General features: G+C 46.0%; 2 protein-coding genes across 4 annotated transcripts; one reads left to right on the forward strand and one right to left on the reverse strand.

Moving 5' to 3' along the window:
- Positions 1-5,016: 5,016 nt before the first annotated feature.
- On the reverse strand, positions 5,017-6,337 carry Pnma2 (PNMA family member 2). Its single transcript, XM_051195469.1, has one exon. It carries the CDS (start codon positions 6,229-6,231, stop codon positions 5,137-5,139), a length of 1,095 nt encoding a protein of 364 aa, XP_051051426.1. The 5' UTR covers positions 6,232-6,337; the 3' UTR covers positions 5,017-5,136.
- Positions 6,338-11,186: 4,849 nt separating this feature from the next.
- Dpysl2 (dihydropyrimidinase like 2) lies at positions 11,187-109,750 on the forward strand. 3 transcript variants are annotated; one of them, XM_051195471.1, is made up of 14 exons: positions 11,187-11,721; positions 50,953-51,041; positions 53,419-53,603; positions 80,507-80,671; positions 84,132-84,193; positions 84,692-84,772; positions 85,454-85,522; positions 90,078-90,198; positions 97,082-97,238; positions 97,577-97,718; positions 99,174-99,344; positions 104,354-104,533; positions 105,356-105,521; positions 107,261-109,750. In XM_051195471.1, exons 1-14 carry the CDS (start codon positions 11,380-11,382, stop codon positions 107,350-107,352), a joined length of 2,022 nt encoding a protein of 673 aa, XP_051051428.1. In that variant the 5' UTR covers positions 11,187-11,379; the 3' UTR covers positions 107,353-109,750. The 3 variants fall into 3 exon arrangements, with proteins under 3 accessions (XP_051051428.1, XP_051051430.1, XP_051051429.1); XM_051195473.1 differs by lacking the exon at positions 11,187-11,721 and adding an exon at positions 47,429-47,778; XM_051195472.1 differs by lacking the exon at positions 11,187-11,721 and adding an exon at positions 48,074-48,157.
- The last annotated feature ends 34,429 nt before the right edge of the window (positions 109,751-144,179 follow it).

The raw sequence follows: 144,179 nt of genomic DNA on the forward strand, positions 1-144,179 counted from the left end.
TTGACAATACTTATTCATTGGATCCCCTTTCTTCACTCTGTTTCAGGCTCTGTCCCTTCTCTGCAGTAATTTCTGACCCCCTGCCTTGCCCAGGCTCACATGACTGTCTTGGACACAGACTACAGTCATTATTCTTTTCTTTTTGTTATTTTTTTCTGCTTTGAACAACACCCATAGAGAATAGGGCTAACTGGACAGTGGGTGGTGGGGCTGAGGGATGATCACACACTAGCAAGAAATGAATGTCTTCTTGAATGTTGCCTAGGTGATGCAGAGCCTGCAGGAATGCCACTGCCACCTCCCAGTCTTTCTTGAGGGTGAAGGGGACACCGAAGCTTTTTACTGAGGGATTGCAAGGGCTGCAGAACCCTGGGAACAAGACTAGGGTTCAGTTAAGGATAAGGCGTTCGATCAAGACTGGAACTGGATTTTTTTAGGGTGCTAAAAACAAACAAACAAACCGGAAACATGGAGACTCATTTATTAAGTATGAAAGCTCAGCCTATAGATTAGGCTTGTCCCACTAGCTCTTACAGCTTCAATTAACCCATTTATATTAATCTCCATGTTTTGCCTCCTGGCTTTTTACCTTTCCTCCATCTTGCATCTCCCATTTCTTCTTCTCAGAGCTCTTTCTGTCCAGAGGTTTTGCCTATACCTCCTGCCTAGCTCTTGGCTGTTTAGCTTTTTATTAAACCATTCGGTGACACATCTTCACAATGTGTAAAGGAAATTTATTGAACAACACAAGAGTCTGCTGGCCTTGATCATTTGTCTAGCAAACCACAAGATGTCCAGAAGATCTGCTGAACATCACAAATATTTGATAAAATCGATGACAACTTTGCATTTAGTCTGGGAAGCAGAAGCCCGCAGGATGGTACAAGCCTGAGTGGCTGATGTAGTTGCGGACATCAGTGACATCCATGTCCTGAAACATGCAGGAAGCTGATGGTCTGGCCTGCAGTTTGCACCAGAAGAACCTACTAAAAAGGAAAATGATCTTCAGCCATGGTTCAGGAATCTTTGATTTTTTTCCCCATAATTAAGGGTTGGGAGTGGAGATAGGACACGAGGCAAGAGCCCTTCCTGGGAGGATTTTGCTCACATAACGGGGATGTGGAGCAGGGCATCCCTCAGGCACTCATACCTAGTAGACTGGTCACAGTGTTCCTAGCACAATATGGAATGCTCTCCCAGTGCACTCCAGAGAGGTGAAGTAAGTTCAAGGCCTCCAAAGGCAAGAGTCAATTCCTCGGTCTAGATGTACACAGGAGAGCTGACTTTTCAACCCTAAAAGCAGAGTCCACCTCTTCTAGGTCCTCTCACCCTTGGCACAACACAGGCTGGAGAACCCATCTGGCTTTTACTTTCCTGAGCAAGTGAGTTTGTGATCTGCATCTGGTCCTGTGCATTTAATAGGGAAACCAATGATGGGTGGGCCAAGCACTGTCTTATCCTTAGAGACTCCACCCAAGTAGTTACTCTAGTCCTCTGCTTGAAGGTTTTCTTGCCTAGTAAAGTTCAAGGCCTTTTGCTCTACTTTGACTTTCTGTTGTTTAAGTACTTATAGTTTTACTACTTTTATGTGTGTATGAATACTATGTGTGGGTTGCTACCCTCAGAGGCCAGAAGAGGATGTTAGATCTCCTGGTGCTGGAGTTACAGGTACCTATGAGCCACCAGATGTGGGTACTGGAAGCTGAACTCAGGTCATCTGGAAGATCAGCAAGGGCTCTTAACCACTGAGTCATCTCTCCAGTACCTTTCATTTGATTTTGTTTTGTTTTTAGCAATGAAGCTCCAAACCATCACTCAGACATATAGGAAGCAGACATATAGGAAGCAGACATATAGGAAGCAGAAAATAACTCATGACTTCACTGAGATTTATTTTGTAACTTCACAGTGGTAACATTTAAATTTGCAGTCGGTTGATAAGTGACAATGGTGAGGCTGTTCCTAGGAACACAAAGCCACGTGAAGCCAGGATATAATGGTCAACAATGACAATCACAAAACTGTGGTTGGATGGTGTTGAGAACTGTATTTCAGAAAGATAAATCATCACAGATGATGACTCTTAAAAATACTTCTCTTACAATTCTTATTCTTCAGTTAAACTAAGCACAACCCAGAAGAGCAGGTTATCATTTGAAAATCAAGTCAACTAACAGTCACCAGCCACTTCTGGAATACTTGTTACAGATGTGGAAGACAACCAATGCAAAAGAGCTAAAATGCTTCCCAATGGTGAGAGCATTGTGCCTGGAAGTCTATTACACACAACTACAACAATCAGGAGAACATGCATTGAGCTGACAACAACTGTCTCAAAAAACAAACAACCCCTCCCCAAGATTCTTGGTGTATCGAGGGGTTTCTAAGTTCCACTTCAAGTGCTTAAATGGCATTGTGTCACATGACCCTGGTGGCAGCCCATTTTTAGATAAGGAAACTGATGTTGAGAAAAACTAAACAACTTGCTTATAACACACGTGAACTGTGCCTGGGCTTGGCCTAGCATGAAACTAAGTGGTGTTTGTTTATGATGTCCCAGTGCACTCTACCTGGCAGATGCACAAGACACTACAACTTTCAAGTCTATGTACAATTACAGAGAGCTTGAAATATGTACACCAATGCCAGCAGGGAGCTTTGTTTTGTCACAAATGGGTAAGCCTGGAAACAAAAACAAACTTGGAGAACACTGATATGCTGAGCCTTGGGCATCAGCACACTTGAAACTACCTGCTGTGTGTTTGAGATTTAAGGAGTTTAAAACACATCTGCTTAAAACCAACCCTCTACAGAACTAAGAAGACACATTTGACTGACACATAGCTAGTGGAGGGGGGGTCCCAAAGTCCATTCTGGGCTTCAGTCCAGGTGTCACTTCTGAGCATTTTGGTGTTGAGACCATTTAACTCATTTGAGCTTCACTTCTTTCTCTTTATAAAGGGTAACACACACCACCATCCTCACCTCACAAATGCATGTATGAACACACGTGCATACATGCACCACCCTGTAAAGAGTAGATTGCTGAACACATGAAGTGTGATTGATATGAAACACATTGCACGCTGCAGCCCTCAGTAGGTTGTGAGGTCCTTCTCTCTGCTCTGTCCACTGCTGCCAGTTAAAGTCTTCACAGTTAAACAGACCGCAGTGGTAGCCACACCCACTCTGTGCACATCTTTGAACGCCCATCTCTTTCTCAAAGACATCTTTCTATAGCTGTGTACCTCTTGGTAACAGACTCTGTGAAATACCTGTGGGTCTGGAACTATCTACATGAAGTAGAAGAAAGGTGTGTGTGTGTGTATATGTGTGTGTGTAGGAGGAGGACACTCTGCAGATGACATTAGAAACCTAAAGGCATGGTGGTCTAATTCATCCGGTGGGGGAAGGGCCTGCCTCCCATCTCCCCAGATCCTACTGCAAGGCCTGTGGCTGCTCAGCTATAGATGACAGCTGGAGGGAGGTTCCAGAGTCTGACATGATTTGCTGATTTGAGACAGGAAATGTCCCGACAAGCCATTCTGCCTCATCTTCCAAGCTTATTACAAAAGCTGTTTTGTTTTTGTTTTTTTAAATATGGTCAATTCTTTCTTTTATGGTATGAGTCAGCATTAATCTACTTGGTGTGGCTTAGAATGTGTGTGTGTGTGTGTGTGTGATGACAGCTTGTAGGAGTTGGTTCTCTCCTTCCACCATGAGGGTTCTGGGGAATCAAACCTTCCTGAAGAGGGACATGGAGGAGAAGAAGAGTCATGTCCCCCCACTTCCTTTGAGTTAGGTAGAGGTTTAGCAAACATCCATATAGAAAGAGCAGAAAAAGCCCAAAGTACTAGGAAAAGCTTACTTAGGCTTGAGCCCCAGGCAAAAGAAAAGAAAACTGAAAATTCTATTTTGTGGTGGCTCTGTAGTGACTATACTGATATCAGGGATTCTGGAAAGGAAAAGTACATGATCTCATTAAGGGAATAATTATTCCTCCCATCTCTTTAGCATAGAGTTAAATGAATCTGCCTTCCTGATAGGCAGTCCTTTAGCCAGGTGGTGGACCGGCCCAATTGGATTAACTCTTACGTTTTGGTTAATTTGGAACATTAGGGTTCCACCTAAGCAAGAGGTAGATTCCAATGATTTTTTTTCTTAATGAGACTCAGAAAAGCCCCGATCAAGGCCACTATAAAATTTCCTCCTCTGAAGAGGTAACCCTAAAATCCTATAGGAGATGGGCTAAAGTTGGGAACAGATATAAGCCATTTTCATCATGAAAATCTAGAGATCTGCTTCTAAAAAGCTATTTACAAAGGGATTAGTGAGGCTGAGTGAGGTCCCAGTCCCACCCTCAAGTGTGACTCCATGAAGGTGGCAGTGAGAACTGAGAGCTCCTTTGTGACATTTATGGGACAGAGGACCAGGGACACTCTTGAACGCCCCAAACTGCCTCACCAGTTCCTTTTCTTTCCTTCTAAAGATTTGTACACATGTGTACCACATGTGTGCAGTGCCCAAAGAGACCAGAAGCTGTTGGATCCCCTGGAACTGGAGTTATGGATGACCGTGGACCACCATGTAGGTGCTGGGTTCTAAATTCCTCTGTAAGAATAGCATTTAACCACTGGGCCATCTCTCCAGATCCTGCCTGGCCAATTTCTATTTCCTATTCACATTATTACCTCCTCTGAAGAGGCTGGCAAGCAACCTTACCAACTGAGCTGTTTGGCTGACCCTGGTGTGCTTAAAGGAAACTAAAGTAGAGGAGTTTAGGAACTTAGTCTTGTATTTTACTAACACTCTACTTAAGAGTCCACCAAACCAATCTACTCAGAGCCCAGGCATTTTCTTCTCAGAAAGAAAAATTGAGATGGGACGCTAGAGGTGGTACACTCCTCTAATCCCAGAACTCAACTTGGGAGGCCTGAGGCAGGGAGAATGCAAGCTCAAGGCCAGCCTGGGCCATACGTTTAGACCCTGTTAAGACAAAAGAAAAAAGAAAACGTTTGGTTCTAATGCTTGACTTCAATCTTGTATATTAGAAAAAAAAAATTCACTGTAATAGGACTAGCCTCATCAAGCACTGTCCCTATGCTCACAAGGGGGTGACAGGAGTGTGGGTGTCTCTCAGTTGTTCCTCGAATTGTCCCAGCGACCATAGCCCTCTCGTTCCCCTGGCTCCTCCCTGCTCTCATGTTCAAAGTAGGCCTCTTCTTCTTCTTCCTCCCGTATCACCTTCATCAGCTCCAAAAAGGTGGGTAGTGGACCCTGATCCTTCAGCTCCCGTAGCCGGCACCATAGAACATTGCTAAGGTTGGCCCCGGCCATGACCTGCTCCAGGCGCACCTGGTCAGCAATGTTCCGGGGAATAGCCCGTTTTTCCACAGCTCTTCGGAGCAGAGTTTCCAGCCGGAGCACGTAGGCTGAGATTTTCTCCCCTTCTTGCTGATAGGTCTTTAGGTATCTTACCTGTGAGCTCCTACGGCTCTCCAGGCTCCCAAACACCTGCTTAAAGGCTTCCAGACACTCTTCCACGCTGATGGATGGGTTGTCTGCCTGTACGATGTGCATGAGGTCCAGGGCGGGGCCGCGGAGGCTCTCCGTCATCCACTTTTTCTTTTCTGCCTCAGGGATGGGCCACTCTTTGGCTATCTCAGTGGCCTGTTCCAACCAGATCTCAAAGGATTCCTCCTCTGGGACAGGCACTGTGCTCCCAGAGAACACTCGCAACTTACAATACCTCACAGGCAGCAGAGGCTTTGGGGCATGAATCATTGCCTGCCCCACCAAGTGGGCCAGTAACTCGGGGGATGTGCAGGTTGTGGTACCTGGAGATACTCCCTCCTGCTTCAGGGCTCGGAACATCCCTGCAACCGTCTGCCCTTCTTTTTCTAGAAAGAGGTTCAGTCTCTGAAGAAATTCAGTGTCTTGGTTAGGGGTCTTAAAGATCACTTTCCAGACACCCCCTTTTCCCTGCACTTCACTGGGGACCACAGACATATCTGTGTCCTCCATGAGTTCTAGTAAGACAGCATTCGTGTTGTCTTGCTTCTGGAATATCTTGCCTAGCAGGCGGTAGTTGCCCACACACTTCAGCGCCTCCTGAAGGACCGCCTGGATCTCAGGCTCACCACAGTCCGCTGGTATGCCAGTCACCATCAACGACTTCTGGTCATTCACACTCATGATCTTGCACCACTCCTCCAAAAGTGCCACTGCCATCGTCCCAGGATATGCTTTGCACGTAGTCCCTACGTGGCTCACTCCCCAAGTAGCTCAGAGCCTTGTGGACCAACGCTTTGTCCTTTTACTCAGTATCAAGAACCGGGCACTTGCCACGTGTCTTCAGACCCACAGCAAGGTTGATGGGCCGATGGGGTGGGCTGCAGTTACCAGCCCTGTGGCTCTGCAGTGGGTTCGCTGCTGTTTCTGAGAGCCGTGGGCAGCTGTGTGGGTGCTGACTCTTGTCACTGTAAGGCACCTGGAATGACTGCTCTTCCCAGCATCTCCTGGTTTCTGTCACTTTGCCTCTCTCTAGTCAGTGGGGAGGTGGCTTCCACTCTCACACCCAAAACTCTGGGGAGTCACACAGCAAGATGGTGAGGACTTCTAGGGAAACAGAGGTTCATTTTTTACTACACAGACCTCTACTTCCCAGGACACACCCAACACCATGGTTTGGAATGGAACTAGGGGTGGATCAAGGGCTATGACTCCCACTGCACCTTTGTACAGTCCATTCTGTTGGACCTCCTTCTTTGCTTACTGTACTCAGGGTTGGGGGACCAGCTTAAACCCCTTCTCTCCATGGTGATGCCCCATCAGTGGGCGGGATTCAAGACCTTCACCATTCGAAAGATGAGATTAGGAGACATAGTTAAATACCTGTTTATGTGTTCCAGAATGTTCCCCAAGAATCAAGGAGCGTGTATTCAGCTTCCAGCTCTGGAAGATGTCCCTCACCTCTATACAATAGTGTGGATGTGTCTTAACTTCATCCAACTCAAGCTGTCCTGTTACACACAAACATCAATAATGAGTTTTTAGGCCTAAAATCTAGTAATAAAGATTAATGCACTTATTAAAAATATAATGGTTCAGTAAAGGATGAAAAAAGTGACAGACCTGCACAATTTAGTGGAATGTCATAAACAAGATAGTTGCTGCACTTTGCGGAAAACCCCCACTTAGTTCTGGGTGTCCTCAGTCTGCAGAGCACTTGCCTAGCATACATGAACTAAGCCTAGAGTTCAATTTCCAGCACCATATAAACTGGACAGGGTGGTACATGCCTGTAATCCCAGTGCTTGAGAGGTGGAGGCAGGAGGATCAGGAACTTAAGATCATTCTTTACCACATAGGGAGTTTGAGGCCAGCCTGGGCTACATGAAAACCGTCTTCAAAAACGAATACAACTGCACTGTGTGTGGTAGCACTCCCAGCTTTTGTGAAGATGAGGCAGGAGGATTGCAAGTCTGAAGTCAATCTGGGATACAAAGAGAAATCTTGTCTCAAAAGAAGAAGGCATAAATAAAACTAAGCAGGGTCATTCAAACCTTTGAAAATAAGTTTTAATGGGGATAATGAAGAAAATTCAGAGAAACAAGCACACTTTGGAATCAGCCTTCCTTTGTTGTGTCTAGGAAGGCTTTTCAAGTGTTACACTGCTGAGTTATCAACCCATCACTTCCTGTGGTGCTTTCAGTGAGAACGGGCCCTGCAACTCACATATCAAATACTTGGTCCTTAGGTGTGAGAAGGATTTTGGAGGTGTGTCGCTGGGGGTGGGCTTTGACATCTGAAAAGTCCACCCCATTCCCACTGTCAATCTCTGTGCCTTGTGTTTGTAGACCAGATGTGAGCTCTTACCTACTGCTCCAGCACCATGCCTGCTACCTACTGCCATGCTCTGGGTCACAATGGTCATGAACCAACCCTCTGAAGCTGTAAGCTCCCATTAAATGCTTTCTTCTATAAGTTACCTTGGTCATGACACTTTGTCACAGAGGTAGAAAAGTAACTAAGACACTTCCTGTCATTTGAATTTGACTGGGCCATTGAGAAAAATGCAAAAGGCAGAAAACAAACCCACTACAGAGTTGAAGTGTCCCTATGACAGCCCGGTCACTTAGCCATGGGGATGCCTTCAGAGAAGCACCTTAGGCAGCTTCATAATTGACTGAACATCACAGAGTGCACTTATGTAAATTTAGTTATCTGCAACATCACTAGACCATGCATTCTTATGGAGTCTCTTTGGAATGCCAACTGAAATGGTGGATTTGGTACTTGATTGTGCCTCTCAGAGACCTTTGTAGAATGTATGTTAGGATGCTACAACATTTCTCCCCTTAGCCTAAACATTTCCCACCAGTCTGAGGGAGGCCACATGCTACAGATGCTGACCATAACTATGGCAGCAGCTGCCTCAGGAGCAGCTTCAGTCTTCTTGGGAGGTTCTAGAACCAGGAGGGCAAGATGCTGCCTCACCCTGTGCCTGGGAGCGTGGGGACCTGGAACTTCAGACCAATCAGGCCTGAGATGTCCTTGTAAAATATGGGAGTGAATTTTGTTCTCATGTAAGTTTAGAAGAATCAGAAATCTAAAGGCACTGGAGAGGCTAAGAATGTCACTCAAGTTGGTAGAGTGCTGTCACCACGCATGCAGAACAGCACATGCCCATACCCCAACACTTAAGAAGAGAAGACAGGAGGATCAGAAGCTCAAGAGCATCCTTGGCTACATAGGGAGTTTGCGGTCAACTTGGGGTTACATACAGGACCTTGTCTCAAAAATATCAAAACCAAACAAACAAAAGGCACTGAATGCCCTGGCCCAGGTCCACAGAAAGAGTGTTGTGCTAAAATTGGCTAGCTTTTGAGGCTTTTCACCTGTATGTGGATCCTACCTATAAGGGATGGCCTTAAAACAAAACAAAACAAACAAGCCAACAAACAAACAAACAAACAAAAAAAAAAAACCAAGTGTCTGGAAAGATTGCTCAATGGTTAAAAGCACAGGTTTAGTTTCTAGCACCCATATTGTGGCTCACCACCATCTGTAACTTTAGTTCCAGGGGATCTGACACTTTCCTCTGGCCTACAACCCCCCCCCCCCAACCAGGCATGCACTAATACATGTACATACACACACACACACACACAAAATGAAAATTACCCCCCCCCCAATTTTAAGATTCCAAGTGAAACAAGTGATGTACTACAGGGCCATGAAGGAAATGTTTGGGTGTGGGAGAACACAGGGGTTTTCTATTTTTCTCACATAAAGGGAGCCCACAGGATAACCTGTTAAAAGAACCATCCTTTGAGATAAAATACCCCACTTGAATTACCGACCCTCTTAAACCGAAGTCCTAACTTGAGAGGGGAGAACAATGAAAGCCCCCATCTCACAGGGCTTTGGTGAAGCATTGGCAATTACAGTCAGAGCTTTTGTTTAAATGCCAAGCATATCTGGTGCCGATGTCCAAAGGCCCTACTCACATGTGTGGTCCTCTCAGCTTCTACATTAAGTTCAGGATGGAGTGTGTGTGTGTGTGTGTGTGTGTGTGTGTGTGTGTGTGTGAACTGTGACTCCATCCATCAAGCTATCTTGGGCAACTAGGGACGTTGGTATCGGCATACAGTACTTCCCTAAGCAAAGGCTGACAATGGAACTGATTTCTTGGTCACACCGCCCTGTGAGAACACGCTGCAGTAAACTGTCATAGACCAAACCCATTTTCCTTGGTGAGCATGCTCAGATCATCCTCCAGGGCCCCTGAAGGATGGGCAACACTTCTGCAGGTTCCAGCTACTCTGGAAAACAGGAGGAGTTTAAATCTACCAGAATCAGGACCAAGGGGGGTGGGAATAAGCAAGGAAGGGCCCAAGATTAGAGTGCGGGCTGGAAAAGCCTTGAACCTAGCGGCCGCGAGCACAAACACACACCCTCAAATCCCACACACTTTAGCTGCTTATAATTCACAGCATGTAATCCTTCCCAAAGCCGCAATCCACCTCTAACCTTTACGCAAAGCGCTGCCCTAGAGAAGAGGCATCTGGCAACCGCCAGGCACTGGCGCTGAATGCATCAGGGGCGGGGATGGGGGTGGAGCTAGGCGGGGCGCCTTGAAAACAAGATGTATATGGAGTGGGCTTCAGTCTGCTTAGTCCCCAACCATTTTGGGTAGGGGCAGTGGTGACCAGGTGTGTGTGTGTGTGTGTGTGTGTGTGGTGGTGGTGGTGGTGGTGGTGGTGGTGGTGGTGGTGGTGATGGGAGACACCAAATCTCACTGTGCCTTTCCTAGGTTGGTAGCCTACCTGCTGGGTATGGGACTTTCAGGTAACATTGAGAGTCTTCACTCTCTAAGCTGAAGCGCAGTGCTGCGATTCGCAGCCTGCATTCTTCTCTATGCCCATTCACCAGAGGCTTGCATCTGGTCATTCCTCCCTTTCGCTACGCCCCTCGGCTCTTTTCGTCCCCGCCATATTGTGAGCCCCACCTCCCAACCACAGCAGCTGCAAGCAAAGAGAATATTTTCCTTTTTCTTGCTCCTTGAAGTCCTCCTACGACCACCCCCACGCCGCCAAGGTGGTGGGTAAACTGAAGCGTTGGTGTCGGGTTCTTGGGTGTCTGAGACCAGCCCTTGCTGTTTCCAGGATCACCCCTCCCCAACGTCATAGCATCCCAGAGCCTGCAGGCTTGACCCTTGGCTCCCCCAATCCTCAGCCCTCACTCGGGAACAGAGGAGCTCCAGAGCCACCTTAACAATGAAGCGAGGCAGGTGGAGAAGAGAAACTCAGGGTCAGGATCTGCACCCCCCGGTCCTCGCCCAGCTGTAGCTGTCTGACACTCACCCTGGCGCCGAGAGTGGTCTGCTGGGCGGCCGCTGTGCATCCATTAACCGGTGGAGTGGCCGCTTCACTTCCGGAGCGCGAGCTCCGGGTGCCCCCCACCCCCTTGTACCCTCCCTTCTCGGTCCCCTCCCTCTGTGTCCCCTCCCTCCATCTCTCCTCCCTTCTGATCGCGCGTTCAGCCCGCCCCGCCCCGCCCCGCGCTGCCGGGAACTGGCATCCTCTGCGGCAGGGACCGCCTGCCCAGATCCAACTTTGCCGCTCGCTCGGAGGTGGCGCGGCGGCGCCAGGGGGCGTGGGCAGGGAGGGAGAAAGCAGGGTCAGGAGGAGGGACCGCGAGGGGTGGGTCGCCGGCTCGCCAGCCCTCCATCCTTTCTGTGCACCTTGCGGTAGGCAGGGAGCAGCAGCCGCGGCGGCAGCGAGGGGCTAGTGCACACCCAGCTAGGGAGACTTAGGGAACCACGGACGGACGGACGGACGGACGGAGAGGACCCTCCCCAGCGCCCCCCGAGCCATGACCGAGAGAAAGCAATCTGGGAAGGCGGCAGAGGATGAAGAGGTCCCTGCCTTTTTTAAAAACCTGGGCTCGGGTAGTCCCAAGCCCCGGCAGAAATTCTGCGGCATGTTCTGCCCGGTGGAAGGGTCCTCGGAGAACAAGACCATCGATTTCGATTCGCTTTCTGTGGGCCGGGGCTCGGGGCAGGTGGTGGCTCAGCAGCGGGATGTCGCCCACTTGGGCCCGGACCCGCACCGGCAGAGCCGGCGTGGCAGCGGGGAGCCATCTGTTGAATCGGGCCGGAAGGTGGAGATCCGGCGGGCCTCGGGCAAGGAAGCCCTGCAGAACATCTACGATCAGGTTGGTATGGGGGGGGGGGTAGAAAGCCGGGCTGAACCCTGGCATCTCGCGGAGGACCAAGCATCTCCGCGTGGCGGCGGGCACGCGGCGCTTGGAGCTTTTCCTCCCGCATCTGCACGCGCACCGCGCCCTGCCCGCCCCTTCACCGCGCAGGGTGCGGTGAGGCAAGGGTTCGACGGTGGGCGTCTCAGCCCCCACAAAGGCTGCCCTCGCCTCCCTGTGCCTGGGAGGTGGGGAACCCGCGTCAGGGACCAGCTGATCCCTGGGCTAGAGGCGACGAGGGGCGATTGGGGTGGACCACTGTGCTGTTCTTAAATCCTCCCGGGTAGCATCCGATTGCAGCTGTGGCTCAGTGCCCCACCCTTTTTTGATGCAGCTCAAAGAGCGCAGTGGAGGGCTGCAGTGAAGGCCAGAAGACTTCCCTGGGGTCGAGCGGGGGAAGGGGCTCACATGGGTCTTCCTAGTGGTTAGGTCTCCTCCTTGGGAGCGCTCTGCACAAGGATCCTGAGCTCTGAGGTCAGGACCACGGCCAGCGCCCTGAGCCTGTTATGGGCGCCTGAACACGGTTCACAGCCAGTGAAGAGTTGGGGAGGCCGTGATGTCACCGAGAAAAGCTAGACAGCCCATGTGGAGAACAAAGTTCTGCTAAGTGTCCTGGGCAAGGGCTTCCCAGAGAGCTTCCCCGGCGCTGTTTGGGAGGCACTTTGGGAATGGGGAGAGACTCCGTGGATTATATTCAAACAGCCAAAAGGGAAAGAGGAAAAAAAGAGGGTGGGAGGGAAAGGCTTGCATTTGAAGACAAGAATCCCTGATTATGTTAATGTGGAGACAAAGAAGTCTAGCTTTGTTATCCGTGGTCATAGAAAATGTTTGACATGGTCCAGTAAATCCCAGCAGTGTACATTTCAAGTCCAGTGGTCTTTTCACACACATTTTCCTCCGTTTCAGGGTGACATTTATGCTCATGTATTTTTTTCACAGATTTAATGTCTCAACAGTGCCTTAATGCTTGATTGCTGCTTCTCTCCCATGCCAATGGTGAAGACAAGGCACCTATCTATGAATGACTGTATTGAATCCCCATGTGCCTTCCCTTCTAGGGCAGGAGGAAGGTTAATCCTAAAGGTGCTTCCTTCCAGACAGCCACTGGAGAAGTTGGGGGCAGTTTGCACATGCTCTCTGTGGGGCTTGCCCAGCATTCAGGTTGTTTGCTACCCAGAAAGCCTTGGAGAGCAACACTGGGGCAATGATTGGGGTACCACTCTCCTGTTTCCTGACACAGCAGAGCGTTCTGGCTTTTGACTTTCCTAGGACCACGTCTAGCAAAAAAAAAAAAAAAAAAAAAAAAAAAAAAGCCACTTAATTTACATACATACATCCCTCCTCTGACTTTTAAATTTATATTTCACTAAGAGGCAACCAAAATCTAAATTCAAAAAGCTTGTTTAATTCCAAGTAAAAAAAAAGTTTCTTCTTTATTTCTTTCCTTTTCCTTTCTTCCTTCTCTCTTTCTTTTTCTTTTTCTTTTTTTTTTTTTTTTTTTTTTTGAGAAATAATTTCACTCCGTAGTTGAGAATGGACCTGAAATCATGACAATCCCAATGCCTCTTGGGTGCTGGGATTAGAGATGTGAGTCACCATGACCGTCAGCTCCATCTATCTACCTGTCTGTCTGTCTATGTACCTATTGTCTATGTATTTATCTTATCTTTTCTTTTATTTTGTGTGCCGGGGCCTGAACCCAGGGACTAGTATGTGCTAAACAAGTGTCCTATCACTGAGCTACATTCCTAACCTGAATGTTTCAGTATTGTACTTTGTACTGAAGATGGGGTAAGTATAAAATGTGGGAATAGTTGGCGAAAGTCAAGACTACATAGCATGAAGGTTGAGTGAGCACTCTTAAGTCAGACATGGTGTATGGGTCATTCCAACAGATTAAAGGGAACAGATCCATGCCTGGAGAATCCACAAGAGAACACATAGAAATAACAGATGGAGTGACCTGCATAACAGCGGCAGCATATTAACACTGGAGTCTGAAAGGCAGGATGATCAGGAGTGATTTGTTGGAACACACCCTAAATTTAACAGAAACTATAAATTGCAAGTCTAGGGAACATAGAGGGGACAATTTGAAGACAAAAGCACCAGGCTAAATCTTTAGTTCTAGCTCCTACAAAGCCATCCCTGCCTTAGCTTCCTGCTCATTAGTTCTAGAAGTTGGTTCTGGCTAGGCCTTTATCACAAAAGGGGCATTCCTGTGGGATCTTATCATTTATAACTAGGAACATACCCAGCTTGGTGCTTGTGATATATGAATTTTTCATGTTTCATGAGAGTGTGCATGTGTGTGTGTGTAATGGTGGTGGTTTCAGAAAGCACAATTGACGATTTTTTTTTGACAGAATCAGTGGTCATTACTTAGATTTAGCTCATGAGAAGGGTGTCTTCAGGCTTTCAAGGAATTCTTCTAGAAGCTCTGGCACAGAGTGGGTCATGCTCCTTTCTCCTCCTTTGAATCTGTGTTTGCAAGAGGTTTTAAGAATGGTCAGACTTGCTAGGCATGATGGCACATACCTTTAATCCGGCACTGTTGAAGCAGAGGTAGGTGGACCTCGGTGAGTTCAAGGGCAGCCTGGGCTACACAATGAGTTCTAGGCTAGCCAGGGCTGCTTGGCAAGATGCTGTCAGAAAAAAGAAAAAAATGAAAAGAAAAGAAAGTATTTTGCTCACCTACCACATTAAGAATCCTTCTGGTCTAGAAAGGCCAGACAGAGCAGGCTCCTTAGCCATGTAGCTCATGGGAGATGAGAGGGTCTAGTGGACACATTCCCAGGGACTAGTGAAGCATGAATCACAGAATGAGCAAGTCATAACCAGAAAGCACTTACTGGTAGAGGCTTGCCCCAGGCTTCCAGGCTCGAGTGAAGGGAAAAAGCCAGTCGAAGGGTTGGGAATGAGGAGAGCTTTAATCTTGTCGCTCCTCTTTTCCATGTGTTCTGGCCAGAAGCCAGTTTGGACTGCAATGAAATCAGCATTGATTTCTGAGCCTCTTGAGCTAAAGAACAGAAGGATATTTGTCTTGGTCTATCTGTCAGCCTCACATCACTATAACAAAAAAACCCAGGGTGGAATACTTGTGAAATAAAGATAGATTTGTTTGAACTCATGGTTCTGCAAGTTCAGGTCCAAGATCAGGTTGCCTTATGGGTTTGGCAATGGGGGCATAACACAGAGTGGGGTAAGGAGGGGAGGGATGAAGAGAGAGGGAGAGATAAAATAACCTCCTTTGAGGGCACACCCACAATGGCATTGGGAGTTCCTATCAAACCATATATCTTAAAGGTCTATAACACTTCCCTGTGGATCCAGACTCCACATACGAACCTTTGGAAGACACTCAGTGCTTAACCATGGCAGTTGCCCTGCTTGCCAGTGAACATGGGTCTTTGAGCCCCACCCTTTCTCCTGGGATCCTTCTCTTCCATTGGAGATATGATTAGGTCAGAAACATCCTCTCATCTTGGCGTACTGGATGTTGAGCCCCTTTCAAAGAACTTCCAGGCACATTTTATTATGAACAACCTGGTATGCAGACTACAGAACTGGGGAGTGACTGTCCTCTGGTGCAGGGCAAATGCCAGTGAGTGGGCTCTATAGAACTCTGCTGAGCTTGGCATCATTAAGCTGTGGCTCAAACATATACCCGTAGGTATTTGCTGGAAACTCAATTCCCAGTGTAGCACCATGATGGGAAGCATGGCCAGTGGGAGAACTCTACCCTTCTTCTGTCAACACCGATGATACAAGGGCCTGAGAATTTTGAATTGCGTAGCTTTTCCTCTTTTGCCAATGCGATGATTTCTACCATGTCACATGGCGATGATGAAGACCCATGGTAACCTCAGCCTTAGACTTCTCAGCCTCTAGATTCAAGCACCAAATGTAATTCTTGTCTAGGATTGGGAAGACGGCCCAGTCAGTCCCAAATTGATCACCAGGGTCAACGTAAAACGATACAAAACAAACAAAACTGGGTGTGGGCTGGGCATGGTGGCACACACCTTTAGTCATAGCACTTGGTGGCAGAAGTAGGCAAACCTTGAGTTCAATGCCAGCCTGTTCTATGTAACACACTCCAGATCAGCCTTGGCTACACAGTGAGATGCTGTCTCCAAACAAAGCAGTGGGTTGCGGTGGTGTGTGTTTGTAATCTCAGAGCTGGGGAGACATAGCTAGGAAGATCCTTGTGGCTCACAGCCAGCCACCCTATTCAACGCAGCAAGCCCTAGGGCTCAGTAAGAGACTTTGTCTAAAAAACCAAGATGGATGCCTCCTGGAAGGATACCTGAGGTCAGCCTCTGGCTTCCACACACACGTACATATATGCACAGTCAGAATATATGGGCATGCATCCATATCTGCACATACACATCTAAATAAATACAAAATAGAATAAAATAAAGGACAAGGAAAATGTCTTTGTTATAAGTTACCCAACCTAGGTATTCTGTTACAGTAGCACATAAAATGGATTGAGACAGTCACCACACCCATACAATACTTTCTAATATTCCTTTCCATTCTGGATCCATATCTCCTCTCCCCAAACTGACTATTCCCCAGCTCTGGGTCCCCAGTGTTCCACAACACTATCCCTATACCATCCTCACAGGGTTCTCCTTCTTCCTCCAAAGGGCACCATGTTCTCATGTCCCTCTCATCCCCCCTTGTTCTCCCCTCTTCCAGCCAACATTCCCAAATCCTGATGGTTAAATTTTCAGCACCTGTGTAAATGGCTAATAACCAAGCTGTCCCTTAAGGTTATTGTGTGATGACACGTGTAGTGGAGGTTTGGCTGGGAGCCGAGAACCAGGCCAATAACTTGATGCTCTTAGTGGCCCTCCTGCCTCAGACTTCCCAGTGCTGGGATTACAAGTATATCTCTACTTCAGCTTTTCCTGGAGTTCTGTGGGTCAAATGCAAAGCAAGCATTTAAGCAGCTGAGCCATCTCCTCAGCCTCCTTCTTTCTCTTCTGATGGTTTTGTAATTCTTTAAATTACAACAAATCATCAATAACTTATAAATTCTTGTTCACTTAGCAGATATACAATTAACTAATTAATTGTAGGGGGAAGAAGTGAAAAGTTGAGCTCAGAGGAGGCAAGACTCCCCAGCCTTTTGCCAAAGGCCTAAGTTGAGTGGAAGCCTGATGACTAAACAGCTGTAGCTCAAGAGGAAGGTAATTGCCATTGCTCTACCACCAGCAACTCCCCTCCCCCACCGGTCTCAACCATTTGGAAGTTGAAGCGCACAGAGTCCATGCTGTACAAATTACCGAATCAACTATTTTATTATTTGACCGTTACCTGTGTTGTGTCTATGCTTTGCATGTTGGAGCTCAAATGAGACTTAGTCATTCGACCAGTGAAGGAAGGACAACATCCCTGGCCCTCAGGTAGCAGTCCTGTGACTAGAGTGGAGGCCCCTTCTCTTGGTTTCACCCTAACCTTGTTACTATTTAGATATGGTGGCACACATCTGCAATCCCAGTGCTTGGGGAGTGGAGGCAGGGGAATGAGGAGTTGACAGTCAACCTTTGGCCATGTAGTACTTATGGGTCTAACCTGGAATTATGAAACCCTGTTTCAAACCAGTGCGATGTCTCAGTTGATAAAAACACTTGCTGAGTTTAATTCCTAGAACCCATGTGGTGGAAAGAGAGAACCAACTCCTGCAAGTTGTCCTCTGACCTCCATGTTTACTATGGTTTACACACCCGTTCATACGTACAGTAAATAAATGTAATTTAAAATGAGACTTTATCAATATGATTCATGACATTACTGTTTCAAAACTAGAAATAGAGAAATGCATAAATTCTTAAATAAAAACAAACCAACCCAAATAGAACAAACAAACAAAAACCAAAAAAACAAAAACAAAAACAAAAACAACCAAACCCATTACTAACAATGACATCCTGACTCTTACCAGTGACTTTCCACAGTAGAGTCTCCATTGCATCCACATCCTTGGAAACCTTCCCTTTGATAGATAGAACCAGGGGAGGGGAGATCCATTGCTACTTACTGACCTGCTTGCAGAGGCTTTGTTAACCTGGGAAGTGCATGCATAGGGCTTAGAATGGAGCTGTCCTAATCAGCCCTGTGTTTCTTCCAACTTATTCTGCAGCTCTGGTCCATGGTGTGTCATGAACTTCGAGGTGCGATTCACTTCTACTGGTAGAGTACCTTATATCCCATTGAACAGCTTAGTTTTATGGGGCAGGCCTGGAAGCAATGCTTGTGTTCTATTGAATTAACCCTACATTGGCTTTATGAAGCATGTGCTACTGTGTCTTGCAATGGAAGTATCTGAAGTTAAAAACAACATTCTAATGAAAAGCGCCAAGGGTGGGATTTGAACCCAGAACTAGGCATCGGAGAATTTCTTAATCACTAAGATGCACTGAGCTGCTCCCTGCCCCCACTTATTTGAGACAGGGTCTCATTATGTAACTCTGGCTGGCCTGGGTCTTACTGTGTAGACTAGATTACTCTTGAACTTCTGGCAATCCTCCTGCCTCTACATCCTAAGTACTAGGAGTAAAGGTATATACTGGTATGCCTGGTTCTGAGTTACTTTTTATATTCATCATTTTTTGTCTATCTCCAAAAAACTAATTATTGTAAACATGTTCTGAGTGATTACATTTATTTTTACTATGTACACTTCAATGTCAGTTATCAAATGGACCATTGATTTGTCTTTATGAACGTGCCCATAATGAGCGATATTCTGTCCATTTATTTTTAAACAGAAGAAGAATGTCCAACTACCACTGGGACACAGGCCAAGTCAGAACAGCATGAATGACACGCCTTTCTAAGCTTAGAGCTCAGTGATGACAGTGTACCTTTTTCAATTGCTGTCAATCATTGTCTAAGGCAGCTGGGACTGCTCTAACAGATTACTATAGACTAGTCTATAGACTATAGACTAATCTCAGTGGGCAGTTCCACCTTCGTGACCTAACATCTTCCAGAGGTATCACCTTGTGATGCAATCTTGGGGACTGAGAATTAACATATGGATAGTTGAGGGACACATACATGTAACCATCATGTATGGGACTTGTAAAAGCAGTGACAGGTGGGTGGCTATACATTTGAGTTGTTTGCAGCAACAAGAAGCCAAAAACCACACACAAAGCCTCGCAGCTGAGGGAAAGAACCTGGCCTTGAAGGGCCAGAGTGTGGCCTTGAAGAGCCAAAGCCTGGCTTTGAGGAGAGGACTTTGTCTTGAAGGTACTTCTATTTTTTTTTTTTTTTTTTTTTAACAAACACATGGCAGGTGTGGGCTGGGATTCCTGGAGAACTGTCCATCAGTGAGAAGGCTGTGTGAGGAGCCAGGAAGGCCACTGCTAATCTGGCTCTGCCACCACAGGCTTATGTGGCCTGCACAGTCATATGACCTTGAGCTGCCACTGAGTGGGCCTATGTCTCCAAGGGTTCCTTATCCATCTTCACTAAAGGACCAGAAAGAAAGCCATGCTGTTCCCAGCTGTTTTTCAGAGCACAAAAGTTGTGTTTTTACAGTTTGGTGTATGCCACACAATAACTGCCTGATTTTAAACACTTCTATCATCCCTAAACTAAACCTGTGTCCAGTACATAGACACTTCCTTTAGACCCTCTGCCATTGTCTGCGTTTATGCCTGTGTGGATTTGCCTTTTCTGAACGTTTCCACAGAGTCAAATGATATGTGGCCATTTATTTTTTTTCCTTATATAATGAGTTCAGTATTGACAAGGTTCACATTGTAGTGTGTGTGTGTGTGTGGGGGGGGGCTTTCTTCCTTTCACTGGCTGAGTAATATGCCTCATTTTGTATGCTTTTCCATTTGTCCCTTAATGGACATTGGGGTCATTTTCCACCTTTTGGCAATTCTGAATAATTTGGTGATTCACAGTCTTCTCAGGGTAGAACCACATTCTCCACTTGTAAGATTCTACCTGGGAGTGGAATTCCTGGGCTCTGTGGTAATTCTAGGTTCAACTATTTAGGAACAGCCACACTGTTATACATTTTATATTCCCCAGAGTGTGAGGATTCCCATTTCTGCACAGTCTGTCTAACACTGCTTATTTCTCTTTTTCTGTGAGTTTGTGGAATCTTAGTGGTTTTACTCCCGTCCCCAGGGACATGCTGTGCTTGCTGGGTGTTCATGTGTCTGTCTAAAACATCTCTGTCTGTTTCTAACTTTGATTCCTTGTCTTGTTGTTGAGTGATAAGAATTCTTTGTATATTCTCCATCCTGCCTCTTTATTGGACCGATATGGTTGTTTAGTGCTGGCCCTGAATATCAAACCTCCGACCTTGCACATGACAGCCAAGCTCTATATCCCTCTATATCCCTTCAGCCCTGGTATATGATTTCTGATAATATTTTCTTCCCTTTCAGGTTATTTTTCACATTTTCAAAGATTTTTTGTTTTTATTTGTACTTATGAGCAGGTGTGTGTCTATGCCTCTCTGTATGTGTGCACCATATGTGGTGTGTCTATGTCTCTCTCTGTGTGTGTATCATGTGTGCAGGTGACTTTGATGTCAGGAGAGGATGCCAGATCTCCTGGAAATGGAATTACAACTGTGAGCTGCCCTTGTGGTTGCTGGGAAGCAAACCTCAGTCCTCTGAAGAGCACTGAGCCATCTTAACTTCTGAGCTGTCTCTCCAGCGCCCCTCCCCCCACTTTTTAACCTTTTCAAAATAGTGTTCTTGGAGGAACAAAAGCTTTTCATTTTAGTTAAGTCCAATTTATCTCTCCTTTTTTGCTTCTGTGTTTTGCTGCATCATCTCTTGCTGTTCTTAGAACTAAACAACTGCCTGAACTCTATCCTGGAGCTTGGGATGGCCCTTCTGCAATCCCAGGAACATCACTAAGTACTCAGGGAGCCTTGAAATTCATTAACAGTATCTGGGTGTCTACAGAGTCTTTTTGCTCTGAATAATGAGTCTCCCATTTTCTGGTTCTGTTCATATACAAAAGACTCCTTCATTATTCCTGCATATATGCATATCTAACTATACCATTATGAAAATATTTAATATATACAATAGTTAATGAAATTGAAATTGTAATGTGTGCACATAAACTGTATGCCTAATAATATGAAAAAAAAAAATACTTTCCAAGCAAATAGCTTTGGAACGACAGGGTTGGCACTGAGGAACAGTGACAAACACGTGGAATTTAAAACTATTACATTTAGAAAACTGCATTCATTTATTTATTTTTCCTTTTGGAGTAAAACATACATAACACAAAATTCACCATCTTAATGATTTAGGTGCGTAGTTCAATGGTAAGTATAAACACGTTTGCTCGTTCATCAGAATTCTTTGCAGTCTGAAGATCTGTCTTCCCCATACTGCTGTTCTTCCACAGGGCAGCCCCCGCCTCTGCCCCCCACGCTAGGACTTGGCAGCTCTAGTGTACTTCTGGGCTCTAAAATCTTAGCACTGTAGGCATATCCTATCTGGAAGCCACACTGTTACATTTCTTTCACCATGACAATTTCAGGGTACATCCTTGTTACAGCATGGACAGAACAGCCTTCTTTTGACTGAATGCTATCTCATTCCCTCACGGTGCTGGGATCAAAGCCAGGGCCTTGTATTCACTAGGTAAGCACAGTCCACCGAGCTAAAGCCCCAGCCTTAAGTCATATTGTTATCCATTCATCCACTTGTGCACACGCTGAATCATCTTGTTATGAATATGGTGTCTAAAATGCCTTCTTGAGCTCCTGATATCAGTTCTTCTGAGTATCTACCCCGAGGTGGAGTTGCTGGGTTATTTGGTAACACTGCTTTACTTAAAATTTTTATTCCTTATAAGACAGGGTCTCAGACAGTCCATAGTGAGGTTCAAACTCACTATGTAGCTGAAGATAGCCTTGAACTTCAGGATCCTCTTGCCTTATATCCTGAGTATTTAAATTACAGACTATGCCACCACATCCAATGTATGCAGCTGGGGATCAAACCCAAGACTTCCTTTGGAAGAACAGTCAATGTTCTCTCTCTCTCTCTCTCTCTCTCTCTCTCTCTCTCTCTCTCTCTCTCTCTCTCTCTCTCTCACACACACACACACACACACATTTGGTTTTTCAAGACAGGGTTTCTCTGTATTTCTTTGGAGCTTGTCCTGGCTCTGTAGACCAGGCTAGCCTCAACTCATAGAGACCCACCTGCTTCTGCCTCCGGGGTGCTGGTATTAAAGGTGTGCACCACCAACTCCCAGCTGCAATCAATGCTCTTAATGGCTAAGCCATCTCCAGGCCTTTACCTTTTAAGCTTACATTTTTGTGTGTGTCTCTGTGTGTGTATTTGCATGTCAGTGCATTTTCCAAAGAGATCAGAGGCAAAGGATCCTCCTGGAACTTGAGTTTCAAGTGAAGCCACTCAATATTAGTGCTAGGGACAGAATATAGGTCCTTTGCCAGAGTAGTATGTGCTCTTAACTGTTGAGCCAGCTAGCTAGCCGGTGTCTTAGTTTTTAGAGAGACCATGAAATGGTTTCCCCAAGCAGGTATGCTGTTTTATAGGGTTCCTATTTTCCCACTTCTTATGCCTTTTCAAAACTTCTCCCTTCTTCCCTCCCTCCCTCTTCTTCTCCCCTTCTTTTCTTCCTCCATCTCTTCATTGAAATGAAGTCTCACTGTGTTGTTAACTCTGGCCCCAAACTCTTGGGTCCAATCTGATCCTCCTGCCTCAGCCTCCCAAGCAGGTGGGAGTGCAGGTGTGTGCCACCACACCTGGCTGCTTTTGTTTTGATAGTAGCTGTCCCAGTGTGAAGTGATATCTCATTGTGGGTTTGATCTGCATTTCCCTAATGACTTGACTGGTCAACCTGTTTCAGATGCTTTCCATTGACTTTGTTTGTTTTTTGAGTTGGATTGAACAATCACTGTGTTCAATAGTCCATGTACTATTAGTAGACACATGACTTGCAAATATTTTCACCTTTTTTATAGCTATCTGCTTTGCTCTATTGATTATGTACTTTGGTAAATGGAAGTTTTAAAGTCAATTTCAATTTTGGAAGCCACACGGCAGGATGACCTTGGACAACACCGATAGATGTTAGATGTGATGGTTGGAGTTGAATGCCAACTTAGCATTTCCTAGAATCTCCAGGGAAGAGAGCCTTCAAGAAGAATCATTTAGATGAATTTGGCTTGTGAGTACATCTGTGGGGGGGTGTCTTGACTGTTCATTGATGTTAGACGGTCCAGACCACTATAGGCAGCACCATTCCCTTTTGCAGAGGAGTTGCCTTTTGCTCTCACTCTCTCTCCAAGGTCTCAAATAACCCAAGCTGGCCTTGAACCAGCTATGTAGTTGAAGATGACCCTGAACTCCTGATCTTACTAATTCCACTTCTCAAATGTGTTCCCATGCCTGCCTTGCAGCTTTCATCTCAGTATCATGTTAAAATCAGGATTGGTGTGATGGATTCTACTCTCTCATGTTTCTGTTCTAGAACGACCGTTGGTCTTTCATTGTAAGTCATGGTCCACTCCTGTCCACCTTTCCTCACCTCCTGCCCCATCTCCCTTCAAGGCCCAAATGAGATTTCCAGGCAGGATCTGCTTTCCCTCATGACCTTGAGCTTGTCCATCAGCAGAGAGGTCCACCATCATTGCACAATCAACACCACTGAGAATTCATTGCAGCACAATGATAAAGATAAAGATATCTTTAAAATGGTGCTTCTTATAATAATCTCTAATTGGCCTGAGGTATTTTTAGTTGCATCCTAATTGGGTACAGTCTCTAGCTATCATGGAACATTCAATAATTAATCACTGAATGGAATTATCCATGTTTAGAACCTTCTAGAGCAATATGGAAACATTAAAAGCTTGTTGGGCTGTCTTAGGGTTTCTGTTGCTGCAAGAAAACACCATAACCAAAAAGCAAGTTATGGAGGAAAGGGTTTATGGGCTCACACTTCCACTGAAGGAAGGCAGGGCAGGAACCTGGAGGCAGGAGCTGACAAAGAGGCCATGGAGGGGTGCTACTTACTGGCTTTCTCCACATGGCTTGCTTAGCCTGCTTTCTTATAGAGCTCATGATCCCCAGCCCAGGGGTGGCCCCACCCATAATAGTCTGAGCCCTCCCATCAATCACTAATTAAGAAAAATGCTCTATAGGCCCAGTCTTACCGAGGCATTTCCTCAGTTGAGCTTCCTCTTCTCAGATGACTGTAGTTTGCCTCAAGCTGACATAAATCTAGCCAGCACACAGGCCAAGTAAGTTTCTGGGCAACTCCTCCCAACATTTAAACTCAGTCTTTAAGCTAGTGGGTTCCATCATGACGCTGTCATTTGTGTGTACCATTGTACCTTGCTTATATTTATATTTTTATCTTCTCTCTGGTTTCTTGATGTTTAAACATTAGTTAAGATGTAAAAAATCAATCAATGCAAAATCAGAGAGAGCCATGCTTTGGCTCCCAGGATAAGGACATTAAACATTGTTATAGGTACTGTCAGGTGGCCCTCATATGTGATTGTGCATTTAAATTCTTTAAAAATTAGGCTTTTATTTATTTGTTCTCTGTTTGAGGCCACATGTATTGTCACCTATACTAAGACATATAGCTAAGGGGATCAGAAGTCAAGGGTTCTCTCTCCTCCCACTGTAGGTCCTGGGAATTGAACTCAGGTGGTTACACTTGATGGCAGTCACTTTCAACCTGCTGAGCCATCTCACTGGCCCTGGGACTGTTTATTTTAGACTCGATCAGCCATTCCTAAGGAGCAGACCTGTAGGCTGAGTTTTCCCGTTCTGGCAGGCACTCCCAATTACCACATTGAGGCTTATGTTAATTGTAAATGTTTGGCTGGTAGCTCAGACTTGTTACTAGCTAACTCTTACATTTAAATTAATCCATATTTCTCATTCATGCTCTGCCACATGGCTTGCTATGTTTTCTTGCTTCTCCCTGCATCTCCTGTGCCTCCTCTGACTCTGCGCTTCCTCATCCCATCGTTCTTAGTCTGGGTTTCCTGCCAGCTCTATACTGTTCGCTATTGGCCAGTCAGCTTGTTTATTAACCCAATCGTAGTGACACATATTCCCACAGTGTGCAGGGTTTACCCCAGCACAGACCTATCTCCCATGACTCTACCATCACTTGACAGCAGACTTTAAGTATGTACCAGTAATGTGGGTTATTGAACTCTTGCAATTTTCTTTTTCTTTTCCTTTTTTTAAAGACTTATTTTAGTGGTGTGTGTGTGTGTGTGTGTGTGTGTACAGAGATCCCTCTGAGCTGGAGTTGTAGGTGTTGGTGAGGAGTGTTGGGATCTGAATTCAGATTCTCTGATAGAGGAGTAAATACTTTCAACTGCTGAGCTGTCTCTCCAGAATCTCTCATAATTTTCATTTTCCCTGGTGCTTGTGAGTTGAGCATCTTCTCATATGGTGCCTGTTTATTCACGGCCTTTCTCTTGTGAACTGCATATCTATAACCTGCTTCCATTTTTCTGTGAGGAGAAAAACGGATAATTAAATTGTTTTTTTACTGTTGGTCTGTAAGCATTGCATATATGTATTTTGGGTACTATGGTTCACTCTTTAGCCCACAGCAATGTGGCTTGTGTCTCCACCCAAATCTGTCAAGGACACAGTACTCCCATGTGGTGAATTCAGCAACCCCACCCCGCCCTTGTCTCATTGGCTAGCCCAGTATTGTATAATCATGCTGTTCATTTTCTCTTTGTGGTGACAAAATCCCTGTCAGAGCAACTCAACGAAGGAAAGGCATGTTTGACTCACAGTTTGAGGGCACAGTCCATCATGGCAGGGCAGGCGTGGTAGCAGGAGCTTGTGGTAACATTGTATCCATAGTAAGTAGGCCAAAAGTCTCCCTTTTCCTGAGTCAGGGATCCCAGTGCATGGAAAACGGCACTCACATGCAGGACTCACATCCTTCCCCAGATAAAACTTTGTGGAAATGCCCTCATAGACAGACACCACACCTACCTTCCAACCCCCCTTTCATGGGGCTGGGAAACAAAGAACCATGACCACCACTTGACAGCAGCAATGGTGGTCTTTCTCTGGGGGGGCATTTTGGGAAAATGCTGAGGCAGGAAGTCTTTCACAGCTGGAGACCACCCAGAGAGAAGGACAGGGTACTGCCCCATAGAAGATGGGGGACATCACCCCGGGTGGGGCGAGGACACATGTCCAGGTGAGTTTCTGAGTCAACAAGCTTCAGACCGTGACAGCAGCAGAGGCTTCTATGGTGACTATGCGTAAGCTCCGGCCAACAGAGGCTGGGTGTGGTTTTGTAGAAGGAGACACAGGACTACTTATGGAGGTGATTGGATGTCTAAAGTTTGAGTTTGGAGCTGACAAGTTTGGAGCCAGCAGTTCCAGTGTGTGTGAAGAAGAGAAGGACACGGGGAACCTGTGTGCAGGTTCATCTCCCCCATCTTATACCTTTAAGAAACTTCCAGCAAGCCACATACTTGGCCCTCTGTCAGCTCCATCTCTTCTGTTGTCCTGCCTGTGAACCTCTCACACCTTCAGGGCTCAGGGCTCTGTTATGTCTTTAAAAACTGCTGAGGGCTGTTGTCTGTGTGGGTTTGTATCCACATTTCATATTAGAAAGTAAGGTTGGGAACTAAGAAAGCATATTCATTCATTAAAAATAATCATGGCTCAATAAGAAGAACACATTCATTAAAATAAACAATAAGCCCAATAATAAATCGAATTATTTAACAATAACAGAAACAATATTTGAAAAATGAAAATAAGCTGGGTGGCAGTGGCACACACATTTAATCCCAGTACTTGGGAGGCAGAGGCAGGCGGATCTCTGTGAGTTTGAGGCCAGCCTGGTCTACAGAACAAGTTCTAGGACTACCAGGGCTACACAGAGAAATCCTGTCTCCAAAAACAAAACAATACAAACAAAAAAGAAAAAAAAATAATTGCAAGTTCCTCCCATTGTGCTTATTTCCTCTTCTCTGTTGTCTTTAGATGTAGAACTTGCATGTCTTTAGAAACAAATTGTAACCATCATGGAAAACATACTGGAGAGGCCTCAAAACATTAACAGTAGAATTACCAGAGGGAAAGGGGTGTGGCAAGGAGGCTCCCTCATTGAGAAGATCTGAGTGGTACAAAGACTTGAAGGAATTGGCGGGGAGCCTCCAGCGAGGAACTCTAGGTGGAAGGAAGACAATCTCAAGGAAGTATTACCTAGAACACTTGAGCTGCAGGCGGGCTGTGTGTCTGCAGTACTGAGCCAAGGAGGATGAGCTGCTGGGATGGCCTGGTGTCGGCAGGGTTTCACCATTCTGAAATGCTGGCTTTGATGCTTCTGCAAGGGAGAGTTGGTGCAGGAGAGTGGTATGATAGACCCAAGGCTCTCAGAGGACCCCTGTGGACAATGGTGGAAGCTCTGTAACAAGCCACTAGGAGATGGAGGTGACCTGAGCCTGTGGGAGGGAGGGGACGGGCTCCAGATTCAGGACCTGGTGGGAGATCCTGGGCTGGAAGGCTGTGAGAAAGAGTAGGTGTGGCAGTCTCTCTGCTCCTCATTTGGATAAAGTGAGATGCAGAGCCACAGGAAGCGGGGTGGAGAAGGGTGGCTGCAAGAGAGCAGATGGCTTTGCTATAGACATTTTGAGTGTGAGGTACCTGAGGGACATTCACGTGGGTGTCACATACTGACTTTGAATGAGAAAGGTGATTTCCAAGCCAAAGGTAGCTCCAGAAGGAGAGCAGTCGAATACCAGATTCAATGTGTGTGTCAAGAAATGAAGGGAAAGAAGTGATCTGAGCACAAAGATTGAAATGCCAAGGCTGAGGGTAAGCAAAGAGGCTGTCAGAACGAGCTCCCAGGCCCGACTCAGGCTGTATGCCACTATAACCAAATAGCTGAAGCTACATAACACTTGTCTGTATGCTGGCTTGTTTGTTTAGTTAGTTATTTGTTTAATTAGCCAAGGCTAACTAAATTCATTGTTTTGAATTCACAGAGGTCTGCCTTGAACTTCTGAGTTCTTCCCCTACCTCCCAAGAGCTAAGATCACAGGCCTGTGCTCTGACATCTGGCTTGAGGAGTTTATAAAAGGATACCTCCTTTCTCTTAGCTCTGGAAGCTGGAAGTCCCAGAGCTAGGTGTCAGCATCTGCTATGGGCACTCCTGCTGTGTCCAAACAGAATGGCCAAGTGGCAATGACCTCTGTATAATTAGTCCTGGCTAACAAAACAAACAACAGTGACATCAATCTGTGCATGAATGTGGTGCTCTTATGACCCAACCACACTCCCACCTCCCAGTAATGCTGCATTGGGGTTAATTCCATCAACTTTGGGGGCACATGTTCAGGCCACAACAGTGACAGGAAGCAAAACGGAAAAGGCAGAGGGAGTTGTGGAAGCAGGTGATGGGGACTCAGAACACAGGCTGCTCCAGTGTCGTGGAAAAGGTGCTCAAGGGCGTATAGATGCTTTTAAAGGGTTCTGATGTGACTCTCCAGGGCAGTGCAGGGAATGCCTTCTCGTTTGCCATAACCTGTAGGAAATAATCCCAGAAGCATCTGGAGACTGAGATGGAGACGGGTTACCATTGGCTACTAGAACCCCTGGACAGAAAAGACCACCCAGAGATAACTTGGGACTGATGAATAGAGCTAGCAGGACTGTGGGGAATGGGCCATCCTTAGATGGAGGGTGGGGGAGACAGTCCTGAAGGCATGCAGAATGGCCAGAGGACCCAAAGCACAGGGAGTGATCAAATGGTTGAAAGCTCAGAGGTGCAGGATGGCTGACAGATCAGAGGCAGATGAAGCAGGAGGAGGCAGATGAAGCGAAAGGCCCCATGGGCTGGCTGCTCCTTGTGGGTCTTAGTAAGAACTGTCTCCACGGAGCAGCATGGACAGAGGCAGCTGTCATGTGCTGTGAGGTGGGAGGGGCCAGGAGGGGAGAGTAGGGGCAGGCCGGGACTTTCAGGGGCCTTCAGGGAAGGCAGGTGAATTGCTAGGGAAGGTCTCGTGCATTCATATATACCTCTGTTTTGGGACAGATGGCATCTTTGGTCACATTTTACAGTGAGGATTGGTCCTGGTCGAAGTGGTAGTCAGAACAATGGGGATGAGGATATAGCTCCCTGACAAGGCTTTCCTGGCTGAGGCCGGCATGGCTCTGAGGATGAGGAAGGCGTGGGGTGGGAGTCGAAGGGCAGAACACCCCAGTTCTATCTTCTTGATGCCATCTATACATAAAGGAGGAGGGCAGGGTCTTCTCCAGGGGCAAGTTGGGGCAGAATAACTTCTGAAGAAGCTGAGTTTGGTAAAAGCATATTTCAATTGAGATACAATCCATTTTTTAGGTACATGCTTACTCCTTGGATATATAATTTTTCCTCTTAAAATCTATCATCTATCTATCTAATTATCTGTCTATCTATCTGATCTACCATCTGAGATAGTCTCTCTGTGTAGTCCTAGCTGTCCCTAAACCTTCTATGTAGACCAAGCTGGCTTCAAACTCCCAGAGATCACCCATCTCTGCCTCTTGGGTGCTGCCATTAAAGGCATGCACCACCAAGCCTGGTCTTCCTTTTAAAAATTTAAATCAGCACACAAGGTCTTAGTTATTATGACATTTTCAAACCAAGTACATCGTAACGATTCCCCTCTCATGTCTCTGACCCCTGCACTCCCAATCCCCCCTCACGACCTCACCTTTCTGTCTCATGCCTCACATGTTCTTTTCCACCCCTCATCTTTCCGTATGACCCATTTTCACCTTCTCTTGGTTTCCTTCCTAGTTTTCTTAGGCTTCATCTGCATTTACACCCTTTGTTGCATGTGGGTCAGGAATTATACATGATGTGTTTTGCCTCTTTTGGATTGGGTCACGTCACTTAATATTATACTTTCCAAACCTATCCATTTTCCTTCAAATGTCATAATTTTATTTTCTTTACAGCTGACAACAATTTCACTGTGGATATGAATACATTTTCAGTATCCATTCATTAGCTGACGGGCATCTAGGCAGTTTCCATGTCCTTGCTGTCACAGAGCAGCAATGAACACAGAGATGTGCACTATCCAGCATGGAGTCTGTTGGATATAAAACTCTCCTCTTCAACATGTGTGGCTCAGTAGCTTTTACTATTTTCATAAGCTGTGCACCCCCATCAAATATTTACTAAACGTTTCCATCACCCTCCATTCTGACCAAGAGGCCCATTGGAAAGTCCCCCTTTTCTCCATCGGTGCCTCTGCTACTTACTAATTTCCTCTCTGTCACTACAGATTTGTTCATTCTGGAGAGTTTATTCATATGGAAAAAAAAAAGCATGATGTCTTTGGTGATGAGCTCCTGTCCAGATGCATAATGTTTCAAGGGCAGCCTGTGCAGTGTGTCAGTAGTCCAGTCCTTCCTTCTGGGCTGCACAGTCCTACACTGTGTTGATATTCATACTTCTATCACTAGGTGAGGGAGTGCAGTCTGAGAACTGTGCATGGTGGTTCGAATAAGAATGGCTCCCCTAGGCTCACGTGTTTGAGTGCTTAGTCATCAGGGAGCGGCACTGTTTGGAAGGGTTAGCGGGTATAGCCTTGTTGGAGTAGGTATGGTTTTGTTGGAGGAAATCTGTCCCTGGGGGTGGGCTTTGAGGTTTTGAAAGCCCTCATCAAGCCCTGCTTCTCTCTTTCTGCCTGCTGCCTGCAGATGAGGGTGTAGCCCTCAGCTACCGCTGTATTGCCGTGCATGCCACCATGTTCTCCACCATGATGACAGTGGACTAAGCCTCTGAGTCTGTAAGCAAGCACCCAGTTAAATGCTTTCCTTTATAAGAATTGGCTTGGCTGGAGTGTCTCTTCGCAGCAATAGAACAGTGACCAAGTCACCATGTGATTTTGTTGTTGTAGGAATATTATAGAGCAGTATTTCTGTGAGCAACTTTTCCTCATTACTCAGGATAAGAACAGTGTGAGATGTCCTGATTTGGACTGGTAGAACCAGCTACCACTAACTCATAGCTAAAACAGTGAATATTTATTTCTCATGGTTGTGTAGCCTACATGCCTGAGACCAGCCATCATGACTGGGTTCTGGTGAGGGTGTTCTTCCTAGTCACAGGAGTCAGCTTCCTGCCTCCTGACATGACAGTTGAGTACATGCTAGCTCTATATTCTTTTTTAAAATGAGGGCACTAACTCCATTCATGAAGGCTCCATCATCATGAACTAATGACCTACCAAAGACTCTCCCTCTAAATATCTTCTCACAGGGCTGAACTTCAACAAAATGGAAATCTGAGGGGCAAACATTAAGTCCATAATGTTAAGGCTGTTTTGGGGGAATTAAATGTATAATGCTTAAAGTTTTGGGGATAAGTTGATAAAATATAGTAAAAAAACAAAAACAAAAATAAAAACAAAAAAAACCTCCTATAGTCCCAGCACTGGGGATAGGGGCAGGAGGATTATGAGTTTGAGATCAGCCTTGTTGACGTTGTGAGATCTTGTGTCAAAAAAAAAAAAAAAAAAAAAAAAAAGAAAACAACAATAAGAAAAAGTTAGCTTTTACCTCTTAAGGATTTATTTATGTATTTATTTATTTATTATGTGTGTATCTGTGTATGGGTACAGACTTGTGGAGGTCAGAGGAATAAGCGCTATCCTTTTTACCTTGTGGATACTGGGAGTCAAACTCAGGTCATCAGACTTGGTGGTAAGTGCCTTCACCGCCGACCCATCTCATCAGCCCCCATGTCATGCTTTTGGTCTGTTTATGCAAAGCAGAATGTGAGATTTGGATTTTTCTTTCAGTGTAGAGCCACAGATCATTCTTATGAATTTTGATAGGCAGCATTGGTACACGATCTTAGTGATTTCTCCATATCTGAAATACACATGCTGTATATTTTTAAAAAGTAAATTTCTAGGTGGTGGAGCATTAGCAGTGGATTTATAAAACAGGGGAACTATAAATGAACAAACTCGACTTTCTTCACAGGTGAATATGTGAAGGCTGTGATCTGTAATGAGGATTAGTTTTACTGGTTCTCTTTCTTTTTCCTCCCCCCACCCCCTCTTTTTGAGACAGGATTTCTCTGTGTAGCCCTGGCTGTCCTAAAACTCACTCTGTAGAGCAGATTGTCCTCAAACTCAGATCCACCTGTCTCTGCCTTCTCAGTGCTGGGATTAAAAGTGTACAACACCATGTCCAGTTCGTTCTCTTTTCTTTAGCCAAGGCAGGGTTTGAACTCACAATCTTTCTGTCACAGCTATCACCAACCTCAGTGTTGAGATTACAGGAATGTACCATAATGCCTGAGATTGCATTTACCTTAATACCTGCTTACACAGATTGTGTGGGGACTGGAACTTGGGTGATTCCTCAGCATGTAAGATGCTCACCTTGCAGGCATGAGGACTTGCAGGCAGAGTTCATGGGTTTGTTGTTGTCTTTAAACCCTGGCATGGTGGAGCTTGCTTATAATCCCAAGACAGGTGGATCCCTGGGCTCTCTGGAGAGGCAGTCTAGCCTATTTTGTGAGCTCCAGGCCAGTGAAAGATTCAAGATGGACAGCTCCTGAAAAATGACAGCCAAAGTTGTCTTCTGGCCTCTATATACATGAGCACACACATGTACTTGTACATACATGAACCTGTACACAAACAAAAATATATAAATAAATAAAAATATATTTTGTGGAAATGTTTTTTTTTTAATGAAGAGTTTATTTTGGCTTATATTTCCAGAAAGTGAGAGTCTAAAGTGGTGGGGAGGGCATGGCATGCTAGCAGTAGCATTATATTTTCTTTATATGTATATACATATGTTTATACACACACACTCACACACATACATATACATGTATATAATTTAAAACATTTCTAAACTTTTAATGTAATTTGATCATATTCTTCCTCTTCCCAAATTCATCTAGATCCTCTCCTTTTTTCCAATCCACCTAACTTTAAGTTTTTTATCAAAAATCAAATGAAAACCCAATGTAGCAACAAAATGCCCAAAACCCAGAAAACAAATACAACATCACCCAAAAAGAAAAAAAAACCAGCAAAACATAAGGCCAGTGAGAGATCCTAACTCAAAAATCAAGGTGGGCAGCTCCTGTACACACATGCACCTGCGCACACATGCCTCTGTACACACATGCCTCTGTATACACATGCACCTGAGCATACAGGAATACACACATATAACTGTAATCCCAAACTATAACCAAATATAAAACACACACACACACACACCCCACACACACCTGTGGAGTCCATTATGTGTTGGTCAACTACTTCTCAATATGAGGTCTAACTGTACAGTGGTTGATGTACACAGTCACTCCACTGAAGAAAATGGATTTTCCCTTTCTAGCAGGTATAAATGACAGTTTACTTGTTAGCCTTTACCTTAGTAGCTTAGCATTCATTCATTCACTCATTCATTCGTTTTTAAATGTATTTTAATTCAGTCATTTTTAAGTATAATAAAATAGAATATAATAAGATAAAACAAAAACTAACACATCAGAGTTGGTCAAAATAAACAAACAGAAGGAAAAGAGGGCAAGAGAAGGCACAAGAATCATAGACCCACCCGTTCACTCGCTTAGGAATCCCATAAAAACACCAACTGGAAGCCATCCTATAAGCCGAGCTGGTGTAGATCCGTGCAGGCCCTGTGCAAGTTGCCTCAGTCTCTGTGAGTTCATATGAGCTTTGCTCATGTTTACTTAGAGAGTCTTGTTTTCTTGGAGTTCTCCATCCCCATTGGTTCTCACGCTCTTTCTGCCTCATCTTCCTGAGCTCTGAGGGAAGGAAGGGATTTGATGGAGACATCTTATTTAGGGCTGAGTATTTCAAGTCTGGCTGTGGGTCTCTATATTTCTTCCCATCTGCTGCCGGAGGAGGTTTCTCTGATGATGGCTGAGCGAGGCCCTGATATGAGTATGACAAAATATATCAGTAGGAGTCATTTTATCATTACACTCTTTTTCCTTTCTTCGTTTAGCTATGTCCCTGGGCTATCTAGTCTCAGATTCACAGTCACTCTAGAGGTGTCAGGTATGGGTTCCATACCCTGGAGTGGGGCCTCAAGTCAGATGAGCTATAGGTTGGTTCCTCCCACGGGCTTTGTGACACTATTGGCCTAGCATGTATGCAGGTAGGATACCATTGCAGAGAGAGTTTGTGGCTAGCTTGGTGTTTGCGTTTCTCTTCTGATAGCATGCAGAGTACATTTCTGAACCAAAGACACTGGAACATAGTGGTGAATGTTCTGAATAGGCACCAGTTCGACATCTCCATGTTCAATGAGTTGTGTAGGTGTTGTCTTCAGCAATAGGGGCCTTGGTGTCAGTTTGTGGTGAGAAACCTATAATTTTGGCAACAGCTTGGGATGTTTGGGGATTCCCACAGAGCCTGTGCAAAGCTTTTTTTTTTTTTGAAGTTGATTTTCTAATGAGTGACTTGAATAAATATGCTTACAGCCAAATTAAGGGCTATAGAAATCCCAGGTAATTCCTGTTGATCTGCTTATTGTTGGGTAAATATCTAGATAATTGGGACAAGATCTCAAGATCCGGGGGAAGCACCTTTACCTACTCACTGACCCATCTTGATGCTTCTTATACTATGTTTGTGATCTGTTTATACAAAATGGAATGTGGGATTTGGACCTTTGTTCCTGCGTGGGGACACACATCATCTGTTTTATAAGACATGGCTTTGGATCTCTGTTTTCCATTGTGGTAGAGCCATGTCTGGGCCAGCTGCCCCAGAAGTTTCAAGGTCAAGGTAAATCCAGAACTTTAGGATAAGGCAGCAAAGGGGCCCAAGTATCAGCATTTGTGAGTTTTTTTTTTGGGGGGGGTTGATCATATTTGTATATAACTTTCAATACTATTATATAAAATTTTGTAAAATGACTATGAGCTTAAATAGTGTTTTAAATAAATTTGCATTTTGAAGACATTTGATGTTTAGAGAACTTCAGAGCCCATGCACAGGTGTAGTGCACAAGGGTGCTTGGGAGCAGAGGCAGAGAATGAATTCAGGTTTGAGGCCATCAGAATGAGTTCCAAGTTAGCTGGGGAAACACAGTAAGAAAAAAAACCAGCAAGAAAGAGAATTTGAGTATGCTATATTTTTTCACCTAGCTTCCCTAATTGCTGACATTTTTACTACATCCCTTTCTCAGTCATCCCTGCTTTCCCTAACTATATATATTTTTTCTGCATCATTTGAAAATAAGCTGTAAATCTATTGCTCATATGAGTTTCCTAAAAACACAAGAATGTTCTCCTCATGGCCAAAGTAAACCATCAATGTCAGGAAGTCACAGTGGCATGGTACCAGTTCCTACCCATCCCCACAGACTCCGTTCACATCACCCTGTTGTTCATAGGTGTTCTTTGGTGGGTCCACTGTCCAAGGCAACCGCTACACTTAATTATCGTGTTCCCCTAGTATTTTCAATCTGGAATAATTAATCTTTGCCTGGCTTTTTGACTCCAGCACCTAATGGAGATTATAGGTGTAGCTTGTCATTCGTTTTAAGTGTATCTGTTGTCTCTTTGTAACCTATGTGCTTTCTGCAAGCTTATCTTTAAAGTGATTTCAGGTCTTCTCTAAGACCTACGCACATCACTCGGTTCCATTACTAGTCAGGTTAACTTTGATCACTGGCTGTGGTGAGGCTGCCAGACACAGCTGTAAAATTAATTATTAAACATACTATGCTTACTGGGGTAGTGTGTCATCAGCAATGCTTGGATGGCCTAGTGATCAGCACCCCAATACAAAAACAACAAGCAAACAACTGTGTACAGGAGGTCCTGGAGAATTCTGGGCACAACAAAGGAACAAAGGACTGAGTGACATATCCTCACAAGCTGAGAATGACTGCAGAAAAAAGTAGCAAGCAGGTGCCATCCCCTCATGACACACACGCTACCTCCATGGCTGCTCTTGGTGTCCCTGTGCCTTGACATTGGCATTCCCACGGTAGTAAGTTCAGCTGCTAACTAAACCTAGAGGGTCTTGTTGACCACGACCTGGTCACACTGGGAGAAAGAAAGGAGATCACAAGGACTCTAGTATTACACTGCTATGGTGAACATCTTAAACTTCTTAAACTTCCCCAAACCAAAAGGCAGGGGACACTTTCCAGTTCATGTTGAAATGACAATTTGCCTTTATTTCAAACCAGGCAAAGACACTACTAGAAAAAAAGTCATAGGCCAGCATTCCTGATGAGCACAGATACTTATAAACATCCTCAACCAAATCCAACCTCACATGGTTGCACAGCATGACAGGATGGGATTTGCTTGGGGAACAAAAGGATGTTTTAACACAGGCAAACCGACCTACAACATGCAGACAAGATGAAATGAAAACCCTACAAAGCCACCTGAAGAAACATAAAACAGCTTTTCATAGAGACTAACAGTTGTTGGATAATAGAAGTCTCAATCAAGCAGGTATAGAAGATGTCTTAGTCACTGTTTTTTTTTTTTTTTTTTTTTTTTTTTTTTTGTGAGAGTTTATTTAAGCTTGCTTCTAAAACTAGTCACAGGTTCCTGTAAAGAATAAACAAAATGCATGTGCAGAAGGTAGTATTTTTTTCTTATTTTATATATTGATCCCAGTTCCTTCTCCCTCCCTCCTTCCCTCCCTCCTTCCCTCCCTCCTTCCCTCCCTCCCTCCCAAGCTCCCTGACCACCCTCCCATCCCGCCCCCCCAATACACAGGGATGGTGATGCCTTCCAGTAGGGATCATCAAAATCTGTCAAGTCATTTGGAGTAGGGACTAGGCCCTCCCTCCTGCCTCTAGGTTAAGGGAGTATCCCTCCATGGGGAATGGGCTCCCAAAGTCCTTTTGTGCACCAGGAATACATACTGGTTCCACTGTAAGAGGTCCCTTACACTGCCCAGGCCTTCTAACTGAGACCCACGTTCAGGGGGTCTGAGTCGGTCTAATGCTGGTTCCCCAGGTATCAGTCTGGGGGTCCATGAGCTCCCCCTTGTTCAGATCAGCTGTCTCTGTGGGTTTCTGTAGCCTGGTCTTGTCCCCATTTTCTTATCACTTCTCCCTCTCTGCAACTGGATTCCAGGAGTTCAGCTCAGTGTTTAGCTGTGGGTGTCTGCTTCTGTTTCCATCAGCTACTAGTGGAGGGCTCTATGATGACATATAAGTTAGTAATTAATCTCATTATCAGGGAAAGACATTTAAGGTAGCCTTTCTGTTGTTGCTCAGATTGTTAGTTGGGGTCATCCTTGTAGGTCTCTGGACATTTGTCTTAGTCACTCTTATAGTCACTCTTAGAGCAACTCATAGAAGAAAGCATTTAATTTGGGCTTACATACAGTTTTAGAGGGTTAGTCCATGATCATCATGGAGGGAAGTGGACAGGCATGGTGCTGGAGTAGTAGCTGAGAGTTTTACAGAGAGAGAGAGAGAGAGAGAGAGAGGGAGAGGGAGAGGGAGACTGGGCGTGGCACGGGTGTCAAAGCTCACTCCCTCTGACACACCTCCTCCAATTAGGCTACTCCTCCCAATCCTTCCCAAACAGTTCACCTAAATGGTGACTGAGCATTCAAATACATAAGCCTATAGGGGCCATTCTCATTGAAACTACTACAGAAGGATTGGGTTTCACCACAGTGAAGGCCATCCATGTGCACTCACAGTTGGGGCAGGGAGATGGCTGAGAGGGTACATAACACTTGCTATGTAAACATGGGGACCTGAGTTTGAACCACTAGCACTCATATTACAAAAACCAGCCAGGCGTGGCTGTGCATCGGCCCCAGCATTGTGGGGATTGGAGACAAGAGGTTGGTGCAGTGTGCTGGCTGCCAGCCCAGCTCTAGGCTCATTGGGAGACTCAGTGTGAAGAGAATAAGGTGAAAAATGATACAGCAGGGAACCTGACTGTCTCCTTGGGCCTCCTCCTACCTACACACATGTTTGTTTACGTCATAGTGGGTAGGATCAGAGGATCCCAAAGCTGGACCCATAACCAATGGGGAAATCAAATAATTCTATTCTTAGTTTGGAGCAAAGAAGGATGTCATGTCTTTTGAAGACAGTTGGACAAGGCACAGAACCAGTTGATCAATTATCTATATACCTATATACTATCTACCTACCTACCTACCTATCAGTCTACCTACATACCCACCTATCATATATATATATATATATATACATGTATATATATATATATATATCCCTACATACTTGCCTATCACCTATCTATCATCTACCTATCTCTATCTCTCCATCTACCTATCATTTATCTATCTATCAGTTATTTATCATGTTATCTATCTTTTCTTTTTTGTTGTTGTTTCTGAGACAGGGTTTCTGTGTAGCTTTGGAGCCTGTTCTAGGACTCTCTCTGTAGGTCAGGCTGGCTCTGAAACTCACAAAGATCCAACTGCCTCTGCCTCCCGAGTGCTGGGACTAAAGGTTTGCACCACCACTGCCTGGCTATCATCTGTCTATCTTTTTCCATACATATATATATATACATACATATATGTATGTATGTATGTATATGATATATATATATATATAGACATACATATATATAATCTATAGCTACATGAATTTACCTACTGAGCCATCTTATGGCTTCTTTTCCCTCACATCTTGATTTTTTTAAAAAAAAAGTTATTGTTTTGAGACAAAGTCTTCCTATGTAGTCTAAACTAGTCTCAAACATGTGACACTCGTGTCTCAGTCTCTCTAGTACTGGTATTACAAGCATGGATAACATGACTAACTTCAATCTTGTTTTGGTACACCACAAACTATCCTAAAATTGAAATTTAGAAAGCAATTCCATTCATATGAGCAACAGAACAATAAAATATTTGGGACCAAATGTGACCAAAGAAGTAAAAGCCTGGTGGTACATTGTGGTGTGTTGAAAAGTATAAATTATTCACAAAGGGTTAAAGAAGAGAAAGATAAATGCAGAGAAATCCCATGTTCATTTTTAGAATTAGCTCCCACACTGGCTGGGGAGATGGCCTAGTGGCTAAAGTGCTCGACCCCCAGAGGTATGAGGCCTGGGGTTCAGACCCCCAGAAATTCAGATAAATGCTGATGGGTGTAGTGGCCATCCTGTAGTTCCAGCCTCTGAAAGTGAAAATGGGACCTCCAGGGAAAGCCAGCTAGGAAGACTGGCCACAACAGTGAGCTCTGGGTTTGACTGAGAAATCCCGCTTCAATAAGTAAAGTAGGAGAGCAAGAGAGGATGAGTCCAACATTCTTGGCCATGCACACCCCTATCACACACATGCAAAAGCATGTGCACACACGCATGAAGACTGGAAAAAGAAAAACAAGCTGTCCACATCACCTAAATGAGTGACAGACTTGATGCATTTCCTTCAAATCTGGTGGCACGTTTTACAGAAATAGAAACCAGTCTTAACTAATGCAGAACAAAGCACTGTGAATAATCTAAGCTTTTTTTTTTTGTTTTTTCAAGAAGAACAAATCTGGAGGCATCAAAGCTTCTGATTGCAAAATGTATGGGAAACTCTGGTGATAATACAGGGTAGTAGTGTTATAAGGACACAGGCACAGACCAGTAGAACTAGATAGGATGCTTAGGATCACATCTTATGGTGATTTGGGGGTGGACTCTTGCCTGTCAGCATGAAGGGCAGTGTTCAATTCGCAGTACTATAAATAAACAAACAATATCTCCCAAACCCATCCACCAACACCAATCTTTACTTAAAAAGAAAAGAATGGGGTGGTGGTGGTCCTGGTGCACATATGTTTAGTCCCAGCACCCAGGAGGCAGAGGCAGGTGGATCTTTGAGTTCAAGGCCAGCCTGGTCTACAGAGCTAGTTCTAAGACAGCCTGGGCTACACAGGGAAACCCTGCCTCACAAACAAGACAAAACACCCAACCAACAGTAGCAATGAAACAAAACAAAGAAAAGAAACACCCCCTCCCACCCATGTGGTCAGCTAATCCCCGATGAAGGTTCTAAGAACTCGAATTGAAGGGAGGCCAGAAGCCAATATAATGAAAAACAGCAGTGTCTCATGTATTTTATGGCAGGAATGAAAAACAGAGCAACCATATTGGAAGACAGTTGAGCAACTTCTTACAAAACTAAACATGTTCTTACTAGGTGACCCAGTGACCCTCCACCTAGATGTGATGAAGTACAGGTCCAGACAAAACTCTATGGTCACAGCCACATGGTCATAATCGCAAAGCCTTGGATGCCACCAAGATGTCTTTCTTTTATAAAGATTTATTTTTTTTAATTTTCTTAATGTATTTGTATTTCTTGCATGAGTTTATGTACACCATGTGTATGCAGTGACCTCAGAGCACAGAAGAGGCCATCAGATCCCCTGGAACAGGAGTTACTGATAGCAGTGAGCCACCATGCAGATGCTGGGAACTGAACCTGAGTCCTCTGCAAGAGCAGTAAGTGCTCTTAACCACTGAGTGCTCTCCAGCCCCCGAGATGGATGCTTTTCAATAGAGAAGCAAATAAATGGCTTATTCACCTCATAGAATAGTAAGTGATAAAAATAAACTACCAAACCAAACTCTGAAAAGACAGAGAGCTCTACCCATGAATTAATGAAAGTAAGAAGCCATTTTTGAAAGGCTACATGGTGTATGACAATATGATGTTCTTGAAACAAAACAATGGAGTCAGAAAGAACACTGGTGTTTCCCGTGTGTGTGTGTGTGTGTGTGTGTGTGTGTGTGTGTGTGTGTGATAATCTGTAAATGGATTTTTTTTAGTGCAATGAAGCAATTCTTTATGATACTGTAATGGTGTACATTCAGCGATAAACCTGCTAAGGCTGGGCAGTGGTGATGCATGCCTTTAATCCTGGCACTTGGAGGTAGAGGCAGGAGAATATCTTGAGTTTGAGGCCAGCCTGGTCTACAGAATGAGTTCCAGGACAGGCTCCAAAGCTACAGAGAAACCCTACCTTGAAAACAAAACAAAATAAAAAGAGTAAATCTTCTGAGCAAGGTAGTGCTTGCGTGTAATGCATCCGAGCACTTGAGAGGTCATGACAAAAGGATCAAGAGTTCGAATACATTCACAGCTACATAATGATGAGTCGGAGGCCAAACTATGCTGTATTATGACATCCTGTCTTAAAAAAAAGCAAACCACAGCAATGAAAAGTGAACTCTAATATGAGCTATGTTCTTTAATTGATAATTTGTCAAATTGGAAATGATGGCTCATGCCTATCATCCCAGCACTTGGCAAGTGGAGGTAGGAAGATCACCATGAGTTTGAAGCTAGCTTGAATTACAGAATAATTTCCAAGTCAGCCAGCACTTGAATGAGACCTTGCCTCAAATGAAAGGTGTAACATTTTCCCAGGTTCAAGGAAGTAAAAAGTGGAGACATTGTGACAGCCATCAGTCTTAGAAAGAATATTGCTGCTGTAACAAACAGACCTCAGGTTGTATGACTTGAGCACAGGAGTGATTTGTAAGAGCCTCAGGTGTGTATTTACATGAACATCAGTTTAATATGGGTGAAATAAACCTAACAATAAAATCCCTCAGTCACCCTAGCTCTACAACAGGGTATCACAGTCACAGGGCATAAAAGGTGCCTTGGCTGGGCACAGCAAGTACACTCTGTCAGAGTTGCTTTAAGAAGAGTTGCTGTGGGGACAGTCTGCTAAGAGTGGAGGTCAGAGGAAATGGCTCGCAGAGGCTCTACTGCTGCCTTGCATGCAAGCATGGGCCAGTTGTCTGGGTTGTAATTCTGTGAGTAGTGAAGATTTACTTGTGTTGGGCCAGTGAGCGATTTCTCCATCCTACCCTGACTGTGTCCATTGTGCTTTGCGAATAGATGCACCCTCTGTGCACCTAGACCTCCACGTGCCTTCCAGGTAAATGTAATTAATTCTTCTAGTAGGAAGAACCGCTAAGCATGTTCATTTAAACTTTGGTGTTCTTCTGTGCTGGCTCTCAGGACAGGAAGTCCAGGGATGCCCAGAGAAGCTACTTGCTGTGTGTGTGTGTGTGTGTGTGTGTGTGTGTGTGTGTGTGTGTGTAAGAAGCAAGAAAGGGATGGATTTGAGGGGTAAGGGGATGTACTTTAGGAGCAGGGGGGTTGGGGATAGAAATCAGCGAAGACAGATGGTAGATCACCCATGCCTTCCTCTTGTACAAGGCAGGGCCTAGGTCCTACAATCAAACTCTATTATGGAGAGAACACACTTGCTGAACTGTGAACTTCTTGGATTTGAATATTTCTCTGGCTGTAGGGGGGAAAGCTGCAGTTGACTAGAGATCTCTTTGTACCCTACTCTCTCTAGATGAACGATAGGATACAAAGATACACCTTGTAGGGCTGAAGGGAGGAGGTCAAAGATGTGTATTTTTTTAAAAAATGTATTTAATTTGAACATTGGCAGTGCTGGGGACCAAAGCCAGGGACCTGCATATGCTAGGTAAATCAACAAAGGAGCCACATCTGTGCGGGGAATATAAATTTAAGCTCTCAGCGATATGACTGAATCAGTCTGTGCCTCACAGAGGCTGTTTCCTGCCTTTTCAGTTACACAGCAACATTGTAGCGGAAACCAGACAAGTTGAAAGCTACTGAGAATATTTGTCCTTCTTGGCCGAATTGCACTTTGGGAATTAGAGGAAGTTCTGAGTAAGGGTGAAACCTTCCTTTTAGCTCATGGTTTTTTGTTTTGGTTTTGTTTTTGGTTTCCTCCTTTAGAAATAGAAGGCAGGGTCTGTGGCTCAGTGCCTGGAGGACAATAATCTTCTTGAACCTGGCTGTAGGGGACTCTGGTTCTGAGCCAGGGTCAGATAATTCTGATGGGCGGACAAGCCCAGGACACTAGGACAAACAACTTAAAAGCTCTCTCCTACTGTGAAGCCCACCACTCCAAGACAAAGGAGTGAACTATATGCATACTCCATATTGGCCACCAGAGGGAAGACCTGAGACAGGAAGGCCAGAACCAGGTGCCTTGTGTCTCTAGCAGGGACGGAGACCCCAAGGACAATCTGCATTCACAAACATTGGGGTGCGAGGTGTGTGATGTGGGGTCTTTTGGGTGGTATCTGTGCTAACTGGAGACTGGAAGAGAAGTTCGATTCTGTTCGTTTCTGTGGAGTACGTGTTCATCTGTGCCCTAATCTCCTCAGCATCACATAGCCAGGGGATCTTGGGGATCCTTTCAGAGCCTAAAAGGGGCAGTTTCTACCTGCCCAGTTCTGGTAAAAGCAGTGTATGACTGTCCTCGTGGTCCGCACTGGTCATTACTCAAAAGACACACCCACTGAAGGCAGTCGTGGGCTGGCATCAAGCATGGCTGCTTAGCTGTTCAGAGATCGGTGCCTTTGTATTCTGTAGTCAAGAAAGCAATCATGGTTACTTGCACCCATCCCAGCAGAGCACTTTAGCCAAAGACCTTTGCTTTAGGCACTGCTCCTTCTGCTGACCATCCCAACCTCTGCAGAGCTCATTGGAGTTTGTAGCCCTGGGCAACTGGCCACAGTGGCACAGGGATTTGTGGCTTTTTCTTCTTGCCTACATCTAAGCTCCCATCTTCCCGTTAGCATTTTGTTCTGGGTGTCCCTTTTCTGTGGCATTCTGATCACTGTGCTTCCTCAGTGCTCCTAGGGCACTGCAGAAGCAGAAATGGTCACTCCAGCTTTCCACACAGAGGGGAAGATGAAACCGAGAGCCTTGGGTTAGGCCAGGACTGACTTCATACTGGGCACATAGTGAGGAACTGAGAACAGCCAGTCATCTGGGTGCATCAGAATGACAGCCCTCAGCTCATCTCCCCCGCCCCCAGTTTCTGGTTCAGAGACCTTATAAGTTTCTAGTGGGTGTTATCTCTACTCCATCCATTCACATATCCATCTTTTTCAAAGCCTGGAGTCCTCCTGCTGCATTCTTTCTAAAGTGGGGGGTCAAGACTTTGTAACAGGTTCTTAGCTCTGTGAGTTCAAACAGAATTACTCTTCCTCAGGCTTGGTGATGGGGTACACCATATCGTATAGGTGGCATGATACAACGACAGTATCATACAAGCACAAGAGAGAATGATGGATGGAGTGGAGAGAGGAACAGCTTCAGGCTGTGGCTCCAGAATGGCGTGCTTGCCGGAAAGCAGAAGGCCCTGGGTTAGAGCTCTTTTCCCCCCCAATGTCTCCAAAATATAACTTCGGAAATTTATAATGGGGACATTTTCCTAGGGACAACTTGTATGATTCCTGGTTTGTGTTATGATTCATTTAACTTCATGTGCATTGGTGTGAAGGTATCAGGTCCTCTGGTACTGAGTTACAGATGGTTGTGAGCTGCTGTGAGGTTGCTAGGAATTGAACCTGCATCCTCAGGAAGAGCAGCTGGTGCTCTTAACTGTCCAGTCCTCAGCTTGTGTGATTCTGAGGTTCATTTTAAGATTAATGACACTCCCTGTTATCAGGCTTAGTCAACACATGGCAGCTTTGTTAGGAGAAACAGCATAAAAGCACAGGCAGTGTTTCCCTCCCATCTCCCACAGGAATAAGCTTTGCTAGCAGAATTCCGACGTGGTTCCAGGGAGTTGGGGAAGAGAGCCTGAGCAGACAGCAGCAAGAACCCGCTCAGTGCTAATGTCAATCGTTTTGTTGTTTTGGCATGGTGGTAATGTGGAAGAGCCTGTTTGGTTTTCCCTTAACGACTAAAGTGACGAAGCCTATTTATTTATGTACCAATCACTAATGCCTGCTATGTGGGTCTGACATCTTGCTGGACCGCATCTTATATGGCATGACAAAAAAAAAAAAAAAAAAAAAAAAAAAAAAAGACACAAATATTAGAAGTGAAAGAAAAGAAAGCCCAAATGTTTCTTTACTTCTTTTAAGATACAGTCTTGGTAAATTTGTCAGGCTGCCATTGAATTTGTGTTCCTCCTGCCTCAGCTCTCTGAGGCACTGCAGTTACAAGTCTATGCCACTAGGCCCAGCTAAACACAACTGAGCTCTGGACAAGCTAGACAAGCACTCTACTACTGGGTTATTGTGTGTGTGTGTGTGTATTTTTCTCTGAAAAGAGAGGTTTGCTTTGAAGCTCTGTGTATCTGCTGAGCATGGTGACAGGAAAGGAGTCCAGAGGGAGGGACATGCAACTGCAATGGAGGCCCACTTTCAGTCTCTGACAGGGTACCTCCAAGTCACCCCTCAGCTTATTCCCCTAGCCGACACCAGATGGTTGTCTCAGTAGACCCCACTACTTGTCCTGGTGCTGGGTGAGGAACTGCAGGGAGGTGGGTTCTGGAAGATACTGTGAATGTAGTATAGACAGGTTCATCCTTGTTTCCATGCATTTAATTTTTAAACACCCAGAATTCCCTAGGAATTTTCCACTGAGTGACTTTAAAGAGAGTTAACAAACACAATCAGGATTAACCATCTGTCAGTGTAGATGCTTCTTTCCCACCCCGTTTTATTTTCCTGTATTGAACTTAGCAGTAAGTTTGCTATGATATGCAAACTACAATTATTATCCTTCATTAATTAAAGTTGGTTTTTTCTTCAGGGCCTTCTATGTGCCAAATATTCTCTTAAGCTCTAGTCTGAGTAGATAAATCAATTTTGGCATTGTGCCTCTGGATATTTATGAGGAGACGTGTCAATTATCCTGGGTTAAGACCCTTGTATGTATGGCTGTGGGAAGACTGACACTAATAAGATGGATGGATTGGACAAAACAAAATATTCCATAGCAAATTGGTAAATAACAAGATGTATTAAAACCCATTAAGACCAAGAGCAGGAAAGTGCAACAAAAATAAACACTGTAACTAGAGGCTATTTTTGTTTAAATGAATTTGAATCTTATTATCCTTGCCTGACAAGCAGTTATTTTTCCTGGGATTTAATATGCCCCTCCTTCTCCTGCTGCTTTCTAGCTAAACCTTACTGCTGGCTTTCCCTGAGAGAAAAGCATAGTTTTGCACACATACACACACACATACATACATACATATATATCCTCTTGGCTCAGCACCCTGAGTGCTGGGGATTATAGGCTCCACCTGATACACTTTCTGAGCCTTAAGTTTTTAAGCCAATCCTGGCTGACATGTATTTAGGATCTCAGCTGGCCTGATTGGAAGGGGAATCAGGGACTGGCTTCTGTTTTCAAGATGCACAGCTTAAACTGAACTTGAATGAATTGGCCAGGAACCTCACAGTCCCTTGGGAGCTGTAGATTTTAAGATTAGATTTGAAAGGGTGATTTTTACACCTACTTAGAGACTGGAAAAACAGAAGACCCCCTACAGTGGCCAAGTGCAGAAAACAAAATAAAACAAAACAAAATAGGTGAACAGAGCCCTAGGATAATTCTGTCTTTATCTGGCTAATGGTGCTGAGCAGGTGTGAGCCAATTAAACAGATACTCTCCTCCCCGGAAAGGCTGCCCCATGACCCAGACTGAGCATTCTTTGATCTCAATGTGCGAAGGTCAAAACCATGCCTCAGCAGTTCTGTCATCTGCCCGGGGAACCTTCCCCACGTCCACTGCACCAGCTCTTCCCTTCCCCTGGTATTGTTGGAACATCACAGTCTGGCTTCACAAAGGCTCGCAGGCCAGTTGCACTAATAGGGCCATTAAGGGAGGCCTGGAATGCCCTCAGTGACTAGAGGCTGTGTTACTCCTTGACTCAGTTTCCCCTTTCTGTGGGCTATATCCTCTGCAATCTCTTGTTCTTGCTCCTTCAAAACGCAACACGTTGCTTCTGGCAGTGGGGGTTTTAGGAATCCCTAAAGCTAGCGTCCCAGCAGCTTTTCCTTCCCTCATCTGCAGGCGCCACACCCACACAAAAGGAGTCAGTCTTAGCGTGCCAGCTAAGAGGGCGATCAGGCGCAAGAGTGGGTCCCTTTTGGCCCATAGGCGCCGGCCTCCATCTCTTGTTCTTGGTATCCTGCAGTCACAAAAAAACCCCAAAAAACAAAACAAACAAACAAACAAACAAAAAACGTCCTGGGGTGGGGCGTCCAGTGCCCAGCAGTCCACGACCTTCCCGGATGCTGTTCTTGTTCCTCCAGCCGTCAGTCCCCTGTCGTAGCAGCCGCTGCAGGGCGGAGGCCGCGCCTGGCGAGCGGGGCGGGGGAGGCCGCGGTGCGGTCGCGCGCTCGCCGCCAGCGAGGCCATTGGCTCTGCGCAGTCACCCCACGCGGGGCTGCAGCGGCGGCCTCCGCGGATTGGCGCGCGGGCGGGCGTGTGCGTGCCGCCCGGGCGGTGCTGAAGCCCCTCCGTCGCTGGCTAAAGCCCCCTGCTCACCCTCCCGGGACGACCACTCCTCCATTGTACCCTGCATTGCAGATGCAGCATCTGGGGCCGCTGCCAGCTGCAGTCCCCACTCACCCGCCCAGGCACAGAGAAAGGGCGCGAAAGGCGCGCTCCCCGCTCGGGCGCACGCACCGCGCCCTGCGCGCACTGCAGCAGTTGCAGCCCGGGCGCTGAGCCTTGCCCCGCCTTTCTAATTTGCATATACCACGATCCTGGCCAATCAATGAGCGTCTCTCTCGAAGCGGATGGCTTTTGCCTGGGAGGAAAGGGAGTGGCTGGAGGCGCATGCGCGGTGGTGGCCGACTAGAACCAAGGCTTTTATTGCTGTAGTTTATTTCCACCCCCTTCCCTCCTGTTCTCTCTCCCTCTCTTTCTTTTTTTCCGCCCTAGCTGGATCTGTGTTGGAGGAGAGAAGAGACAGAGGATTGCATTTGTCTCTTATAGGTTTGAAATCTCCTAACAGCAAGAGCAGCTAAGGGATTGTACCTTTTTCCTACAAAAAATACATATATTTTAAACCAAATCTTTTTTTTTTTTCCGGCTATCTTTGCTTTAAAGCTGTCCTCTAGAATTACCCCCTGCCTCCCCCAGGAAAGATGTCTTATCAGGGGAAGAAAAATATTCCACGCATCACGGTAAGTTTGGTACTCGGAAAAGGCGAACAACCTTTTGTGACATATACTAGCTAAAGAATGTATCTTAAAGGCGGAGGAGAGAAAGAGAATCAACTTTTCCTTCTTGTTGCCAACGGAGGCTACGGTGGTGAATGTAGGGGTGGGGGTTGGGAGATGTAATAACAGTTATAAGGCACGCAATTTGCAAAGCATTGAAATAGGCGCGGGAGTGCATGGAGGTAGCGCGCCAGATCCGCTGTATCCTTCATTGTCAGTACGAGATGCTGCAGCGCTGCCCGCGGGGTGCAAGCAAATGGATGCCAGATTGAATATGCATGGTCGACGCTCGGATATTGTTCTCCGGCTGCGTGCCGCAAGGCTGGGCACCGGGAGTTCGGTGGTGGGGAGCTTGGAAAACAAATCCTCCCGTGTCTCCCGCCCCCTCCAGAAAGAGCTTTCTGGTGCCTTCTTCCTGCGAGAAGGAGAGTTCCAGCCCGGAGGCGTCATGACAGCGGAGGGATGCTGGAAAGGGCAGGGTGTACCAGGATGATGTGGAGGGAAGGGAGGATCGGCACTTGATGATGAGCAGAGAAGGGCGGGAGCTTTTTGTGGACGCGGAGGATTTGGGGAGCCCTCTGGTTTGGGGCTGGGGTCTTGGCAGGGCTCCCGGCTCTCCTTCTCCGTCTTTCCTGCCCCTTCCGCCACCAGGGAGGCGGTTGTGGTGGCGCATACAAAGCGGGCTGGGCGGGTGGGCGCTGGGGACAGCAGCGAGCAAGCTCGCGGAGGTAATGGCGCTGGCTGCGACTCGCTCAGTTGGCCCGGCCTGCCCTAGACAATGATCACCGCGGCGAAGGTGCTGGCCTCGTTCAAGGCCTCCATCCCTGCCAAGCATCTGTGAGAGGAATTCGCGATGCTTCAGGGATGCAGCGGGTGGTGCCCCTGCCCTCCTCCTCCTTTTACATCTTTTACTGAAAAAAAAAAAAAAAATCTCACCGGTCTAGTTTTCTACATCCTCGAAAGAAATCCCGGGCAGGAAATTCATTGTTATATAATGCTGTGCGATTGCACTGGCCAGCGTGTGGCCGGCTAGGACCCAGGGACACGCATATTTGAAGGTATCCTCTAAATAATGAAGATGGGTTTTAAGGCCAGATTTGAGGGTGAGCTTTTTCTCTGCTTGCCTTTGGGGCCCTAGGACCCCAGCCTCCTTTCCTTAGTCCACAAGGACACACCCATCTGCAGGAGTGGTGTAAGAACAGTTGCCCAGGGGAGGGGGCGTGTGCCTGGGGTTTCAAGCTTGGTCTGGATAGTTCTCAGGCTAGGGTGGATACTAGCTTTTTTTCAAGCTCCCCCACCCCCACCATCGGTACCAGATCCCAAAGGACTGACACACAGGATGCAATGTAAAATGTTCACTGCTCTGAAGGACCTCATCTGGGGAGCTAAGGAGTAGGGGTGGGGAGAGTTCCTGCAAACCTCTTGTGATTTGTGTCTTCCTGTGCGAATAAGACAGTTTCATTTTGACAGTATGGGGAGGGGGAATAGGCAACCAACAAGACCACTTTTTAAAAGAGCGCCCCCTCTAACCTTTAAGAATATGTAATCATATGCCCTGGGACATATTGGCTCTCTCCCTCTGTCACTGTGGCCTGCCTCTTATGTAATAAGCCTTCTAGAAGCTTCTAGATTGAACAGACTATAATTTCCCCCTTCCTCCCCATTTCCTCCCTCCCTGCCCCTGGGGGATTGTCGATGAAGGCTCGGACAGGTACTTCCTTGAGGAGGGGAAGGTAGTGAAGAGCAGGACTTAATGCCTCCCAGACTATAGACATTACTCAGGAGAGAGAAGGAGGGATCCCTGCAGGCTTAAGCCCACTAAGCCTCAGTTCCCTCATGTGTCATGGTAGTAGAATCTTGCTTCATTCACTTCACAAAGATTCCAAGGCTCCCAAAGAGTGATGTGTAGGGCAGGACTGGTAAAGATTTTGTTGTTTACCCTCTCCATGTTGACTGTTTTCAAGGGCTTTTCCAGTGCCTGCATCTGGATACAAGACCCCTGCAGTGTAAGCTGAACTGATCTTGTTTTTCACTGTAGCAGAAACAATAAATATTTCCTAAGCCCAATAGTGTTTACATTAATGTGCAACTGTATCTTGTTTTCTTTGTTCTGTAGCATCATGTGTGTGTATTTTAAGGAAAACATTTCCCTTTTCTTGGTAGTAGCAAAACCCAAATACTTGTTGAGATTTTACTTTGTACTAGAGTTCTGGTTTAACTGTTCTCAAGGTGAATGCTGCTCTTTGAAAGGGGTAGCATAATACAAGGGGATAGATAGCTCTGCTTGTAAGGCTTATCTCTATTCTGAAATAATAAACCTATCCATCCACCCAACCCAGGATGATGACATCACATACATCCCATCCACTGTATTTTAGATAGCTGTGAGTCAGAACCTAGCATTTCTTTTACACGCTCTTGGCTCTCTCAGTTGGATTAACCTTTAGATTTTTTTTTTTTTGCACAAAAGTGGGTCAACCATCTGTAGTGGCATTAGACTTAAAAAAAATCCCCATGTTTCTCTAATTTTATCACAAAGCTCTCCTTCTTACCTGCCAAATGGGTATATTTTTATAGTTCCTCCCTTGCTCCTGCACTTGCTATGATTTCCCCAAAGAGAAATGAACACAGAAGGGACACACTAAGCTGAAAACTTGTTATGGCTGAAGTCTGTGTTTGGGTAGTATATGCTATGACAACAGACTTTTGGTCAATTTCCTCCTACAAAAACTTTTCCAAGACATGACTTTCCTACATGTGGGTGGAATTTTTTTTTTTTTTTTTTTTTTTTTTTTTTTGGGATGAGGTTTAGCCAAAAATCATTTCAAAAGCATTGTCTTTAGCTGGAATGTTCTGCAATGACCTTTTTTGTTGTTGTTGTTGTTTTCAGGTCTAAGGCCTTCATGAAAAGATGGTTTGTTTATCTAGGGTGAGCTTTGCCAGTGTGTTCTGACTCATTAGGTGATGAACAACCTGCCTAGCATAGGTTCACTTTGGTTAAGGTACCTCCCCCAAATTCCCTCAGATTTGAGCATCACTCTTGAATGGTGAAAACACGCCCTTTACCCCCTCCCCACAGGATTGGTGTTTCTCCCAGGTCAGTTATTTGTTGTGACCTTGTTCCCCTCTTTGTTACAGAGTGATCGCCTTCTGATCAAAGGTGGCAAGATTGTGAATGATGACCAGTCCTTTTATGCAGACATATACATGGAAGATGGCTTGATCAAGTAAGCATGATTCATTGCTATGTAGAGGTGTATACACACACGCGCGCGCACACACACACACACACACACACACACACACACACACACCATGTTCCTAAGCTTTAGCTTCTTTCATGTAAATAATCTCAAGCTTTAATGACTCTAAGAGTTGTTAAGTTGGGCTTGGAATGTTGTAACGTTGATAGTTAGTTATGTGCATCTGGCATTAGCGGTTACTGCCAAAAAAAAAAAAAAAAAAAAAAAAAAAAAATCCCAGAAGTGACCAATTTCACATAGTTTAAGCACATTTTTATCAGTGGGGTAATTAATGAATTTGGGAATTCAGATTCAGGGAATTCGAAAACACAGCACACACAAACACCCATGTATTATGCAATTTACTATTTTTAACAGAGGTGACACAGCATCCTCTTGCTGCCAGCACATGTACTTGGTTTGTGGTAGGCTGCATGCACTTCAGTTTTCCTAGACTGTAGTTGTTTGGGATGGAGTACCCAGTCATAGGACATAAATGTGGGATGCAGCCTGTCCTATTAAGATGTATATCTGCTTGCTTAATCAGGAAAGGCCATGGGACATTGAGTTAATTACCAGCAACTCAGTAAATGACTGCCTAATGCTGGAGAGATTTTAGGTTTTGTTGCTTTTTAAATTTTTTTCTTTTAGATTTATTTTATGTATGTGACTGTTTTGCCTCCATGTATGTATGTATGTATACCACATCCTTGAAAGTCAGAATAGAGCATTGGATTTTCTGAAGCTGAAATTATGGATGGTTGTGAGCCACCCTATGGGTGCTGGGAATTGAACTAGCTTTGGCTGCAAGAGCAGCACATGCTCTTAAACCCTGAGCCATCTCTCCAGCTTCATTCTTGAAGTGGCTCCTAGAATAATAAGGCCACCCCATGTTGCTTGTGTATTGGGTTCTGGGTTTGGGTATTCTAGGACTCTGGAGGGTTAACTGAGCAGAGTGTATAGCAATATTTTCATCCCTTTCCTCTGGGGATGGCTCATGGGCTCTGGAGAGAGAGCACATCTGTTGAAAGACAAACATCCTAGGGAATGATATCTTTTAAATAAGCAGTGCTCATCAAGCTCTAGCAGCAAGTGAGTCTGGAGAGAGGCAAGCTGGACTGACTGACTGCTTGGAAGCTCACACCCTGATTGATGAAGCCAGAATGAGTCTTAATGTTTCCACAGTTAATGCTTTCTCCATGTGTGTTTGTCTGTAATAGTCTCAGCTCTGGGCAATCACAGGCTATGACTTTCTTATTCCTTTAGCATCCTCAATCATGGGAGAGCATGATGGGTCTGGCTGAAGGGCACTGGCCTGGAATGGAGCAGCCCAATGCTATTTTTAGTCATAATTTAACTCCTCCTTGATAAACTTTCCTTTTTAAACATATTGGTAGAAAGATGTAAAATTTGAAAAAAAAATAATAATTGGATGATGAGATCCTGTCTTTAAAATAAAACCCTACATCTGGGTATGGTGGCACAGGCCTTTAATCAGCACTGGGGAGGCAGAGGCAGGTGGATCTCTGTGAGTTTGAGACCAGCTTGGACTGCAGAGTGAGTTACAGGACAGCTAGGGCCTTGTAGAGAGACACTATCTCAAACAAAAACCAAACAAACATAAAAAAAAACAGAAAACAAACAAACAAACAAACAAACAAAAAAAAACAATAACCCAGAACCTCAAAAACAAAAACCGTCACAATGCCCCTCTTCCAATGGATGTAATGCGTGTCCCCAACAGCATGGATATTCGTTTTTCTACCTTTATCTGAATCCACAAGCACCTGCTTCCATGTTCTACAATTGTTGGGATTGTGGTGTTTACTTTTTACTTTTCTTTTTCCCCTTGTTTTGCTCTCTCTCCACTTTTCCACCGCTTTCCCCTACACTGAAAAGGAAAATGGTGAAACCAGATGTTGGGAAGTAGAGTCCAGGCTAGAGTGAACTCTGTTCTGGAGAACTAGCTGGACCGTGTGTCAGGAGAAAGGGGAGTGTTTTGGGGCCTTGTTATTATTCAAGCATAGGGGTTTCTGAAAACTCATCATTGAATGAGGAATTTGCTGCCTTGTTTTGAGACAGGCCTCATTCTTCATTCTAGGTGGGCCAGGAGCTCACTCTGTAGCCAAGGCTACAGGACTTGAACTAGAGGTAATCCTTTGTTGGGATTATGTGAGCCCCTAAGTCTAGTTTCCTAGTTCATTCTACATCTATTCATGTTTTGGGATGAAGATTATCGCAACAACCTCAAAAGTGCTCATCGTGTAGTGTAGGTCTGTTTATAGCCTAATGAAAGCAGATGTCAGATCCGATTTGATTCCACCTTTCAACGGCCCCTCTCTCACCAACTTTGCTTTCTCAGGCAAATAGGAGAAAACCTGATTGTGCCAGGAGGAGTGAAGACCATTGAAGCCCATTCCAGAATGGTGATCCCAGGAGGAATCGACGTGCACACTCGCTTCCAGATGCCTGACCAGGGAATGACGTCAGCTGATGACTTCTTCCAGGGAACCAAGGCAGCCCTGGCTGGGGGAACCACCATGATCAGTAAGGCTTGGGCACCATCACCTTAATATGGATCCAGGACAGTGAACATGAGTGGGTGTTGCTAGATTGTAACGTTGGCGAACTGAGCAGAGCTCTGAGTGAGACCACAGTAAACCGTCTTATCCCCTTAGCCTTATTTTCTGCTAAACTTTGCTTCCCCAGTTGAACTTGAGGATGAGCTTCTGTGGGAATTACGTGGGCTAAGAGCAGGGCTTGCTGCTCAGTCCAATCTGGCACTTTTGTGCTCCTTGACCTCCAAATGTGGCAGGGTTGTGAAAATACGGCATTTGAAGCCATACATACTAGATTACAAAAATCCCAAGGATATTTCTCAGAATGAAGGTAGTATAAACAAAGTGTTTTCTGTTGGTTCGTTTTTTCAGACAGGGTCTTATGTAGCCCAGGCTGGCCTCAATCTCTCTGTGTAGCTGAAGTTAGTTACTGACCTTCATATCCCTGCCTTCCAAATGCTTGGATGATGGGCATATGCCACCACACTGAAATGCAAATGAAGTGTTAGCCTGAAACCTTCATCTCAATGATATGAAGCTCAGTTGAGGGAGCAATTTTCTAGCCTGGCTGGACACTCAGTGAGTTAGGCTACTATGCTTGGAACAAGACCTACTGATACGAGTTGTTTGTTAAACAACTCTCAGGGTTTTATGTCCTCCATTCAATCAAGTCTAAAGTGTATTCACTGGACATGGCAGCTGTGTTCAGCTTGTGAATGGTTTGATTCCAGCACGCCTTTTGAGCAGGGGTTCCTTTTGAGCAGGGGGGGTTCATGGAGGTTGGGAAGCTGCTCAGTGGCCTATCGGAGTTCCTATGTTAGAAAAGGGATTTTATCCAAGAGCAAAAGTCATGAAGGAAGAGTTAGCAGTGGGGTTGAGAAGAGGGTTTGGATCAGCACAGAAAGAGCCTCAGTTTGTGCCCCTTGAAGCCTATCTTCTTGGGTGTTTTTTGGTGATGACTGTGGCTTTGGGGTCTGTCTAGAAGGTTCCCATCTATCTTCCTGAAGCTAGAGGAGCCATGTCCCATTTGTCTCCTGCATTTTAAATCATACCTGACTCCCTGGTGTTCCTGTCATCCTTGTCTTCAGTCTGAAGCATTGGGGACAGCACTCTGTTCCCTTGTCTGTCACACCTGTGAGAGACCCTCCAGGAGTGTTACTTGCTGCTCTGCTTTGCTCCAGGCTTGGGGGTGCCATTCTTGGGAGAGCCCTTCATGCAAACCCCACCTTAGCTTGCTGCTCTGTTGGCTGCTTGGGACTTGCTTGGCTGAATGGATACTTTCCGATCTTCTTTTTTTTTCTGAGTAGCACTTATGGGCTTCCTTCCTTTCCCAGGTGGAGGCATCTCAGTATGTCTTGTGCTGATCCAGGAGACCTAAGATGGTCACTAGAGAGCCCCAGGGAGATTTCCAGGGAAGGGAAGTGGGCAAGATGGCCGGCTCTGTCTGTTGGGATGGAATGTGATGATGTTAGTGCCAGTTCAAAATGCAGTCAGTTTGGCTCAATAGGAAGGGGCTTGATGAACAGATCTCATAGAACAGAAGGGTCCAGCCTGTCTCTCAGCAGTAGAACTCACATATGGGAGACCCTGAGTTTGAACCACAGCATTGTAAATGGTGTGGGTAAACAGGTGCCTGCTCAGGGCAGGGTAGTCACACCCTACTTACGTTGCTTTGGTAGTTTTTGAAAAATACTAATGACTCGTGCAAAAACCATAGTTGCTGATGCAGGCAGGATTCCCAGCAGCCACACTACTTTCCCCCTGGGAGGGGCTCTAGTGATGCAGGTGAGGAATCAGGATTTTTTTTTTTTTTTTTTTTTTTTTTTTTTTTTTTTTTGGTCTTCTGCTTGCTGGGTACACATATATTCTGCTTGGCTTAAGTATGTGGCTGAAGCTTGGCAGGGGCATAGCTCCATGTAACTCAGTGTTGGCTTCTTTAAGGGAGCCCATGGCTTCCTGAGTACATGTTGAAGCCAGAAAGAAAGGTTTTGGATGTTTTCAAGTGCAAACTTGAAGGGCTTCTGGCTTTTGTAGAAACAAGCAGATGGGTAAAGTGGTATAAAGACTGCCCACACCTTCTCCTTCTTGTCCTTCTTACTGCTTCTAATCCCCGGCACCTGCACTGGTGGGTGAATCTTTACCTCTTTCCTTGTTGGCTGTGGTTTCCCTGGCCCTGGAGGCTCTGTTTCTACCTGGTAAGGCTCTGCCTGCTGAAGAAAATGTAGTGGAATGTTCCAGTGTAAAGAAGGTGACACATACATTGCCAGCAGAACATGTTATTATCATCAAACCAAGCTGCTGTTGAGCATTATACAATGGGATCTTTGTGATGGGACCCTGTGTAGGGTGGAAGATGCCCTTTGCCCTTTCCATCCAGGGATGGGTGGGCAGCGGCACCAGACATAGCCTGCTGGTGGCATCCAGACTGGCCCCACGGTCATGGTGGTGGCTGGAGGTGGGTTATGGGGGTGGCTGGAATTCTGCATTGGGAAAATGGTATTTGATTCTAGGGCTCCCCATAAGGATAACAAAATTTGAGTGTGCTAAAGTCTCTTATGTAAGACTAGCATAGTATTTACATATCTTCTACATACACCTTCCTGGAGACTTTGAATAACCTCTAGATTATTCGTAACACCTAATGCAATGTAAATGTTGGGGGAAATTATTGCCATGCTGTATTATTTCAGGGTGTGTTCTAATTTGCTTTCCTGTGGCTCTTATAAATGCCGTGACTGAAAAGCAGCTTGTGGAGAGAAGTGTTTTTTGTCAACCTACACTTTCAGGTCCCAGTCCATCATTGAGAGAAGTCAGGACAGGGACTACAGCAGAAACCTTACAGGAGCGCTGCTTGCTGTTCACTCTGGCTTGTTCTTAGCTAGCTTTCTTACATGGCCCAGGCCTGCCTGCCTAGGGATGGTGCTGCCCACAGTGGGCTGGGCTCTCACATCAATCACTGACCACAGGCCAATCTGATGGAGGCAATTCTCTAGTTGAGGTTCTTTCTTCCCAGGTGACTCTAGGTTGTCAAGTTTACAGCAGAAACTAGCCAGCACAGGGCCAAATGACAATACAAGCCCATATATGTTCAGAAAGATGCCATTAAAGAGAAAAGTGGATGCGGAGTTGGTTGAATTATCAGAGGCAGAGTGTGTGAATACAGAGAACTGTGCATCTCTCCAAAGCCTGTGCTGGCTCCAAGGACAGAAGTTGCTGCTGCTGACCTAAGTCCAAGGCTTTTCCTAGAGGTGTGGAACCTGGGTACATTGCACCTGAGTGTCTCCTCTGCTGTATTTCCAGGGCCCAATTCCAGAGCATTGCCTCATGGTCCCACTGGCTTGATGCCCAGAGCCTCCCTGGATTCATGCTAGTCAATTATGCCTCTGTATCCTGCCGATTCCCATCTTTGCTTCCTGTTCCTAGCTTGCCCCAGCCTTCTGTGGCTGAACTCTTTCTTCCTAAGCTTAGCTTATGCTGTCTCCTTCCTCTGACTCCTTCAGTGGTCCCCTCTGGCTCAGAGAATGCAACCCAAGCTGTCTGCAATGTGGTGCAAACCTGCTGGCCAGTGTTGACTCCCATTGACTCCTCAGCTACCATTCCTTCTGCCTGTGAGAATCCTCAACCCCATTTGGGGCATAGGTGCCCCCCTCACTGCAGTCCATAAGTTGTATCTTGGCAAAATAAGGGCTTTTATCTCATACTTTGTGACATGTATTTTCATGTAATAATGTGCTCATTGAAGCCCTCTGTTTTGTTTTCAAGTTTCCCACCCAAGCAGTTCAGTGCTAGGAAGAATGGATAGATGGAGGGATGGATAGATGGATGATGGATGGAGAGATGGATGTATGTAGGTATGGATGGATGAATGGATAAATAAAAGAAACCTTCCAAGGACACTTGCTTTGAGTGATGCTGCCTGCCTGAGTGGGATGGGTTTGGGAAGACTGTGTCTTCTGCTCACTATGATGGCAACGGCTGCTCCCTTAGTGCTTCAGCCATCCCCCACCTCCCCCAGTGCTGTGGTCAGTGCTACCAGCAGTTAGGAAGAGACCAGAGCTCAGTCTGTGGTTGTGGATAGCACAAGCTCTCTCCCTGAGTAGTTTTTGCATAAATGTTGGAGCTGGAGACTTACAATGGTTTGCATAGCAAAGAGAGCTTGCTGTGTATGGACAGTAGCTGGAGGAGAAGTCATGCATCCCTAGAGACCCTGGTGGACTCAGAAGCCTTTCCCAGGGCCCTTTGTACTTGTCCTTGCTCTCTCTGTGGGCGGAGGAAGATTGAAGGGACGTGGCTCAGGAGTGCCACTGTGGTACATCCGTTGCTTGTCATTTGTCCATCCATGTGGCATTCGGGTTTGTGCCCTTCCTGTGGCAGGCCTGTGTGTGAACACACAGCGTAAGCTGAATGTGTCTGTAACGGACACTCTGATTATTCCCTTTGCAGTGCTCATTTGACTCTGGTTAGAAAGTGTTTACCAAATACCCAACCACATCACACTGAAGTTTCCAAGTCCAGGACCAAAGCTGTCACCACAAAATCTGCCTGTTATCCACTGTACTGTCCATGTGGATGCTCCCCACCCACTTTCAGCTTCTTATGCTTCCCAAGCCCTGTGTGGATGAAGTCACGCATGGTTTGCCTAAGGACATGAAGCACTTTTCTTGACTTTCTCAGGTGTCACTGGCTGACTGGCTGGATTAGAAGGTTTTGCCCATGGCTGGGTCAATCACTTGATATCTGTTGCTAAGGAGAATAAAGAGGAGCATTCTGGAGGACAGTAGAGCCCTTCCCAAGGGTCTAGCACTCATGTCTCACAGGGATTTTCTCTTGAAGGAGCCTGAAGTGCTAGGCTTGGTCAGCCTGCTGGGTACAGTATTGCTGTTCTTTCAGTTCTGTTCTGCAGAAGGACTTAACCGTGTCCCTTGCTAGATCCATTTCAGGGGAATTGTGGGAGTTACCACAATCCACCAGGGTTTCTTTCTTATATCCTGGTCCTGAGAGTTGGCAGTCACAGCCTTAGAGAGCAAACCAGCTTGGGAAGGGATGGTCTTCATCTCCTGAGATATTATCATCCTCCTAGATCTTACTCTCTACGCTGCTCGTGGGTGTTGCACACAGATCTGGGTGAGTCTTAGTTCCTGGATGCTTCCAGAACCACGTCTCCAGTTTTCCCTCGAGTGTTCAGACTGTTAGGAATTTTCTTGCAGTCTGATTAGTGAGTGACTGGGAGAACTGGTGGGGCTTCAGGGAACATGTTGGGGCTACAGCCAGGTCTCCCCAACCTTCAAGTAAGGGACAGGCTTCCATAGCTCAGGGTCCCAGTCTCAGATTCCATGACCCAAAAATCCCCTGTTCTGTATCCCGGATGAATAAACTGAACAAAGACTTCTGGAGGGCAGAGCTGGAGCCCATGGCTTTCTGGGAGCTGGCTACACTGTACTTGGCAGGTTGCTTCATGGTAGGCCTGGACAGCCCATCTTCATCATCCACCTGACAGACCGATGACAGCTCTAGTGGCAGTGGTGGGTGTTGGTGGGCTGTGGAAGACCTGGGTGCTTTCTCCCATCTTCTCTTGTCTGCTTCCTGTTGGTAGCTGCCCCACCCGCCTCAGATTCGGGAGCGTCCTAGAATTTGGGGGAGGGCACCGTGAAAGCCACCTCCTCCATTGCTTATCTTCCTTCCACAGTGTAGTGATGCTGCAGCTGTTCCTGGCTAGCTTCCGTATTGAGTCATGGGGTAGAAGGGACTTAGCAAATTGAGGCAGCATGCTCATCACTTCAGGACCTTGACTCTGCTTAGTGGTCACCGAACATCCCTCCTGCTTAGCACTGGCTCCGCCCATTTAATCACTGAAGTGTTTCTCATGCTAGCTTGGGGACCTGAGTTCATTCCCAGAGCCCACATAACAAAAGTGGAGCATGGTAGGGATGTTCCGACTTTTAATCTCAGCTCTGAGGAGACTGGACAATTCCTGAGGCTTCTTGGCCAGTCAACCTAACCTGCTTGGTTTGTCCCAGGCCAGTGAGAGACCCCATCTGAAACAAAATGAAACACACCACACACACACACACACACACACACACACACACACACACACGTTCATGCAGAACACACAAATGCTATGAAATGGTTATTTACTGAGGGCTATAGGAACTAGTTGGCCAAAAGACATGCTATTTTTCCTCATTGTCAATAGCTCTGGCCCTAAGTTATTCCCTTCAGGCTCTTTTCACATCATTCCTTTCCTCTTTGAGTAGCCTTTTCCTCCATTTCTTCTCAAGCAATGATCCCTTAGTTCTTTGGGTTTTGAGGGCTCTGTCTCAGACTTGTGGCCATTGTTGGGTGAAGCCTTTTATTCAAATTCTTTGCCATTAGTTAGCCTTATTGCTATGGTTAATGATAAAGGGGGTTAAAGTGAGTAGACATTAGAGTGCTTTCTGGCTAACCGATTTGGGAGGCAGCCCCTTTAGCATGTGACTGAATGTTCCCCTAATGATAGAGCAGATGCTGCCTGAAGTTGGGTCTTGGTGGCCCAGGCCCCTCTCCACTGAAGGGAATTTTGTAGTGATCTCTGGCCAACATTAGAAAGTATGATTACACATTTGGACTCCCTGGGGAGTGTTTTATTTTTAAGACTCCAGGCACAGAAACTTCTATTCCTAGGTGGGTTTAGCATTGCTAGTTTGGAAGCTTCCAGCTTCTAAGATCTTGTTTCAGCAGTTGGATTTCTGCTGACATGGAATGAATGGATGTTTAGAAGGTCTCTAGAAGTCAGAGGTGCCCTCTGGGCTGTTCCCTGCTGGGCTCTCTCTTTGTAAGGGGAAGGGCGTGGCTTGCAAAGCTGCTTTTCCTTAAGAATCTTAGGAAACCAATGCGACTGAGCCTCTTGATTCTGTTGCTGTCCTTGGTGTCTGGAAGGTTTCACTTGGCTTCTTCCTCAAAGTTGGTTAGGACTTGGAGTGAGTGGGAGAGGCAGCGAACAGAAGGGCTGGGAGCTGGGAAGAGAGGATTGGAGGGAAGTACCGGGGTGACTGCCTTCCCCAGGCTGCGGGCCACCCGCTGTGCTGTGTTTCTGCCAGAAGCCTACTGTCTTAGGTTGACTCAGTAGTGTTTATGACCTAGTCTCCCTCTAATGATAGGTCAGGACTGGAGTCCTTCCTTGTGGGGAGCCTGCATGCAAGAAATAAAAAAACCTTGGTAATAACATAGAATCAGGGTACCACGAGCAACCATTCAGACTTTCTATCCCAGCTCCACTCTTGTGGCTAGGTGAAACCCACTGGGCCACTTCAGAGGATGAGCTTTACATGACAGGAGAGCACCAAGAATCATACGAAGCTTTCTCTTGTAGTGCTCACTGTTCGGAAGTCACCGTCCTAATGTCTTTCTAGGCAGCAATTTTACACCTGTAAGAGTGCCAAGACTGTTATTTCTTATGGTTAATGTGCAGAATAAGTGAAGTTTGTGGATATTGTTTTTGTACCATGATATTTGCAAAATGGTTATTGTGATAATTCTGGTGTGTGTGAATCTCACATAGTTAATCCATCTTAATCTGTTAGTCTAGCCTGTATTGCTCATCTGTGTATTTGTGCATGTATCTGTCTACCTATCATCTGTCTATATTTACCATCTATCTTCTCTATCACTTATAAGTTGCCTATCATATATCTATATCTGCCATCTATCATCTATCTAAATCTATCTATAGAGTCTATAGATAAGATCCATCTATCTACCCCACTACCTACTTACTTACCTTGAGCTACTATGATGAAATACCATATGCGGGCTGTTTACAGACTACAGAAATGTATTGCTCACAGCTATGGGAAGTCTGAGATCAAGACGCTAGCAGATTCGGTGTCTATGGGCCCGCCTTATGAGTTACAGACACTTTTCTTCATGTGGTGGAAACAATTGGGGGTGCCCTTGGGCCTCGTTAGTGAGATCAATAAGTCTATTCATGGAGTCACCGCCTCCTAAAGCCCCACCTCCCACTGCTGTCCTTCTGAGGGTTGGAATCTCAATATATGAATTTTTGGGGGATTCTACCAGTCTTCATGTCTTAGCTCACTCTATGACTCATCCATCGATATCTGTCTCTCTCTCTCTGTCACCCATTCATCTTTCATTCAATCTGTCACATATGCATCAATCTAATGTGTATATTGGCATCTGTCTAGCTAATCTATTGCAGTATTATATGTAACTATGACTTTCTACAATCTATTGAGTTGCCCACCTATGTGTTGTCTATCATTCATCTCATCTGTCTGTTCCTTCAGTTTGTCTCTTCTGGGAAGATGTGGAAGGATACTGCCTGACTATGGGTTATTTCACAATGCTTGATGGAACCAGGAAGAGAGTTCAAAGCTTGTTTTATGCTCAAGCCTACGTAAAGCAGTTTCTTTTGAACACAGCAAGAAAAACAATGACAAACTAAAGAAAAAATTGTAACTTTTACTTTTCTTCACTCTGGGGTCTAAATTTTCTTGGCAGCGCATCTAGCCCCTAAGACACTGCTCTTGTTGGATCTCAGTTCTCTGCTGTCTTTGGAATTCAGATGAGGCCAGTGCTGTGCCTGTTCTGAACTGCTGTGCGCACTGATCCCTGTGGTTCTCATGGTGGACCTGCTATCCAGTCTGTACCCCAGTGCCCACTCCTCCCTTGGCCAGTATCCATATCCCCTGCTCCACCATCTTGCCCTGTAGCTTGCCGAGGGTTCCAGGCCACAGCCCTGGGTCTTTCCTCTGCCAGCCTTGGTGACAAATCCTTTCCAGTGGGTATTTTGACTTAGGAACCATTTAGTCATATAGTGCGTATAACTCAGGGAAATGGGTTTGGGAAGGGCCTTCCAGAAAGCAGAGCTCCTTCCTCTCTGAATGGGCACTGTGAGCCATGTCTTCCTGTCTCATGGCATCAAATCAAGGGACCACATCATGGCTCCCAACATCAAAGTACTGGTCTCTGTGCCATGGGTGGTCAGTTTGGGAAGAGGCATATGGCAGGTACCTCTCCTGCTTCCCTTTAGCTGGTTGTTCTTACTATCATTATTTATTTTGTGCTTTAGTTCATTATCAGCACAAATCATAATAGGTAAAAGCCAGGCTGAACAGAGCTAGTATTAAACCCCGGAGATAGTATATAAGTAGGGGATCCTGTCCCCAAAGACCTGACAAGTATTCAGGGTTACCCTGAACCCCACTGTGTGGGGGCAGGGGTTGTGGGCATTTAATATTTTGGAAGGAAAGAAACTTTTGCTTCAGAGTTTCAAGTGGGAACTGACAGGAAGTCACAGCCTAAGTAGTTTTGGTTGTATGTTGGGTCATTTTTGTTCAACTACATGGAACTTCTCTGAGGATAAACATTTAAGGTCCTATCCAATGGATGCACGTCTGCAGTCTGCAATCTATTAATGTGACACTGGGGCTGTCTTACAAGCCAGACTGTGCAAGCAAAGGCACTGGACCACTTGCTGGACCACTAAGGCTCTCTTCTGTTTTGTTCCCTTGTCTTATGATAAGCTCTGATGAGAACTGACCTCATAAATGCTCTCTGGACTCTTCTACAGACCCAGCAGGAGTCACAGACAGGATTCTGTCCTGGTCGCAAGACCTGAGAAGAAAGTTCATTTTCCAGTGCAGGTTCAGTGCACTGGGAATCTCCAAACCCTGGGCCCCATTTCCGGTCCTGTCCCTTTGACCTTGAAGGTCAAGAGCTTATTATCAGGCTAGAACTGAAGGAATGGGAAGAAGCCCAGAGAAACCACGGGACTTGCTTCATTACTCTTGAGCACAGATAAGGACCACAGTTCTGATGCTCTGACCATCTGTAGGTTAAAGCCAGAGGATTTGATTGCGTGCTTGCATTATTCAGGCATCACCTAGCTTATTTTTGAAACAAGGTCTCTCACTGTGTTGGGACTTGCTAAGGAAGCTAAACCAGCCAGTTCTATCAATCCCCCTATATCCATTTCTTTATCATGTTCAAATTTTTTATGTGGGCTCTGGGGATTGAACCCTGGCCTTCATGTTTGTAAGGTAAGCACCAAGCAAGCACTTAACCAACTAAGCTGTTTCCTCTGCCCAAAGTGTTTGTGGAATTATTTATTTATTTGTCAGTTTTTGTTTATTGTATTAGAATGTCTGTGAATGCCACAGGAACCCTGGGCACAGCCTCTACCTTGAGTTTGCCTGGAGGATTAGGCTCCTGTCCAATCCCCTAGCAGCAGGAAGATTCTGGTATTTAGGTTTTTATCCTGCATTTCCAACCAACTGTCACTTCAAAGTGCCTTCCCTTCTTCTGTAATACAGAGGGAGAAAATGATCAGTTATTGTACATCTCCCACTAGGAGGGTGGCTACACCCACGAGGAGCGGCTTGCCACCATGGTGGTCTACCAAGTGTCTCTGGTCTCTCCACAGAAGCCCTGCCTCTATGACCTAGATTTCCCTTGCATCCCAGAGGGCTATTTGGACAGCCATCACCATGGTGACTGACACCATGAATTCAATCCCACTTGTAAGGGGCCCCAGTCCCTGCTCAATGTAGGGCCAACCAACTTGAGGCAGTTGCCCTCAGGCAGGCTGCCCAAGGCCTCTTGACCTTGTCTCTGTAAAGTTCATCAACTCAGCTCCCCCTATATCTGACTATGAGACACCCTAGGAATGGTTATTTTCTGAAGTTGGGGGAGTCTGGAGCCAGGGAGGAGAATCAGCACCGTCTGGGGTTGGGATTTCTGCTCTCGGCATTGTTTTTTTTTCCTCTGTGTAGTTATCCCAGGGATTCACTAAGGAAGCATGAGGTGTAGTGGAAAGAATTTGAGGCCTCACTGTCTCAAGGACACATCAAGGATGGACGCAGGAGACCTTAGTTCTGGGATAGATTGCTGCTTATTAACTCGGGCAAATAGCTCCGTGTCTGCCTAGCTTTCCTTGCTTGTCCAAAGTGTCTCTTGCCTCCTGGCATTTTGGTGAGGGTTCAGAGTGTTGTAGATTAGATAAAACTGGGGTGAGTTACAGAGTTGGGGGGAGGTGACCCACTAACTTCCTTTCTGACAGCCTAACTGGTTTTTATGAGTGTCTGACTACTGGGAGATTTGGGGGCAAAATTTGTTTTGTGAGATGAATTCAGCATTGGCCATTATTTTATCACCATCTCTTATGCTTCTATCCTCTCCTTAAAGGGCTCCTCATTGCTCTGAAGTGGTTTTTGCTCTGTTCCAGAGGCACATTCTTTTTTTTTTTTGTTTTGACTTTTGATTTGTTTGCTTTTCTACTCTTTTGTTTCTTAAGACAGGGTTTCTCTGTGTATCCTTGTCTGTCCTGGAACTCACTCTATAGACTACTCTGGCCTCAAATTCACAGAGGGAACCGCCCCCCCCCCATCACTGCCTCCCGAGTGCTGGGATTAAAGGCAGGTACCACCACCGCCTGGCCAGATACACATTCTTATTGTCACCTGATTTCTCTCTCTTGTTAAGAGCGTTCGGCCATGGCTGCTGGAGACGTCTTGTCTTCGGCTACTTTGTATGGGTGTGGGTTCATTGATGAGGGTCTAGGAAGTCTCAGAACATGGCAGTGGCTCTCTGAGAAGGCAGTGGGACTGTGGCAAGGCAGCAGGAGGGAGGGATGTAATTGTCAGTGCCATCATGGGGCCTCACCTGATGGCCTCCTCTAGTCTTAGTCACCTCCTAAAGGCCCTGCCTCTGACACACCATGGACATAAGGATTTAGAGATGAGGTTTTAAACACATTAACTTGGGGGAGCTCTGTGGACTGGGGGGATACATTCAAACCATTCCATTCTCCCCTCTCACCGTCTATAGAAAGATCTCTCTTGTCTTTTGAAGACTGAGGATTTACTTCGCTGAGCTCTGTGCTCGGCAGCCCTCACCACCTTGGTGGGGCATCTCTCCTGCTCAGCACAGCCTCCAGGTCAGGAGAGAGTCAGGTATCCTAGACCATGGGGAAAAGTACTTAGAAGTCCTGGCTGTAAAACTCACTTCATTCTGTCCCTTGAGGGCATAGTGGAGCCAGACTTAGATCTTTGTTATAGTCATTTCTTGGCTGGTGTGCTGAAGAAAGGGGATTTGGCCTTGGGGCAAGGTTGAGGTCCCCAGTGTCTTTTCTGTATCCCACACTAATGAAAACCGTGCATCCGTTTTCTGTCTGTATGGATTTGCTTATTTTGGACATTTCACGTAAGATGAATCATAACCTGTGTGCTTTTATACTTGGTCACCTGTACTGTGCTGAGTATCAGTGCCCTCTACCCCCATCCCCAGTGGTAGGATTATGGACGTGTACACGCCCAGTTGAGAACTTAGGTTTTAAACCTGATGTGACAAGTTCAAGGTGGTAGGTAGAAAACAGGCTGATTATTGGATGGCAGGGTCACCACAGGAAAGTAGGACTCATAACTGCTGCCTGAAGGGACAAAGCAAATAAAATTATTGCAATATTTTTCTTTCAACGTATCCCTTAACTATTCAAAGGGGTTGATGGAAGAAAATATTTGCTGTTTCTTTATAGAAAAGCTTATTAAGCTCTTCAGTCTGAACTAAGGTTAGAACCGTCTATATACTATAACATATCATAAATGAGCAATGGGAAAATATAATTTAAATATCCTTTTTACAGGAGCCACACAAAATTTAGGATTTTAAGAATATGATACTATGTATGCTAAGAGAAAAGTTTAGTAAATTAAAAGTAATCCTTTGTTTATAGAAGAACTGCATGCTGTAAAGAAAAATTCTTATGATTACTTTCTATAAACTCAAAATCTCAAAAGGTGGCCCTGGGGAGGAGACGAGTCTGCTCAGCAGCTAAGAATGTGTGTTACATTAGCAGGGGACCTGAGGAGTTCAATTTCCAGTACCTCTGTTTGGTGGCTCTCAACTGCATGCCACTCTCTTCGGGTGCCTGCATTCATGTGCACATGAGTTTGTGTGTGTGTACTTTCCAACATGCATATGGAGGCCAGAGGAAAATTTGGAGGATTTGGTACTCTCCTACTGTGTGGATCTGGGGTTTGAACAACCATTAGGTGTGGCAGTAAGTGCCATAATTAGTTAATTTTTATTTTATTATAATTTATTTCTTGCTATACAGTCTCTTTGTTGCTTGGAATGGTCTTAAACTCTTGGGCTCAAGAGATGTTCCTGTCTCATTGTCTCAATTCTGGGACTATAGGCAAATAGCATTGTGCAGAATGGTCTCCCACTCTTTTATTTTAAAGAGAGAGCTTTAGTGGTGAAGAATTAGTATACTGTACTATTTTAACACTGTATTTAAAATATCTTTATGTGTAGAGATGGATGGAAGACTGGAATAATGGATAGGAGAATGACCGTTGAGTTCATTTGGCTGATTGGATGAATTACGTTTATGGTCACCCAGGTTTTCAGCTTTCAGAGACTGTTGCATTAGGAGCTGTGCTTGGCACCTGGGTTAGCTTTCCTTAGCCCTGTTAGTCCCAAGGATGGGGACAGCATATTGTGAGCACATGCTGGTGTTTATGTGTGGTGGCATCCTAGTGGGCGTCACCTGGATGCTAAGGGACAGCTTATCAGGCTCCCACAGCATTATCAGGCACCGTCCAGATTGGCTTCTGTTCAGTCTTTCTAATTAACTGGGGACAAAACAGGCCCATTGAACCATCATCCCCAGGGGAAAAGGGAGGCACTGGTCAGTGTAGTGGCTGTGTCAGGCTCCAATGATGCCATGGTATGGTTTGTGCTATGCTTTTGAATTCAGTCCAGATTCCTAGGAGGAAAACACCCATCACTTTTTTTTTTTTTTTGGCTTTAAATTGAGCGCAGTCAACAGATGACCTCACCGAGTCTTCCTGCTGGACTTCGTTTGGAGGGAATGTAAGAGGCATTGTGCAATGTTGGAACAAACAGTGGAGGCCAGCTTCTTTGTTTTTGTTTCTTGGTTTAGCTCCAAGCCCAGAAAGCTGATCTATTCCTGACGGCTGTCCTGGGAGCTTTTGTACAAAGATGGGATGTCTGTCCATGTACTGACGGAGTCCTGTATACAGTGTGGTTAGTATTTAAACTAAGTATCCTCTTTGCTATGCTAATCTTGTATTATCTATAAACTGCCCTCAAGTATAGGTGTGAGTGCTGTAGTGTTTGTTTCAATCCGTATTCTCTCGGAAGGGTCATTGTCATCAGGTTGTAGTATTTCTATGTGGACATCAAGAGAAATGTAAACACAACCCTTCTCATGGCTTGGCACAGCGTTCTTTCCTGTTATTGTCTGTGGCCTTTGGGCGTTTGGGAGTATTTGCACATAGCTTTGCACAAATAAATGTGTGTGTTGCTGCTAGTCCCTGCTAATGGGAAGACCAAGTTCTCAAGTGTGTCCTTGGTTTGTCTTCTGGACAAGAGACCTTCTGGAATGAAAACTGAGTTTATTGCATTCTTTGCACATGGAAACCTTGTGGTATATGAGCTTTCTTAACTGATCCATTCTCTCTCTCTCCCCTTTTTTCTCTCTCTTCTGATGTTTTACCCTGCCCCTTAATCTCTTATTTTTGGCAAGCCGGCACCAAATCTGTGGTCCTGTAGCCCAGGGCAACTGAAAGCTGAGACAAACAGAGGAAGTGTCATGAATGACATATTTCTCCAGCCACCTCATCTGGCCAGCCCAGCTAATGGCCACCCTTTGTCGAGGTGGTGCTCACAGAGCTCAGTCTAGCCATCCAGGGTTGACCTAGCCTCATGTGGAAAGTCTTTAGGTTGTCTTCCACAGTCCTCCAGGCTCATCACATTTCTTTATTCTTTCTGTAATGTGCTCATTGAATGGAGTTTATTTCTGGCAGACTGTGGTGAAAATTGGGAAGTGTCTCTTCTGCTTCCCTCAAATGGCCCAAAGGCCCCAAGAAGTAGGGTAGGGAGCTTGCCTCCACCCCACCCCCTCCTTGTCACGCATGCACAGGCCTACATATATGTATGAACTTCCTTATGCATGCACGTACACCCACCCATGTGCCCATGAACAAACAAATCCGTGTGCATACACACACACACACACACACACACACACACACACACACACACACACACACACACACGGGAAAGGGAAGGAGCCCAGCATCCAGCCAGCCTGGGCTTCCTGTGTCTCTGGGGGTTTTGAAAGTAAGCATTGCTCTAGCCTTTTCAAAGCCTGCTGTGGATGGGACTGATGTTTGGGGAGATCTCTAGAAACCTCCAGGATCAGATTGCTTTGCTTTTTATTGGAATGACAGAGAGTCCTGCTAATGAGGCCAGTTTGTTATCTGTCCCGATTGGCAGCTTTCCCCACATCTGAGTCCTCTTAACATTGGGAAATGAATTTACCTGATTCTAACACTTTCCAGACAGGGAGATTTGTTTTGTTTTGTTTTGTTTTGTATCCTGGTGTCCTGGCATGGGGGCTGGTGAGGGGGTAGTGCAGGGAATTTCCCCAGGAACTGAGGTCTCCTTTTCTGATAGTTCCCAGAGGATCTCGGCAATGTACCCACTCACTTGTCCTGTAAATAGGACAGCTTCATCTTGTTCCTTGGGTTCTGGTCTGTTTCTGCAGAAGCCTGTTCCTCTGAGGGGATGACTCATACTTCCAAGCCTTTCTTGTGGCGCTGTGGCCTTGGCCTTCCCTCTGCAGAGCCTTTATCCAGTTCCTCCCCACACCCTGTTCTCCCTTGCTGAAACTCCCTGCTCGAGGCCACCCTCATTCCCATCCCCTTCCCCTGCTGCTGGGAGGTGGGTGTGTGTGGCTGGTCTCCCCATGAGGAGAGGAGCTTCTCCCTTTAGGGACCACAGCACTTGGGCGGGAATTGCATGTAACAGCTTTTGTCCTCCTGGGTTACGTAGTCCTTTGACAGAGGCTTGATAGGACCTCCTGTTGTTAAGCCTTGAACTTGCTGTGTCCTAGCAGGTATTAGAAGAATGTCTATTGTACAGATGAGAAAACTGAGGTCCAGAGTGTCAGTCACCCCGAGGTTCTACACCCAGTGAGAGGAGTGGTCCTCGGTGGAAACCCAGGCACTGCAGATTCGGTTTCCCAGTGCTGTGGGATAGACCCTGTTGCTATGGCTCTTTTGCAGATGGGGAAAATGAAATGCTGAGGGGTTTAATAACTTGCTCAGCCTCCTGAACGTCATCAGTGGTGGTGCCAGGATTCAAGGCCAGACCTGCAGTGTGTAGTGCCCCCCGTTTCCATCGAGCTTGGAGTGCACACTTGGAGCACTGGGCCTGTTCTCATGTACTGTTGATGTTCCTGGTCCTCTGGCATTTCTTTAAATGAGCAAGTATTTCGTCTGTCTTTTCAGACGAGTGAGCCCCCACGGTCTGCTTGAGCTTGGGCTGTTGAGCTGTTGAGCTTGGGGGCTTGCAGTGTTTCTGAGAGTGGGCTGGATCAAGTCACTCTCAGAATGTCAGAGCTAGAGGACTTCCGGGCTTGACATACGCAGAGGAATCAGAACGTGTTTCTCTCCTTGGTAGGGGACATAAGCTGCTGTCAATGTGGCGTTTGTTCAGTTTGACCCAGAGTGCCTGTCTAGTGACAGGAAAGAGGAACCTCACCCCTCCTTCAGCCAGTGACTTCACATTCCTTGGAGAAATGCTGCGTGGCCTGGAGCCTGGAGCATGGCATGTGAATGGGTTTGCCTAGCATGTTCACCTTAGGTTCTCCTTGCTTTCTTCCCCAGGACACAGTTGTGTCATTCTGCTGCAGGGATGCTATTTTCTAGGAATTGTCTATGCTGGGAGATGAACATGGCGTAGAGATGGGATTTTTCTCAGTGCGGGGCCTGGGGCCTGGGTGGCTCTACCAAGCCTGTCTCCATTGTGCATGCCTAATGGAGTTGGCTGGGAATTGTTCTGGATACGGGAAGGGCTGAACAAGAGTTAGAACTAAAATGGCACAAGTTACCACTGGACCAGGCTCACATGAGATTGTACGTCACTCTGCACAGCTAGCCTGCTGAGTCTTCCATGTGTTCCTTGGTCCTCCTAGATAGATCTTGGAAAATGACCAGTTTTCTAAAACAAAGGCAGCTAAGAAGGGTGAAGAGGGTGTTGTGTTTTCCCCTTTAAATAGCAAACTGAGCACCAGTATTATCTGAAGTGACACCCCCATGAATTGCTGGTGGCAGAGTGAAGCCATTGCACTTTGATTGTCTGGGTTGAGAGCCATCATCCATCCCTTCTTGCTGACCCCACCATCATCTCCAGGAAAGACTTTGCAGTAGGGGGCATTATGCATCATTGGGGGTATAGAAAACCCACAAGTTGTTCCTCAGGGAAATGGTGAATTGGTGGGCAACACCAAGGATAACTCATTGGAAGATGGATCAAGAAGATGGTAACAGGATGTTCTCTTAAGATAAAATAAAGCCCTACACAGCTAAAACTGAGCATGGCCTGTGATTGCACCTATATTACATATATGTATCTGTATGACAGATCTGGGGAATAATATAGGTGACCAGTAGTTATTAATAAGGTGGTGGGATTATGGGTAATATTTTCTTCTATTACAGTGAAAAGCAAATAAATATTACACACATATATTTATTTAGTGTGTGGGGGGTATGCGTGTGTATGGTGAGGGAGTACCCTGGTGTAGAGGTTGTTCTTCAACCTATAGGAGTCAGTTCTCTTCTACCATGCGTGGACATCAAACATCAGGTCATCAGGCATGGGGCCAGGCACTTCCACCCACTGAGCCATCTTGACAATTCTGATTATGTAACATTCAAAACTTGCCCAGAACCTGGGTCCTTTGTCAGAAAAGTGGTAGGTGGTCCCAGCAAACTTTTGACATCCTTCTGATTTCAGTTGCAAAATCTCCAGGGAGAGGCTGCCTGACTAGCTTATGTCAGTTGGCTTCATGGTCATATGGTAACAGCCTTGTATACAAAGTCTTCTGAGGGCTTCTGTAGATCGTATGTTAGGTCTCAAGGTTTCTGGTGTGTGTGTGTGTGTGTGTGTGTGTGTGTGTATTCACCTATGTATGTGCATGGAGATCAGGGGTTAATATCCAATGTCTTCCCTCTTTGCTCTCTGCCCTGTTTTATGAAGTGGTCTCTCACTGTTTTGGCTAGACTAGCTGGTCAGCAAGTCCCAGGGACATGCTTACTGCTGTCCTCAGCACTGGGGCTCCAGGGGCATGCTGGCCTTTTCTGTGGCTGCTGGCATCTGAATCCCAGTCTTTATACTTGTATAACAAGCATTTTGATCACTTTGCCCATTGAACCATCTCCCCAGCCCTGAGGCTTGCCTTAGTCACTGTTCTGTTTCTGAGAAGAGACACTACAACCAGGGCAGCTTGTAACAGAGAGCATTTGATTGGAGCTTGCTTACAGTTTCAGAGAGTCAGTCCCTTGTTGTCATGGCACCGGAGCTGAGAACTTACGCCTGATCCACAACCATGAGAGAAGAGAAGGAGTGAGCGGGAGGTATGGGCTAGCCGTCACCCACCCACCCAGTGACATACTTCCTTCCAACAGGTGACACTTCCTAATCCTTCCCAAACAGTTCTACCAACTGCAGATTAGACATTCAAGTATGTGAGCCTATGGGGGGGGGTCATTCTTATTCACACCACCACATGGCCCATTGTTTGGTAAAACTTTGAGCTAATGCCCAAACCATGTACAACCTTTATGGATGAATGAACTCAAATCATCAAGCCCCAGAAAGCAAGTAAAGCTGTTTATGGTGGAGAGGGTCATTCTGGGCCTTCCTTTTCTTGTGTCTGGCCCATGCCCAGCAGTTCAGTCTGGTGGACCTGCTCTCGAGATCTTGAGCTCTTGCTGTCTTCAGATGACCTGAGGCCTCTCACCCCCTCCCTATCTGCTTTTAGTGATTCAGGGAATTACCCTTCGTCATTTGACTCATCACTCTCCAAGTGATTTGCGTGTTATAAATGACCCTTCATCACAACACACAGATTTCATTAGCCTGGCCTTTGATCTGGGTTGCCAGGAGTGCATTGCATGTGTGAGCTGCATGGAGGAAAGGATTTTATGGGGTGCTGACATGTTGACAGGCTCTTAACCTGATGCCCAAATGAACATTCACCCACACAAGAGGGTGTTTGCCTTTTAACCCGGGGGTTTCCTTTAGAGATGCCTGCTTTAGGGAACCTGCATGTCTTTGGAAGGCAGACAGGAGTGTGGTAATGGGTGGCCACTCCAGCACAATGCCTGGAAGATGGTTGTCTCTGGAGGCTGGGTCAAGTCCAAACTGCTTCACATTCCCAGTTTGGATGGGTTACTTTTCTGTTTCTGTGATAAAACCCCATGACCAAAGCAACTTAGGGGAGAAAGGATTTATTTTGGCTTATAGTTCAGAAACAGAGTCTGTAATGGTGGGGAAGGCATTGGCCACAGGCTACTGGAACAGGAAGCAGAGTGAGACCATATCTCCATCCACATGTAGGAAGCAGAGAGGGTAAAATAGAAACGGGCAAGGCTAAGAACTGTGACAGTGATCCACTTCCTCAGCTAGGCCATAACTCCCCAACGTTCTAAACCTCCCCAAGCAATGCCACCAACTGCGGACCACATGTACACACACCTGAGTTCCTAGGGGGCATTTCTCATTAAAGTACTATAGCAGATAAGTCACAACCCCTGCGTGTCCCCCAGCTGTGACTGGAGGGTCATAGCCTACCCTGCCCACCTACACTGAGTAATAGCCAAAGGAAGGTACATATCACTTTGTGATGCACTCAGACACGTGCCCATGTGAGTTGACAGGATTGCTGTGGGATACATACAAGCTGGAGAGTGACGCTGTAACAGCTTCGTAGTCCCCTCCTCACCATGGGTCATGGCTGGAGAGAATTGCGAGCTGTGAGCATGCATGCCCATCTGGGATAGGAGTGAAGACTAGAGGTGCTGTTCTAAGGGCTTTAGCATCACTGCTGGCCTTGTCTCCGCCTTGCTCCCAGCTTCCATCTCTGGTCCTCACTGTTGGTCTCCCAGAGTCATCTTTCCAAAGCTTGGAAGGAATGGGTCACTTCCCCCTACCAGGCACCACCCATGAGAAGGAAGTCTGTGTGGGTGGACGTCAGAGGCGGGCAGCTCTGGGTATCTTGTGACAGGCAGCTCCCTTGGTATGACAGGTGCTATCACCAGTGTCTCCCACTAAAGTGTTGGGGGGGAATTTTGTCTGATACTGAAGAGGGACCCATCCCTCAACTCCATTGTCTGATGAGTGCTAGGACCAGGACTGGCTCTGAGGGAGACTGTGGTAGATGGAGGTCAGGGGAGAGGAGAGGAGGCGAGGAGCCCTGTACCACCCAGCCAGAGGCCTGCTATTCAGCTGTTCAGACCCCTCCTGAGTAGTTGTCAGAAATAGGAATGGTAACCAGAGAACTGTGCAAACCGGGAAGTGGGTGAAAGGTGTAAGACATCTTTCTGTACCATTTTTTAGAACTGCATGTGAGGACTTGGGAAGTGCTTGTCATATTCCCAGCACCCCTGTAAATGCTGGTTAAGCATGGCAGCCAGCCCTTAATCCCAGCACTCAGGAGGTAGAAATAGGGAAACCCAGAGCTGGCTGACCAGCTATATTAGCCAAACTGGTGAGCCCTGGGTTCAAGTGAGAGACCTTGCTCAGTGCAGAATGATCGAGGGAAACATCTGATGGCAACCTCTAGCCTCTACATGTATGTTCACAAGGATGCACACTCACTCATACACCTATGTGAAAACACATATCCACACAATGCACAAATAAAAACTGCATTTGAGCCTACAATAATCTTTTTAAAAAGGTTAAACTTTTTTGAGCCTTTGAAATATTGAAAATTCCAAAGAGACTTTGTATTCAGACTTTCAAGTTTGCAACTTATTTCTTTGTGTCTTAATGGTGTCCAACAGCTTAAGTGTGGGATAGCAAAACCACTCACTGCTGGTCATCAAGGGGGATGACGTGTTGACTCATGCGCAGTTTCTGGCCTTGGAAGCACCAGAGGAGACACAGGGGACCACACGGTGTACACTTCTCTTTTCTGTGAAGTGATAGGGATCAGATTAGTGGATGCTTTGGGTTGGGGCTAAAAGGAAGGGATGGGGAGGATTGCTAATGGGTACAGGACTTCTTTTGGGGGGATGTTCTAAAATTAAATGGGTTGATGCTTGTATGGAAATGTTAATTCACCTTTAACTGAGTGAATTTTGTCTTATTGTTTAGTCAGGCTCTTAAAAAGAGGTAGTATCCCTTGACAGTTTCTGTGGAAATAATACACTAGTACAGGTCCAGTACCCCTTACCTGAAGTGTTTGGGACAAGAGTAAGATATTTACATATACATAATGAGTTATCTCGAAGATGGGCCTCAGGTCTAAACATATAATTCCTGTGTAAGGTTTATCACTGATTTTATATAATGTCTGACACTTTTCTTTGAGACACAATCTGCCTTTCTGTGATCCATCCTCCTCTACTTCTTGAATGCTGGGATTACAGACCTGATTTTTTTCAGTGCTGGGGACAGGCATGGGCATGTTAGGAAAGCCTTCTACCAACCAAGTGCCTCTCCTGGCCCCTGAGAGCAATTTGGTAGCTTGTCTGCAATTTGGTTGGCACTTGTCATAGGATATCTGTATGGAACTTCCCACATGTGCCACGATATTTCAGATTTTGGAGCATTTTGGATGTAAAACTTTTAGAATTAAGAACTGAAAACTTGTAGTCAGCCAAATTCCAGGATTTTCATTGAAAGCATGTCCAGATTCAGGCCACCATTCCAAGGCATGCTGTTGGCTCATCCTATAGGGAATGAACTGGTGTCTATGGACCCTATGGGGATGTTCTGCGGAGGGAGTGAGAGTCAGTGTGTGCAAGGCATTTCACAGATACTCTTCCCTGTGCCCTGTGTGTACTTTCCACTCTTCATGGTTGTAGAGGAGTCTGGGAAATCTCAGTAAACATCCCCAAGAGAGGCCACCACAGGAAGCAAACCCAGCTCTTGGGGTGCTTTGGCCCTAATGTTCACCCCCTTGCCATTGCTGGCTGCTGGTGGGTGGCTGTGCCTTTCTCACAGGGGCAGCTAACCCAGGAAGGCCACCAGAGAGATGATCTGTGAGTAGTTTTCTGCTTTGCATCCTGGTCAAGGACCCCTGCTCCCTCCGGAAATGGTCATGACCCTCTGCCCTGTTCCCGAGAAACAGCTCCTCCCAGGAGACCTTCCATGGAAGGAGAATTGTGGGAAAGCTCATGCAGGCATTTCAGGGACATGTTTTCAAGTGTCATTAGCTGAGAGGAATCATGTCTGTTCCTCTGAAGTGCTGGCTGTCACATAACTCACTAATCAGATATTGGCTTTGGCTGTGGAGGGAGGGCCTAGCCTGGCAGCCAAGGGACCTGGTTCTGTTTTGAAAGTGGCATTGCCATTGTGTGCTAAACAGGCCCCTCAAAGGCCTGAGTGGGTGGAAATGGAAGGAGAGGCAAATGGAAAAAGTCCACACTCAGCCAGAGTCAGAATGACTGCTTATCAGAAACTCACTTCCCCTGGTCGTCATCTGGATCTGTGGCCCCAGAACAGGGCCAAGAGGTGGGGGCATGAACCAGGGTTCATACCCAAGGCAACTTCTTATGTTCCTTGAGGATGGAGAAGCATGGCGTCAGAGCGTCTGGGTTCCTTTGTGTGTCCTTTTACTGGTCCGAAGGTGTCCCTGGTCATGGTCACTATCCCTACAGCTTTATGGAGGCTGAGCCACTTCAGGCTCCTCGCTTGAGCTGTCCCAAGGGCAAGCATCCTGCATGGAGAATCCTACACAGGACTCTCCCGGATTCCTTAGGGGGAGAAGGAGGCAGACAGATCTTGTGGAAAGAAGTGGGCTATTGAAAGAAACTTTTTCTTTCATAAAAGTTAGAAGCCTGACAGTGTAGCTCAAGCATTCAGTAGTCTCGCCTACCATGTACAAGACACTAGGTTTGATGCCCAGCACTTGTGAATATGAATATGTATGTGCTTAATGGTAAGGAACTTACATAGATCTTAAAGGGTATCACAGAGACTGGAGAGATAGCCCAGTGGTGGTTAAAGAGCACTACTGCTCTTCCAGAGGACCCAGGTTTGGTTCCCAGAACCCATATGGTGACTCAACCACCTGTAATTCCAGTTCCAGGGAATCCTGTACCCTCTTCTGGCCTCTGTGGGCACCAAGCATGCTCATGGTACACAGATTTCCATGGCAGGCAAAACCCTTACACATAGAATGAAAAGAACTATATCTAAAAGGAAGAATATCTCAAAGTGGCCACATTTACTACTGACAGGATAAATAGAATGGAAGAGAGCCAGTCTAGAGGCAGAGCTTTGAGAACTTAGTCTTTATTCTCTGTAATAGGCAAAGCAGAACATACAGTGTGTAGATGTAAACTATTTTATCCAACCCAATATTAAGATACTTAAAACAATCATTATACTCAGTGGGTTGAGCATTATTCCAAGACTGAGAGTGCTGTTCTTAATTTTTGTCCTCTTGAGAACTGATTTGCCTCGTTGATCCCTCAGGAAGGAGATCTGCTGGATGTCAGGATTCCTGGATGTTGACCTGAGAGCCTAACATTAATGCTAACAATGTTGTTTATCTACTGATTCAAACACATGTAGATGCAAACATGCATGAATGCATGTATGCCTGTGCATAGGTGTAAACATGCACAGACACTAACAAAGCATTTATACAGGTCTGCACACATGTACACACACACAGTGATGCATGCATGTATATATGTCTTCCAGCACACGTGCGCGTGCACGTGCGCGCGTACACACACACACACACACACACACACATATACACATTCAACATACAACCTTGTTCTTGACTTCATTTTGTGTCTCTCCCCCATTTTCCCCTTCCCCCTTGTTATCTATTTTTCCTGTTTTTGTTGGATGGAATCTTCTTGTATTTCAAGGTTTTTATTGTCGTTTACTTGTTTTTGTTGGACAGGGTATCACTGAGTGTCTCAGGCTGACTTATTCATTATGTAGCCCAGGCTGGACTCAAACTTGTCAAGTTCCTCCTGCCTCCAACTCCTGCATGCTGGGATTTCAGGTGTGTTGGCCAGGACTGCTTGGGTATCTTTTTAAAGCCACTTCAAGGCTTTTGGGGGGAGGAAATAGACTATAGCTAAGGAAATAAAATAAAATACACGTAGACAAGAAGATGACGAGAAAATGTACCAAGTTGAGTTGGTTGATTTGAGGGAGAGTGGTGGTAACTGAGTAGATGCAATATTAACCAAAACAACCTCTGTTTTAGAAAAAAATCAGCTTTGAAGAAGGCAGATTCCCTTCATGTCCCATGCTGTCTGCTGGGAGGGACATTCCAGGCTTCAGAGCAGCCCTATGGGTTGAGTGGGAAAAACTGACCATATTACCAGGAGACCAGTGTTGACCCATCAGACCCAAAGATTCTGCATCTGTGAATTCAATTAATTCTGGGTTCAGCCAAGCCGCAAGTAAAAAATGCATAAAAATTTTATGGAAAGTTACAAAACATGCAATTGAAATTTGCCTCAATGCAAGCACTAATACCAGGTCCACACAGGCAGAGTGCTATGTGGGACTGTATCAGGTCCTGCAAGCAAGCAAGAAGTGATTGCATAGGTTATTCATTGAGCTTCTCCTGTATCTGAACACTCACTGTTCCTGTTCTGAGGAGTTTATGCTTTGTATCGTGTGTGTGTGTGTGTGTGTGTGTGTGTGTGTGTGTGTGTCTGAGTATATGTGTGAATATGTGTGTCTCTGAGTGAGTGTGAGTGTGTGGGGTATGTGTGTATGTATTGCTCAGAAGCTATTGCAGATGCCGCTAAGATGGTGGCAGTCTCATGAGCTTGATGGGGAGGTGCTGTCTGGTGAAGCACAGAGAGAGGATCTCAGTGTGGGGACACTGCCTGTGCAAGGAGCATGGGCAAGAGTGAGTCAAAGGAGTAAGAAACCCACAGGGTGGCCATGGGTGGTGACCACGTCGGGAACAGAGAGTATGATGGAGACTGGAGACATCTGCTAGGGTCAGATCTAATTGGGCTCTGGTGAGATGCTGGAGTCTGCCCTTCCTGGCGGATGTTCATGGGGACTGCAGCTTCGGATCAAGGTCTGTCTGCCTGCCTGGGAGCATAGGATGGAGGAGAGTGAGGGGTGAGGCAGGCTGTAGCCACAGACAGTCCAGAATGCTTGCTGCTAACTGATGCTTTCTTTTTTATTGGTGGGATCATAGGGTGAAAGTGGGAACACAATTAGGGAGAAAATTGGAACTGTCTCGACAGAGTTTCTAGGGTACTAGCATTTTGCCAAAGTCCTCATCAGTTGACACCATGCTCTAGGTTCTAGGTAGCTGCAGAGCCCTGACGTTATGTAGACTGGTTCCTTGAGCTGGTATCTGGGAAGTCCCCAGTGAACAAGTGCCAGGGGTGGGGGTGGGGGGTTCTCTCAAAAGACCTTAGAAGCATGTTTCAAAATACATTTATTTTAACTGCTATCTAGTAATGATATTAGCTTACAGGGTGCAATGTGACATTCAATACATGCATGTAATTTGTACTGATCATGCAGGGGTAACTGCTATATCTGGTGATCCTATCTCTGATATGTATGAAGCCAAGTCAAGCCTATCACAATGTAGGTATATCTGAAAGTTTTGATCCTGAGCATAAGAAATCTAATATTCTGTTTTGGAAAAATAGTTCATTGCTTTAGGAGTCCGGAGCCCTGAGCCTTTTCCTTATTGTTGCATGAATTTGATTGAATCTCGGACAACTATTTCAATTTGAATCTCAGTGCTTTGGTGTGTGTGTGTGTGTGTGTGTGTGTGTGTGTGTGTGTGTGTGTGTGTGCATGGGCGCACAAAAGATGAGTGATAATAGTTCCAGGAAACCTCATGTCATCAAGGAAGCCAGGCAGAACTCTCCAGGGAACCTATGAGAAATAATGGCATGTGCAAAGGCCCTGGGGTGAGAAGAAGCATCCCGATATAGCAACTGAAAGATAGCTTATTCAGCTGGAGATAGTGGGCAAGACAGAGATGGCTCAGGGTCCTGTTGTGGAGGCTAGCAGGCTCCTGCAGAGCTTGTTGGGGACTGAAAACTATATTTTCAGTTCACAAGGAAGGCACTGGAGGCTTTAAGTCAAGGAGTGTTGTTAAGGTTGATAGACATTCTGTCTGTGTGTGATCTTTCTAACAAAGTCTGTAGGTAATGCAATCCCCTTTAAAAGCAGCACCAAGACTTAGGGCAGCAGAGCCATATACCCAGGTGTACCTGCGGGCAACTGTTGGAGCCAGGGAACAAAGGAAGCAGCCTGAGTTCATGCTCTTTGTCCTAAATATCAGCTGCCCTTAGTAATAATATTACAGCAAGATCAGCTTCAAAATGTTTTAAACTCTTAAGATGAAAGATTGCCCTTAAATTACGGAGTGGAATTACACCGCAGAAACCTGAGTAGCCAGGAGGGGCGGGGGGGGGGGGAGCTGCTGGCTGGTTTGCAAAGGCCCATCGTACATGGCCCCACTCCAGCCTCTCTGAAGCCTGGCTGTCTACTGGGGTGTCTCATGGCACTAGTAACACAAAGAAGGGTTTGGCTCCTCTAGCCAGCCCTGTGACACTGTCATTGTCCATAAGGACTCCTTGTCCTCGGAATGTGCCCAGGGACTCAGGGACTCAGATTTGATAAATGGGATCTGAGTAGTTGATGCACGGTTTCACTTGTGTGCAGTTCCTCCCTGTTGGGCACTCAGCTGGCTTAAGTGCATTCCGAGACATTGTTGGAGAGACACTGTCTCCAGTGGGAACCCAGGAGGCTTGGTTCAGGGTTCAAGTGGGTAAATACCTGCTCATGAGTCTCCAATGATGACGACAAATGTCTCTTCCTTCCTAGTTGACCATGTTGTTCCTGAGCCCGGGACAAGCCTACTGGCCGCCTTTGATCAATGGAGGGAGTGGGCGGACAGCAAGTCCTGCTGTGACTATTCTCTGCATGTGGACATCACCGAGTGGCACAAGGGTATCCAGGAGGAGATGGAAGCTCTGGTGAAGGACCATGGTAGGTCTTGCGACTCCACTGCAGATGCTTTGTCCTAACTTGAAGCCTTCCTCCAGCAAGCAATGGGGGTTTTAGGCTACAGCTTATACTGATTACAGGGGCCCTAGTCCACTGTGGGGGCATGACCTTATATGAATAAGACAGTGTGGCTTCCCCTGGGGTGCATTCTTGTGTAACAGCATCCTACAGGCTTGAGGGATGTGGTTTCAAGGAGTAATTGGCCCTCTAAGGCCCAGTAAGGCAGTGGGTTTGTCTTTGGAGTTTGGGGGCAAACATACCACACAAACCTGCAAGAATGAGGCTAGTTGAGGAGGTGATGAGACTCTTCAAACCTGGGACAAGTTGAAGGGCCCTTTCTGCTTCAGAGAATCCCAGGGAAGGGACGAAGGGCTCTCAGGGAGGCCAGAGGAATCTTCATGTACTTTGAGGTGCTCCAGGACTCCTGTCCACAGGAGACTGGGGGCTCAGGTTGTGGAGTTGAATCACATGGGTTTCCTGGGCCCCCTTCAGCTTGGCTGTGGATTAGGTTCTAGGAGTCACTCTTTGATATCATGGGGTCTTGATTTGTGGGGAAGTACTACTAATTGTTTTGTTCTTAGCAGTTCAGAGTCAGAAACAGTATGCACTCTGAATGAAAAGGTAAAGCAAGTATCTAGGTGTAGAAGCTGATAGGAAAGCATCCACATATCTCATATAAACCTCAGGGATGGGAAGCCAGCTTGCCCACAGACCAGCTGTGTGATGTTAGCAATTCATGTAAACCTTGAATTTTAATAATTTGATAATCTGTTGTGCGAATATTGGACTGAGATAAGTTTCTTCCTAGCTTGGAGTTAACCACCCATTCCATCCCCAACCCCGCAGACTCTTTTTTTTTTTTTTCTTTTTTTTTTCTTTTTTGACACGCAAGGACCATTTTAATAGGAAAAAGCTCAAAGGTAGATAAGTTGCCTGGAGGAGGGAGGGAGAGAGAAAAGATCATGCTGTTTGGCATGAGGTCAGCCACATGGCAGCCACGTAGACACGAGGCAGGGAGGAGAGCTGGAGAGGCAGCAAAGCCCATGGTGTTAGAGAAGGCAGGCTTTGAAAAGAGATAGAAAGAAGTTACATTTCTCTGAGTAATTCAGAAAATCGGCAGACGTATGGAGCCTCATGGCTGTGGCCCTGAAGCCTACTACATGAGGGAGCTGAAATTCTAGGATGGAAAAGTCCATTACCTCTTTAAAGGATAATTATTCCTCCTTTTTTTTTTTTTTTTTTTTTTTTTTTTTTGGCATGACTTAAGGTCAACCTGCCTTCCTTCCCGAAGGGTGGTCCCTTTGCCAGGCGATTCCCTCTTAAGAGAGGACACAGTGATTCATCTCCATCCAGAAGTAGATCTCATTTTTTTTTTCCAGCTGGGAGACAACAGCTTTCCCTTAATGGCCATGTGATGTGTAAGGTGTTCCCTACCTCTGAGGAGGTAACCCTAAAATTTCGGAACCAGTGAGCCTCCAAACACACTTCTGGCATTTCTGGCTTCTAGCTATGGTTGTTCTCAGTTCTTAAGAATACCCAGATGCTGTTGGATTTTAACTTCCAATTCTTAGGGTCATTCTATCCCAAATCAGGCTAGGCCGGTTGCCTGGCAACTGTTGCCTGGTGTGGAGTGAAAAACTGGGATGCCCAGAGGCCTTCAGCACAGTCAGCTTCCAGCATCCCCAGGTGGCTTGAATTAAGCTCCAAGGCTCTGAGGTTGTCAAGACGATTGTTTAGGACTGTGATGGCTCTTGAACAGGGATATTTGGTCTGGTGCCTCAGGAAGGCAAGAACTCCAAGATGGACAGCTGCTTGCCAAACTAATGGGTTTTTTCTTATTAAAAATGTTTCTTAAAATCCAGTACTAGTTGCCAAAGAAAAGCCACTTTTCATAGTCAGAAGTTTGTAATTCATTTTCTTGTCACTGTCAGAATAAATACTTGTTTTAAGAAAGCTTTTTAAAAAATGATACATTTTTATATATACATATGTATATCAAAAGACTATTTTTTGAAAAAAAAAACTATTCATTTGTTTTATTATATGAGTATGAGTGTTTTGCTCGCATGTATGTCTGTGCACCTGTGTGGGTGCCTGGGGCCTGCAGAAGCCAGAAGAGGCCATTTGTTCCCCTGGGGCTGGAGTCATAGACAGTTATAAGCTGCCATGTGGTGCTGGGAACCAAACTTGGATCCTCTAGAAAAGCAGCCAGTGCTCTTAACCTTTGGGCTGTGTCTCCAGCTCAAGATGCACAGTTTGAATCACTTCTAAGGGTGCGCTGAGTAGACTCACTCAACTTTCACCTTGATTCTAATCCATCCAAATTGATGACCTGAATTTGATTCACAGTGCACACATGGTAGAAGGAGAGAACTGACTCCCCACAAGTTGTACTTTGACCTCCAAGTGCATGCTGTGACACAAGTACACACACACACACACACACACACACACACACACACACACACGCTTGCATGCGCAAATAATGCAATAAAAAGCTCCCCACACCGTCACCACTATCCACCTCTAGAATGCTTCATCTTGCTAATATGAAAATCTGTCTCTGTAATCCCCATCCCTTTCCTCTGGCCCAGGCAACTCCGTCCTGCCCTCTGTGGTACGGATTGCTCTGTGACCCTCCTACACGAGGGGTTTTGCCTCTTCATGTCACTGACTGCTCTGTCCCTCCTGCACGTGGGTTTTGCAGCGCCTATCTTTCGAAACTGGTATATTTCACTCAGTAGGACGGCTTCTGTGTTCATCCCCATTGTCACATGCAGCTAAATTTCCTTTGTAAGGCTGGATGGTGTTCCAGCTGACACAGAGACCTCATTTTGTGTCTGTTCACTCACTGACACTCACTGGGTGGTGGGGTGGGGTTCCACCTTCTGATTGTTGTGAGTCATGCTGCTGTGAGAGTGGATTCACACCGCAGGTTTTAATTTCGATGGATTTTTAAAGTTCCCAAACAGGAAAACCATAAGAACCCTAACAACAATATCCAGAAATCCTATTCCTAGCTCTTCTCATTTGCTTTGTCATTCTGTCTCTGTTGTCTGTCTGTCTTTGTCATGCTTTTTCCTCTTTAACTGTGTGACACTAGAGATGAAACGCTCCTGAGCTGTGTACCAGCCCTGTGTGGTTTTATTTTTTGAGGCAGGGTCTCTCTAAGCTCCCTATGCTGCCTTGAGCTCATGCAGGCATTGGAAACGTGATTCCCCATTTCAGCTTCCCTAGTACCTGGGATGACAGGCACGAGGCTGCTCTGTTCTCATGGTGTATCCATCTCTTATTCTCTTATCCATCTCTTATTCTCTTCTCTTGTCCCCTCGGTACCCCCTCCTCCTGCACAGATATGCACAGGCGCACACCCATAGATTGTCTGGTTTGGGCTTCTCTATTAAAACTCATGTATCTGCTTCCCTTCTTCATCTGTCCCTAGGGGTAAACTCCTTCCTCGTGTACATGGCTTTCAAAGATCGATTCCAGCTGACAGATTCCCAGGTAAGAAAGCCAGCCTTCCTGCGTAGACACCTGCATTGTTTAGTCTGCTCACCACTGCCATCTGGGGAAACATTCTTCTGTGAGTGTTACGGCTCCCTCATAGGTTAATGGGACATGGCTGACAGTTGGTTCTTGATGGAAGTGGCCTTTGATGGGGTCATGCTCCACCAGACTCTGGAATCCAACCTTGTAACCTCTACTTAGGATACGGTGTGTCCTGGAGTTAGTACTGACATGCGTCCTGGAGTTAGTCAGTACTGAGAGCCCCTCATCACACGTGTGCAGAGCTGTCATCCCCTGCTTCTCACACCTCTCTCCTGCCCTCTTGGTTGGGCTGCCTCTGCGAATGGCAGGGTGGCCAGGAGCAGTCCCCTTGAGCATATTGCTAAGCCTGGCCTACTAGAGCAACCTGGAAGCCATTTCTCCCCCACCAAGGGGATTTCCTTTGGCCCGGAGGATTCAGGTTCTGGTCTCTGAGATCACCCTCCTCTTCCTCAGATCTATGAAGTGCTGAGCGTGATCCGGGATATCGGTGCCATAGCTCAAGTCCACGCAGAGAATGGTGACATCATTGCAGAGGTATGGGACTCTTCCTCTCATATTTTCTTCATCTCGAGGAAAGCAAACCAAGAATATAGGACAGCTTTGGGAGCTGAACACCAGTGTGGGAATCCAGAGGACTGGTGTTCTGTTACTGGGGCTCTGTTAGTGATCTTTTGCTAGTGTTCTTAGGGCATGTGGCTGATTCCAATTCTAGAAAGGCCCTTTCCCTTGGCACTGCAATGCAGCTGTTCTGGATGGAGCCCAACCCCCGGCTCACACCTGGGCATCATCATGTACTGTGCTGTGGACCAGGAGGGCCTCTACTTTCAGCTTCCCCAGGGAAGGTTCTCTATCCTCCTAATGCTGAGACCCTTTAATACAGTTCCTCGGGTTGTGGTGATCTCCAACCATAAAATTATTTCATTGATACTTTGTAATCTTGCTACTGTTATGAATCATAATGTAAATATCTGATGTGCAGGATATCCAGTGACCCCCAAAGGGGTCCAGACCCACAGGTTGAGAATCATCACTCTAGTGGATTTGCCATGGGATTATTGCAGTGACCCCTTCTGTTTCTCAGCTCTGGAATGACACTGTATCTGACAGGGCTCACTATACTTCTTGTTCAGGAACTTTTTGCCCAGGTCTCTGCCCAGCCATCAGTCACCTGAGACCCACATCCTCTGACCACTTGGCTTCTTTTACACATTACAGGAACAGCAGAGGATCCTGGATCTGGGCATCACGGGCCCTGAGGGACATGTGCTGAGCCGACCAGAGGAGGTGAACATCTGGGAGGGGAATGTGTGACATGATGTCTCAGACTCTCTGTAGAGAGCACCAACCCCAACCCCACCCTCCCCCAGTACCTGTTGATAGTGGGGCTTTTTGGATGCACACTGGTCTTTCAAAGACACGTGTGTGCATGTGTGAGCATGTGCATACCCACCAACAATATCACCAGGCCCCCCAAATGTAGAATGGAGTCACAAAGCTCTTTTACATTTCTTAAACACACATGCGGCATCTTCATTCAGTGCAGCACACTCAGTAGTAGGGCCTAGTGAACAGAACCATTGACGACTGAGCAGGATTAGCCCGGGGTGAAAGCACAAAGTTACCACACTAGACCATGGGGCTTGTAATCCAGAGGCTGCATGCATCATGTTGTGGGAAATGGAGTCTTCACCACTAGAGTTTTCACCTTATAGTACTATACAGAGTGTCTTAGTTAGGGTTTTATTGCTGTGAGGAGACACCATGACCACGGCGACTCATAAGGAAAACATTTCGTTGTGGTAGCTCACTTACAGTTTCGGAGGTTCAGACCATTAGCATCATAGTAGAGAGCGTGGTGGCGGCGTGCAGGCAGATGTGGTGCTGGGGCTGAGTGTGCTACATCTTGCAGGCAATGGGAAGTGGACCAGAAGTCACACTGAGGGAAGCTTGAGCAACAGAGACCTCAGAGCCCGCCCCCACAGTGGCACGCTTCCTTCAACAAGGCTGCACCTCCAAATAGTGCCATTCCCTTTGGGTCCATTTTTCATTTTTTCAAACCACCACACAGAGTCTAGTCCTTCAGGAAGGGTAAAGGTCAGTCTAACAGCCATCTGACAAATCTCAGGGAGTTCTTCAAGGAACATTCTAGATTACTGTAAAGATGTGTTAGAGGTTAAGAGGAGACCCTCGGGGACCTGGCAGGATGGAGGCTCTATATTTAAGGTGTGCCTTCCAGAAACAGATCAGAGGGGGATGTTTGGTAAGTGGGGTCACCAGATCCCAGAGCTTGCCAGAACAAAGCACGGAAACAGGAAGGATGCCCATGTGTCTACCAGAAGGAGATAGCTATCAGGGAGCACCGTTCTGATTGAGCCTTTAAACAGAAAATGTAAACCTGTTTGTGTATAGCTCAGCATAGGGGTCTTCTCTTTGGCCATTGTCATACAGAACTGCAAAGTGCCAAGGGGCCAGTTATGGACATCCCCTGAGGGCCAGCAGGGCTGGGAGAATACCATGGTGGGACTAGGCTTTCCAGCTGGTTTGGAGGTGCCCAACTTATACCAGCCTCTGAGCTTGATGATGCCCTGAGTAATTTCACCCTGACAGTACTGTGAGTTGAGGCCAGATATAGGGCAATGGGAGGGAGGAAGGAAGGGAGGGAGGGAGGGGGTAGAGAGGGAGAGAGGGGCTGGCAGAATAGAGCTAGGACTCCAGGCCCTTCACTTTTACAGTCCCTTTGGGTGATGAGTGTTTAGCCTGCCAAGCTCAGTCTGTTGCAGGTTAAACTCTGGCGTAGCAACATAGCAACACAGAGACTCAAACATGGGACCATTCTGAGTGGCCTTTGCAGTATAGCCCCCTCAGGAAGAAGCCGACTTCTCAGGAAGAAGACAGTGACTTGACGTTCATGTGGTCTCTGTTGTGACTAGTGCCGTGATAGCCAGTTTGCATCTGAGCTTTGCAGAATGCCTTCCTGCTGCTGTGTGTTCTCTTTGCAGCCTGCCATGTAGGTAGCGCAGTAGGATCCCCCTGGTTTTTAGCTACGAAGATGGAAAAGGGGAGATTGGTAAGAATGTAGGACTCTAGGGATCGCCTGTCTGAGGTGGTACAGAGGGAGCAGCATGCATTCTGATCACAGCAGTGCCTGGTCCTCAGCAGTGAGCTGAGAGGGGCATTCCCTCTCTGAGAGGGAATGAGAGCTGGTGACAGAGAGGCAGACAGGAAGTATGTATGTAGGCTAGACTGTGACTGGCTCCCGGCAAGGGGCAGCTGTCAGAGCCTGGGGCCTGTGAAGATAGTGGATACTCAGATGTGTGCGGTGACGCCATCAGAGTGACCGTCCCAGCTGGGCCTCAGGATATGTGACTGAGTGGTGCAGGTTGCCGAGGTGGGAGGGGTTATCCAGAGAATGCCTGTCTGGACTCTGCTGTGGGTCCCTGGATAGGTCATTTCCCTGTGGTGTTCTGGCACAGACAACAGTATCTGCCGGCGGATCAGCGACTGGAGTGTTCTGAATGGACGATGGAGAGTGAGGTTTAAATACCCTCTTCTTCCAGAGAGCTAGCATTTTAGTTTGGCCTCTGTCCAGTTTCAGGCCACTTTGTGGGGCCAGATGGAGTCTAAATTCCATTCACAGTGTGCATGCAAATCCAGACAGACCCCTGGGACCAGGAGCTTTCTTCACTAGTTTTAGCGAAGCCAGTCCCATTTGGCCTCTTAATTAGAGCTATTGCACACCCCGCTTTACTGAGGGCAGGCCTGTAGCCCCAGTGATTATTTATAGTGTGTCTGTCCCTTTGTGAAGGGTCTGTGCTGGGACATCAATAGGGTTGTTTCTGGCATCCCTGTGAAGTGTTAAGCATCTTGGAGTCCCTTTCATTCACACTTCGGAGCTGTCAGCCCAGCAGGAGGCTCCAGGGAAGGGAAGGAGGCCAGGGAGCAAGAGGGAGGCTCCCTTCAGCCATCCCTGGAATGGGAAACATCTGAGTGTTTGGGGGAGTGTTTTTGAAGCTGCTGTTTTCCTGTGGATTTGTAGACTCTCTTCACATAGTTGATACACAGAAGCTGAGTGTGAGAGAGGCTTGGTCTCCCTCGCTGGAATGAGCACTTAGAACAGCAACAGACCCCAACCCTGCCATGCTCCCATGGAAACAGAACAAGTCAAGTCAACTCATTGAAGAGTGCAGCTCTCTCCTGTGAGAAGTGACAGCCTGGCTTTTAAAGTGGCATTAATAAGATGAAGCCATTTGTTTGTGCAGCGATGAGTTTTGAGCATCTAGTGGGTACCAGCTGTGCTTTGAGGATGTTAGGAATGGGGCATGGTGGGTAGAGAAAGAATAAGACCCCCTTCTCACTTGCCAGAGTTTACACCACAGTGTCGCCTTAGGATTTGGCAGTGGTCTTTTGGGATCTGCTTTGAGTAGGCTTCATCTTTTGTGGTGAACACACATTGTTGTACATAACATGGACCTCCACACAGGTGACTTTCCTGGTTGGGTGTTCACCAGCCATGAAGTGGGACTGGAAATCCCATTCTCCGAGGATCGGATATAAAGAGCCAGATGGTTGATTTGTGTGTGTATCATCTGTGCTGGGGGTAGTACCAGGCTGTGACTGACCAGCCACGCTGAGAGAACGTGCTGATGTTCTGGAGCCCCATGAAGCTTGTTTTTGTTTTTTTGTGGGTGAGGCTGGCTGGGCTCACACGTATCTGGCAGACTCAGCTCTAGAGTCACAAACATCTAATGTCCTCACTCAGGACTGTGAGAGCAGAATGAATAGACACATTGAGGTCAGCCTCAATGGGACTTTGAATGTATGGTGCTTCTCAAATGTGAGCAAGTGAAATGATTACCAGGGTTAGGGGCAACGCCTAGGTGCTAGCAGCCCTAACAAGCTTGGCTTGATTATCCATCCCTCACTAGGTGAATTAGAGAAATTAGCCATTTGCCAACAGCAGAGAAAGGTTCGGTGTAGTCACATTAGGAAGAGGAGCAGAGAGATACGCAAGCCAGTCTTCAGAGGCCTGACACAAAGTTTAGGTTTAAACAGCAGGCTTCTGGTCATGGTGGCACACTTGGTGGGCTATGGTGAAGAGGCGAGGAAGCAGGATCAGGAGTTCCTGGCCAGCCTGGAGATACAGGCTCAGCAGCTAAGAGTACACAAGAACTCGCATTGCTTTTACAAAGGACTTGAATTTGGGTCTCAACACCCATGCCAGGCAGCTTACAACTGCCTGTGCTTTGGGAAGATCCAAAGCCCCTGGCCTCCACTGGCACCGGACTCATGTGCGTAGACCCACACATAGCTGGACACATAGTTAAAATGAATAAAATCGTAACAGCTTTTAAATAGAAGGCAAGAAGTATGCATAGCCAGGCAGTCCTGTGCTTCCTGCCACCCATCCTTGTCTTGGCTGGGGCTGTCCTAAAAGGTTCTCTGTCAAGCCAGAACTGAATGAATTGTTCTTCCTTGAGACAAATCCTCTTCTGGCAGGCACCCAGCTTCAGGCGTTTCTTTCTCCGTCGTGAAATTCTCCTTAGGAAATTCTAATTTCTTAGGGGCCATTGTTTTAGTAGTTTGATAACTAAAGGGAGTGACACAAGTATCTCTTCAGAATATCTCGTTTTCTGCCAATGATCACACATGGTGGTTACAATCCACTTGGCTAGGTTCTGTTCCAGAGTTACTAGTGTGGGTCTAGGTGGGGCCTGAGAATCTATGTACTGGGTGCCACTTGGGAAAGAATCTTGGGGGACCCATCTGTCTCTGTTGGTGAATGAGGCTGAGATGGGCCTGAGGGTGGGCCGGGCTCTCATGCTTGTCTGCCCTCCCACAGGTTGAGGCTGAAGCTGTTAACCGCTCCATCACCATTGCCAATCAGACCAACTGCCCCCTGTATGTCACCAAAGTGATGAGCAAGAGCGCGGCTGATGTCATCGCCCAGGCACGGAAGAAGGGTGAGCTGTTGGGGCCTTCTGGACAAACTGTGGGCAGGTGGAAGGAAGGAGCCTGCTCACCGAGGAGCCTCTTTTTCCGACCCTCATGCCAACTGGGCCACTTTTATCACAATCCAGCATTAACCTAATTGCAGCCCAACAGAGCAGGGAGCTCTAGTTTCCTCCCTTTGTTCCATGTCCGTGGCCTTGTTTGTATCTATTTAAAGCCAAGGCCATGTGGGCAGGTAGCTCCCTCCCTATAAGTTGATTTTTCAGTGCGATTCTGTGTAAACAAATTAGTTACATAGGTTACGTCACTTTTCACTGGCTACAGAACCCCTCTGGGAAATGCTATTGTGCAAAGCCTGTCTTCCCTCCATCTTGGGTGGGGATTTCTATTGGGGGGACAGAAGGAGCCTTGTGTGGGACACCTGTTTATGCACCTCAAGTTACTCCCTGCCTGTATACTGTGGATGCCTTCTGCCTGAAGCTAGCTTTCCTGAGATGAATCCTGGGAACTAATTCACTAAGTGTAGCTTCCGGCACTTTCCCTCAGGGATGTCCCAGGAGCACCTTATATATTATGAATAAACAGCTCCATTATCACCTGCTGAGCTATATCAGTATGGCTAATCCCACTGTATGTTTTCTGTTTAGGAGTTAACTCAGAATACAGAGCTGGAAAGTAGAGCACCGGCTTTGATGGCAACCTTAGCCTGCTCTGAAGTGAACATTGCTAAGGGATTCCTATCTTCCTTACTGTCTCCACAACCTTCTTGTGTATCTTTCCAACTTGTATCTCCATTTATCTGCTTTCCCTCCTCTCTGGTGCTCTCCTCCTCTCTCTCTCTCTCTCTCTCTCTCTCTCTCTCTCTCTCTCTCTCTCTCTCTCTCTCTCTCTCTCTGGACAGCTGTTCCTACTTTGCTGTATGATCCGTGTGGACCAATAAGGGCTGTGAGATGTTTTCACTGGTGGGCGACTCGGTACAAGCTCCAGAAGAGATTGTGCATGGCTACTCAGTTAGCCTGTCCCCAAAATGGCTTCCAGACCAACCCTGTGATTTCTGGGGGCCAATTTGACCAGATGCTAGGCTATGAATTTTTTGAGAGCCTGCCCTCTCCTGGCTGTTTGAAGAAATTGCCTTTTATTTAGTAGCAGTAATAGTAGGTATCATTTTGGTATTTTCAGACATGGACTCATGTAGCCCAGGCTGGCCTGGCACTCACTGTGTAGCACTGGGTGACCAGAGCTTCTGATCCCACTGCCTCCACCTCCCGAGTGCTGGAATTAGGGTGTGTCCCGCTATTCCCTGTTGAAAAAAGCATCCAGAGTTTGGTCAGCATTGGCCTTGAATTATCTTTTCAGGAGACCCTGAAGGCGGTCCTTTATCACCCAGACACATTTGTAAGGTGGCTGGGTGTCCACCTTCAACACCACATACCCATCTTGTTGCTACTGCTTCCATGTATCATGGGTACAGTGTCTGAAAAGGGGGAACATGGTGGACAACTAATTTTGTATTTTACTGGTCATTTTGCACCTGTTGATGGTAAGGAATAAGATACGGCAAACATGTATTGTGGCCTTCCCGTCCGCGGTGTAAAACTTCATAGACTCACCTTGGCAGAGCAGAGCTGGGATCGATGACTGGGCATTTAACTTCAGGCTCCAAATCTCCACATTAATGATTCACCAACTTGGGGGTTGTTTTAGTACAGGCAATTCTTGTGGTCTGAATGGGTTGGGGCTTAGTTCAGGTCGAGACTGGAGCCTGACCCTGGGAAATAAAGAAATATTCTTGAACAACCAAGAAGGAAACAGTAGCAGGCTGTGATAGGATTCATTCCCTGGGATTAATAACACTGCTGAGGATCAGACCCTACTCTATGATGCTTCAGCCATGTGACTTGTCATCTCTAGGTCTGTTTCTTGATTGCAAAGGGACAGCCATGATAGTGGCTCTTCTCACAGAGGGTTGCTTGTGTTTAAAGGAGATAATGAAAGTATGGATGTGTCCACTAACCAGTCACCCTTGCCACTGAGGGATGAAATGATGGTTTAAGTTGGAATGTGTTCAACAAGAACAAGATGTTCTTGTGCTTTCCCTGGGTGATACTTCAGACCTCAGTGCCAGGACCAAAAGTGATCCTGACCCCAAGCATCTGCCCTCGGATGGAGGGTGAGGCAGGCGCAGAAAGTCATGAGGGGAGTGGCCAGTGCTGTTGTGACAGGCAGGATTACAGTACAGGGTAAAGAGCCTGTGAGGTTTATGGTATGGGAAGGACTCAGAACAGCAAATAATCTTAGTACACATTGACAGCCCTTTCTCTCCATGTGCCATAAACCTCCCTACCTGCAGACCCTCTGCTCCCATGTCCAAGGTGGGAGATGTTAGGGCAGATAGGGAAGTGAGGTAAATATGAGATGCCAGTGAGGGCTGTAGCTGCATGCAGCTAGACGCAGCACAATGGCAGCCTGCTTTTTCTGAGTGACCTGTGGTCACCATTATTCTGTGCCATGTATCAGGACACCCCTTTACCAGCCTTACTGTGCAGAGAGAGAAATAAAATACACCAGGATGGAATACATTATCCAGATCTTAACCTTTTCTTGTCTTTCTCACCTTCTAGTTTATTTTTATGTGTTCCTAGGATTCAAACCTAGGGCCTTGCACATGCTGGACAAGTGTTCTTTTTCTGAACTCTATCTTGGGACCTCATCTTATTTTGTATTTGGAGGCAAGGTCTCACTATGTTGCCCAGGGTGGCCATGAACTTGTAATCCTCCTGCCCCAGCCTCTCAAGTAGCTGGGGTTATAGCTGTACCATCAAATCTTGGCTTGGGTTTCATTGTTAACAAGAATTTAGACAGTGGTTGATTCAGTCAGCTCATGACACACAAGAGGAATTGAAATACAGAAACTGAACTTGCTGTTCCCAGTCTTCCAGCCAGTGGGAAGAACCAGCCACCTGCCGTCAGTTTGCCCTGAGTGTCCATGGTGGGACTTCTCCTTCAGGCTGCCTTTTGTTCACACGAGGAGCCCTGGGTGGCTGCAGATACCTTCCTGAGGGAGTGGCAACCTTTGGGCAGAACCTTCTAATGTCATACCATGAGCGTCCTTCTTACCCCCTCCTTACCCATCCTTAGAACCAAGGGACAGACACATTCAAATAGTCATGGCTGTTGAGGGACAAATAGTCCCTCGTGGCTGTTTTGCCCAGCACCAGTGTCGTTCTGTCTGTTAATTTTATAAAATGATCTATGGCATCAAATACAACATCCCAGCCTTGACTTGTAGAAGTGTTTGACTTCAGGGCCCCCGATGGTGTTTTGTGCATTTCACCATGCCATTGTGGCGTGGACTATATGTATTTTCTTTATTCTAAGAATAATCATTAGTGTCCCCGAATTACCTCAGATTAGAGAATCAATTCTAGGAACTTCAGGCTAATGAGATAACACTGTGTGCAACTCCCCACCCCATGTGCAACCCCCCCCCCCACTTGTTTGCTTTAGAACTGAACCATTCTTGCTATCAACATCTCATTGCGTAGCCGGAAGGCAGCTGGGGCTGCAGCCTGAGCACTCCAGGAGAGAGGCAGAGTGGTGTGGGTCTGTCTGTCTTTCCACTCAGTCTCATTTCCCTGGGCTTCTGTGGCTGAGCTTTAAGCTCCCTACATGTGATTCTCCGTTGTTCTTGCTCCGCTTCTCCCTCATGGGAGATGACGAACTGTCGGAGTCTGGAGCTGTCAAACACTCCCAGCCCCAGCTTGCAGCTATTCTTTGTGAATGTGCTCAGCCCTGGGCTGGTTGGGAATAAGCATCACCCGCCTGTCCCCTGCATCCCTGGCCTGACTAGTGCGCCTGCCAGAGCCTGGCTTGGGGGCTCACATCTTCTAGTTTAGACTTTCCCTGGAGAAGAGAATTGTGAAAGTACAACGACCGCCAAGAAAGCATCAGCAGCGTATTTAGAGCGGCATAAAAAAGGCCAATTAAGCTGTTCGTGGTTTATTATTATTAGTGGTAATGATTGCTGGCACACAGCAACTCACTGATGTCTGTGGTCTGACTGAGCTCTGGAAGCCAGTCCGTGGCTTCCTCCAGCACAGGGTTTATGGGGTACAGAGAGGAGCTGATGGCAAGGCTCTGGGCCACTGAAATGGGGCTGTGTGGGGTGGGTAGAGGCCAGTGTGTGAACCACACTGCCCTGAAGGCGGGGGGGGGGGTCTTGGATATGATGGGCCCTAGTCTAATTTGTGGAGCTAGAAGAGATAGAAATAAAGACTGCTAAGGACCTCTGACTCCCTCAGGAAGTTTGCCTGGAGCAAAGCAGGAGTTAGAGACATGGCTCATCAGTTAAAAATTCTTGCTTTTGTGGAAGACCAGACTGCTCAGTTCCCAGCACCCATCTAGCCTCTGCTGGCACACACACTCACATCTGCATATTCCTACATAGGCGCACACATACATATACATGAATAGAAAAAAAAAATTAAAAATTATGTGAACATTCTCCCCAGGTCTCTGCATGGCTCCATCTTGGGTTGGCCAGGAGTCCTCACTCTGTGATGGTCTAAGGAAGAAATTATGTGTCCCCAGTGACTTTGGAAGCTGAATCGTCCTGGGGTTTCTAGGGGCTGAAGGCTGAATTCACTGTCAGAAGGCTAGAATAGCAGAGGGCAGGGGACCCAGCCCCTTGCCAAGCAGTGACACTCCCACCCCAGCCTTGGATGAACATACCGATGTGTTATTAGTACCAGCCTCTCCCAGTCAGATTTCCGAAGCCCGGATGGAAGTGCAGACTCAGTAGCAGGGCAGAGGATGGCAAATTCCAGGGCATCCTGGGAATGTGGATTTCGCAGACAGCTGGGCTGTTTTTCTCCTTTGAGCACCATTGCTGTTCTGATTGTTATTATTTGTTTTATATTGACAAAACCTGCATGCCCTGAGGGCTGTGGGTCGTTTGTGTGGAGGTGGGTGGGTAGTGGACAGCAGGGCTGGCAGACCTGGCTAGATTGGGTTTAAATTTCATCAGATCTGTTGAAGTTCCCACCAGAGCCACTGCTGCCCCTGCTCAGCCACTGCATCTTTCAAGGGGCCTGAGGGACAGATAACAGCTGGCCTTGGCATTCTGGATCCTTCTCCATTTGGGGGCATGTGCCCAGTGTGCTTGTACAAGTTTCTGTTGGCAGAGCTTCCTATTGGTCAGGAATTCTGGGTTCCTCTCCTGGCTCTTTCTTCCAGAGGTCTCCTTCTGGGCATGCTTACCCTCAGTTCTAGAAGCCTCCCTCCCGCCTGGAGACTGTTACCGAGTGTGGATGGGAGACAGCCGTGCTTGTGGCCTCCCGATACCCTCTAACTGAACAGCCACTTCTTTGTGACATTCCTGAGGCAGGAGGGGGCAGCTCCCTGGAGCCAGTTTTGAGTGTCTGGGCAAAGAGGGTGTTGTGGAATATTATCCAGTGATAAGCCTCTGTGAGGACTGTGGAGGGGAAGGGAGACACATTCCTGACTGAGAAGGGTTTGGCATTGAGGGTCATGTGTTTGGGGGAAAGAAGCTGGGCTGGGTGATGAGAGGAGACGCAGGTGGACTTGGGTAACTTGAGAGCAAGTTCCAGCGTCCGGGCCTTGAATTAGTAAAACATCAGGTTGGCTCGACACACATTCATTAAGTACTTACTTTGTGCAGGTGGGAACATGATCATTAGGTGTGTTGAATACCTACTGTGTGCAGGCAGAAAAATGATCATGAGGTGTCACCAGAGTCCAACAGTTTGAAAGAAGGTGATTATTTGGGTGTAGGATGTAATGCTTAGGGATGTGGTGGTGCCTGAGCCATTAAAGGGGATGCTATAATCTTAGCTCTCCAGAGTCTAGACAGGAGGATCATCTTCTGCCACATACACAGTGGGTTCAAGGCCAGACTCAGCTAGGCCAAAACAATAAAAAATAAAATAAAAATTCATGAGGGACAAAGGTGAGGTTTGGGGAGAAGATTTTGTTGTTGTTGTTTGTTTGAACATGGAAGACATGATGTTAGAGGTTCTTAGAAGGATTGTGTGTTCTGTGAAGATGGAGTGTCTACACTCTCCATGGGCATCACAGTGTCGCAGAGCATGGATGGAGTTGTGGAAGCAAACACAAACCTAAAATCTGTGGGAATGGGCTAGGAAAAGGGATGAGGCTGCTAAGGGGAGAAGATGTTCAAAACACGCAAGGATGCACATTAGGCAGTGTAAGGGTCTCCACTTGTCTGGCCTCCCATGAAGGGACAGAGAAGACATCACTTAGACATCAAGAGAGCTGACATTCTTTCTTGGATATCATATGAAGTTAGGCCAGGCTTCTAGAGACTCTGAAACCCCAGGGGCCTAACTGTAGATCTCATTAAATCAGTTTTGGCTCTGATGGCTGATATTGATGGCTCCCCTCCTGTGACCACTTAGGCATCCTGGCATCTCTAGAAGATTCCGACACTATTTGCCCTCTGGTTCCTCAGCCTCATGGTTTCATTTGTGACTTCGGTTCTGTGGCTGGTACTAGACATGGTAAAGGGTGTGTGGAAAGGGGCTGCCGGGGTGAACAAGGAGGACAACTTCTGTGTTATAAAGGTTAAATCTACTCAGCATCCAAACAAGATTCTAGACGGTTCTGAGACCTGGGTGTTGGAAACCATCTGAGCTGGAGATCAGCAGTCTGTAACATGTATAGTGTTTAGGATTGCCTCAGGAGAGAGAGGGTTGAGTTCACAGAGCAGGGCATCTTAGTGTGCTAGCTGGGTGTCCTTGGCTGCCTTTGAAACGAGGCTGTATCCCCAGGAAGGGAGTGCATGTCGTAATGTCTGCTAAGAGCCGTGTCTTGTTCTTGGGGTGCCAGACTGAACCACTTGTTTCTGGTTCTCAGGGACTGTGGTGTATGGTGAGCCCATCACTGCCAGCTTGGGGACTGATGGCTCTCATTATTGGAGTAAGAACTGGGCCAAGGCGGCTGCTTTTGTCACGTCCCCTCCCTTGAGCCCGGACCCAACCACTCCAGACGTTCTCAACTCCTTGCTGTCCTGGTGAGTACTGGTGACTCATTCACCATCTGTACTGAGGAGATCTGTGCTCCAGATCTCCAGTAGGTGACAACATGGTGGTGGAGGACAGGCTTAAAAATAGACCTTTATTGACCAAAGTTGGGGTTAATAAGTGAGGACAAGGATTATTTTGTCACCATCTTGGGTGGAAATTCTGATAGGAACCTGGGTCATTCTGACAGCCAACTAAAGAGTCTGAAGGAGGTGTCGGAAGGATGCCAGCATGGTTGGTGGGACATCACTTATGATATATCTCACCAGGCAGGCTGAGGTACTTTCCACTGTAAGGTAGCCTCATGTCATGTGTTTGCTTCCCCCAGTGGAGATCTCCAGGTCACTGGCAGTGCCCACTGTACCTTCAACACTGCTCAGAAGGCTGTGGGGAAGGACAACTTCACCTTGATTCCTGAGGGCACCAACGGCACAGAGGAGCGAATGTCTGTCATCTGGGACAAAGCTGTGGTAAGGCCTGAGAGCTTCCCTCATGGCTGGCCCAGGCATGCCCTGTGGGTGTGGGGCTAATGTTGGCCAGTTGAGAACATTCTAGAAACTCAAACATTGTGAGATGGGTATTTCTCCAAGACAATTTCTAATAGCTCACTTCCTTTTAAATATTACACACAAGTCCTGCTTTAATGAGGAAATAGCTTCCTTGGTCCCTGGTGATCTTTTCAGTCAACAGTCTTCAACTCCGCTTTATTGGGAGTATTTTGAAGGACTTCCAGTATTTGTACCCACCACAGGCTTCTGTTTGATATGCTTTGGGGCAGATACTGATCTTGGGAGTTGGGAAGCCTTTTCACTTTAATGTTTTAAAATATAGTAACAGGTGTTCTGGTTTTCAGTGAATTATTTAGATTATGTGAGTAAAAACTATCTGTGTCAGAGGTTTGCTATAGCGAACATTTTGGAGGAATGTCTTCAGTTTTTGCCAGCACATGTGTGCATAGTATGTGTCAGTCTTCAGGTAACGATAGTATCACACTTACCACTCACAGCCCCGTTTGAAACGATTCTAAATGTATTATGAAACTTTCATCATTCTTAAACCCACACATGAAACTTATTTTTAATCTTCTTGTTTGTTTATTTCCCTGAGACAGGGTTTCACTGTGTGGCCTTGGTTGGCTTAAAACTAGAAATGTAGAACAGGCTGGCCTCCACCTCACAGAGATCCACCTTCCTTTGCCCCTCCAGTGCTGGGATGAAAGGCGTGGCTACCACACCCAGTAAAAAGCTTGATTGTTTTTTTAATAGTAAATGGTTCTCTTTTCTCCTAATACCAAATAGTCATTTTTATATAACTCTTTGACTAAAAATTTGTGTTGTTTCTTTTCTTTTTTTTTTTAAACTGAGATGAGTATCCATGTAGACATATCTTTGGTTTCATCTTTATGTTTGCTCGAGAAGTTTCTAGAAGTAACATTGCCAGGCCAAAAGGAGTCTTTTAAAGACTGTAAATACATATTGTTAAAATTTCTTCTGCAAAGATCATGACACACCTAATTTGGGTAAATTTTGTCTTTCTTACTTGATAGCCAATTTCATTGCTGGTTGGAATGAATTTTTTAAAATATGCTTCTTGGCCATTGAAAAAATTTTCTTCCTCTTAATGCACACTCATTTCCTTGCTCTCTTGTGTTTAGAGCAGGGTTGGAAGGGAAGGACTTCAGGAAATGATTGGCCTTTACTGTATGTCTCAGAAAGCAAGGCTGGCCTGAGACTCATTGACTAGAAACCCAGACCTCCACCTACCTTTGTTGAAAGGGAAATCCCATAGTGCATTGCCTATCAACATGTGTTCTTTTATTGCTGAACCTGTACCACCTTCAGCCTTCTAACCCCCTCCTTCCCTGTGTGTGTGTGTGTGTGTGTGTGTGTGTGTGTGTGTGTGTATGTGTGTTCTGTGCCCCACAGGTCACTGGGAAGATGGATGAGAACCAGTTTGTGGCTGTGACCAGCACCAACGCAGCCAAAGTCTTCAACCTTTACCCCCGGAAAGGTCGCATTGCAGTGGGATCTGACGCAGACTTGGTCATCTGGGACCCTGATAGTGTGAAGACCATCTCTGCCAAGACACACAACAGTGTAAGGCTTGCCCATCGTGGGTAGACATGTGTGCTGCAGGTATTGAGAGACAGGGTCAGTCCTGGGATTCTGGAAGGACCTCGGTTGGATAGGAGTGAAGCTTCCCTAGGAAACTGTAACTTCAGTCTTCTAAGGGCCAGACCAACACTCTCACTTTTTAAATTGAGGTTCATGAAACTGCAACTCTTGGCCATGTTTTAGAGGCAATGGCCTCTGTCCTTAGACCTTCGGAGTCCCTAGAATGACATTAGAGCCCCAGAAACTTCTAGAAGCCAGGTGCCATTCCATTGCCATGGTTTGGGCAGTGCCTCTTGTGGTGGGCTCACTGAAAGGGACATGGCTAGAGCAGTCAAATTTCCACTCCTGAGATGGCCACTGGGCACTTCCATTTTCCTGTCACCCTTCTCTCAGGCCAGAGTTCTGATTGAGAGCTATACTTCTTGTCCTAAAGGAAATTGCCATCTCCTTTCATAGAAGAAATAACCCAGGCATTGGGTCACAGTTTAAGAACTGCAGAATTTGGGGAAGTTCTTGGTCACAGAGCTTAGGGATGTGCCATTAGCATCTCAGCATTCGACTGAGAACCAGGGGTTCAGTGAGGTTTGAGTGTTCTGTGAGTTTGTGAATTCAGTGAGCAGAAAGCTGAGGTATAGCATTAAATACATAAAACACCAAGGGGATAAGGGAAGAACCTTGGATAGAGTGTTTTATTTTCTGTTTTTGGAGCAGGGTCTTATGATATACTAGGCTGACCTCAAACTCACTATGCTCCTGCCTTAGCCTCCCTATTGCTGAGATTACAGGTACATGCCACCAAGCAAAGTATTGCATGCCAGCACCTTGCTCAAATTTTATTTCCTTCTAATCTTGATATTTTATTTCATTTTCGACATATGAGCGAGAGACAATTATTAGAACACTGAGCTACAAAGTAGCATGGAAGTTACTTACTTAAATTTTAACATGCACTTTTTAAAAATAGCCAGCCACACAGAGTCCAGTTGGTGTTGCCCGTATGTACGCCCATTTAGAGCTGACTGCTTAGACTGGGGTAACCTATCAGGAAGCTCACCCTGACCTCTCATCCCTCGTTTAGCAGCCCCTGAATGCCTGTAGCGCTTCATCTACCTAGTAGTGGGGCTTTCTGAACCTTTCCCCAATCAGTTGGTCCATCCAGTAGAGTTGTGTGATCTTGGGCAGACAACCTTATTGTTGTGAGTTCCTGGCCACGATCTTTCTGCTAGGAAATACTGTTTCACAGGTCCTCCTCATCCTCTGACTCTTACACTCTGTCCTCTCTTCCACGCATTCCCTGAGTCTTGGGTGTGGAGCTTGTGTCATAGTGTTCCATTTGGAGCTGGGCATCAAAGTGAGTTCCTAAGGAGTAGAGTGGGTCTCTGAGTGAAGTTCTAAGTGACCAGCAGGCGCCACAGGGAGCACAGTTCCTCTCAGCGGGCCCGAAACTGCAATGACAATCGGCCCCAAGTGCCACAACCGCATAGGCAGGTCCAGGCATTTCCAGGATGGGCTTGGGCCTTCTGCCAGCCTAAGTCCTCTCTCAGGCAGAAGGGTTTGGGTGGGACATGTTGGGTTTAAGGCCAGCCTCTTTGTCTCCTGTGGGTAACGAGATGGTGGGTGCTTCATGGGGAGGCTGCTGGACTCCACGTTTATGGCTGGTCTTGCCTTGCTTGCTGGTTCAGCATAGTTTCAGTGCCAAGACTAAACTTGTATCATCCATCTTGGGATCCTCAGTGACGTCCTCAGGGTGGCCCTTTCTGGGCCTATGTGTATCATTTCGCATTCCCACCCTTTTCATTTGACCTTCTCACTAAAGGGTCTGTGTGATTATCCCAAGTGGGAAGATAAATAAGCCCGAGGTGCAGAGAGCTTCACGACTGGTCTAATGTTACATAGTGATCTTGCGGTCGAGCCAGAGTTAGAAGCCTTAATTTTTCGGCATTCTTCTCCCACCAGACTGCGTATGCATGTGTCGCATCCTAGCGGAGTGGGTGGAGAGAGTGCTATCCCTCTTTAGTGGAGTCCCCTCTCCAGAGGGGATAAAAGGGGCTGCCGAGGCTCTTCTAACAACACCGGCAGCGACTGCCCTGGGAGCTGCCGTTGGGACCTCTCTGCCTAGACAGAGAGCAGGAAGGAATGAAGGCTTGGGAAGACAGTTGCTGCTGACTGGCGTGTTTATCTAAACCTGTCCTGGGCAGTGTCCCTGCCCTGACTGATGTTTTAAGGAAATGGGGCCCTTCCACACACCTCATTGCCTGCTCCCGCTTCAGGGATGGGCCCTAAGCGTACCTGTGTGGTGTCGCTCATCTGGTGAGATACAGACAAGAGACACTGGGTCTAGTGTCAGTGTGGAAAGTCTAACTTATCCACAACTCTATTGCCTAGCCTTCCTTAGGATTTTCCAGGATTCCAACTTGCTCTGTAAGTTTTTGGAAATCATGTGCAGTTAAAAATGCCCACCCCTAGTGGGGGGGTTCAGCTTCCCATCTCTAAGAGCGATAGCTCTGCCATCCCATCCTTGAACGTGCCAGCTTTAAATCACTCAGAGCGGTGGTTCTCAACATGTGGGGCCCAACCCCTCTGTGGGGTCAAATGACCCTTAGACCATCGGAAAACACAGACATTTACATTGTGATTCATAACAGCGGTAAAATTACACTTATGAAGGAGCAATAAAAATTTTGTGGTTGGGGATCGCCACAACGGTCCTGTTTCCTTCCATGTTTTAAAGGGTGGGGATGGCTCCAAAAGCTTTCACATCAGCTCCTAGCCCCAGTGTGCATCTTCATGGCCTTAGGTACCAGGGACCTGAGCTTGTGGAGACAAAGTGCAGGACTCAGCAGCAGTGGATAGGAGACTGGGTGCTTTTGTGACACTAACCCTTTCATAGGTTAAGTATGTTGAGAGAAGTATCTAAGGTCGCTTCACTGATGAACGGCAGGTCTGGGCCGAAAGCGTCCATGGCCAAGGCTGTGTCGTCTGGAGGTGGATCATTAATTAGGAAGTGATGGGGAAAGGGAGACATCGCCTTGATCTTAGATGATACTCACACCCTTCCCAAGGTCATTTCAGATGAGACAGGGTTCTGTCATCATGGTCTACACACAAGGATTCCCTTTGCATCATTGTCACATACGCCTTGGAGAGTGGCAGGTGAGGAAACCTAAGTTCTAAGGCAGGGTTTAAGTGACATAGAACATTGTTACACAATGCCCGTCTTTTGCCATCTACAAGACAAAACCGATTGTGAGATGTATCTTTAGTTTCTGTACCATGATGGAAGAAAACATCCAAGATGAGGCCTCTAGTTGGGGACTGGCATGGCCTTCATATGTGATCCAGGAGATACGGGTCTGTCCTTGGGGAGGTGGTATGAAAAAACCCACCATGCTTCTGCTTTAACATTGAGGATGAGGGTAGGGAAGAAGGTCCCCAAGATCCTGAACTGGAAGCTGGCACTTGTGCAGACTTGGGGTTTAAATCCCCCTGTCTGTGTGGGTCAGCCAGCCTTGAGCTGAGAGTGCTGGGTGTAGCATTTCAGTGCTGGTGAACCCCAGGTACTTGGGTACCCCCTGAAGGATCTGGCCTCCCCTAGGCTAGCGTGCTTGCAGTCAACTCTGATTCCAAGGACAAGCATCCTGTTCAGGGGGCAGCTGTGAGATATGTCCCCCAGAGTCCTGGAATCCACGTGTAGAGCCTCTTCCCTGCAGCCATGCCTCTCCGCTTTTGTTTACACCAACACCACGTTTCTCTGTGGAATCTCCCTCTGCACAGTGCTGAGTGCAGTCCCAGGCGCTACCAAGCAGTGTGACTTTCCCCCATGCTGCTAAGCCACCTTGTACTCTCCAGCCACTGCAGAAGCAGAGGTGGCCTTTGCCCTGGGTGTTGATGTGGCTTTGCCCTCCCTCAGATCCTCTGGTGTTTTTCTCTTGGTCTGAGTCTTCCCAGAAGATCATCTGGCCTGCGCCACGCCACGCCACGTGTTAACCTCCAGCTGCAGCCATTTGTTCTCACAGTCATGAGGAAAGAGCTGTAGGCCTCCTGCCTGAGCTGAGCCAGAACTATGAGAACTGTGGACGCCATTCTGACTTATGGAACCTTCTGGGTCATCTCAGAGCCTTTTGTTTTCATTTGCTTAGACAAAGGCACAGGAAGCACCCCACTGTTTCCCAGGAGGGGGCGCCAAACTGTTTTCACTCACAGCAACTGAGCTCCCAAACACATCATTTAGGAAACTAAACCTCAATCCACCCCTCAAAGGCTTGCTGTCACCAACCTATATATGGTTGAGGACTGTGGTTTAGCCATAAGCTCCTTATAGACTGGAAATCTGGGCAAGCCTGTGGGAAAAGTGACTCATTTTGAAGTCCAGTTTGGACTTGTTTAGAGGCAAGCCTTGGATTCTGCCAGCACAGGGGAGAGCTGGTGGACACAATCTTCTAATGGGAGGAATTTTCCTGTCCTTCCCCTTCCATTTCTCTTTTCCCTTCTTTCTATTGAACTGGCACTGAACCCAGGGCCCCGTGCATTCCAAAGGTTTACCACTAAGCTTGTTCTATTATGGAGCTACATCTCCATCCTATTAGATCTCCCAGACTGACCTTGAACACACTCTGTGTAGCTCAGGCAGGACCCTGGCTTGTGTGTGAACTCAGTGCCCCAGAATCCTAAGTAGCTGGGTTTGTAGGTCTGCCCCATAAGACCCACCTGGAATAATATTCTTTATAATTTGTAAAGCGCTTACAAAAATGCACGCATACCCACTCGAGTGTGTGCATACTACCTATATTATTCATCTCTTCCTTTATTTTTCTCCCAGACTTGGAGGTATAGGTGAGATGATTCATATTCTAGACAGAAAGTGAGTGTCCCTTGGGTGGGGACAGGCTCCATCTCTGGGGTTTACCAGTGAGCTTCATTAGCCTGATTCAGTCCAGTTCCGGGATGGGGACAGAGATTGCTCTGATGGTGGCTGTTCTCCCCTACCCCAGGCTCTTGAGTACAACATCTTTGAAGGCATGGAGTGTCGTGGCTCCCCGCTGGTAGTCATCAGCCAGGGCAAGATTGTCTTGGAGGACGGTACGCTTCATGTCACTGAAGGCTCAGGACGCTACATCCCCCGGAAGCCCTTCCCTGACTTTGTGTACAAGCGCATCAAGGCAAGGAGCAGGGTGAGTGATTTCATTAACTTTTAACCATCATGGATTGAGTTTAACACCATAGACATTGATTAAGTGCCGTGCCAGAATACCGAGACGGGGGTGGGGGGGGTAGGGGGTGGGGAGTGGGGAGGGAGGCTTGACAGAAAGATAAAGACAACTTGACCTGCTGGTGGAGGAGTCAAGGATGATCAGAGCTTTGATGACAAGTGTCGGGTAAGGACCCAGAGGACAGTACCACTGCTGCAGAATCATGGAGGAAGATGTTATGGTAGAATCCATTTGGGTTTTGAAGTTTAAGTAGGAGTTTCTCAAGATGAAGGATGGAGACAGAGACACTATAAAGAAGGAATGTGATATGTGGGAATCATACAGTATGTTCAGGGCACAGTGAGCAGCACATAGATGGTGCTCGGAAACTGAGGCAGGGCAGGGGTGGAAGTTTAAGGGAATTAAAAAAGAGTGAGATTAAAAAGACAGTTGGATCTTGAAAATGATCTTGAAAATCAGACCCTCTTCAAGTTATGACCAGGGGCTTTTTTTTTTTTTTTTTTTTTTTTTTTTTGAGGGTTTAAATGATGTGACCTGCTAGGGGAAAATTGTAAGAGACCAGTAGAGTAACCCATTGTTAGCGACACACCTTGGGAGCGAGAGCTTTGGTCTAGAACGTCAGGGGCTGATTAGAAATCTGTCCCTATTATTCCTGTCCATAAGGCAGATCTAATCCCCAGACATCACTGGCCTGTCTCGACTGAGGTTCTGTCACACTGGGAGGGTTCAGGAAGATGTCCTCTGTGGATATGACACAGGTTTCGGGGTGGTTGTGTGTTTCAGCTGGCCGAGCTGAGAGGGGTCCCTCGTGGCCTGTATGATGGACCAGTGTGTGAGGTGTCTGTGACACCCAAGACGGTCACTCCAGCCTCATCAGCTAAGACGTCCCCTGCGAAGCAGCAGGCACCACCTGTTCGGAACCTGCACCAGTCTGGATTCAGCTTGTCTGGTATGGACAGGGCTGGGTGGTTCTGGGTCAGTTCAAGCTCTGTAGAGCCAGCCTGGGGCTTTAGGCTCCGCTACTGCAGAAGATGAAAGATAACGCTAGCCTCCTTCTTTCCCCACTGGGGGACACTCCAGTCACCAGACATGAATCTGTAAATGATGAACTGGATCTTGGAATCTTTAGATCAGTTTTTGGGCCACATGATGCTGAGACACCCACCCTATGAGTGACCCTTGTTAGACTGAAGGGATATTTTCCGATCTGTGCCTCAGTTCTCACCTGTGTGATGAGTCACAGCAGTGGCTCCCTGTGGGGTTGCTGTGACATCCACTGAGTTAACATTCATGTTAGTTGTCTAGGACAAAGCCACTGGACACGGGTGACCCATCCACAGGGGTAAAACCTTTGACTTCCTCTTGGTGACAGGAAAGTAACCTTTCTGTCTTGGAAATATCCTTCCCTCTTTCTTCTGGCCTACGATAGGGCCTTCCAGTCTCCCAGCTCCCTAAGCTTAGACAAGGTATTCAGAGTCCCGTGGCCTGTCAACAGCACAGTTCATTACATAGACTTCTTGTTCTTGTCATGTTTGCTGGGTTTTAAGAAATACCTTATAGGGGCTAGAGAAGTGGCTCAGAGGTCAAGAGCCCTGGCTGCTCTTCCAGAAGTTCGAGTTCAATTCCTAGCACCCACATGGTGGCTCACAACCATCTACAATGAGATTTAATGCTCTCTTCTGCTGTGCAGGAATGCATGTAGATAGAATACTCATATACATTTTTTAAAAGTACCTCATGTGCCCATAATAGATGCGGAATTGCCCACTTTCAGAACACTTCGAGGTGTTTTAGTTTGAGAGACAGGCTCTCAAACCTTAGTTTTGTCTGTAAAGTATGAGATCAGTCGCAATGTGTACCACTGTATTTTCCACATACACGCCAGTCCCTTTTGTGAAAGAAATGCTTGAGACTGAAAGATAACTTGAGTTTTTAAAATTGGAAAAACATCATGTAGATAATGAAATATTTTGTGACTACAACCTGATCCAAACACAAATGTGGGCAGGACAGATGGCTCAGCAGTTCAGCCGATCTTGTGGGGGACCCAAGTTTGTTCCTAGCAACCATGTCAGGGGGCTTGCAATCACTTGTCACTCCAGTTTCAGGAGACCCAGTGCCCTCTTCTGGCCTCCTCAGGCACTGCACTTATGTGCTGGAATCCTACCCCCTTCATTTATATTTTAAATAAAAACAAAATCTTAAAAAAACACAAAACAAAAAAACCAGTGCCATCTATGTTTCATACAGATGTGACATAAAGCCTTGGGGGGATTTCATACAGTATTTTTGATATGTCAAGTTTGACTACAGGCCAGGTGTGGAATTTTCCATTTGTCATATGTCAATGCTCAAGTAGTTTTAGAGTTTAGAGTGTTTTGGGTTTGAGAGCTTCAGATCCAGGATTCCTTACCCAGACCATCTATCTGCTCCTCTGGAATGAGAGGCCTGGGTCCTCAGAAGAGCCAAACTCATTCCAACCTTGAATCTAACTTTCCCAGGGAAAGATCACTTGCACCTCGAGCGACCTGTAGGCTGCAGGGAGGTCCACTGTACTTCAGGTAGTTTGAACCTTTAGTGAGGCTTAGGGTTGTGGGTGCTTGGCCCAGCTTCTCTTGGGAGTGTTCCTGAGCATACCGTATGATTTTATTTCCGAAGAGCCTCACCCATGTTTCATCTTTTCCCTAGGTGCTCAGATTGATGACAACATTCCCCGCCGCACCACTCAGCGCATTGTGGCGCCCCCTGGTGGCCGTGCCAACATCACCAGCCTGGGCTAAAGCCCCTAGGCCTGCAGGCCACATGGGGACAGGGGATGGGACACCCGAGGACATTCTGAGACTTCCTTCCTTCCATTTTTTTTTTTTTTTTAAAGAGCCTGTGATAGTTGCTGTGGGCAGCCAGTTCCTGGGGCTTCCTCTTGGGCCCCCACACTCGGTCTCCCCTTGGAGTTTCTGAATTCGCTCACCCAAGTCCCTACACAGTTATGAACACACCCAAGCCTAGCCACCCACCCCACACGGAGTTGCATCTAACACGCAGACATGCGCCACCAAGCAGATCCCAGCGAGGGTGGCTCCCATACCCTCAGCTGTAGTCAGCACCTTCCTGTCCTGGGGAAGATATAGTGAATTGCCCTGAGCTGCCTTCTTTTCTTTTTAAAAACGTTTTTAAAAAAGGGATTTTCTTTGTGGGGCTGGGGAGGGGTGGGGGGTAGGAGAGGGTTTTGTTTTGTTTTGTTTTTTAATACTAAATTGAAAGCCTGATTCAATATTAATCCACGGGTCTTGAACTGGACATCCTAATGATGCAATTATGTAACCATTAAGCTGATCCGAGGCTGGCAGGCTACTGCTGCCGCTGTGGAGAGGCCCCATTTGTCTTCATCGCCATCCCTTACTCTTCCGGGTCAGCTGTTGAGAAGAGGCAGGTTTTCTTTACTGGCCTAGATTTTTGCGACAGATTAGACCTTTTGAGGGTTCTCGTCACTATTTTCCTGCATCTTCTGTTTGTCCTGTCTTTTTCTCTCGTACTCATGGAGAGTGAGTTGGTGTTGGTTTCTTGCTTCATGTTTCCTCAACAGTGTTCTTTTCTCCTTACTGGCAGTCTGCTCTTAAGACCAGGCATCCCAATTTGGCCTCAGGCGTAGCCGGAGAAGACCCTGGTTTTGCACCCACCACCATACTTTTGTGATATCCTGGTTTCTGTTAAGATTGGTGCTATCCAATTCCCATCACTAGATGTCTGAGTTTGAGGCTTGCCAGACACAAGGATGGCCCGGATTATGTCACCAATATTATCACCTGTGGGCCCAGAATAGGCGTCACGTGTGCTGGAAAGACGAGGAAGAAGTAGGCTGTAGAAATGACAAAGTTTCTGGTCAAGTCAGTAAATGTAGTCCCCAAGCCTACATGAGCCCACCAAGCTGGGGCCAGTGCCCTATGGGGGGAATTCTACCGGCTTTTCACAGGGGATTCTAGAACACTGGGACTCTCTCTCTCTCCCTCCCTCCCTCTCTCTCTCTGTGTGTGGGGGGAACATTTCTTTTTTCTGTCCAGTTACTTCAGAAGGTCTAACATGATGTGGAAAGTCTTTATAAGAGTAGAAATCTTGGGGATAATTAGACTTACGCCTGCTTTACAAGAGGAGAAACCCTGTCTTAGGAAATAATATCTCATGGAAAGAACACTGTACAAATTGAATGCTTAGCCCTCTTAGAGACCATGTCACCTCATGTCTGTCCCCCTTCCTTTTCCTGTCATAGCAACAGGTTTTCACTAGCGGGCTTCTTTCCGTGTTTGCTGACTTCTGTCATATTTCTTTCCAAATGTGTTTACAGGTCTGTGTAAGCAGTGTTAGGTCCACAGGCCTTTACGACTCCAATCTGCTATGTAAAAAGCAGGGCCTCAGAAAACTGATACTTTTAGTGTCCACACATTTTGCCTTTGGGATTAATGGTTGGGGTTTTGGTTTGTTAATTTTTGTTATTTTAAAGGTAAATTGCACTTTTAAAAATTGGTTGACTTAATATATTTTCTTTTTTTTTCCTTACCTGCACTTAGAGAGGAAATTTGAACGAGTTGGAAAACACATTATTATTTTGTTTGTTTGTTTGTTTGGATTCTGAGAAACACTTGCAGCTCTTCAGTATTCACTCGTCTTCCTGCTGTCTCTTGTACAGGGCTGGGGCCCTCTTGTTTGTTTTAGGTCATTTTCTTAAAAACCAAACTGAACCGAACAGTTTCAAACCTGAAGATTCCTGCAGTCCGTGTAAGCATGTTTACCCGTCGGCTCGCTCGCTTTCTGTGTCTGTTAAATGAATGTCATGTAAATGCTAAAATAAGTCAACAGTGTCTCAGAACTGAATAACTGCAGTGACTTGATGCTCTAAATCAATGTAGGATTTACTGCTAGATGGTTTTTAACCCTTGAACTTGTGATTGTGACCCATGAGGGGGGGGACCTTTCAGTGCTAAAGCTGATCATGTGTGTAGCCAGAAAGGTACTTTTTTTTGTTTTTGTTTTTAATTTTTTTTTGTTTTATTTTTTTGTAACCACTGTCTTAATGGCAAAATAATTATGGTAAAATACAAGTCTCGTGTTTATTATTCCTTAAGAAGAAGTCTGTGTTATATTACCACTGAACACCCAATAAAGCAGAATGTGGTTGTTTCAGAAGCGTGTCTGTATGGAACTCGCCGCATTTGGCTTCCCGGCTGAAGTTACTCCTGGGGATGCCTGGTGGGGAGGATTAGATTCAGGCTGTGGACCAGCTCTGGAGTGCTTACCGGAAACCCCATCGCCACCCCGCCCCGCCCGCCTCCAGTGCCACAGGTTGCTATGGATTCCTGGTTGTCAGCCCAGGCAATGCCACACCTGGGGATGAGGGCCACGGGAGGCAGTGGAGCTGTCCTGGAGAGGCAGCGAGCCTCCAGGAGTGTCTTGCCAAATGTGAGCCTGGAATCCGAGTGGGATCACATGAGGTGAGATGGGTGCTCAGGGTAGGCGCTGGGCTTCATTCCAGTGTGTCCACCCTGGGAAATCGTCCGGTCACTTGGGTGCAGGAGAGAAGAGAAGAGAGCCTGGAGGGTCCTGACGCCTCAGTGGAGGCCCTGACAAAACGGAGAGTGAAGCCTAGGCTGCCACTCTCAACGCAGGGTGGAGGATGCTGGTAGGGGTGCGAGTCATGCAGGCTTCACAGTTCCCAGCTTCGGTGATACTGTCCGACTGGAGAAGGTGTGTGCTTTGGGCACCCTGTGCCTGTCATATAGTAGGGCTGCTTTGCCGCCCCCCGAACACCTTATATTACCATCATCTAAACTAGATATGAGGTAAAATTCAGAATTATACAAGCCCAGCCTGGTGGTTAGCAGGGGTAAATGTCAAGTACTTGGGAGGCTGAGGCAAGACTGGGTGAGGTAATGAGGTTCTCAAAGAAATCGTCAATGAAAAGAAAAATGATGTAATCATAAGCAAAGAGATGGGAAAGTAAGAGCAGGAAAAACAAGGTCCCAAATGACATAGAACAAGACACCTGCTTGGATCCTTTAAGCACTCACAGGGTCCTACTATGACCAGTCACAACATTGACCAGGGTTCAGGGTGAAAGAAATGTTGTCTTTCAAAGAGACGCTGGCTCCAGAGTGAAAGGCCTGATTCTTCCTGGAGCCACAGTGTGGAGTGTGTGGGGATGGCTGTGTGATCAAGTTAGTCAAACAAATGTGGGAAAGGGAAGCATGAAGCTTTTTTCAACAGGAGGGACCTGTGTGGTGATAATGAAGACCCCAGATCCATCCCATCATCCCCAAGACTCCACCCACACCGACAAGAGCCTGGGGATTCTAGTTCACAAGTCTACATGCCTCTCAACCCCTCAGGAGTCTGCTGTTTGCAGGACAGGCCCATGGAGGCCCCTTCAGGCAAGAGGAAGTGTGGATCTATTTGGACAGGAACTTAAAGTGATCCAGGTACCTGGCTTGAATACCAGGGTGTGGTTGGTATTGTCTCAACTGTCAGCCACTCCCCTTGCATGACAAGAGGTATGATGGAGGAGACAGAGTCTAAAGATGGACCAGGTAGCTTGTGGCAGGGTTTGTAACAGCCAGGTGTGTTACTTTTGGTATATTTTATTTTAGACCAGTGATTCTCAACCTCTGTATCGCCGGGACCCTTTTTTGTTTTATTTTTTGAAACAGGGTTTCTCTATATTGCTTTTGAGCCTGTCCTGGAACTAGCTCTGTAGACCGGGCTGGCCTCGAACTCAAAAGATCTGCCTGCCTTTGCCTCCTGAGGGCTGGGATCAAAGGGGTGCACCACCAACACCCATCTTATTGGGACCCTTTAATACAGTTCTTCATGTGCTGACAGCCAACCACAAAGTTATTTTATTGCTACATCATAACTAATTTTTCTACTGTTATGAATTGTAATGTAAATATCTGATATGCTATCTCCATGGAATCACAAACCATGGGTTGAGAATTACTGCTCTAGACACATGCATAAGAGCTCAAGGAGGCCAGGAGAAGGTATGAGGGACAAGCCAGGCAGTCTTCCCTGAGCACGTGCTTAAGCCTCTGCTCTGAGCAGAAGGCTCCATCCTCTGGCAGGTTCTGTAGCATCATGTGTCCTATTAGGGGAGGTAGAGCTGGCTCTGCTGCAATTGGCTGTGATGGGGACCAGCCCCTGTGATGCTCCTGAGCAGGAGTGTCTGTAGAAAATTTAGCTCTCTGTCTAGGACCTGAGAGTTGATTCACCTGCTCAGTCCTCAGCTTCCCCACCCTTCGGTGAGTGACAAGCCAGGAATGGAGTATGGATGGAGCAGAGAAGTACAAAGGGACACCAGGAAACTGACAGAAACAGTGTCCTCTGTGTCTTCTAAGATCTAAACACCAAGACTGATAGTCACCCAAGTCTTTCTTTGGTGACTGCAGAGACTACTGGAGATGTATATGAGATGGCCTCCATTGTTTCCAAGCAAATCTCTTGGTTAAAGTCTCACACTGACAAGCTAGCATTCATAACGGCACACTAGGCATTGTGCTATGAGCTTTCTGCCTATTAACAGAGCTAATGTTTGCAATAGGACATGAAGAAGGTGCCATTGTGCTGGTGAAGTGATAAGGAGACAGAGCCCAGACAGTCAAGGCAGTTTTTCAGAAGCAGCTTTGAGTCTTCAGCCTGGGCCAGTATGCATGGGTATACACATGAGCTGGACACCAGCTCATTAACAATCCAGTTAGACTGTGAACCCAGACAGAGGCAGAGAGGTGTAGTGTGTGCAGCATCCCTGGTTCTGCCAGCCACACCCAGCATGGCCCTCTCTGAGCCTCTCATTCCCCTTCTGTTAAAGTGAGTGTGATGTGAGGCTTGTCACCAGGGCTGGCTGTGGGATTATCAGGGTGACACATGAAACATCCTCCAAGGTGATCCTGTCACTCTGGAAACAGTCAGCAAACCTTCTCTGTTCCCACGTCTTCAAGGGAGAATTTAATATTACAAAAAGGCCCAAGGAGGCCAGAAGCAGGTATTGGATCCCCTGGAACTGTAGTTAAGGATGATTGTGAGCCACCATGCAGGAGGATCTGGGAACTGAACCTGGGTCCTCTGCAAGAGCAGTGAGCACTCTTAATCACTGAGCCATCTCTCTACCCCTCAAATATATTTGTTTTTTTTTTTTTTTTTTTTGAGACATGGTTTCCTTAGGTATCTCAGCCTGGCCTTGAATCCATGGTTCTTCTGCCTCACTTTCCTGAATGTTGAAATTACAGGCACATGTCACTCCACCCAACCCAGAAAATATGTGAACAAAATAAAAATGAAAAGGCAAACTGGATTTCCTAGACATAGAGCCGTTATAAATGAGTTATTAAATAAAGTGGAAAATGGGAAGGAAATAAGACTCTAGAAGAGTCTAGAAGAGATCCATGAGAGAGGCAGGTACACATTTCTGACTCTGGCTAGCTGGCTGACAACCACTTGAGGGAAGGGCTGAATTACTTAATGCATAGGGCAATCGACTGGTGAATCTTCCAACTGTCATCATCCATGATCTGCACACTGGAAATTCAGAAATGTAGACTTTAGTCAAGGGGCCACATACAAAAGTCCAGGGGAATGGAGGCCTAGGAGATGATGTGAGTTATTAGGAAACTACTAGTTTGAAGGCACTCCATTCTATAGAGAAGTTTTGGAGAAAGGTTGTTGAAGTGGTAAAAAAAAGGACTAATGTGTGTATATATAGTCACATGCAATTTTTACAAGGACCTCAGGCTGTAAGTAAAGTAGCGTCTATGAGAATCCTTTGCAAAAACCATCATTTGGAAAGGCAAAGTGACCTAGATACTAGGTGCATCATTACTTGATTGAGCTCTAGCACCAGCAGAGGCCCGATGGCCACAGTGGTGACACACAAGGGAGCCCTGAGCAGCAAGGATTCTGCTGATACTGGAAGACTCAAGGCTACACTTATCCTGAGGGCTCGTGAGAGGAACACATGAAGGGCTTATAAAGGCTTAATGATTAGACAATACGTGACAGAGTCACGTGATGAGCATTGACAACTAAGCCTCATTGGTGTAAAGGTTACAAAAATGGCTTTGTCCTAACAAACACATCGTTCCAGGCCGGACCACAGCCATCTTGGCTTGTTCAATAGAAAGAGATGGACAGAGAAGACATCTATATATTCCTCCAGTCATGATCTTGTCTGAGGATTTTATTGTTCTTATTCCCAGATTTTTTTATATATATGATTATGCTCTGAATGCACTCAAAATCTTACCTTTTACACTTTTTCTAAGCATGTGCCCAGATAATCCCCCCCCCCCCATCTGTCTGTCTCGATGTCTGCAGAAGCCAGAGGTCACCCTCAGGTATTATCCTTCAGGAAGCAATCTACATTTTTCCTTCCCCTTAGAGACAGGTCTCCCATTGGCTTGGAGCTGCTGATTGGGTTGTTTGCTGGTTGACCAGCAAGCCCCAAGGATCCTCCTGTCTCTCTGTCACCTCAGCACCAAAATCACAAGGCTTTTTACATGGGTTCTGGACACTGAACTCAAGCCCTCATGCCTACAACAAGCATTTAGTGACGGAGCCATGTCCCAAGCTTTCCCATTCTGATAGTCATCTTGCTTGGGTCTCCCTGTCACTCCAAAGATGCCTTATTCACACATCTGCAGCTTCTCTGTGATGTTGTGCTCCCTCTGCCGGGACGAGATGCATCCTTCCTCTCATCTAAGCAGTAATGAGAAAGCTGGCAACACAGTCCTACAAGGCTGCCTCAGTGGGAACAGGAAGAGGAGGTCAAGCCTTCCACCCAGCATAGCGCTCCTGCTCTGTAAGGAGTACGGTTTTTCCGCCCGCCGTCTTGTCCCGCCGCCGCACCAGCCCCAAATAATACACAGAGACTCTGTATTAGATATTATACTGTTGGCCAGTTACTACTTTCTTATCGGCTAGCTCTGTCTTAAGTATTAACCCATTTGTGTTAATCTATGTATTTCCATGTGGTCTTCTTACCGGGAGCCGGCTGCCGGGTACTGCTCTCTCCAGACTCTCCATCCTGACTCCTCCTTCCTACTTCCTCTTCCTCCTTGTCTCCTAGTCCCTCCTATCTTCCTTTCCTATTGGCCAACAGTGCTTTATTTATTAACCAGTATGAGAAACATATACAGAATGACATCTCTCATCACTGCTCCTTCTCAATGGACCAAAGGAAAGGATCCACAGTCTTGTTTCTCCCAGCTGCTTTTCCACTCTACCTCCTATTCAGACACCCCCCCCCCCCGGTCTCCAGCTGTATTAGGCACCCACAGCTTCCCCTCTGTACTCCCAAGATCAAGTGGTAGGCCCTTTTAACTTTCTGTACAGGTTTCAAAATTTCCTCTAACCTATGCCTCAAACTTGGACCTGAAGAACAGCCCCCATCAGCAGCCCCTGCTTCACCGTCCGAATGCAGATGCCAGCTCCACAGGGGGCAGTTGACCTGTCCATGGCCTGATTGCTCCCTGGTAATCCATGCTAGTGCCAGACACTAGAGACTGAGTGGGAACCATGGCCCAGCCATGGCTGCCTAGCTTCTCTAAGCAACGCGCAGTGCAAAGGTGTGGCGGAAACCCAGTGGGCCACACTATTTTCCTTTCCTGTCCATTTGAATCCATACCTCCCTCTGCCTCTGCTTTTCCTCAAGTGAACTTCTCACATCCCACTCTGTAGATGTGCTCACGATCAATTCATTATCCAATAAGCTCCCTTCTCCACTGTGAGTTACTTCCTTTCTCCAGGAATGTCCCTCCTCATCTCCGTCTGCACATTCTTTAGGATGGCAGCAGGCTGGTTACTGCTTACCTCTCAGTACTTCTTCCTTCCTTTGGGTAAAGCATTGCAATACTGCAACCAAACACCAGAGGCAGATAACTCATTAAGAGAAGAGGTCTATGTAAGTGATAGGTTTGGAGACTTAAAGTTCACAGTACAGTGGCTGTGTATGTTTAATTTCGGATGCGGCTGCTGGATAGCAATGCTCCATAGCAAGAACATATGTGAGATCATGGTTCAATCTCAAGCTGGACGGTGTGTGTGTGTGTGTGTGTGTGTGTGTGTGTGTGTGTGTGTTAGTGCTAGATCTTACTTTCTATGACCTATGAACTGTCTAACAGGTCATGTGATGGCTAATTTTCATTGTCAACTTGACAGGATTTGGAATCACCCGGGAGACACACCTCCAGGCTCTCTTTACAGGCATTTCTCCAGAGGTCTATCTGAAATGAGATGACCCAAACTCAATGTGAGTGACACAATCCCATGAATTGGCCCAGAAATGGGGGGGGGGGGTGGGGGAAGGAGAAAGGCATCTGGGCACTAGAACTCGTTGCTCTCTACTTCCTGGGTGCAAGCACCATGTGGCCAGCTGCCTCATGCTCTGCCACCATGCCCTCTCTGTCACCACAGACTGTACCCTCAAACCACAGCCCAAATAAACCCTTCTTTTCGTAAGCAGATTTTGTCAGATGTCTCACCACAGTAACAAGAAAAGACTGATAAAGGCTCCTCCAGCCACCTTTGTGACTGCTGGGGACAGTCACTACACCATCCAAGCAATAGCACTGTGATACTTAGTCACTTTGCTCTCACAGAATGAGTCCCCTGCTAATAAATCCAAGGGCTGTCTCCATTTTTCTCTTGATTGACTTCCAACTGTGCTTGCTTTTCAGGTCACTTGTCTTATTTTTTTTATGGTGTCATTCTGTTACTCAACTTCCTCAGCAGCCTTCTCCAGATTCTGGCATTCAGAATCCACAGAGGATCTGTCATGAGGGCCTTTTATGTCATTCCATACCACCTTGTGTTCCTAGGCAAGCTTCTCTGCATTTACTTCCTGTGTGCTACATATGTTCAAGAAGGCCTTATTGGGGGTGGGGGGGGGAGGAGGATGGCCACTTCAAGGTCAAATTTGAGTGTCTAACCAGCCCTTAAATTTCACTTCATAGTTTTTGGTCCCCACAAATATTATTCTTCCTCCCTTTCACATATCTGTCTCAGCTTTCAGTGTTTCATAACCCTGAACCCATAGGGTTCTTAGTTATTGCAAGCCAAGAATCCAGTGGCTTGTAGGGTTGCCTTGCCCAGCCTTGATGCAGGGAGAGGAGCTTGGTCCTGCTTCAATATGATATGACATGCTTTGTGAATAAAATGATATTTATCTTAATTGAGTCCATAAAACTTTTGAGGAAGCTCTTTTTATTAGTTGAAGACAAGGTCTCCAAGAGTTTAGTAAAAAGTAGTCAAAATTTGGATATAAAAATCTCACAATGATTTTATGTAACCCTTAGATGCAGCATAGGCCAATTTTTCTCATCACACTAATACTATATTCTCCCACGTACCACTCCAATGGGTTTCATTAGGGTTGCTTACAGGAACATGGGGTGGTTAGACCACTGAAGAAAACATCTCCTGTTAAATGCCCCTGACAAGCCTAGCAACACGAATTTCATCTCCCGAACACTTATAAAGATGGAAAGAGAGAGCTGACTCCACATAGTTGCCCTCTGACCTCCACACTGGTGTCTTGTAGCATCTCATCCTCCCCCAATAAATTAAAGATTGACTAACTAATTAACCTCCTTACCCTGGTGACCACTAAATGCCTGTGGACCCTCAGGGAAGTGTGGGGTCTGTGAACATCCCCACTTTCCACTGTCCCAATCTTATGCAGGTTGTGCAGATAATCACAGCAGCTGCTTGTTCAAGAGTGCAAAAGCTGTGTTATGCCTGGAGGACAGAATCTCACAACTCTGCCTGCTCTCCCAGATGTTATACTCTTTCTGCCCTTTCTGCGCAGCTTTGCTGGGCTAGGGAGCAGATGTTCTTCATGTTCTACGTATTGTTGAGTAGTCAACAGTCTACTTCCTTTTAGCACTCTGACTAGTTATAGGTGTCTCCAAGAGCCACCACCACTGGCCAAAGCAGACAGCAGCATTCATCTGTGGGCTTAAATATAAATATAAAGAAGGTAATTTGACAGGCACATCATGCTCATTTAGTAGTAAACAGCAGTAGTTTCCCCATTAAGATCAGTCTTCTCCATAGTTACAGGCTTTTGACCAGGTTTATAGCACCACAGACAGATCCCTGTGGAGTGGAACACAATCAGATTATAAGGTAGTTGGTTACTCTCAAGATGGCCACGCTGCTGTTGCACTAGTAGGCTCACCTTGCCTGGCAGGCTGATAGTATAATATAGCATCTCAAACCCATACTTAAGATTGTTAATGACAGTTCTATCACAATGGCCTCCTTGGAACCTTCTAGTAGCTTTGAAAGGAGGTGACTCACTTCTCAATGTCCTGTGACCAAAGAATACCCTTCACTTGCCTTGTTCCATCCCACCTGTGATATTTAGTATTGACTATCAGCTCCACAGAATCTAGAATTATCCTGTAAATTCTGGTCTCTGGCCATGCCTACAAAGGCTTATCTTTATTATGTTAACTGATGTGGGATGATCCAGCCTTAAAGTAGGTGGCACCAATCCCTGGGCTTGGAATCCTATATGTAACAAAAAGGGGCAGTCTGTCCAAGATGAACGCATGCCTTCAAAGCTCTTTGCTCTCCAGCTGTGGACTTAGTGTGGCCAGCTGCTTCAAGCTGCTGTTGCCCTGACTTCCCACCTGGGTGGATTGCGCCTTAAACTGTGAGTCTAAAAGCATTCACTTTTCCCCAGTTGCTTTTGTCAGGGTGTTTACCATAAACAAAGAAACTAAGGCACCGTCTTCTGCCCAGGTAAAGACTATTTCTTGGCAAATGATTGTTTTTTTTTTTTTTTTTTTTTAATACCATGAGAAGTGACTCTCCTCATTTGTAAGTGTTTTGCTCTGAAGAATAGAGAGATCCATCTCAAATGATAGACAAAGGTTATGTTCAATGTTGTTTGCTAGCTCCAGCATACAGAACTTGGCAGAAAGAAGTCAATGCTGGGGACTTCAGTAGAAAAATGGAAAAGCCTCCACATATGGAAACAGATCTTAGAAAATGGTCAAGAAACATTTGTGACAGGGGTGTTACCATTTGTTGACTTGAGAAGGAGTTAGTCCTTGCAGTAGGATGAGAGTTAGGAGCACTCAGGGGCCAGTTACACATTGCTATATATTTCTACCCTTGGGTGTCTGCTTGCAATGCTCTGCTCTGTTCTGCTCTTATGCTGCCTCGGTAGCTGATGGTTGTACCACTAGAAATAATATCAGCAGTGCGAAGAACGGGAGACAGCGTGAGCTCTAATTATGGATTTGGAACCAGGCTAGGAGAACTAAGAGTCAAGTCTTTTAAAAATGATTTACTTTATTTTATGGATTTGTGTGAGTGCCTGCGTGTATGTATGCATATTCATGTGTGTCAGTGCTCAGCGAGGTTGGAAGATGGTGTCAGAATTGAAGCTATAAGTGGATATAAGCCATCCAGTGTGAGTGCTGGGTGCAGAACCCAGGTCCTCTGCAAGGGCAGTGAATGCTAATAACTGCCTAGCCATCTCTCAATTCAAGTCTTATGCTCCCAATAAATGACAAAGTTTAAATGCTTGTGTCCTATCTTGAACTATATTTGGTAGTCATAAGAAGATAAAGAATCCGTGTGGATGAGAGTGGGCTCTGTGGTCATACACAGATGTGTATTTATAACTGGAATTTTAGGACAAAAGCTGGGTCTCAGAAGCCTCAAGAGGCTAGGCTGGGCCACCTGCTATACTACACCAATTAAAGAGATGTGTAACTGTAACCAGTGTTTCTCCCCCCACCCAGCTCCCAAATAACCACAAGGAGACTTATTCATTGTGAAAGCTTGGCCTTAGGTTAGGCTTGTTTCTAACTAGTTCTTATAACTTAAACTAACCCACATCTTTTAATCTGTATTCTTTTACATGGTTCGGTCACCTTTACTCTGTACTGCCCACCCTGCTTCTTAAACATCTGGCTGGTGACTCCCCCTTTCTTCCTCCCAGTGCTCTCTCTGTCCCATAGTCCCACCTATACCGCCTGCCTAGCTGTTGACCGTTTAGTTTTTTATCAAACCAATCTCAGCGAAACATCTTCACACAGTATAAAGAAATACTGTACATCTAATGATGGGAACCAGGGAGAGAGGTATAGTCCTGTGGCCACTGTGGGAAGAGGAACACATACGGCAGTTCAGTGTCACTCCAAGTCTGTCCTCAAGGTTCTGATGCGAGATTTAGGCTTACATAGAAGAAGTGGCAGGGGGCAAGAGGCGTGCATAGTTAAACGGTCCCTGTCAATGCACCATCTGCCTGATCACAATTCAGGTTCTGCAGAAAGGTTGGAGGAAGTCTAATATTTATCATCACTTAGGGGACCACTCTGGCTCTCAGAAGATGCTTATTCTAGGATGTAGCCTCTCCATCACTGATGGAGAGAAATCATCACTGTCCTCTGAGAAGTCATAAAGGGGCAGCCTGTCTTGAAAGGTTCAAGGTGACTGAGGGCTTAGGATGGTAACTTTTCTGTTTTCAGACTTGAAGGGGGGCGAGATGGAGCTCAACAGACACTCCTTGAGTGACTTACACACACACTCGCTTGCAGAGCTAAGCATGTGGCCCAAAGTAAAGGAGACAGGGACAAACTGATGCACTGGCTTGCATCCTGCATTTGGTTACCTGGTGGGTCCAAGTGGGGAGTTGGTGCTTTGTAGATCTGAGTGCCTGCTCAAAGCATGCCTAGTTCTGAGCTGAGTGTGCAGGCTGTTTGTGGAAACTCTCAGCTTCCTCCTTTGAAGGACAGTCATGTGAGGTCCAGGTGAATCGGTGTGTAAAAAATACACAAGGACCCATGCCAGGAACCCCCCCCCCCCCATAAGTTTCCATTAGTCCTTGTTTTCCAGGTCTCACGGGTATCAGCAGTAGCATAAGTCTATTTTATTTTATATGGGGTTATCAGATCCTTAAGGATATTGTCAATGTTTTATTTGATGCCCATAGCACTTAACAGTTTCTTCTACAAACAGGTGCTAAGTATCCTTGGGTCTGCCTTATAAAATGGACAGCATAGTATCAAAACCCAGAAACACTGGCCCTTCCAGCATTTCCAAAATGGGCACTCTAGCTTTTAGGGTCATTCTGAGAACAAAAGTCCTTTGCTAGGTGGCCTTAACTTCACTGTCAGAGAGACCTGGTAGATAGAAGTGAGAGCTGTTCTTCAGGGAATCCAGAATGAGCGGCCCTTGGTTGTGCAGTGTGTGAAGTTTGCCCCTAGATGGCGGCAGTGCACGAGCCTGAGAAGAGGACGGACCAAGCTCTCAGATGGGAGCTTTCCGCAGCTCTGGAACCAGCGCCCTCTGTTGGGATCAAAACTGACCTGGGAGTTCAGGGAAGGCGTTTGATCTGGAAGTGGGTTGTACAGCTAGGAAGTGGGTGAGTAAGTCGAGCCCCTTGGGCCCAGACTATCAGGTCTTCGGGTGATAGCACATTCTCTAACAGTGTCCTGCAATGTAACTAAGAATTCAGTGTAAAGAGGAGGGAAGAATCGGGAAGGAGTTGGGGGAGGGAAAACATGGTCAAAATATATGAAAAAAATTAAATAAAAATTATTACACATCTAACAACAACAACAACAAACCTAAGTGTTAAGAACTGGTTTCATCCTGTAATCAGATATTCCCTCTCTCCTTTCCCCTCCCTCCTTAGTCTTCTCCTCCACTCTACCCCCCTCCCCCCACTTTCCAGTATTTTTCCGGTTCTGTGGATCCGAACTGGGTCCTTGCACTTGCGGGCAAGTAATTAACCAATGAGCCATCTCTTCAGTCTCATAACAGACTTCACTTGTTTACCTTGGTCCCCTAGTTGAGGAAGTGCTCAGATGTTTTTATAAAATAATCGTTCTCATTCCTTTGAACAGCATGCTTTGTAAAATGAGGGTCGGTTAGGGCTTTCAGCATTTGAGGTAGAGCATAGACATTTTAATGTTCTGATCCTGTGTGTCTTTTCATATTTATCCACATTTCATATTTTAATGCTATTCTAAATTGCGTTGTATACCTAACCATTCTAAATTGCATTGTATACCTAACCTTATGACTTAGTGTTTAGAACATAGTGATACCTAATTTTAAATTTTGTTTGCATTTTATTTGTTTTTCTTAATTTTTTTTTGTTTGTTTGTTTGAGACAGGTTTCTTTGTATTGCTTTGGAGCCTGTCCTGGAACTAGCTCTTGTAGACCAGTCTGGCCTCGAACTCACAGAGATCCGCTTGCCTCTGCCTCCCAAGTGCTGGGACCAAAGGCATGTGCCACCAATGCCCAGCTGCATTTTATTTTTTTAGATTATACTTTTGCGTGTGTATGAATGTCTTGGCTGCATTTATGCATGAGCAACTGTGGAGGGCAGAAAAGGGAACCGGTCCCCGCGTACTGATCTTCAGGCAGTTGTGAGCCACCATTGCAAACGCTCATGACTGCTGAGCTGCTCCTCAGCACCTTTATCCATTTGTTCGTTTGTTGTGTGTGTATGGGTGTGCACATGTGGAGGTCAGAGGACAACCCTCAAAGTCGGTTCTCTCCTTCTACCATGTAGTTTCTGGGAGTGGAATTCGGGTCCTCAGGCCTGATGGCAGCGCCTTTACCCGCGCGGAGCCACCTCTCCAGCCCTGTGAATCTTGGCGGTACACCGACCTTACAGCACTGCTATCTTCCGGTGGCTTTGTGCCAGCCCTCCTGGGTTTGCATGTTTCTGTCTTTCTTCCCAATGAAGGTGCCGCTGTCATGCCTTATCACACTGAACACACTCTCCAGGACCGGGTTGTTCAGAAAAGAACTGAGAGCTACCCTGAAAAGCGTCCAGGCCCCCAGCAGCGCAGTGTGTGCGGTTCATTGTATCGTCTGTAAACTGTTCTTTACCAAGATGAGAGTTTCCTTCCACTCATTGTTTCCACTCATTGTTTTCTAAGAATTAAAAAAATGGTAATAGACTTTGGATATTATCTGATACTTTTTTATTTCTCTATTGAGACGACTCTTTTAATTAAAATTTTGTTAACATAGTGACTATACAGGTTGATTTTTCAAATGCTAAACCAACTTTGCATGAACCAGTCTTGGTCGTGGTGTTTTGACCTTTCCTCACATTATTTGGTTCAGTTACTAGGCTTATTTTTAGAATATTTTGCACCTGTTCACAAGAAGCATAGATTCCAGTTGTGATGTCTTTGTGTCAGTGTGGTGTTGACTTCATAGCATATTTGGCTATCAGCACAGTGTTTGAAGAGCCTGTGCAGGGTTCATGTGACTTCCTTCTTATTGCAGCCATTCAGACCTGGAGTTCAGTTTGAGGGAAGGCTTGTTAGGAAGACTCTCATTTAAGAGCTGATAGGAATTTTTTACAAATAAAACTCATGCATGTATCTTTGTGTGTGTGTGTGTGTGTGTGTATCCATGTTTATGTGTATCAATGTATATGGGTTTGTATGTATGCATTATATGTATGCATGAATGTGTGTATGTGTATCGTGTATCTATGTATTGAGTATGTGTGTATTCACATATATATGTATGTTTGCATTGCATGTATGCATGCATGTGTATATGTATGCATATGTGTGTGTGTGCGTATGTGTGCATGTATGTATTGATAGGGGATGCCCTTCTGTACATATGTTTCTCTTATTGGTTGAAGAATAAAACACTGGCCAGTAGCCAGGCAGGAAGTATTAGTGGGGAGAATTCTGGGGAGAGGAAGGCAGAGAGGAGCCCTTGGAGAGACACCATGTAGTCGCTGAAAGAGTAACATGCTGGAGCATTCTCTGATACGATAAGACCATGTGGACATACTTATATTAGTAAAAATGGGCTAATAATTAAGAGAGAGCTAACTAATAAGAAGCCTGAGCCATCGGCGAAACAGTTTATAATTAATATAAGTCTTTGTGTGTTTATTTGGGGCTAAACAACAGAAAAGAAACTCTGTCTACAATGTATGACTGTGAGTCATAGCTCTACTTTCCTAACACAGACTCTGACATTTTTTCTTGTATAGAGATAGCACTTTGTGCTGTAAATTTCAACCTGGTTTCTTCCATTTTCTTTACTCCATAGCTATCGCAAGCATTGCTTCTTAGCTCCTAATGAGGGGAAAGTACACAGACCTTTCTGGGATGGGCTCCAGTGTGATTTCTATGTAGTTTGGGGGAAGCACTATGCCTTAACCCTCAATTTATTGAGATGTGTTTTATGGCCCTAAAGAGAGATGTGGATGGGATGTTGTATGAGTGACAGTAGGTCAAGATGTCAGTGATTACAACCTCCTAAGGTCCATGGTGACCCTGATTACTGTTCAGCTATTCCACTGTGTTAGCTGAGAATTATTTGGTCTTAAATGTCAGGACAATAGCAGAAGGGGCCAGCATCAGTTTTCCCTTCCTCTGCCATTGTTGGGAGTTCATCCCTACAACAATCTCTAAAGTCGACTTCAGTAAAGTGCTTCCTGGCGAGCCATCCTCTGCAAATAATGTCCTGTAGCCTCAGGTGGACAGGGAACACACGGAGGACATGGAGATGCAATGTACAACGGTGCATACTGCTATTTCCTTTGCTTAATTAATCATGTCTCATATTTATTCAAAATTTAAGCATTTGTTCCTTACATGGGCCCTACTAATAAAAGCTTAGTAATAAAATTAAGAGATAAACTATTTGGAGTATAGTTTTAGAAACACAAAGTAGATATAATACTGGTTTTTGTGTTCACAAAGGTATTCTTTATCATTTTAAGACAATACAATTTGGGCTGGCAAGATGGCCCAGTGAATAATATCCCTTGCTGCCAAGCCTGACGACCTGAGTTTGGTCCCCACAGTTCATGAGGTGGAAGAAGAGAAACAGCTTGTATACGGTATCCTCTGACCTCCACACGTGCTGAGGTGTGCATGCCCAGCCCCAAATAAATGTAAGAAGAAAAGGAAAAGATTTTATGAATGTAAAAATGGTAGTAGGTTTTTTTTTAAAAAGGAAGACATACTTAGTGTCAACAAACATTATTGGAACAACTAGCTTTCTCATCCACGAAGGAGACAGTGTAACTGTGTGTGCTGCTTGGTTGTTGTGAACCTGATACAAACCAGTCATCTGGGAAGAGGGCCATCAGCTGAGGAATTGCCTCCATCAGATTGGCCTATAAGGCAAGCCTGGGGATGCCTTTTCTTAATTCATGATTGATGTGGGAGGGCCCAGCTCACGTGGGCAGTGCTGGTTCCCTGGGAATGTGGTTCCGGTTGAATATGAAAGGCAAACGGAGCTGAGTGGTGGTGGTGCATGCCTTTAATCCCAACACTAGGAAGGCAGAGACAGGCAGTCTGAAGGCGTGGGTGTAAAGATTTCACTAGACCCAAGATAAATGATAAACGGGTGTTTATTGGAGAACACTTACACACATAATATTAAAAAACCATGGGAGCGCTTCTCCACTCTTCCTATCGATTGGCTGACCCAAGAGAAAAAGACAGCGTAAAAGAAGTCATCTTTCCTCTTCCGTCTGCTTGAAGACATGCGCAAGGGGGGTGTGACCACCATTAGAGGCTCATTGGCAAGACCGCTACAGATCTCTGTGAGTTTGAGGACAGCCTGGTCTACAAATCGAGTTTCAGGACAGGCTCCAAAGCTAAATGAAGCAAACTGAGCAAGCTATGGGCAGCAAGTCAGTGATCAGTGCTCTTCATAATTTCCACTTAGGTTCCTGCCTTGGCTTCCCTGGATGATGGGCTGGAGGCTGTATGCCAAATAAACCTTTTCTTCCTCCACGATTGCTTTGGTCAGTGCTAATTATAGTACAGAGAAGCAAACCGGATCACTGCATCAATATTATTTTCAGACACAGTGCTGATACAACACCTTCTGATGTGGATGTTAGTTTCGCGTCTATACGGCAGCTTGCTGTCTCCGTACACTCTGTGCTGTGAAATGATTTACTTACACAGCAGAAGGACTGTCTATTTGAAAGTTTAAGTGGACTCACCCATAAAACTGTCAGAGCATGGAGCTGTTAACAGTTACGTGTCTAATTAAAGGAACATTTGGGTTATTTCATATATGAAGAGTGGAAAAAGAGTTAAAATTTGGGCATGTTAAAGAGGCCTCCTTAAGATAACAGAATCCCTTGACAATTATAAGAAAACACAGACTTCCTTTGTTCTTGGACTTGGGGTTGCCTTTCACAGACCCCTCAGCTGTGGCTGTGTGAGCAGGACTTGTTTCGGGAACTGGTAGTGGATTCAGTTGCTCAAATTTGTGAATGCGTGGAATGCTACTAAATTGTACACCTTGAAATGGTTGAAGTGGAAATTTTGAGAACATGTAAGTTCTACTACAGTGAGTGAAGAACAGTCAGAGGGAAACACAAACACATCCACAAAGGCAATAAAAGGACCAGTGGAGGTCAGTGGAGAAGTTGCGCAAAGGGACTCTAACTAAGGTGGTAAAATGATGCTGTCATGGGGCATTTATGACATCGTACACTTGGGGAAAAAACTGATAGAACATAGGAACAGGAGTGAAGTCTGACTTATATGGTGCTGATAATAATACATTGAAATTGATTCATCCACAAATGAGCCTCACAAACTAATGCAAGATGTGAATAATGGGAAACAAAGATGGTGGTAGGAGATATTCTCTGCATTCTTTGCTCATTTTTTCTTCCTGCTGAAAACTTAAAATTGCTTGAAAGTGAAGTCTATTAATTTAATAAAACAGCATCCAGATGAAGAAATATGAGCAAAGAACACATGTAAGGATTCAGGTAGACTTCGCTTCAGAAGCAGTGTAAGCCAGAGGACAGAGGAGAAAGGCCTGAAGGAAAAAGTCGAGGTAGAGATTTATTATCATTATTATTACCATTTTAACTGGTGTTTTTGAAAACAAAAATTAAAGTATATATGCAGAATTCTCCAGATGTGAAACGGGAAGAGGATGTGTTGGTAGTACCGTCACGCTGTAGAGTGTCAAAGCAAGCCCTTAGCTAGGAAGAACATGGCACCGGATGGAAACAAGAACGAAGAGTGATGGAGATAGTTGGGAGGGGAACCTCAAAATAAGTGACTAAGTGGGGTGTTCCAAAGGCTCACACTGGGCTGCGTTCAGGAATGCACAGGGTAGGCCAAGCAGAACTGATGGAGTCAGTTTAGAGCAGTGGCTCTCAAACTTCCCGATGCTGCGACCCTTTAATACAGTTCCTCATGTTGTGCTGACCCCCAATCATAAAATTATTTTTGCTGCTACATCATGACTGTAATTTTGCTACGGTTATGAATTATAGCATAAACATTTGTGTGGAGATAGAGGTTTGACAAAGGGGTCCAGATTTACAGGTTGAGAACCATGGGTTTTAATGTCAGCTTCTTAATCCACCAAGCTCAGACATCTTTATGGGTGTGCTGGTCCTCTTGGGTTGGTATAACTAAATCCCACTGACTCAGTGGATTCACATTCAGTTATTTTCTCAGTGTCTGCAGGTTAGATGTTCAAGGTCAATATTCAGTTTTTGGTGAGGACTCTCTTCCCGGTGTGTATGTGGCTGCCTTCTGTCTATGTACTCCTATAGACTTTTCTGGGCACACAACTTCGGTGTCTCTTCTTAGAAAAAAAAATCCTGACTTTTTATTTTTTACTGTATTTGTTAGTTAGCTATGTGTGTGCGTGTGCCTGTGTGTACAGTGCACACTCAGAAGTCAGAGGACAACTTGTCCAAGCCACTGTTTCCTTCCATTATGGGGACCAGGGATTTGCACTCAGGTCATCAGGCTTGGTATCAGGCATCTTACCCACTAAGCCATTTCTCTGGCCCTCGGTTTTTCTCTGAGAATACTGTCACATCAGAGATTTCCATGATGACCTCCTGTAATCTTAACTACTTCTTTAGAGAGGCCATCTCAAAATACAACTACTCCAGAGTTAGAACCTCAACACAAGAATTCTGAAGAAGTGAGTTTGAGGTAGGAGCATTGCTGTGAATTCCAGGCCAGCCTGGACTATATGTTAAGTTACAGTTCAGCCTGCATTACTGTATGGAGGTGTACCTCACAAGAACTTTTTGGGGGCATGGTTTTGTGAGAAGATGAGTACTGGCCATAATTTATGGAGCAGGAAACTATAAGGACTCCTTGCTCAGGGAGTGTGGTGGTTAGCATCTAGGGCAGAACTAGGGGGCCCAAGCTAGGCTCTTTCCTGTATGTCACACAGCCTCATGTTCCTCAATCTTTGTCTATCTTAGTCCACCCAGAGCAGATCTGCTAAGGACCTGGGTGCCAGTTCTGTCTAGAAAAAACTCTTTTAGGATGGGCTCTTTTAGGATGAGGGGCTGTGGTCACAGTATTCAGACTAGGTCAGAGAATGGAAACATGGACCAATGAGGTGACTCAGTGGGCAAAAACACTTGTTCCCAAGCCCAGTGACCTGGGTTTGATCTCGGGGATCCACATGGTGGAATGAGAGGACTGACTTCAGACCATTGTCCCTGACCCCCACGTGTCCCAGAGCCCTTCCTGCATAAATACATAAAAAAGGAATGCAAACCCACAGGAAGTTATTTTATCACATCTTTGGAGGGGGCAGTCTGAAACTGAGGCCCTGGCTGGGTGGGGTCCTTTTTAGTCCCTCTGACTATGGATGGCTTGTCTCCCTGGGTCTCTGCAGTCTTTCCTCTGTCTGTGCCTGTGTCCTGATTGATTCATTGTCTAAGGACACCAGTCATGTTAGATTAGGGCTCATTCCAAAATTTCATTTTAGCTTAATGCAACCACATTCGGAGGGGCTGAGAGTTAGTTAGTTCAACAGAAAATCTGGGTGGTTCAGCTTAAAGCTATTTAGAACAGTATGTATAGTCCTCTGCACCATGTCCAGCAGAGGGCGCTGACACCCGTCTGCAAGCTTCTGAGAGTGAGTCTGTTTTGCAGAATGCTTTGGGAAGGCCAGCTTGTTTCTCCTAGGTATACTCAAGTTTCCCCATGTACCCCACATCTTTATAAATGTAAGACAGAAAAAGTCAAGATATTCGTGTGTGTGAGCAGACATTCGGAAACACGTGCATACAGGCCACAGGTTTACGCTGTGTAACTTTAATGGTTCTACATCTTATTGTTTGAGGCCTAGTCCTTCACCCAAGCTGTACCTCCCAGACAGAGATGTCTGGAGTCCACCTGTCTGTCCCTCAATTACAGCACAGGGTTACAGATAGGTGCTATACCAACCCTCTATGTAGGCTTTGAGGATTCGAACCCAGAACTCATGTTCGTTTGGCAAGTATTTGACAGTCATCTCCTCTGCTTTCTATGTGCGGGAACTTCTAATGTAGTAGGATGTGGCTGCTGTCTTTGAACCCTGCAGTGGCCTTTTCTGTTTTCAGAAAACATTTCCTCCTAGATACTATCTCTGTCAGCATTCTGTTTACTCTTTCCTCCAGCATTTCACACTCTGTCCCCACCCACCTGGCAATTACCGACAAGTTACATAAATTGGTCTCCTTACCTATCATTGCTCCTGGGAGGTAGTTTGCCCAGGGTACACAGTGTCCTCTGTAAAGGACAGAGACTTATGAAATCACATCATGGCAGGACTTCAGAAGGGCTGGGAGGCAGATAAGCCCCCGGGAGCCTGCCCACCAAAGCCACTGCTTTCATTTTGCAGAGGGCCTCTCATTTCTTAGTTGCATGCTAATATATTTCACTTCAGTATCTGTGAGGATCCAGGCAAGAAAACATGGACAGTGTGTTCAGACAATGATTTCATGTTGAGAACAGGCTGTACAAGGAACTGTAAAAGCAAAAGGCTGTGGAGGGAAGCGGGTGAGGGTGTCAGAAACTGGGAGCTTGGAGAGGACCCTCTGTGCAGCTGGGGCTGACACCATCCGCTGCTGCTGGTGTCTCTGAGGCAGCATGCAATGCTAGTTCTGGAAGTTTGGAAAGAGGCTAGAAGCTGAAGTCACTGTTGCCACTCTGGTGAAGGGTCATTGCTGCATGGGGCTGGCAGGAACCCAAGCAAGCAGGAGGGAGTCCAATCCATCTCCAGCCAGTTGATCTCCCTCTACTGCCCCCTACTGGCAGAAGCTAGCAGCAAGCCCACTGATAGGAGAAATAGGGTTTGCAGGAGTCCAGTTCTTAGACTGCAGAGCCCAGGGGAGAAGGGAGACTTTGGAGATGACAGATAATAGCTTAATGCCACAGGCCACTTTTTACTCAGCGTCCACATGCACGTGTGAGCATCGGGATGACTACGGTAATAACTTTATGTTTTGGTTTAATCAGGTGCCGCGATCTTCTTGTAAACGAGGAGCTCCACGTGTTCCCCATGAAAGACAAAGAAGCTGAGATAGCTCCCCATGGACAAAATGGAACATTTCAAAGTGCAAATACAATTTGAACTAGCTAGTAGATGCCTAATTATTTTTCCTCTTTGAGACAGTGTCTCACTATGTAGCCTGGGCTAGCCTGAGCATGCTATGTAAACCAGGTAAACGGGATCGGCAGGTTGGAGAGCATCACTTCCAGGCACCCAGTTGGTCTGAGATTCTTCTAGGCAGGCAGCTCAGGTGGTCTCTGCCTCTTTCAGATGCTTCTTTTAGAATTCCTCCGGTTTCTATGCACTTGAGAAGGGAGGGGCCGCAACATATTTGATCATTTTCAGGGGCTTCTTAATGCCAATGAATTGTTTACCTTGAGATTGGTGGGCTTCCTTGAAGGATGGAATGTTTTGCCCCCTCTTAGAACCCGTGTTTTCAAGAGCTTCTCTCCAAGACAGGAGGTTTTATCTGGAAGTTTCTATACAATGTACATGTGACTTACTTTTTAATTATAATCCAAAATACCGATGAAGCCATACTGAGAGACAAGTGATTAAATGAGTACTAGATGAAGAGACAGCTCTCTCTCTCTCTCTTTCTTCTGTTTTTTTTTTTGAGACAGGGTTTCTCTGTGTAGCCCTGCCTGTCCTGGAACTAGCTCTGTAGACCTGGCTGGTCTCTATCTCACAGAGATCCACCTGCCTGTGCCTCCTGAGCACTGGGATTAAAGGTGTGTGTCACCACTGCCCGGTTTTCTCTCTCTCTCTCGCTCTCTCTCTTTTAAAACTCTCTTTCCATTCCCATGCATATGTGTGCATGTGTGTGTGTGCAGGTGGGCACACTTGTGGATACCCAAGGTGATATCAAGAATCAGCCTCTGTCACTCCTCACTTTGTTCACCGAGGCTGGGGCTCTCCATCAAAGCCATACCTTGCTAACATGACTAGCACACTCAGAGAATTCCTTGTCCCTGCCTTCTCTGGGATTACAGGAGAGGTGCCACACCCTCCTGGCACTTGTGTGGTTTCTGGGGATCTGAACTCTGGTCCTTAAACTCATTTAGTAAACACTTTAATGGATGAGCCTTCTCCCAGATCATGAGAGCTCTTCTTACAGAGCAATTTCTGAGTGTGTATGTGGACACCCCTTTTTGAGGTTGATTTGGATTTGGTGGCCCACATCAAATGAACACACAGTGAAAAGGAAACAATGACAGCTCGGCAGTGGTGAACCTGGCACACATGTCACTGGTGACACCATGTCCTCTGTGATAAGGATGTGACAAGAAGGACACTTCACCTTGGCTGCGTTCTTTCCTAACTCACACGACTCCGGGAGATAACATCCAAGTTTTGATGATGAAAAAGAAAGCCAGAACATTTTTAACTGAGGGATATCTTCTAAGATCTATGATTACTAGTCTTCATAATTGTCAAGGTCATGAAAAACAAGCAAGGCTGGGAGACTAAAGAGATGTGACAGCAAAAACCACATTCTGGATTGAATCCCAGAAGAGGAAAATAGTGTTAATGGAGGAACGCTCAAACTTGAGTTAAGCTTGAGGTTTAGTTACTGGGTTCTTGGTTTGGGAAATGTCCCCTAGCAATGAAAGATGGTGACATTAGTGACACCAGGTGAAAGGCACAGATGTTCAGGCTATCTCCACTGTATTATATCCTAACATCAAAATGTATTTGTTCAAACAGAGCCTTTTAAAGCTCATTCTGTCTCCCTTCCTCAGTCAAGGACTGGTTGGGGTTTGGGTTATCTGGTAGCATGCCACAAATTGTGATTCCTGATGGATCCAAATTCTTAGTGGTTTTGCCTGAACTGTAAGCTTACTGTAAGCTGTAAGCAGTAAGCAGTAAGAGAATTTTAGAGAATCCACAGTGCTGCTGGCTCCAGGAAACATCCCCTCCTCTTTATGGAGCAGTAATTCTGTTACCTTGGGTCAACCATCAGAGTTAGTACAAACCAAACCTTCTTCATTTGTTCAGAGGCACAGGGACTCCAACAGGACCAGGGGTGATCATAGTGTAACTGTTGTTATTTGTCCCCTGTAGAAGTAGCTCTTCTCTGAGAATTAACATCTCCAATTCAGCACTGCTGAACTAGACAATGATGGAAACCTGACATTCTGCAAGGTGACCACCAGCTCCAATAGTGAAGGGGGTTAATTCATCTCACCCAGTTCTCCTTGGATTCAGGTCTGAGCAAGATAGAAAGGACTCAATAGTCTGTCAGTTGCTGGTTCCAAGTGTATAATGCTTCTTATGAGGAAGAACAACTTCTTAGGATGTCCCCTAAGTGACATCCTACCCGAGCCTCCAGGAAGACATTTGACTGGGCCATTATATTCTCAAGGGCCTACCATTACCAGGGATGGGCTTTTCATTAGACTAAAGTGTATTACCAAGGGTGTGAGCCCATCATTTCCCTTCTGTGGCATTATGCAAACACACAGATAATCATATTAGTGAAGTACTTGTGTACAGAGAGGGTAATACATTTCTATATTGTAAAGTTAAATTCATGACTCCTTTTTGTGGGAGAGGTCAAGACTGTTTAACAAGGTAGCTGCTGATCTTCCCAGGGAAAAGTCCCATGACTCAAGTCCAATGTTAGTCTTTGTGTTGAGAGATTTAACAGTGAAAAGTCCCATGACGCATGTCCGATGTTAGTCCTTGTGTTGAGAGGTTAAACAGTGATGGTAGCTAGACCAGTCTCAGTGGAGATAAGCCGCCTTTAGTGGGGGGATGTAGTACCTCCACCCCCAACATCAAAGCTTCTTGTGCATGCTAGGCAGCTGGTCAAGTAGCTGCTTACACCTACCTACCTAAGCCTCTGCTGTAGAGGAGACCCAGTTGATGGGAGATGTCATTCTGTATATGTTTCTCATACTGGTTAATAAATAAAGCACTGTTGGCCAATAGGAAAGGAAGATAGGAGGGACTAGGAGACAAGGAGGAAAGAGGAAGTAGTAAGGAGGAGCCAAGATGGAGAGTCTGGAGAGAGCAGTATGCGGCAGCCGGCTCTGGGTAAGAAGACCACGTGGAAATACATAGATTAACACAAATGGGTTAATACTTAAGACAGAGCTAGCCGATAAGAAAGTAGTAACTGGCCAATAGTATAATATCAAATACAGAGTCTCTGTGTGTTATTTGGGGCTGGCGCGGCGGCAACACAAGACCAGGCGGCAACAGGAAGAAAAACCGTACTCCTTACACCCAGTCACATGCACACGTGTGTCTCCACACCCATCTTATCCGTCCTCATACCCAGTTGCTAATCTCTCTATCCTGTTCTTTCTCAAGTCCTCGACCAATCTCTGTGACATTATCTATTCCATCAAAGTTGAAGTCTGTGCCTCTGACTACCTCTCCCCAGAAGACAGGCAATGTGCTGATCAAAGTTCTCCTCTGTCTTTCAGGGTACCACTGAGCGAGCTATTAGTAGTTCATTTCCTGTTGCTTACTACTTGGAACCATCCACGAGCAAGTCCAGGGTCTTTTTTCTCCTTTTAGAGTGAGAAGGAATCCCCACTGGGTGGTTGAACTAGATTGTATTTCTTACCTTGAAACAAGCTAAAGACCCCAGCTGTCGGGAAATTTAAGTACTTGTCCCTCATAGCTTTCTTCCTTCCCACCCAGCTGTAGAACTCCGGTGCTCTCAAGGTTGATCAAACAAGGGTGTTCTCATAACATTCCGGTGTGCAGTGCCCGTGGCTTGACCCTAGGTGTTGTGGTGCATGACTTCCTCCTATGCTTAGCCCATCCCCTGGCTTGGGCATATAAGCCCATTACTCTCTGTAACAAAAGGCAGCAACTTCCTCTTCACTTCTCGTGGTGGTCTGTTAAGTGTTCCAATCCCGATACCATCCACCAAGCTTGGTACTCTGGTTGTGCGGGCGTGGCACCCAGCAAGAGAGATGCCTCCATCAGACTCACCTGTAGGCAAGTCTGAGGGGGGTATTTTCTTGATTAATAACTGATGTGGGAGAGCCCAAACCACTGCAGTCAGTGCTACCCTTGGGTAGTTGGTCCTCAGTTGCATAAAACAATGAAATTTGAGTCAACAATGAAGGGCAAGCCAGTAAGCAGCACTCCTCCATGGCCTTTGTTTTAGTTCCTGTCTCCAGGTTACTGTCTTGAGTTCATGCCCTGATTTCCCTCAGTGATGGACTGTAAGCAATAAGACAAAATACACCTATGGAGTTTCTCAGGATAGTAGAAAGTGGACTAGGTTGGTTGTACAGGTTGACTTGAGGGAGGGAATGCAAAGGTGAGGGTTGGGTATTGGGGAGCCTGAGGCATCTGCATAGTGTGTTATTCGTGTCTTTGAAACTGCTCAGGTTGGATTTGTTATACCAGCAGTACCCATAAACATGAACCTCAGACCTTGCAATTCCTAGCCCTGGGAATCGCTGTGTCCTACCACACCCTGTTCAAAATGGCACACAGCCCCAGGGTGTGGCACGGCCAGATGCTCGACCCTTAGTGGGCCCAGCTGTAAGCTGGGAGCCAGCCATGTCTGTGGTGGAGAATATAAAGCTGACAGTGGGGACAGTGCTCTGTTCAGAAACCTCCCAGCCCTGCAGGATGCTGCTTCCACTGAAGCTTGTCGAGGCTTCACACAGCCCTGCTAGTTTCCATGGAGATTTCATGCATCACGGACATTCTGGGTCGTAAGGCCCAAGTGACAGAGCAGTTTGCTTTGGGGTCCTAGCTGGAAGCTAGTCATTCTTTCACCCCAATCCTCACTTAGATGAGTAAATGGTTCCGAATTGCACATTTTACTTTATTTTGGTTATTTGAGACAGAATCTCATGCGGCTCAAGCACCTTGAATGAATTATGGGGCTGAGATGACTTCTGCATTGTTCCATTTGGGACATAGGATAGTTTGAGGTTACTGTCCCAGCAGAGAGGGCGTGTTCTGGGGACTTGGCTCACCTCAATCCTTCCTACAACCGTAACTCTTGCTCTGTGTGTCAGCGCCAGTGTGAAATGCTGTCATTGATGAGTGGAGTCACTCTAATTGTTCAGTCAGGGGTAGAGAAATGGGACCTGCTGAGTTCACTGGAATTTGAACTGGAGCTGAGACTCCATCTGTGAGTTGACTGGCACTGTATCACAAAGATGGTTTGAGTCCTTAGGAAACAGATGAATTCTGGGATAGTACCTTCATAAGCCCCTAAAGTCCAGGCACTCTCGCTTCCCAGGACTGATGGTTGCCTAAGTTGATGGTATTTGAGGTCTGTGAGGTCATTTCCACAGTGACTGACTGAAGGAAGCCCTTCCGCCAGAATGGCTGGCACTTTCTGGCATCAGCCCAGCTATAAAGAAATTCAAGGGGAAAGCTTTGCTGCTTTGCCTGTCCAAATTCACTTCTTGCTATTGGCTCATCTGCCCTGTTGTTATTGCTGCCACTGCTGCCACCCTTTGCTGACCCTGGAACCAACATTCCTTGGTTCCAGAGGTATGTATGTATACCATAAGCATGCAGTGCCCGAAGAAACCAGAAGAGGGCGCTGGGTCCCCTGGAACTGGAGTAGCAGCGTTTGCTACTCCCCATGCTCCCTATCGTTCCCACAATTCTCCTCCTACACACCATCCATTCCCTCCCAATAATGGGGTATGGCTTATATTTGTGAGTGCCAGTAATTCTGCTTGTAGGCAGTGGGAAGCTGTAGGGGCTTTCGGGTATTTAGATGTTCCTGAGTGGTAAGCCTTTGAGTATGAAAGCCATCCTTTGGTGGAGATAGCAGTGCTGGGTACCTTAGCTGATATCTGCAAGGCTGGTGGCTGATGGTTACTCAGATGCCATGCACATACTTCTATTTTACTGTAGCAGGTGCTTGACCTTTCCAGCAGTAGCTTTCTGGGAAGGGGAGTCCTTCCTATGGTAACCTCTGACCTCTGAGGACTACTGAGCAACCTCCTGTGCTTGAGTTCTTGCTTGCCTAGGAGAGCAATATCTGAGGCTTTTCTGGGGACTCATTTTAGTTTAGACTGGTGGGCAAACAGAACAAACAAGCAAACCAATGCCAATGTCTTCTGAGAAGCAACAGAAATTGGAAGCAGTCTTTGTCTCTAAGTCTGTGTCTGTGTGTGTGCATATAAGCATGCTATGGCATGCATGTGAAGGTCAGAACACAATCTTGGGTATTTAAAACAGTGTCTCTGGTTCCCTGGTGTGCAAGACAAACTAGTTGGCCTGTGAGCCTCTGCAAATGCTCCCGACTCTACCTCCCACCCTGCCCTAGGAGCCCTAGGATTATAGCTACATGCAACTTCACTTGTCTTTGTGTGGATTTTGGGAAGCAGAATGTCAGTTCTCACACTTCTGTGTCAAGTGCTTTACCTACTGAGCCATCATCCCAGGCAGTCCTGGAAGGCCTGATGCTTTAAAAGAGTTTTGAAAAAAAAAAAAAAAAAAAGCTGAAAGCTACTTTTCAGGGCTTGAAAAATAACCCAGAGATTTGAAGCTGACTCTGTGCAATTCAAGGCAGCACACTGCAACATCTTTGGATGCTGAAAACAGCACTGTGCCTGGCTTCTTAATATCTGGGTTAATATCTGGGACCAAAACAAAAGCAGAAAATGCCTCTTGGCTCATGAGAAGCAAAATGACAGCAATGGCTGAAATATAGTCACTAATTCTAATGTTTTGAATGTAGTCCTTAGACAATGATGGTGACAAGTTGCAAATTTCTATCTATGTTTTTTAATCCCCTCAACGATGTAAGTATATTTTTCTTGCTATAAACTTACACATAGTGTTGCTTCCTGTCTGTAAGTGGACACAGAATCCCTGTGGTAAAGGTCAGGTCCTCTGTAGTGTTGAGGTGAACAGAGGCAGCCTGATTCTTGCAGCACCATTGCATAAAGGCTTGGGGATCCTCTTGTAAACCCCAGATGGTTCATGAGAATCAGTTTCAGTGACTATCTGGACTGAATGTCTTAATTTCTAGAGAATCAAATTGTATAACCTCTAGTGCTCATGTCATACCCTAGAAGTTTCTAAATGCTTGTTGGAGAACGTAGTTAGGCAGTAATTTACCTCCTTTTATCCAGTACACCATATACTTTACACAAGTTGCTCAAGAACATGAAGAGCATTTCCGTCTAGGTTGGATGCATTCTCATGAAGACATTTCCAATACTGTGTGCAGTAGGCTGATTTTTATTTTTCTGTCAGAAGATAGAAAGTTGTGCCACTTACTTTGAAGACTTCAAACACAGAGTTATGTGGTTACCTTAGCATCAGCAGAGAAACGCAAACGGTTTAGGCTTTGGTCCTTGTCTTAGTTGGGGTTTTATTGCTGTCAAGAGACACCATGACCGTGGCAACATTTAATTGGTACAGGCTTACCGTTTAGAGGTTTAGGGAAGCATGGTAGGACACAGGCAGACATGGTGCTGGAGAAGGAGCAGAGAGGTCTACATCTGGATCTACAGGCAGCAGGAAGAGACTGCCGCACTGTGTGTGGCTGGAGCATCTGAGACTTCAAAGCCTGACCCCCAGTGACACACCTCCTCCAACAACATTGGCACCTACTCCAGCAAGGCCACACCTCCTAATAGTGCTACTCCCTATGGGCCTATGGGGCCATTTTTATTTAAACCACCACAATCCTGCTTCTGGGTGATTGACATCATATCTGGACATTTCTTTGAAGGGTTATTCCCCACTTTGAATGATTGAGTCCATCTGCCTCAAGGCTACTGTTGGGGTACTGGAGAGGCCAGCTCCAGGTAGTTGTTTGCATTTGTGAGTTCTCAGGTGGGACTTAATGTCCAGGTTTAGGAAACAGCATTATCTGCAAGCTCTTGTAAGGACGTATGCAAGCCAAGTCAGAGTGCCTCCAGTTTGAACACATAACCACCTCCTGTTTCCCAACAGTAATCCTCTGCCTTACTCATCTTCACAACTGCAGGAAGGTCTGTGACACCAGCGTTTGTAAGTTAAGGTACTTGATGACACAGGGGAGAGGTGTGTATGAGCCCCTGTCTCACTCTTGGACATCACAGCCTCGATGCCTATCGGCAGGTGACTGGATGAAGGAAAAGCAGCACAAGCACACCACAGGGTTTTACAGAGCTGGGAACGAGAGTGAAATGATGTCATTTGCAGGAAGATGGAAGAAACTGGGGAGCATCCTGTCAAACGACTAACGCAAATTCAGGAAGACAGTCTTACTTAAGGGTTTTATCTCTGTGAAGAGACAACATAACCTTGGCAGTTTTTTTTAAGGTTTATTTATTTATTATGTATGCAGTGTTCTGCCTGCACACCAGAAGAGGGTACCAGATCTCATTATAGATGGTAGTGAGTCACCATGTCGTCACTGGGAATTGAACTTGGGATCTTTGGAAGAGCAGCCAGTGCTCTTAACCTCTGAGCTATCTCTCCAGCCTGACCATAGCAAGTTTTTACAAAGAAAACACTTCATTGGGGTGGCTTGCTTACAGTTCAGATGTTTAGTCCATTATTATCATGGAGGGGGGAAGCACAGAGGTATGAAGCTGGAGCCGAGAGCCCTACATTCTGCAGGCAACAGGAAGTTGCCTGACTCACTGGGTATTCTGAGCATAGGATACCTCAAAACCTACCCCCACAGTGACACACTTCCTCCAGCAAAGCCATACCCACTCCATCAAAGCCACAACTCCTAATAGTGCTATGAGCTTATGGGGGCCAATTACATTCAAGCTACCACACAACCATTGTGCATTTTATCTATGTATCCATCAGAATCTAGACTTATGTACATCACACACACACACACACACTGAAAGGAGACAGGGCACTATTAGGAAGTAGAAAGGGGTCTAAGAGGAGGTAGAGACCAGAATACAGGAGAGGATAATGGAGGGAAGAAAGTCTGAATATTATATTTTTTTCACAGGTGGAATCTAGATTTGTGTATACACACACACGTGTGCACGTGCGTGCACGCACACACACACACACACACACACACACCCATAACACAGAAGTGTAAAGGGAACTGTTTGGAGACAGGAAGAGAACCAGCAGGTAGGAGAGAAGAAATAAAAGAGATAGTAGGTGAGAGGTGAATATAAGCACAGTACAACGATGTCTATGTGTGATGACATCATGGTGGAACCCATCTATTCTTTTGTGTGTTAACAAAAATCAGTACAAAAGAAAAGATTCGATCTTTTCTTTGTGCTTCTCACCCAAACTAGGGTTTGTAAGGAGTAAGTTTTTCCTCCCGCCGCTGGTCTTGTCTCGCCGCTGGTCTTGTCTTGCCGCCGTGCCATCCCCAATTACCCAATTAACACACTGAGACTGTATCAGATATAATGCTGTTGGCCAGGTACTAGTTTCTTATGAGCTAGCTCTGTCTTAGATATTAACCCATTTCTGTTAATCTACATATTTTCACATGCTTTCATCTTACCAGGGAATGGGGCCTGTGTCTGGTCTCCCCAGTCTCTCCATCTTGACCCCTCCTTACTACTTCCTATTTCCTCCTTGTCTCCTAGTCCCTCCTATCATCTTCCTTTCCTATTGGCCAACAGTGCTTTATTCATTAACCAGTATGAGAAACATATTTACAGAATGACATCTCTCATCATCTCCTCTTTTCTGTCTAAAATAAAAAAAGGGTTTAAACCTTAACATAGCAAAATATATCACACAACAGTTATCAAATAAGAATCACAGTTAACAATATTTAGTCCATTAACATTTAGTAAGATTTAAAGAAAATATTCCATCATCTATCCTATCTTTGTGTGTCTAAAGTCTATGTAACTTATCTTTAATCCTAACTAAGGTAAACTATAACCATAACTATTTGTCTTCAACTCCCTCACAGACCACAGAAGGATAATATATAAACTCTAGAAATGACAGAAACATCTTGCTACCTGATAAGTCACCTGAAGTTCTTCTGTAATCTTCCATCTTCAGTCTATGGGCCATAGTGTGTCTGTCAGACTCCTCAGCAAAGCAGGAAACTTTAAACTGTCTTCTTGTATTGGCAGTTTGTCAGTCACTTTTCTCTGTGTCCAGCAGATTGCCTGGCTGACTCTTTCATGAAGCAGGAACTCTGTAGTAATGTCCATCTTGAATCAGCAGTCACTTTTCTGTGGGTCCTACATGTCCAGTTTATACAGCATAAAGTTAAACAGTCCAGACAAGAGCAGTATCTTGTCCAAATGGCTAGTCTTGCCATATTGGAAGTAAACTCCATAATGAGTTTCTTCAATGTCCATCTTCCTTTCTGACGTAGATGGCGTTGGCAGGAGCAGTTGTGCCTCATTGTCAAGAAAAATCCTAAACCATTTTAAATGCCATATTCTGTGAGTCTTTGAAAGGTTTGAAGAATGCCTATTTATCTCAAATACATGTCTGTGTATCTAGAAATCTTAACTAACTTAACTATAAGATCTGACTATCATAGTACTATCTATAATCTGTACTACATTATACATTATATTTCTAAATGAGCTGTATAAACACAATACCTAAACAAGAGGAGAAATATACGCATCACAAAATTGACCTTATATTGTATCAATAAATGAAAATCCATTCCAAAACAAAGTATTCATATCTATACCATAATCCCCCTTTTACCTTTAAAAAGATATTGGTTGTGATCATTAACCATTTATAACCAATCCCATTTAAATGAAAACAAACATTTATAAACAATATTTGGGAATTTGGGTGTCGTCCTTTCCAAACTACTTCCTGCTGATGGGGGGGCTGTCATGGGGATTCTAAGAAGATGTAGAAATCCTGGCTGTAGTCTGTAAGGCTGCTTTGTTCAGCTGTTTTGAATGTAGGATCACCTGGTACTGTTTCAGGGGGTCTGGCTTGCTCAAATCACATTTAGTCTGGAAGGAATCCACAGCTTTTCCGCCCGCTGCTGGTCTTGCCCCGTGCCATCCCCAATTAACACACCGAGACTCTGTATTTGATATAATGCTGTTGGCCAGGTACTAGTTTCTTATCAGCTAGCTCTGTCTTAATTATTAACACATTTCTATGTATTTCCACGTGGTCTTATCTTACCGGGGAGAGTTGGCTGGCAGTTCTGCTCTCTTGGGTAGTTTATAGGCAGCTAAACCATGAGAAATCCCACCATAGGCTGTTGTTTACCTCTCACTCCTAGGGGATTGGACTCCTGGGGAGGGGAAGTTCCCAAGGGGCTCTTAGGAAGGCCTAGTATAAGACTCAGCACCCCCCTTCCCTCTATGGGAGAGTAGTCAATAGGCCCAAAGCTGTGAGGCCCTTGATCTGGATCCTCACAGCTATTTGATTCATGGTGAGGATCATGTCCCAACCTAGAGGACATACCTACATTACAGATTACTTCTTTAGAATGTCCAATGAGGGTTTGGTCTAAATCCGGTGACATTTACGTTAAAAAACACAGACACCGTGTTTCTAGACATTGATGGAGACATCCATGACCTTTCTCTGTCATAGACGCACAGACACAAGGGACATCTAGCCAGGTTTTATTTATTTTTATGTTTTAAAATTATTTTTTGCATGTACTTATATATGGAGTATGTACATATTTCTCTGGGTGTGTGTATGTGTAGGTAGACGCTTGTGTGTATCTACATGTGTGTACGGAGTTCAGAGGTCTCTACCTTTTTTCCTTTGGACAGTCTCATGTATCTCAGGCTCGTTTGGAAGTCACTATGTTGTCAGTGAAGAACTTGAGCTCCTGATCCTCCAGCCTCTACTTCCAGCCCCTTCTGGAGTGTTGGGATTATAGCTGTACAGTTTCCCACCATCTCTTTGGAGGCGGAGTCTCTCACTGACCGTGGAGTTCATCCCCTCAACTGGGCTGACTGTACCACGAACTCCGTGTCTTCCCATTCCCACCACCCCAGCTGGGGTCATAGATGTGTCCTCACCACACCTGGCCTTTCCTCCCTTCATGTGGGTGCTGGGCATCTGAACTCAAGGCCTCATGTTTGCACAGTGGGCACTTTACTGACTGAGCCATCGCTCCAGCCCTTAGCCAAGTTTTATTCTCATTTCTTCATGCTCCTCACTACACACTACAGTCTCATTCCTGAAAGTGAGAGGCTGTGGCTCTCAACTGCAGTTTTCTCTGAGTGAGGTGGTGTGCAGCTTGCAAACGACGACTCTGCTTCCTAAGAGTTGAGCTGGGACCCTGAAGACTGTTTCAGTTTTTCTTCTTTCTGAGAATTCATTCAAATGGATTTGAGTCTACTTCCTGTAAACAAATAAGAATCCTGATTGTGAGCTTTGCAGGTGCCCCCATGAAATCTTCGTTATTCAATGGCAAGCAATTTAGCAGCAGCTGTCCCAAGTCCAGTAGAGACCTCTGAAGTGTCCCGTACTACACGCTAAGAGTTTGTTTGCAATATTTCCTGTAATATGTCAAGGGCTCACACTAGCTACATACTTCAGAGAACTAGTCAAGTAGACTATTTCGCTGAGATGGGGAAAAAAAAAGAAACCCGAAGAGTCAGCAAGATGATATTTCCTGGCTTTGCTCAAATAGTGGGTTTTGATAGCCAGATTCAGATCTTGCTGTTAACGCATACTGTGTGTATTTAGTATCACAGATGTGGTCTCAGTGACCCTGAGAACTTAGAGGAATCTTCACTAGTATCTATTCTGTGTTCTTTCAGGAGACTGAAGCTTTTGTAGCCAGAGGGTCAAGTACAAGGGAAAGGAAGGGTTTTCCCTGGGTATTAGTCATTTTTTTCTGATCTTTAGGGCAAAGATATTCAATGGAAGTGACTTAAGGGAAGGATGCATTTCTCCCCACATCGTCATGGCATGGAGGCATGGCTGTTGGGCTCACTGGGGTTGATGTAACCTGCAGTTTCCTGGAAACAGAGAGGCCTTTAAAAAAAACTAGGGACATTCTAATCCTCTGTCTATGTCCCTTAGGCTCACATCTTCCATTGAGACCCCTGTGAAACAAACGTTCTATAACCTCCTAAGACAGTATTACAAGTGCTCAAATACTTGAGCCTATGGGAGGGTACTTAATACTGAGACTGTAATTCATGTAACAGCTTTAGTATTGGTAAGAACAATGAGCCATGGACACATTCTAACACAATTCTTGTCTTCTAAGGAGTTCTGAATATCAAGCAGTGGTGGCACACTATTTTAATCCCAGCACTTAGGAGGCAGAGGCAGGTGGATCTTTGTGAGTTCAAGGCCCGCCTGGTCTTCTACAGAGCAAGGTCCAAGACAGTCAGGACTACACAAAGAAACCTGCCTTGAAAACAAAACAAAACAAACAAACAAAAAAGAGTTCTCAATAAGAACATTTACTCCCCACCCACAAAACTTCAAAGCTTGAGCAGTATTCATTCAATGTGAACGTGGCTCTTGCGAACTTCTGCTGAGTACCTTCCTGATGACAGTAGGCAATGTGCACTTAGGTATGCAGACAGCTGCCAGTATAGGGATTGCAAAGGGTGACAGGCCCCTCGAGTGGGGCTAATTTAAATCTCAGTCAGGCTTATCTGTTAGTAGTGTGGCTTAGGAGCAGCACTAGCTGCCACTGGGAATTTGCAGACAGACTTGTGCTAGTTGAGACCCTGATAATTGAATGTTTTTGGAACGTGGGTGCTTTGGTTTTTACCAAGCTCATTAGGGATTTAGTCTCCCCAAACTGCAACTAGAACCCTTGGAATGTATGTGTGTGTGTGTACACGAGTGTGTGTTTAAGATTTATTTATTTATTTTGTATATAGTGTTCTGCCTGCAAATATGTGTGCAGGCCAGAAGAGGGCACCAGATCTCACTATAGATAGTTGTGAACCACCCTGTGGTTCCTGGGAATTGAACTCAGGACCTCTGGAAGAGCAGCCAGTGCTCTTAACCTTTGAGCCATCTCTCCAGCCTCTCTCTCTCTCTCTCTCTCTCTCTCTCTCTCTCTCTCTCTCTCTCTCTCACTCTTGTGTGTGTTTTTTATGTTACATGTATATGCAAACAGGTATGTATGCCCATATATATATATATATATATATATATATATATATATATATATATGGAAGCCAGAATTTGATGACAAATATTTTCCTAGATCACTGTCTATTTTATACATTGAGAGTGGCTCTCCCTGGAACCCAGCCTGGATATTAGGTTAGTCCTCTAGTCTACCTAGTCCGCTTTCTCTGGGGATTCCCTCTCTTTGCCTCCATTTCCTTAGATGAACCCCAGAGGGGGCCTGAGGATCCAAACTCCTGTCCTCATGCTTGCGTGGTGGGCATTTTCTCTCGAGCTATC

The sequence above is a fragment of the Phodopus roborovskii genome, unplaced genomic scaffold, assembly GCF_943737965.1.
Source record: "Phodopus roborovskii unplaced genomic scaffold, PHOROB, whole genome shotgun sequence".
Lineage (NCBI taxonomy): Eukaryota > Metazoa > Chordata > Mammalia > Rodentia > Cricetidae > Phodopus > Phodopus roborovskii.

Excerpts from the sequence above, each read along its gene's own strand:
- Pnma2 (XM_051195469.1), bottom strand. The coding sequence starts at position 6,231 with ATGGCAGTGGCACTTTTGGAGGAGTGGTGCAAGATCATGAGTGTGAAT.
- Dpysl2 (XM_051195471.1), top strand. The coding sequence starts at position 11,380 with ATGACCGAGAGAAAGCAATCTGGGAAGGCGGCAGAGGATGAAGAGGTC. Across the intron at positions 11,722-50,952 it reads TGCAGAACATCTACGATCAG|AGTGATCGCCTTCTGATCAA; the intron begins GTTGGTATGGGG and ends TCTTTGTTACAG. Across the intron at positions 84,773-85,453 it reads ATGGTGACATCATTGCAGAG|GAACAGCAGAGGATCCTGGA; the intron begins GTATGGGACTCT and ends TACACATTACAG.